The following is a 144,179-nucleotide window of genomic DNA, read 5'->3' as shown; positions in this document are numbered from 1 at the left end:
CCAGATGACATCTCTGCCTCCGATGCTCTGGGCACTCCAAGCTACGTCAAGCGAAATATAGCGAGGTATATATATGCAGTTCTAAGTCTTTTCGAAGACGTGGTAGGCGTCATGAACCATAGGTCAGCCTATGTGAACTTTGTTCGGAATTTATCAGCCTCCAGCTGCCTGGAAATTAAGGTAAATCTATGGAAGGCTGCCTCGGCAAATATTTCTATACAACGGAGAGGCTGAGCGGCATCTCTTCTTGTGGCAACGCATACACTTCGTAAATGTTCGCTGACTCAAATCTCACACTTGTGCTGTGATTGCAACAAACGCAGGAGAGAAAGAAAGACCACGGGACATTTACTTGCATGGAACGGAGCTCGCCTCAAGAGCGGTTTTGGGGAATGCAGAAAAGAAAAGGTTGCCCGAGAGATTTGTCCTTCTCAAATCACGATATCCGTAAGCATTGAGAAAGAACTTTAACAAATATTCGCTGAGCTCAGTAATTCCAGCGCCTGTGACGCCTGTCTTTCTGTGTATTAGCATGCCGTGGGCGGGAATAGCAATCTCGCAATTAATGATGATATATGCCAGCGCACAGAATCCCAAAAGGACACATAGTGTAAGAGGAGAATTGCTGTACGACGAATTATCACCGCAATGAGACTTCCGTTGGTTGTCATCACCCTTTTTCTGACCGAATCCCATGCAGGCAAGGTTTATGATATTTTTCTGCGAAATCAAAGCATTACGTGTTTCCGCGAATAAATGTGCAAACTGAGGAATGCAGACCTAATTGGAAGCGCTAAGACATGCGACATATGCGACTAGAATTTAGCTATCTCTTAATCTTCAATATGCACCAACTAGCTAAGATTTCTACCCTAATTCTATCAACTCGTTCGTGATTAGAGAAAATTCCAACAGAATTTAAGCTTAATGGTCGCATAACAACGTTACGGCGCCCTGATTCTTGTCTTTCGAGTATTTAGACCATTGCACTGAAGACTTCTATTATAATGTATCTATTGGATTCGTGACTTGGAAGGACAGTCTTTCAGGACGAGGGCATAAGAAGTGCTAAGATCATGTATGCGTGTCTTGGACACACCGAAGCTTTCAAGTCATCAGTCCTTGCCAGCCTGCTCAGCTTCCTCATTTTATGCAACCGAACTGCAGTTCCTTTATGCGTCCTGTTATATGCCATAAGCTTTGTTTTGTCAATTATGCTGCCTTATTCTTTAAACTTGAGGGATGTAATACCCGACATAGGGTTGTGATCATCTGAAGTGATTGTTTAAGTTTGCATTGTGAGAGAAATTGCCGATTACGTAGTTTTTTTATCTAACCTGCGGCTAAGTACGGCTCCTGTTTGAACGTCAAGCTTTTACTCCAAGAGGCCGTTCGCATCGTGCTTCCCCGAGGAAAAGCTTCGGACCAGCGCTTCTGCGATAAGGCCAATTTTAAAGCGAGCGCCTTTCTTTGCCGCTTTCGACCGTTTTTGTGGTTGGCGGCAGTCGGTGGTGGTCGGTGGTCGGATTGGCGTGAAAAGGTACCCAGAAACGGCCTGTATTCTCGCACACGAAATTTGCGGAGAGGGGGAGGGGAAGGAGGGATTATCGCTTACTGGCCCCTTGGTTTGTCTGTTTCTTTCTGGCTGTTCCCTTGCCTTTACAGTCATGGTCGACGGTTTCTACAGTTTCTTTTCATTGCCTACGAATGTAAGTCTAAAGTTTGGACTGCAGTCCGAATTTAGAAATTAACACGAAGTCACAGTACCCTCGCCGATTTTAGTTTGTGTGTCTGAATTAAGAAGAAACTCAGACACTAGTTTACCGTTTCGGCGAGCATTTTGGTTCGTATACTTTTTTTAACGGGTTTACACTAAGAAAAAAAGAGAGTCTCCTTAGGATACTCCAAACCGGGTCAAGACGAAGGCCTGGGCGTTCAAGCTACATTCGTTAAATTACTGACATTCTCATTCGAATGCGTTATTACGTCTTATTACTTGTTTTCTCCCACCAAAAGTCGTTAGTTCGAGTACCTTACTTGTGCACTACCTTAATTACCGGCGTCTGAGAGCCATGACCGAGCCGACGACCATAGTATGTAGAAGCTATAGGAAAAGCCCGAGCTTTCGGAAATGGAGCATTCAGAAACCTTTACCCCTGGGTAGACAATCGACAGCAAAAATAAGAATTTTTTAGTAAATTCAAGTTCTGGTTGGTAAGGTGATGTAAGGGGCACAATGTCACTCCAGAAGCACGGAATTAACGTTGTATCTACAAGACGCGGCGTTGGCGACCTCACAAGCATATAACCGTGCTGCGGTTTCGGGAAGTTGGGGATGCGGGAAGTCAGATGATGATGACACAGCTTGTTTGGTACAGTTGTACAGTCGTTAGTATGTGTTCTCGGTCTAGCTGTAAAACTATAGAGCCAAATGGACGGAATGGAAACCTCACAACCGTTAAAAGACGCTGAGATCGATAGAATTGGTCATCTGTTTTACATAAATTCCGCCGACATAGCAGCCAAAATTGCCGACCTCATCGCAATTTGCAACGGGGTTCTACATCTTCACAGGATGATCAAATTAAGGACCTTGTAAATGGTGCATGCGTTGGCGAAAAAACGCGTTGAAGCAACGGCTCCCGAGGCAGTCAGTGAAACAACGCATAGTGCTAAAGTTTCCACTTATCCAGTCCTTCACTACCACGAAAAATCATACCAAATTTTTAGTAACTTCAACAGGCTTTAAATAGAGGCCTGAAACAATCTCTTCAAACGAAAATCTGCGCAGTTTCTTCTTGCGTTGACTTGCGCGTGTGTGTCCGGTGAGTGGCTTGAACTGTTGTTGTTTTTTTACGTCAGGTGGCGTAGCGCTCGGTCACTAACAGCCAATCGCCGCAAGAATGGCGGCGGGTTGCTAATACAACGACGGATCTAACGGTATACTCGTTTCGTCTTCTGCTTTTTAAGAACCCTGGCAACCCTTCATATGAAATATTTAGCTTCTTCACGCTGCACGTATAGCGCTTACGAAATTTCTATATGTGATCCCGATGCAGAAAGCTTCTGGCCTAGGAACGTCATACTTCCATGGAACTGGTAATAGTAGGTCATAGTTTGTGTGTGGGGCAAGAGGTTTCATTAGATTCGATGTACTTGTTAGAATCACGTGTGTGATTGCCTCATCTATGTGCGTATATCGTTTTGTTGAATTTATTTTTTATTTGATGGTATTAAATTGGCAACTTTCGTGGCTGGCTTTACACGACATCACGTGATTGCTCTCCATGCTCTACTGAACAAAAAAAAAACCTTTCATTCTTGAGAACAGAGCTTCAACTACAGAGTCGGTAGATCGTTGGTTCGACACTCGATTTGAGAAATCAGGTCGATTTTCTTTTTATTTCCAGTCAACTGCGTGATCATTAGTGGCGATTGGTTGATGCCGAAATTGAATGAGGACAGTAACGCTGAGTTTGATTTCCCTCACCTTATTTCTGACTTCATGATATGTGAGTTCTAATGAAAGTGGGTGAACGAAGCCGATCGGCTGGTCGTCTGGGGTGGGGCAACGCAGTTCTTGAGTGACGGCTCGCCGAAGTGCTCGGATTTTGCAATTTCAAGTTTGTGAGAGGAGTATACGTGACGAGCCGTCACCGACAATTTGAAGAAGATGAAGTTATGACCTCCGCGTACTCCGCACACTCAAAACAGAGCGCCACGCGGGAGAAGTGCCGGACATCTCGATGGCAGTGCAATGGCTCGTGGTGGCCGCCGTGCGTTCGAGCAATGATCTTCACAAGCATGTGGAACTCAGTGAGCCTCACTCCTCACAAGTAAAATATACTGTGCACGCCGGATCACAAAGCAAATGACGCCGCGTCGCCCGCGTCTAAGGAGATTTAGTTCACGCGTTGTAAAAATTCCGTTTGAGTCCACGACTCATTGCCGAAACAAGAGACAGTGGCGAACCAGGGAAGGAAGTAAACCAAAATGACCAGTGGGAGACGACAAACCGCTCCGAGTAAACCGGAGGCGTTTTTTGCATAATACCAACAACCATCTGCGACATTTGTCTTCAGCCACCATCGTGACGGACTATCATGGGAGCGAGTCCAGGACACCCGTGGAAAGTTCTGTGGGTTGTGCACGCTCTCTGTTACAGGTCTCATTTAGTTTGCTGCAGTGTTCTAGCTTACACATAGCGTGTTGACCGCTTAATATGGCTGTGTGATTACGAGCGCGGTTCCCCGCAACGATAAGCATGGAACGCCTTTGAATGTTCCCGCGCTTGCACCACAAAGGCATGGTTGCCTACTACAAAGCAAATGCGGAGATGGGGACATGCCTTGGCTGCCGAAGCTATCACGTTTGTCGAGTCCTGGATAATTTCAGATCCCATCAGAGCAGACTATACACTAAAAAGAGGCAAGCAAATGGTGGGGCAGGCGATGGGCTACTAAACCCGCCCGAGTGCGTCTATTCCTCACGACGGCGGCCGAGAACCAGCGTTGGCTGACGGCAGCACAGGGTTGTCGATTTTGTGCATTGGAAGTCTCCTATCGGAAAAGAATTCCTGCGCTGTGGCTCCTTCCTAATAAGACGGCACAAATATTGTATGCGTATTGTACACTGCATTCGCACATGCGACTGCACCAAGTAAATGAAAAAATTGGTTTTTCATTATAGGAGTTTCTTGATAACTTATGTAAATTATGTAAAGTCCATCGGCACTCAATAGATCTCTTGGCGAACCAATAGCATCGACATTCCATTGCACTGTCTTCGAACATTTGTTTATGGCTTCGCTGAAGGAACCGATTCTGTAGATGGCGTCATCTTCGTATTGGTCACGCTCCGAGTCTAATGTCGATGTAGAAATGCAGAAATTTTCTTTTGATCACTCGAGTAGCTGACATAGCAGGTAGTTTAGTCTATGTTTTTGCCCTTTGAGCCATTCCAGACACTAATGCTGAACACTTTAACAGCAGTCATAATGAATGTCATTGTCATTTTTCTCATTGTGCTTTCAGATATCCTCGTGTATCCAAGACTACTCGAAAGCAGGGCTGCAAATGACGATTTACTGCTACACGTTCGCGCTGGCCTGACGCTGAATCTTCGTAAAAGTTCAATACTCGCAAAAGACTTCACCATTGCATCAGCCAGTGCCCCGGTTTCAGAAAAAATGGTCGTAAGTTTCTTTGCTCTGAATGGATCGGACATTTCACCATCATTACTTATGCAGTGTTGTTATGGTCTCCGCAACCTGAGCAAAGGTTGAAACAACTTTCGCGCTGATCCGTAGTGTGAATCAACTCTTATGAAAGGAAAAGCTGTAGTACACCCGAAAGTAGCTCGAATCTCCAGAGGAAATTCGTAAGAGTTCTTTTTCTGAAAGAAAGCTGCGTCCCTTTAGGAAAATCTATCCACGAGAGCGAGTACCACCTTGAAACTACTAATGTCTGGGGCCATAGCGTCGGTTCTGCTGTCGTGGGAATGTTTTATTCCGATGAGAAGATTTCCCTCGTAAAAGCCAGAATGCGAGAGATAGATAAAAGGCAGCGGAGCTACCCAGAAAAGTCTCTGGTTGCCTATTACACTTTAGAAGAGGAAAACAAGCACGCTAATACAACACAATTTAGTAATCTAAATGAGACGAAGCTTGTTTGAATTCACGAGGTAGGAGCAGTAGCTATTGACAGGAACGCAGCCTCGTTGTCTGCACCCGTTAGCTGTCTGCGTCACGGGGACGAATATGTGTGATACTTGTCGAGGGAGGAACGTCGATGAGAGGTATATGGCGCAGGAAAGAACAGCGTATATTTAAAAGAAAAATCGGCCGAAACCATCTCACGATAACTGTAGACGGTAACCCGTTTGGCACTGTATCAATATGGCGACAAAACGGGATACCGGCGCCGAAACGAGTTATGTATGAGGCGTGTACTACAGCGGCACTCTTCTTTCGGGCATCCCTAAGGACACTAGGCGCCACCTACCGTGGCCGCCGCGAAGCCTGCATGGCCTCCGAAATGCATGGCGTGCCGGTGCGTGCGAACGCTTAGAAACGCGTCATGCGGTAAACGGGTTCCTCTATGGCACTTCTTTTTGCTCGCGTTGCACCACATAGTGGTATTGCCGTGAAGTCCGCACGTGGCCTCCGACACTAGAAGCGCGGCGCGCCAGTGCATGCGAACGCTCAGAATTGTTCGCTCGCTTGCCACACACACAGCGCACACGGGAGCCAAGTTGGCGAGAAGTTCTTTGAAAAGCTGCCATTACCCAGAGCGTTTGTGCTGAATAGTGGGGTTTGTCTTTGAGGAAACCTTGTGACGGGGATTCGATTCCGCTCAGCATCGAAGAACATTCAGGGAGCCTTTTCGAGATTGCAGAATGGAACATTACCATTCGTACGTACCAATTTCCTCAAGCTGGCGTCAAAGACGTTTAGTGAAGAGCACCACCCACCTGATAACACATGCCCAGTAACCCAAGTTGGCATCAAAGAGGTTCATTGAAGACTAGCACAGGCCGAGAGGCACATACAGAATGCTCCCATTCGACATCAAAATGTTTCATTGAACAGCGGTACCTACCCAGTCCTGCATTTGCGTGACCCTTGTCGGTCCGAAACAGGTTGGTTGAAAACGGATCAAATGTACACGAGGTTACATATTCAGCGACACAAGTTGGTCCGACGGTGGGTTTCGAAACCTATTCCCTCGGCACAGCAGCCCGATGGACTACTCATTCGATAATGGACAACCTAGTGATCCAGGTATAGGCGGGAAAACGGTTAGATACAGAGACACGTACATATAAACATGCATGACCCTTGGAAAGTCCATGAAGTACCCTAAGAACGATAATGCCTTGAAACTCCTCGCAAAGTATGAAGGACCTTTCGTCATAACCGATCACATCGGCGACTACACTTGGCTTGTAGGCTACCCTGACGATGAAGAGGACCACGAGAGACCGCAAAATAGCGATTTCGAAGTTGACGCTTAGTGACTTAAGAAGGGAGTTTGTCCCGCGCCAGAACGAGAGCACAGTGATCTGAGCATTCGAAAAAATACGAGAGGGAAGTCAAGCGAGATACACGCCTCCTACATTACGGGTTTTGGAGGAGACACCACGGTGCGTCAGTCTCGCTGCGCCAATCAGACGACCATCGAGAGTGGGCAGTAGCCGTCTCGAGAGCCTCCTGTTTTGCACTTCTGGACATGAGTGCTACCCTTACTACCAAGCAGACGACCATTGAGAGAGGGCAGTAGGCGTCTCGAGAGCCTCCTGTTTTGCACTTCTGGACATGAGTGCTACCTTTACTACCAAGCAGACGACCACCGAGAAAGGGCAGTAGGCGTCTCGAGAGCCTCCTGTTTTGCACTTCTAGACATGAGTGCTACCCTTACTACCAAGCATACGACCACCGAGAGAGGGCAGTAGGCGTCTCGAGAGCCTCCTGTTTTGCACTTCTGGACATGAGTGCTACGCTTACTACCAAGCAGATGACCACCAAGAGAGGGCAGTAGGCGTCTCGAGAGCCTCCTGTTTTGCACTTCTGGACATGAGTGCTACCCTTACTACCAAGCAGACGACCACCGAGAGAGGGCAGTAGGCGTCTCGAGAGCCTCCTGTTTTGCACTTCTGGACATGAGTGCTACGCTTACTACCAAGCAGACGACCACCAAGAGAGGGCAGTAGGCGTCTCGAGAGCCTCCTGTTTTGCACTTCTGGACATGAGTGCTACGCTTACTACCAAGCAGATGATCACCAAGAGAGGGCAGTAGGCGTCTCGAGAGCCTCCTGTTTTGCACTTCTGGACATGAGTGCTACCCTTACTACCAAGCATACGACCACCGAGAGAGGGCAGTAGGCGTCTCGAGAGTCTCCTGTTTTGCACTTCTGGACATGAGCGCTACCTTTGCTGGCGGACGAGCAACTATCATTTCGTGGTGCTTTATGCAGCCTCGTTAAGTGTACGCCCAAAGTGAACTTTTCTATTTTGCCTTCCCGAAAACCGATTTTGTTAGCAGTGTAGCTAATTCCGTACTTATTCCTTGGCCCTACATCTCTACCGCATCATGTTACATCTAGAACCACGCAGGAAAAAAATTACGCAGATGGAACGCGCATCTTGGCGTATATATGAAGCGAAGCTTTCCTCAGTTAGGTTATCAGCTGCTGTAAACTTGTCAATTTTATGCCTGCGTCTTTGGCGCGAAAGAAACTAACCCCTGCGCACGTTCCCTCGCAGACTCGTGATACGCAATGTTAAACATGTGGCGATCGTCTCAAAAACCTGGTGGCCGTTGGCACAACACAAGTAGACATGTGATTGTGGCGAAATGGTTACAGCGTCGGGCCCCTGTGCTGGGCGGCCAAGGTTCAGATCCAGTCATCGCGCGCGTAATTTAGTTTTTGTTCATCCGCCGACTATTTGACAAGGCCGCATCACCAGGCCACGGTCACGGAAATCCGCGAGGATTTCCCAAAGAAAGCGCGTGGCACTGATAACGTGGTGTTCGCAGTGCAGAGGTGACCATGAAGTACTCGTGCACTGGAGAACGACGTGGGGGCAAAGGTGTCTGTCGTTCCCTGGACCCGAGGTCAAGCGAGAACAGGCTGGCGTTGAACACCGAGCAGAACACATTGCCTGCACGTTCCACGAGTGTTTCAATACTTCGGCACGGTGCCCGGACGGCGAACACCGCGTTGTTTGCACGCCGTGCTTCTAGATATATTGGGACAAGCTTATATTTTTAATCTCGTTTCGAATTGCTCTTCAGCTCAACGGATCCGAACTCGAGGAGCACTTGTACTACGACAGCGAGCACCGTTCTTCCCTTCTAGTCATGCCACGCAAAAGCGGTGTAGAGGTGGTGAGTGATGATTTGTCTTAATAGGTGTTAAATATTGCTATCTTACTCAAAAAAAGAACTTTCTGGAACGTGGTCAATTGACCTTTTCTGTTCTGTAAACGACGACACTAATCAGGTGTTTTTAACGGCGAATACCTTCAGGCGACCCTACCCACTCATCAAGAACGAGTTCATTGCAGTTGAAGGTCAGCTACGGTATGATTGTTGTATGGGCTCAACTTAATTTTCACCATCGAAATATCCTGGACACTTCACCCATTCGCTTTGTATGGCACTGCAGACAATGGGATTGTTCTTTCACAAATTCGTTATCGAGACTCGAGTGCACAGTGGCGATCCCAGCGCTCGCATGGATACTTTCTGTTGGTCACACTGTGCGGGGATACGGCTCGAGGCGTCACCAGAAAATAAGCTGCACTACTGCAAATTACCTGCAAAGCTGTTCTAGATTATATTCGAGTGATTCACTGGCGCAAATTGTCGGTGGCGTCGTTCATTTTATTATAGGCGATCGTTCTGTTCACGGTGAAGAGGAAGGTAAGGGCAGGGGCTCCTATCTAAATATGCGACATGCGAAGCGAGCAATCGTTGTCGTGGCATCCACTGCACCAAATTTGATGAGGCTTATCCCATTTAAAAGGGAAAGCTTAAGTCTAGTGACTGTAGGTAGCGAATTTCCGCTTTAGGCCGTCAATGTTCAATGAAAATTGTTGACAATCGCAAATTTCCCGTAGACGAGACTATCACGTTTCAGTCACTCTAACTCAGCGATGAAAAACGATATAAGAAATCTGTGAATTGCATCTAATAGTACATCTAAAGTGGTCAAAATTGCAATATTACACATGATTCTCAAATTTCCCACTAAAATGTGTGTCAAGCTTTTGAAAACCCTTGTAAACAATGTAAATATTCACGTAAGATATAAAGTGATATATCTAATGTGTCAGCTTTCGGTGCTATAATGGATGCAGTTTACAAAACTGCGATACCTGTTCTTGGTGTAGAGCTACAAATTTGCAAAATTCATGCATGTAATTTTTAGACTGGCCAACTTTGAAAATCCTTTTAAAAAGTCAAATTTTATATAATCTGCATATAGAATTCTCTATTATAAAATATAAATTATCTCTCTCTCTCTAATATATATATATATATATATATATATATATATATATATATATATATATATATATATATATATATATATATATATATATATATATATATATATATATGTGTGTGGTTAGTGAATCTCCATTTTTCTGCGAAGTAAACTCTTTTTCTCTTGGAAGGTGGCTACGGCGAAATTTAAAACTGCTTTTCTTGTGTGTTGGAAACATGCCCGAACTTGCGCTCAAATTATTCGTAACAGCAACCAGTGAAAGCGGTTATTAGATAGACTTGGAATTTTGCTTTTGCCAATCGGTCTTTGTTCTCTGCTTCAAGATTATTAAATTCGTCTAACCATAGAGGCTATGAATCCTATTGCGATATTTAAGATTTATTAGTGCGCGGCCATTTGCACGCCTAAAGAAAATGAACAGTGAGTGACTTGTAAAGGCCTGATCTGTCCTGATCTATCTGCTTGTGTTTGTAACGGAGCTGTAGTTAAAATTATTCCTTGTACTTCAGCGAGGAATCTTGAACGGTCAACTAAGGATTCGCCCAGCTGTCTTTGCCCAACGTTCGGATGAAGGTCTCATTCCGCACGAAGTATTTATGATCGAAGAAAGACCACAGATGCCCTCGGAAACAGGTAAGCGCGAAATATCACTGACAGCTATTTGATATTTTTTTTCACACAAGAAAGCGCACACTGTAGACTGTACCGAAGGCCTTTACAATTTTTCAGCGCTTCCACGAAAGCAGGCGAATTCGAGGCTAGACTACATTTTCCTACAAGCTTCAAGTAAAAAAGAAGCAGAAAACAAGGTTAGCGCGAAATTACAATACGAGTGCTCTCTTCAATTCCTAACCGGCTGTTCGGCTCCTTTTGTAGATAGCTCTGTTGTTTCATATTACCATTCGATTTTTAAGTAATCCTGCAGAGGGTCATGTGCAGCGCCTAAGTACTAATCGACTGAGATCCATTTCACTGACTTCAATCAAGGGGCGACTCACTTAAAGACAATTTTAAAAGGGTGTTGCACCCTCGTAGAACTTACAGTTCTATTATAGCGAATAGCATTCTTTCCCTACTATCTATCTATCTATCTATCTATCTATCTATCTATCTATCTATCTATCTATCTATCTATCTATCTATCTATCTATCTATCTATCTATCTATCTATCTATCTATCTATCTATCTATCTATCTATCTATCTATCTATCTATCTATCTATCTATCTATCTATCTATCTATCTATCTATCTATCTATCTATCTATCTATCTATCTATCTATCTATCTATCTATCTATCTATCTATCTATCTATCTATCTATCTATCTATCTATCTATCTATCTATCTATCTATCTATCTTGTTCGCCACTATATCGTAATTATATTGCGCCCCATTCGGGATTATGCCACCGTTGTCATTCCATCATCATCATTACGCCGTCTTCACACGGCGTCCGTTGTCATACCAGTGTCATGCATCCGTTGTTAAACCATCGTCATGCCGTCTTGGTCGTGCCATTTACGTGAGGTGCGCTTCTTCATTTCGTTGAATTCATACTAATAACACGAATACTTCTTTATCCTTCTCGGGTGACCGCTTTTCACCGGCTCACAAATGTTCAACGTTATCGTTCAGTGCAGGACGCATCTTCATGTGTCGGAAGTTTCTCGAATGTTATCCATGGTTCTAGCCGTTGCCTGCTGTCACCGAACCTTGCGTAATCTGATTCTGAAAGGTTCTAGTGAGTACGCTAGAACCTTCGACGACTCCTGTAGAAAAGCCGACGCGCTTGACCCGTTGATATGATTTTGGACGGTCGCCGACTATGGTGGTCGCTATGGTTGCGCTTGAGTGTCACTAATTTTGAAAGGCACAAGTTAATCCAATAAGGCTCTGCATTTGTAACTGACAGTTATGACAATGTGTCGCTCTTCACTGTCACTACCACGTGACATCATCGTCATCGTGCCATCATCGTCATTCAGTCGTCGTCATCTCATCGCCCTGATATCGGCGTCCCCACGCCGTCGTCGTTATACCACAACTATATTTTACGAATCGACATCGCATGTAGTCATGCCGTCATCGTTATGCGCCTTTTGTCGTTCTATCGATATTATTCCTTCTTGGACATTTTATCATCATTGCGTAAGCCTCACACACTCGATCTCATGCCTCCATGCTTATGGGCGACCTTGGTAAGTGAGTGCTGTGGCAAAGTGGGACATATCGAAGCAAGTGGCACATATTTGAAGCTACGAAAGTCTCAGAATTGTCAGTACGAGTGTCAAATAAACATGGCTGCAGGAATATGGTCTGTCGCTACATCTCTCGGCTGCTTTTCGCATTATCATCGACAGTCATCGTGAGACGAATTTGCTGTAATTGTTTATTTCACGCAACACTTGCAAATTTTTACATAATTGTGATGGATTTATGAAGACGCTTCACAGTGACACCTATAGTTATTGGCCTCGCCGACTGTAACCAGCCGATTATCAAATAGGCGTAGGCTCTGTTCAAAGCCGGTTTGATACCTTCAGTTCCATCTAGCACTGAGGCTACAGGCTGGCCAGCAAGCTAATCAATTGGTGTGCCGATGACAGTTCTTGGCGGAGTTTCTGATATGAGCTTCAATGAAAGACGGTCGCGCCTGGCATGGCATGGCAAGAACTTTATTTTAGCCCAGAGAAACTAGGGTCCGAAGGGACAAGCCCCCAGGCTAAGTCGGTGGCTCCGCCCACGTAGGCACCGGTAGACCAAAGGCCTTCCCGATGTCGTGAGCTCTCCGAACGGCCAGGAGTTGATCTTGGAGGACGTCGCTGGATATGCGCCGACTCCAGTTCTCCTCACTGTTGAGATCCGAAGCCCTTTGGTTGGGGCACAGCCAGAACTTTTACATTCCGCGGGAAAATCCTGGTCAATTTTGTTAATCACAAAAGCACAAACAGCGTTAACGCTGTTTCAAGCACATAATTCGAGCCTCAACGCTATTTGGTTATTGGTGTTAACCTTTTGCCGAAGCGCGGTAGCTGAAGCCATCAGCAGTAACGTCTGTATAACGACAACTTATGAACGAACATTTTGCTGGAACCGGTCTGGAACAATATTATGAGGCCGATTTTCCAAAGTCTTTCGTTCGTTAGGGTTTTTTGCCCTTATCTGACCGCCTTCGCTAATATGTCCAGCGTCAGGATTGGCTTTAATTTTCTCTTAAAGACAGTTCTAGTGCAAGGAAATTTTTTTAATACGGCTTCTGTTTCACGGCATGTATTTCTGAGGGAAAATTGCAGCTATAGGAAGAATGCTACACTAGGGAGTGATCCCTGCCCCCTCCCCCCCAAAAAAGAAAAAGTAACGAACTTTGGTTTTCATGCCTCCCATAGGCATATTTCCATGTTCGGCCACTAGGTGTACATAGCTAAGCCACCGCAGAAGCAAGTGATTCTGTGCGTCACTTCTGTTTTGAATAGGATAAGTACCCCACGCCTGCGAAACCATCGTGTGCTATCGTAAGGAGCAGTGTGACTGCACCAATTATTTTCTTTTTAAAGAACCTTCACGGAACCTCAAGGAATGCTTCAAGAAGCCTTCCAGAAAGACCCACTGAACCGTACACAAGTCGACGACTGGTATTGTAAAATTGATGGTGGCAGAATGAGCGTTGGAGATGAACCTCTTTCGGGTCACCCTGCAACCAGTGGGACAGACGGAGATTACGGTTTGATTCATGAAACAGTCAACCAAGATCACCTAATCATAACCAAGAAGTTATAAGAGAACACATTCGTTAGAGTGCACGTCAAGGGATCTTTACTGAGGATTTGCAAATGAGGAGAGAAAATATTTTGAAGGAGCCGCGCTTCATTAATGCATCGGCTGTAAAAGCAGCTTAGCAGGTGGCCATCGAATGCGTCACTAATGAAAAATTTCCTACGATGCATCACACTGTGCAAAAAACGATCATTTGACAAGTGAATTGAAGCTCAAGGAGACTACTTTGACGGCGTCTAAATTGTTTTTCCCTTGAAAGTGAATAAAATTGTTTATTTCAAAGAGGCTTGGTTATTTTGGGTCCCCCCCCCCCTTATACGCCTCGTTTGCATCACGCACCTTAAAATATTTGACACAGTAACACCCTTACACCAAAACGGGTGAGAGTTGCAGATTGCTTTATGCGTTAATTCACTTTTAAGTATGTAAATTACTTAACAACGGAGCCACATTACGTGACCAGCAGTGAGCACGTTTCTATCGAACATCTAGTCCCACAACCGTGACTTTGAAGAGCTGAACACTGTCAAAACGGCGAGTTAGGAATCTAGGCCCGTATTCACAAAACATGTTACACTACAATTTCTCGTAAAAGAATGTTCCAGCCGATATTGATGCAAGGTATATATATTGGGAAGTCGGGTGCCAATTGCAAATAGCACTTACGCACAAAAACATTCTCCAGTTCGGCCTCTAGCTGGGGGTGAATTCAGAAAACTCGTTCCCAGAGAGCCAAGCAACACTAAAATCGCAATGATTGCACCGATCGCAGTCGTCGGTCGTCGAATCTAATCTCTCAGTTGGAGTTCGTCCACTATTTGCACTTGTATCACAGTGTATTATGGACATACACTTTACGGACACATTACGGACATCTGTTCACGATGTACACGCAATCCATGAATGAACGAGCGACTTGTTCGTCCCAGTCAATTATATCGAATCTGTTTGGTCAATTAGGTGAACTACGTAAATTAGTCAAACCTGTTTCCACACGCCTCTGTGCAGACGTAACGCTCAACGTAAATTTGAAGCCCATGGCATGTAAATTTTAAACACAGCTTGCGTTCTCGTCAAACACGAGGACTTGCTGTTATTGATGACATCATTTGGAAAAGAAAAAAAAGCGATATGCGACATACTAGAAGCAGGCTTTTTTTTGCTACATTCAGTTTGCCCTACACATGGTGCTTGACCTCCAGTTTGCAGAACTATTGAACCGAGTTAGGCTTGGAAGCAGCGAGGGTGTAGGCAGGAAGAGATTCACAAAAAGCTCAAACTATGGGGTGTTACGGGCAAAACCACGATCTCATTATCAGGAATGCCGTAGTGGAAAACTCTGGATTAATCTTGAGCACGTGAGATTCTGTAACGTATACCTGAATCTAAGTACACGAACGTTCTTGCATTTCGGCTCCGTCGAAATGCCACCGCAACCTTACGAATCGAACTGGCGACCTCGTGCTCAGCACAGTAATGACAGTGCCACCGGGTCACCCTGGCAAGTCCAGGAAAATAATGCGGCTACGAAATCCGAGACCAAATCGCAGGCTCCTGCTTTCTGCCTATTGTTAGGGCGACCTCTGCCCTCTCCTGTGGGTCAAGCGACGTTTGTGGTAAAACGCACTCGCAATATTTTGCAGATTGCCTGTTGCGTCTTCCAAACTCTGATGGCTGAAGTCAAGACTTGGCAGTGGTATAGAAATCGAAATATTATGCAGCAAGAAATGACCAGCAAAAGAGGAAAAATTGCGCTGCGACGTTCAAATGGCTGAGCAGATTCGGCATGAGGAAAAAACTTCAATAACGAACTGGTCTAAACACGAAAGGAAAAACAAAACCCAACAACTGAGTGGGAAGTGGGCTTCTGAGAGTCGTCTTTGTTTGCGATAATTTTTTTTTTATTTTCACCATGAAGCTTTACAAGAGATAAGCTCATTTAACGCATTTTCCCCAGAATTCGGGACTGCGTCTAAACTTCTCTAATACCCCAGTACTGTTTGAGGCAACAATCCAGTTACATTTATTTTCTCATAAAGCTCACTAAAGCAAGGCCGTATTACTTTTTTACTTCCGATGCCTGCGTGCACTTCCCTACTGTGAGTTCATTATGTCGTGTGCTGCGAGTGTCGGCACCCTGAAAGAACTTGCCAGCTATTTTAATTCATCAGCCACGCGTTACATATTTCTAGATTATTGCACAGTGACAAGGCACATAAAACGGTTTCTGATGTTTTGCTTCGTCTTTTTTTTTCTTATGCAGCCCTCAACACCGAGAAGCAAAACTGCTTAGTGAATAACGCAACTGTCGGCAAGTATATTATCGTTGTCGGTTCCATATGTCACTTAGAATGTGTTGAGCAGCCAGTTGCTTCTCAATGCTCTTCCTGGTGCGAACTACTTGCAGCTGCCTCGCTTCACTTTCACGTATCGTACGAATGCGCGCGTTTTTCGCTGCAGATATTTAAAAATGCATTTAGAACTTATCACTGCTTCTTCATGCAAAGATTTCACAGACAGTTTGCAATTTATGTTCGGGATCACTCACTCTCAAAAAACATGTAAGCGCACTCAACCTGTGTTGACATCTACGTAATGCGAAACATTCATGGTTTTGTATGAAATGACTTTTGTGAATTGTATAGGTGTTCGCCAGCCGTATGGTCACCACTCTTGCGACGTGTTGCGCACTGATTAAACCAAGAGAGCGTAGACCAAGACAAATTCATATTACTTATGTGTTACGTTACCTTAGATATTGTCTTACCATGAATTTTACACATCGTATTAAATTTACGTCTTCACAGGCAAGCAACGCCGCCCCATTAATAGCGGAACTCGCCCTATACCTATTACTTTCAAATGTTTATCTACATGAAATATGAACGCAAAGGAGGCACCATAATTGAAGCAGTAAGAAATTGGTGGTTCGATGAATCACCTAGGTGACATCTGTATCTGGAGTGCCAGCAAGTGCCGGTTTTAGAAAATGCTGTCTCTCTACTGCGACAGCAGCTGAGAACTCGTAAAAGGGTTGCTGTGTCCGTCAGTACGGTCGTTTCTTTTCTTTGAGCAATGAACATAAGCGCCCCGTGAAATACGAAACGCTTATAAATCGAGATCACGACGGAATCGCTAGTGATAATAATCACCAAGTGTGTACTGGAACAAGAACACCATGCCGCCGGCATATTTTTCTCTGAACGAAGTTAGGCATTTCTCGCGATCGTTTCAATTTACAGGATGTCAACCGCATTTGGTTCTTTTTCCCCGATTTCCTTCATTTTTTATTTCTGAAAGCCACTTTTACTCTTGCAAGCTTCCTCGGGACATTTATTTATTCTTTTCTTTTTCGGGTCACTCCGAGACTAGGAGGACATTCTTGTGTCTTAAACAACAACTCTGCCTGACAATCCACGATGCACTAGCTTCACTGCTTCAGTCCGGCAGCGGATGTCTCAAAAGCCTTCAAGAAATACTTTCGCGGAGTACTCGATCAGAAAGCGATGTTCTATCTGCGCACAGTTGAAGAATTTAATGCCTCCTAGTTAATGCGCACATGCAGTGACGTATGAAAACGAGGACAGAGCCCGCTTAGTCATCCTATTGTTTGTTGAAACTCACATTATGAATGTGAATTCCGCGAGTACATGGAAATGTCGCCAGTACTTATACGTGTGACCTTACTCCGCTATATGTGTCCGATTATATGTGCGACTTGCTTGCTTCGTAATTTTTCGTCTTTCTTGGAAGTTCCGCAACGTCACTCACTTCTGCCTGACACGACGCATTCTCGCACACGTGTCCAAAATTGAGCCTTACTTTCTCTGTGCTTCTCTGCTTGCTAACGTGCACAGATTCCGGCAACATGTATACACAGATGGTTCAGTAAAACTCAACAGCTCTGCTGCTGCAGTCATCATCCCGGCAAAATCAGAGGAAATCAAATTAAGAACTTCATGTGTGACCACATCGACGGGTGCAGAACACGCGGCACTCCGTGCTGCACTTGATTTCATTAAGCAGAAGTCACCGCAACATTGGACAGTCTTTAGTGACTAAGGCTGCCCTTCAGTGCGTACGAAGCCCAATGCGCCACGGACAGAATGAACAACTGCCCTGAGGAATTCGGCACATATATCATCAAAGCCATGAGAAGGCACACAACATAATCTTTCAGTGGCTTCCAGGACATTGTAACATCAGCGGGAATGACCACGGAGATGAAGCCGCCCGATCTGCACATGAAAGTGGTCACCGAGTCTTCATTCCGCTTTCGCGAACAGACATTGCGGCTGGCCTGCGATTGATGTCCCGTGATTGTACTTTGCCCTTGTGGGATTCAAATGTCTTCACCAAGTGTCGGTTGCGTTCGCTGTCTTCGGAAATACGGATGCACCTCCCGCCTGGGTTACCACGACGTGAACAGACCATGCTCTACCGTCTATGGCTAGGCGTTGCCTTTACGAACTCATATGCTTTCCTCATTGGAATGGCCAACAGCCCCACGTGCGACACATGCAACATCGACGAGACGCTCGCACACATTATCTGTGCCTGCCCGCGATATAGTGCTCAGAGACAGGTGATGTGCAGAGTACTGAACCAGTTGGACAATCGTCCACTATCAGAACTAAAAGCTTCAGGCCAATGCTCCGAAAGAACATCCGCGTGGAAGGCCTTACTGGCGTTATTAATGTTCCTGCGGTCCACGGGGCTTCACGACAGACTAAGAATGCCGCCCCCTACCGCTCTGTAGTGTACGCGCTTTGTTCGTGCTTGTCTCTCTTTCTATCCCCCCTTCCACTCTGTTTCTCTTTTTATCCCCCTTAACCCTTCCCCCTGTGCAGGGTAGCCAACCGGAACTACCTCTGGTTAACGTCTCTGCCTTTCTCTCCATTATCTTACCTCTCTCTCTCTCTCTACTTGCTATACTTTGCCGCACTCTGATGAGTGAAAGTGACCAGAAAATGTGCCGCGTAAGGAAAGAGGAATGAGCGCGCAACAAAGATTAAAAAAAAAGTTTTACCTACTTCTTAAGCCGTGCATTGACAACATGTCGCTGTGGCTTGGTTCTACTGGAGAATGCAGCTGTTTGGTCTGATCGTGAAATAGGAAATCCACGATACAGGCTGGTTTCGGTCGCTGCAAATAGGTGAGTACGTGGCTTGCATGTTTGACGTGCGCGGGAGATAGTTCAGCCCAGAAAATAGTTGAGCTGCGCTTGCGCACTGCAGCTAGAAATACCGCGAGCTGTACTCACTCTTGTAGCGTAGAAAATAGTTTTTTTTTTACCATGTGCGCTGGAAAGCTCGAGAACTCGGCTATAACATTGCACGTGTGTACATTTCCTCAAGGTGGTGCACGCTACCATTGGAATAACTGTGCATCGTGTCATATTGTGGTATAGACCACTGCGAGATCGTCTCGTTTCAGTAGATACTTACGCCTTATGTGTACCAGCTGATACGTTTCTTATGTCGTGACATTTCTGCGCTGCATAAATGCGGCGCTTATTCAAATTTTCTGTGCACTGTATTCAACATATTGCGGCCCTAACGCTTTCAAAATAAACCATACGCAGAGCGGGCAGTTTTGAACTTTACGCAGGCTTGTTTTCTTTCTTTTTTTTCTTGTTGCACGAACTTTTGCAGAAGCGCCACAGAAGTGCAATGTTACTGGTAGATTCGTCGTCGAAGTCTGCTTTGTAGTAGGCGCCGAATATGAAAAGGCATTCGATGAAACTCGGGATCTCGTGACCTACCTAGGCACGTTGATAAATGCGGTAAGTTGTGAACAGTGCATTCCGTAGTTTTTTTATCATTTCGCGGCTGAGAGATTACTGTTTCTGCTTCCCTTGATCATAGTTCCAGTGCTGCTGCAGCCACACAATTGCTTAATATCGCTCAGCCCATTACAAACACTCTCTGTATAAGTACAGGTATTGTTGTTGGACGAGCATTTGCACGCTCAGAGGCACGCATTGGAACACTCAGCTGGCTCAGCTCTACAATGAAACCTGTTTACAAAAGTTCACACAGTTGTATTATCATGGAGTGCGTTGCAGTCAGCCAAGGAAATAAGAGATAAAGGTATAGCAACGGTTTCCTGCCTCGTGTCCCATGTTGCTCCAAAGTTGGGTTTCGGAGGGTTGGAGTCGTGGGATATGATGACAATGCCTCAGTAGGGGTACGGTTATGTTCTCCGGGGATGTTTGTGCTTAGATGGCGGAGAATACGAGCACCTCCAGTTTAGCGGGCAAATGCGATATTACCCAAAGCTGGCTCCTTCGCATCCTCGAAATAGGCAGCGCAAAGCCTATCATTTCACGTACCATTTTAGTAAGTGGCCTCCTATGCCGGACGACAAGATTCTTGACCTAAAAAAAAAAGAAAGATGGAACGCACTCGTAACCCCATTAACGTTTGTTCGTACGCATTTTCCGCTTTAAAACCGCATCTGGTATTCTGCTACAGCACGAGGCAGCATACCACAAAGTCATGTATGTCCAGCTTAAAGACCGGCTCAGTACGAAACCAAGTTTCAAAGCAAACAAATGAATGGTTCGATTACAAAATGCAACTCCCCTATGTGAATCCACGGAAAGTGTTTATAATTAACCTTACTAAAACCTTACTCCACCTAGCTATATATTTATCTCTGTGAGGCACATCTTGCATTATGCATAATTTCATTATATGCGTAGTAGTATTGATGTGTGGGATGAATGCATTGGTACAAAATAACCGCAGCCAGTTGGGCTAGTCGGTAAGATTGCAACTTTGCACACAGCGGGGCGGAAAAAAAACTGAACGCGGAGGCAGCACGACAGGGTATGAGCGCTGGTGTCGAGTTCTCCGTCCCTTTTATTCGCACGTTAAGTGAAGCTGCAATTGTTACCCTGTGCCTCGCATATGTTAATTGATTATTTTTGCAGTTGAATTCGCGAGTATCGAAAACATTTTTTTTTACTCTAGAAAATAACTAACGCTATTGCCCAGCTCTGTTATCCGGTTTTTATGAATCCAAAATTGTTCGCCATTTGAAATGAAGTCAGCGCATAACGTTAGTTTTTTTTTATTGTATGGACATAGCAATTTTAACTTCCAAAGATGTCCAGAGAATCGCAAGAATCGCAAACTTAAGTTGTTTGCACTGTGAAATTCTTGAATCTTTAAAGTATGTCCCGCAAATTTGTGTCTTATGCACAAGCCGAGACGAATTTGCCCATAGCGTAGTGTTGTTGCACGTTACTAACAATGCGTGGCAAGGCTCTACGACTGGCTGACGATACTGGGCGACCAGCTATCTATAGCTGTGGTTCAAAATTTTGAAGGATGGTATATTCCAAAAGCTTGGGCAAGCGTTTCATAGCAAGAATGATAAAATATACGTTAATTACGCACCACATTTTTTTTTGCGTGAGCATGTAAAACTCTTTATCTCTTTCACCTCTGCGAACGCTTTCGCGTTCACAGCAGCACTTGTAGCAGCACTACAACAGCAACACGATCTGAAATTTGCCCTTTTAGACGCTGCGATAGAGCGGCAGGAATTACTGACGTCAGGTTCACACGTTTTGCGAATGCGCGCTACTGACGATGTTTTGTTTCCTTCCTGTCTTTTTTCTTGCGCGAAGGTTGCCCTTTGGTTCGCTGGAATGACTGATCCAGTTATACGATTCCAGCTTAACGCAGTTATCAAAACTGAGGTGAGCTTTTTTCAAGCAGAAACCAGAATTTTGTTTAAAAATGCCGTACGACACTAAACCTCCAACGGTTTGTGATGCTCTACCGCTACTTTTGCATACGTAGCATCTATTTTCTTCCTCTTGGCACCAGCCTGCGTTTTACTGGAATGTGCGGCTTCTGTCGACCCTAAAACGGGCTGACACGAGCCATACACTTCGAGCTCAGGAAACTGCGAAGGCCTTTAACTTTGCGCGGCGATACTTCTTCCACTATACTTTTATGCAACCGCCGTATCACATTAGTTAGGAGCCTGCAACGGACGAGCTCTTGCTAAACTTTCTTCTGTCGGTCCTCATTTGAATGTCGGTTGACACCATCCGTTGCTCTTACGCAGGTCAATAGGCGCTACGCTTATTGACCTACGCTAAGCTACGCTACGCGGGTCAACAGGTGATAAAACACTCTGTCAGTTGTAAGCATTTCTAAACCTTTAAAGGTCATTTGCAACTGTCGTGCGTCATTAGATGAATAATTTATGAAGTAACGCAGATGAAAAGATAGCCGATTCGGAACCATAACATCTGCAACATACTATATCTACAGCTGAGCACGTCATTCTGAACGTGTACATTCCTCAGAAGCACGCATGCAACACGATAGGTGAAGCTAGGTCGATAGCATTCAAAAGCGGTTGCTATAGGTACCTTTAAGAGGCTGTATAAGGCAACGGTTCCTTGCTATAACTCATCACTGAGGTTTGTTTTTCTTTTTTTAAAGGTGGTATTGACGCCTGGGCGCGACGCCGGTTACTCATTTTTACAGATATCTTAAAATGTGGACAAAATGATGCAAACTCCCTAAGTAATTTTTAACAAGACATCATTTCTAACACTTAACCATATTACAACTGTTTTCAATGATACTAACATCAGTTCTTTTTTTATCGACCATACTCCATGTCGCAAGCCTTTTTCATTTCGCGATGGACGATGGAACAAGCCTAATTTTAATTCCGAACCCCCAAGTGACACACAAACGAGGTCCTATCGTTAAACATAAGCCCTGTTTCTTGTCCTCGATTCAAACTGGTACAGTTGGTAGAACGCGATTTGAGAACGGTCATTGCAATTAGCTCACAATGTTGACAACGGCGGCTTAGATAGCGTAATCCATTATAAGAAGGCCAACCATTATAAGTCATTATAAGAAGGCCTGACGACGACGGGGTGACGAGATTCATATGGCAGAGCTGCAATGACGACGAATTAACGATCACGACGGCATCATGCCCATGAGCGCATACCTAGTGGCCCAGGCTGCTAGACAACTTGGTCCATTGGGTAGGCGTAAGAGGTTAGGTAGAGATAGAAGTGGTTCTTGTGGGGAAGGAGGAAAGGCTAGCACTATTTTCTGCAACCCATGCGGGAGCACGGCTCAGCGCCAGCAGGATGGGGGAGGTGGGATTAAACAAGAGAGATGGTAGGAAGGAGAAATGTAGAGGGTCGTCCTAGCAGCATCAGAGCAGCCCCGCAGGGAGGGCCCAGTGGGTTCGACCGGAGGAATAGGCTGGAGGTAGACCGTATAGGAGGTGGCCCAGTAGAAGCGAAGTAGTGGCGGATCAGGAAGCCCGAGGTGGTGAGATGGCCGTTAGGTCATCCATCTTTGTTGAAATTTCCTATAGTCTCGCCGAGAGACCCGACGAGTCGAGGTACTCAACGACACTTAGGAAGGCTAGTAGCTGATTACGACAGGGAACAGGATATCTTCCTGTCGTGAACATGGGAGCCCCAGGCGGTGAATCTCTTGCAGAAGTCGGCAGCGGTGCTGCAGATGAGCAGGGCACGCCAGCAGCAGGTGCTCCAAAGTCTGTGGTTCACCACAGGAGGCACAAGCTGGCGAGGTGGCTTTCCCAAGGCGGTGCCGGTGGGCTGCCGTCCCGTAGCAGCCAACTCGCAGTCGGAGCAGCAACGAGGCATCCCTTCGTAGGAGGCTGTGCCGTGGAAGAGGCCGTGGAGGCCGGCCCAGGGATACCCGTTTGTCCAAGTGCCAGGCGATGATGTGCCGGCGCAACCTGTATCTCGAGAAGTCTGCGGCCGTTACAGCAGGGCTGAGGGGGACGTTCGAGTGGTGGGCACTTTTTGCAAGAGTGTCCGCCTCTTCATTGCCCGGGATCCCAACGTGCGCCGGTAGCCAATGCAGAGATAGTGAGCATCCTGCGCCCTGAAGGGCCGTCAGTCTTGAAGAGAGCAGCGCTACCCCAAGGCTAGCCCTGTCAGGGTTCTACAGGCAGAGCATCGCCGCCTTGGAGTCGCAGAAGATGGCTGCCGGGGTCGCTGCTAGCTCCTCTGCAAGTAGGTCCACAGCAAGGTGGAGTCCTGCTAACTCTGCTGCACTAGAACTTGCGTGCCCCGGGAGACGACACAGCTTGCTCTTTCGTAGGGCCGGTGCACCGCAGGCTGCTGCGGATGAGCCCGTCTCCGGTTTGACGGATCCAACGACGAAGATGTGAAGGTGCTCCCCAAGTCTCCCTTGGAGGAGAGAGGCTGCCGTCTGCTGTAGGGCGCATGTTTGGGAACGGTTCTTCGAGGCACGTAGCAGCTCCGTCGAGATAGGGATTGGTGGTCGATGTGGTGGGCGAGGCTGTACAGCGTTTGCAGGCGTGTCCCCTATGACTTTCTTATAGAGGCCACACAGCCACAGAGGTAGCTAGATAGGCTGTGAACGCCAGTAGTAGGGAAAGAGTGCTAATCGCATTGAAACTGTCTCTGGGGCTTCGACTTTTAAAGCGCTGTGAATCACATCTAAAGCCCTACAAAATGTTCCTAGATGAGCATAATTAAAAAAGTGAATAATATCCCCGCTAGATAAGCCACACTAAAGCTATAGCGATGACACACGTCTCCCCTACCGATATCAGGATAGGCGCACCAAGACAACCTTCAATTGCACGGCATGGCTCCGTTGTTGGTCGTGTTAACCTGGCGAGGCACCGACGCCCAACTCGAATAAACACGCATATGAAACTTCGCTTGAAAGTGTAATATAGACACGACGCCGCGCAAGGCACGGCATCGTGTGGAACCACAATCGTAAGACTGTCCACGAAGCGTTCTAAACTGCTTTTACATTTCTGCGCATGATTCTTCATGTTTGTAATCTGGCGTACGTTGTTCCTATAGGACGAAGCCAGCGCTGGAAGAAATATTTGCGGGAAGGCACTCTATGAGCTTGGAGAACCGAACGTTTGTGCTGTGGACATACGCGAGATAAGGAATAAGACGGCAGAGTTGATAAAGTCATGCCAGTTCACGCAGTGTGACCTTGCGGTGCGCCTTACAAGGTATGTAAATTCTATTGAAAACAGTTGCGAGAGTTCACTGCACATTGTTTCCGGGAAGCACACATAAGTGATCGTGTTTCCGGCTCAAGCCTGTCACCATCTTCTTTTTTCTTTCTTTCTAGCTGTTGGTTTGTACTCCTTCATCAGTAATCTGAATGGACAGGCTTTAATGGAGAATTTCTCAATTTTAGGAGCTCGCAGAGGAGCGTGCCGGCTGTAGAAGGCGATGTCGTGTTTTGTCACTGTGCACAAGTTTTCCTGTTTCTTTCTTCCTTTAACGCGAACGGCCTGCCCTGTGTCTGGAAAAAAACAGTTCTCTTAGGGGTTTGCAGTTCCTGAATAAGTTATACGTGTCTGTATGAAATAATTTTGCTTAATTTTAATCACAAATCGTAAGAAATTTCAGAAAAACAACTTCTGATTATCAATTCAAATAAACTAAATCTTTATCACAACTAAATAATACAGGAGAAAAGTGATCGTGTGAATGCTTTGCGTCCGGAAAACACATGTTCAGATCATTCAAAACATCGCGTGCCATTAACAAGCAGAAGTAAATGAGCGTGTCGCAACTAGCTAGCACCCGCGTAGTTACGTAATGAAAGCGTGAACAAAAAAAGATCAGCGCCCTTCAAATCTGTGAAGAAGGATGACCAGTCAAGCTGTGTGTGTGGACCCCTTACTGGCAAACTGCACCACCGCCCCGGGTCGGCCGGGCATGTTCGGGATCGGCCCACGTATGGGTAGTTTTTTGCTTACTACAACTATATAAAAATTGCCTTGGACGCTAAAGGTATAATACAGCTTCACTGTTAAACCCCGCCTAGATGGCGGCCAGAAGCCCCTGGGATCTGGCGGCATTCACGGCCTGCTGGACGGCCAAAAGTTGGTCTTCGGTGGCCGAGCTGAGAAACACGGTCTGCCATTGCTTCCCATCCTTACTTTTTGGCCCTGTCGGGCCACCCGAGGGCAGGCCCAGATAATGTGATCCAGGTCCGCCGTTTCTTGACAAAATTCGCATTTGGCCGAGTATTGTATCATCCAATTCCGCCGGAGAAAAAATGAAAATCTCCTAACGTGGCGCTCCTGTAGAGGTTAAAAGAAAGTTTTTTTGCGTCATTGTGGGAGAACTCCATAAAACTTTTTCCCTGAATGTACAGACGCCTTCAAAGCGGCAACCGGTGACATAATATGTTTAATCTTTCTAGCGAAGACCTGGCGGTAAAATTGAATGACACGTTCATCAACAGGAATATTCATGGTAGGTGGTGCTGTTTCTATGATGTCCGACTAACAATAGCTGCTACACCAGTCCTGTAACTCTGCGCTTATATAGTGTTCTGGTTGTAAGCTCGAGGTCTCGAGTTAGATTCAAAGAAGGGGTGACCACATATCGACGAGACTAAAGAAAATTAGAAAATACCGCTTGCTGCGATTTGAGTGCACAGCGAGAGGTACTGTCAGCGTCAAATGAAAGTTGAACAGCTGAGCGCGTGGCCCAAGCATAAGTGAAGATATAGTGCGCGCCATCCAGTCATCACCATTGACAGGCGCGCACATCCGGTTTGGCCGCACTGCGCAATGCCCCTCTAGTGAGATAATTTCTCTTCATCGCGAGGTAGATTCGCGCCGCGTGGCGCGGGCGATGACGGTGCAAACTGCACCACGCGCACCGCTGTTCGCGCCGACAGCACTTGTGGTGTCGGCGATCTGCCCGACAAGGCTCGCGGTAATCGCCCATTAAACCGAAGTCCGTGCCTGAAATCACGTGAAATCACTGAAATCCAGCTTTTCTCGACACGAGAGTTTAGTTCGTGTGAGCGCCACAACGTGGCGTACCGACCTTAAGCTTTTCAAACTTCCCGCGGTGACACCTGATAATGTCAACAAAACAAAAATAAAATAAGAAGCTCTCCCTGCGCATTCAACTTCGCCACAATGCCTGTCCCGCCGCAGTTATCAGTGTTCTTGGTAAAGCATAGCCGCTCGTCGCCTGGAAATAGAGAGTTTTAGAATTGGGGGCCCAAGCGGCTTGGGGACCCAAGAAAATTGCGCGCCACAAGTGCGCATGCGCAGAACCCAAGCCAGTCTTGGGTTCTTGCGTTCGCGTTAACCCAAGACCCAAGAATCGAAAACTAGCGTGGGCCCCCAAGCCGTCTTGGGCCGCCCTCGCGGGTGACAGTGATGACGTACAGCAGATGGTCGCAGAGCAAACTTTATTTACTTCAACTGATTTTCGCCATTTCACGCGAGTGAACTCAGTTTTTTCGCAGCGCGACACAAGAAAACACCAACTAAGAGCACTTCGCTTCGATTGGCTTTGCTTGGCTTAGAATCGCACACTTAATTTGTAATACTAACCGGTATTAACACAGTGATTACGTTTCTTACATTGTTCGCTCTTTTTGCTCAAAAATGCATTCTGTTCGTTTTCACTTGTAAGAAAAAAGGTTCCTTTTTTTTTTTTGCTTTCAAGCACCTGTCTATTTTCCACACTGCGGCGCCCCGAGCGCTCAACCCAACGCTGTCTGCGTTCGACCCAATCCTCAAACTCTGCTGCTCATCTAAACCCAAGAGCAACCGACGCAACGCGGCTTGGGGGCCCAGTGCCTTGCGCCCCCAATTCTAAAACTCTCTAATGACTTATCATCCTAAGAGCGTTTAGTCGCATCGAGCGACGATTGATTCGGGGCTTTTGACACGGTTTTCTTTTTCTTTTCCTTTTTTGATACTAAGGAGCGAACAAGCTAGGGCAATCGTCGGAAGCACCCCGCAGCAGCCTTTCTTCAGTCAGCACACATTCTTAACGTCCGAACATAGAGAAAGGATTATAACAAGAGCGGACACTCGGCGAAAATGGGAAACAAGAATCACGTCACGCTATAGTATTAACGCCGACCACTTGGGGCCGCGAGCGTCGAAAAAAAAGTATGTGAAATGAAATTAACAGAAATTGTTTTATTTTTTATTCTTTCCCGGCAAAAGTAAAAATATCTGCGTATAAATTAAACTTTACGGCTTACTTCCGTTGTCTAGCAACAGGCGAACCGGCGAATGACGAGCCAGATGCTTGCGTCATTCGTCAGCCACCGCCGAAGCGAGGGAGACCGGCCGTGCGTCTGAGCGATGGTCTGTTCGGGCACCCGTCTGCCTGTTTTTCTATTTTGGGATTTAGACTGGTTTGAGGGCCTCCCGGCCAATTCTTGCGTTCCTTCGGAACTTCGACATGGCACCACTGCACTATTGGACTACGGCAAGGTGAGAAACTTTGTTCGACAGTCTGCGACGCACTTCAAGCAATTACGCTTACTGCCCGGCACCTAGGCTAGACTTGTGACGCAGTTAACGAAAAACAGCGTGGCCGTCGTAGAGCAGTTAATTTGAATTAATGAAGACGTACTGGGAGATGTTTACGACGCTTTCTATGAGCCCCAATATTTTAACTAATTTCGGCAGTTTTTGGGCACGCTAGTCGCACAGGGTGCTGTGACGCAGTTTCGCGTGTACTGACATTTACTGCGACAAGTTTTGGCGGTTTGAACAACTGCCAACATTACTGAAACTAATTTCATTACTTTTTGGGGTACCTTTCGAGCGCAGTGGGCGCGCCTGGACTGTGACGCGGTTAGCGAAAAGCAGCTCGGCCGTGGTGCGCGGTTTCGCGCTTTCATGCACCGACAAGTTCTTGGCGCTTTCTCTGACGCCCAACATTGTTGAAAATTATTTTCGGCCCTTTTATGTTACTTCTGAGGCCCGCTCGCCGTGCCTGTCGTGACGCAGCGAAAAGCAGCTCGGCCGTGGTGACAAAGTTATAGTTTGGCGCGTACTGACTCTTACTGCGACAAGACTATGACAATTTTTATGTCCCCGCAACAATTTAAGCCTTCTTTCGGTACCCACGCTTGTCGAAAACGCGACGAGCAATCGTCAAGAGTGATAACACGGGAGTGCGTTGCTTGCGCCGGCGGAACGCGCGAGAGAGAAGCCAAGGAGCTCAAACGCCAGGAACTAGTAACTCGAAAATTCTGAACGGCACCCACGCATTTGTCTTGAGTGCGAGTAGAAGGAATTCGGCGAGCGTCCAGCATGGTCTGGTTGAGAATCTGTGTTGTGGCCACCTCTGTGTATTCGTAGCGTACTATCGCGTCCGTTGTAGCCAAGTTCGCGAAACGCGCCGTAGCCCGCGCATTCGTGCTATTAAAGTGCTGCAAGCAAGTCCCGGGAAGAGGGGAATGCTTGGAATTGGAATCTTTTTATGGTATGCACGGTATTGGTTCGGATGAGTCGGCTATTTTCTACGCTGTGTGTGTAAATACTAACTGCTTTTGTTTGTAATGGCCACCGATTCACCACTTTCGCACGCGTCGCATCTATACGCATTATTCTTACATGTTAATACAAAAAATGACGCTTAACGGTTGTAATTTTTTCAGCTCACGTCGTCTGGTGGAGCTTCCTGCGGAAACTACTGCTGCTTACCTTGCCACAACGTTGGATGAATGCACAAAAAAGCCCGCAACGAGCATTTATGAAGAATAAAATAAACATTTCCTCATTTCACAAGGTGTCTTGCGTCTTTATGAAATTGCACGTGGCACATATTCCATGGAGGCTTGTGAAGATCGCCCGCAATCAATTTTACTTATTTATAAAATGGTTTCGCGCTAGGACCGCGTGCGATTGATCTGTAAAAGCAAAAAAAAAAATTGGAGGACGCTTAAGCTTCGCCTTCAAGAGTGGAACGCGACAGCGTTCCCGTCGACCCGCCAAGGGGTATTGGGCTACGGCGCAGCGACTACGCGCCCCGCATCGGACGCGGTGAGCGTCGAGAAACGCAGCGTTCGGCGCGACAACGAAATGTGCGCCTGAGCAAGCGACGCACGCCTGAGCCTTAGAAACAGCTCGTTTCTAAGGCAACACCGCGTTCACTAGAGGCGCTTTTGTACCGCTTTGAAGCATCGAACTCGTGGCTCAGTGCAATAAAAAAAAAAAACTCGTGGCTCAGTGGTAACGCCTCCGTCTCACACTCCGGAGACCCTGGTTCGATTCCCACCCAGCCCATCTTGGAAGTTGCTTTTTATTTATGAAGTGCCTGCCGTGATTTATCGCTCACGGCCAACGCCGCGGACGCCGACGCCGACGACACCGGCTTTTCTGCGACACGAGCTCCTTAACGCTATCGCGTTAATAAGGAAGAAAGCCGGCGGGACGGGTACCAGCTAGTATTCGAAGCGCGCGCGCACAAAACCGAAACCGGAAGTGTGCTTCGGGTATTAACGCCGACGGCTTGGAGCGCTTTCATTCTGAGCAAGCCCAGTCCGCGCCACAGTTGGGCGGCCGGCCTCCTTATTCCTGGTAGGCACGTGACATGGTCATCTACCTCGCCCGTTTGATCGGGCTGCGCTGTCTCTTCGGATCCGGGTCTGACCGTCGGTGAGTGTTTGGGTATCTACGGTGTCGTGTTTTTACGCCACATCCCCATATCATATAAACACGTGTACTTGTTTATCTTTATCGGGTGACTACGTTTCACCGCCTACGAAATGTGATCGCTCTGCGCAGCACGCGCCTACATGTATCGGAAGTGTTTAGAATGCTATCGATGCTTCTATCTGCTGTCTGTTGCCGAACCTTGTGTAATGTAATTACATTTATGCGCGACGCAAATGGTGTAGAACTTTGTGGAAGGCACGCGGGTCCCAGCGATTGGTCTGGAACATTCGACGACTGATGTGTAAAATCCGGCGCGCTTGACCCACTGACCAGGTTTTGACGATCGCCGACTGTGTTCGCCGTTGTCGCAGTTCTTTATGTATAGCCTGCTTTTGTGGGCACAGGTTCGCCCAATTATAGTTCCGCCGTTCACTTTTGTTGCTGTGTCCTAAGCTGTCGCGCGAATTCGACAAACTACACCGGAGTTCAGTCACTGCCACCTGCGACCTGCGCGAGACTATCTCAGGGGTCGTACGGGAGGAGCTACAGAAGCTGTTCCCATCACCACAGCCTCAAGTGACTTCCATTGCCGACGTCGTGCGTGAGGTGCACCAACAACAACTTGGAGTAGCCCCTGAAGCGCCGGAGCCTCGGCCGCAAGCGATGACATAACATACGCCGCTGTATCCCGCCGTCACGAGACCCCTCCGCTCCCACGGGAGGGCCCAGTGACGACACAGTTCCATCGCCCACCAACCCCGCCACCAGCACGTCCACCCGTTGCCCCACGCAGCATTACAAGGAAGACTGACGTTTGGCGCGCCCCCGACCAACGTCCGCTTTGCTATCACTGCGGAGAAGCCGGGCACATCCCCCGCCGATGGCTTTACCGCGAGATGGGACTGCGAGGGTTCGCGATCAACGCACAACGCCCACAGCAAGGCGAACGCCCACGTGACATCGCCGTTTATCTCGCTGCCACCCAGTGGAGCCCTCGACGACCGTCCCATTCGCCGTCACCAGGCCGCTACCTGTCGCCGCAGCGGCGTCCATACATTGGCCCTGCCCAAGGCCGGTCCGTCAGCCCATATCCGGAAAACTAAAGGCAGCAACCGATGAAGGTGCGGTTGCTGTTCGTCGAACTGACGAAGATCCTCTGCCGCCGACGAAGACGCCGAAAAGACCAACTCGTTGATATATCGGCGAGACGCCGCCATCCCGACGAAGCCATGAAGTCAAGACTACACCGACAAAAGACGACTTGACGACGCGACGTTCCAGCTTCAGTTCAATACGACACAGTCGTGATCCGACGCGAAGACCTAACGGCAATGCCAGACAAAGCGCCACCGACCTCAACGTGCTTCTCGACGGCCACACAGTAGTAGATACTTTAGTAGATACACCTTAGTAGATACAGGAGCCGACAACTCCGTCTTAAGTGGGCCCATCTCCGCCCACTTGAGGAAGGGTAAGCATGGGAAGGCCCTCAAGTTCGCACCGCTGGAGGACACCTAATAACGCCGGTTGTAATCTGCACCACAAGGATTACAGTTCAAGACCGGACCTACCCTGCCACCTTCGCTATCCTCCAACAGCGTTCACGGGACGTCATTCTCGCCATGGATTTTCTGAACCAACACGGCGCAATCATCAACCTGAAGTCGAAGTCGAGAACGGTGTCGGAAGATCACGCGATAGCGCCAGCGACCTGTCGTAGTCCCCACGCCTTGAGCGTGCTCGAAGATCAAGTCAGCATCCCGCCCCGCTCCAGCATTGTCGTTTCCGTCGGAACGAAAACACCTGCAGACGTAGAAGGCGTCATCGAGGGGGACCAACGTCTACTGCTCGACGTGAAATTTGTGTCGCAAGATGGATCGCTCGACTGCACGGAGAAAAAACAAGAGTTGCAGACAAACAGCAGTCAGGAGTTCAATCACGTCAACAACGGCACGACGATCGCATACATCGAGCAAATTTTGGAAACCAGCAATGCATTTGTCCTCTCGGATTCTGCCACATCTACCCCGACGACCATCGTTCCCGAACCAGACTTCGACATAAATCCAAGTCTCCCCATGATTAAGCAGCAAAAGTTCAGAAGTCCGCTTCAACGATACAAAGACAGCTTTTCTACGTCATCGAGGATTTGACAAACAATGATAGAACAGTGCACTAGACCACTCCGCCAGAGCCCTTACCGAGTTTTGATGCGAGAACGTGACGCTATTAGGCAACAAGTCAACGAAATGCTGCGCGACGTCATCCAGCCGTTGAAAAGCCCGTGGGCATCTCCTGTAGTCTTGGCGAAGGAAAAGGACGGAACCCTACGTTTCTGCGTCGATTACCGCCGACTTAATGTTGTCACAGAAGGACGTATACGCCCTCCCACGGGTAGACGACGTATCGGATCGGCTCTGCAATTGATAGATGTCAAGTCTGGTTATTGGAAAATAGAAGTCGACGAGAGAGATCGCGAAAATACCGTCTTCATCGCCTCATACGGCATCTATGATTACAAGGCCATGCCATTCGGACTATGCCTAGTGCCTGCAAAATTCCAGCGCGTCATAGACATGGTGTTAACAGGGTTGAAGTGGCAGACCTGTCTTGTTTATTTGGATGACGTCGTTGTTTTGCCGAAAATTTCGACGATCACCTTAGGCGGCTTGCGACAGTACTAGGGGTCATCAAGTCATCAGGGCTCACTTTTAAGCCGGAAAAGTGCCGCTTCGACTACGATGAGCTTCTATTCCCCGGCCACGCCATCAGCAAATTTGGAGTTCACGCCAACACACAGAAGACAGCTGCCATCGCAAAGTTTCCGCAGCCCACCAGCAAGAAGGCAGTGCGTAGATTCCTTGGCATGTGAGCCTACTACAGGCGCTTTGTCAAGGACTTTTCACGCATGGCTGAGCCGCTTACACATATAGCAAAATGTGTCGTCGAGTTTAAATGGGAAACAGCGCAGGCCGACACATTTCAAGAACTCAAAAGACGCATGCAGTCACCGCCGGTACTTGCGCACTTCGACGAGGATGCTGGTACCGAAATTCACACTGACACCAGTAGCCTAGGCCTCGGTGCCATCCTAGTGCAGAAGAAAGACGGCCTTGAACGAGGGATATCTTATGCTAGCCGGTCGATGTCAAAAGCGGAAGGCAATTATTCCACGACTGAAAAGGAATGGCTCGCCATCATTTGGGCTATAGCAAAATTCCGCCCTTATCTATATGGGAGGCCATTCAAAGCTGTCAGCGACCATCACGCATTGTATTGGCTAGCTAACTTAAAGGACTCTTCAGGACGGCTAGCGCGGTAGAGCCTCAGACTGCAAGAATATGACGTCACGGTAATCTACAAGTCCGGTCGAAAACACTCTGACTGCCTATCAGGCGCCCCCATCGATCCCCCGCCGCGAGACGACGAGGACGACGACGCCTTCCTCGGAATAATAAGCGCGGAAGATTTCACTAAAAAGCAACGAGCCGATCCGGAGCTAAAAGGCCTCGTCAAGAATTTGGAAGGGAAAACCGACGTTGTCCCTAGGGCATTTAAGCGCGGGTTGTCTTCGTTCATGCTGCAAAACAACCTGCTCGTTAAGAACTTCTCTCCAGTGCTCGCCGACTACCTTCTTGCTGTTCCGTCAGTGCTGCGTCCAGAAGTACTGCACGCTCTGCATAACAATCCAACCTCTGAGCACCTCGGATTCTCCTGGACGCTGTCGATGATACAGGAAAGGTATTACTGGCCACGTCTGACCGCCGACGTCGCCCGTTACGTCAAAACATGCCGAGACTGTCAGCGACGCAAAACACCACCGACAAAGCCAGCAGGATTACTACAGCCAATCGATCCTCCTTGCCGACCATTTCTGCAGATCGGGATGGATCTGTTGGGACCGTTTTCGACGTCAACCTCCGGAAATAAGTGGATCGTCGTGGCGACGGACTGTCTCAGCCGCTTCGCTGAAACTAAAGCTCTACCGAAAGGCAGCGCAGCCGAAGTGGCGAATTTTTTTGTCGAGAACATCCTGCTGCGGCATGTTGCCTCAGAAGTCCTTATCACCAACAGAGGAACGGTTTTTGCAGCAGAGCTCACCCAAGCCATCCTGATATACAGTCAGACAAGGCACAGGAGGATAGCTACCTACCACCCACAGACGAATGGTCTTACGGAGCGCCTGAATAAAACCTCGCAAACATGCTAGCAATGTACGTCGACGTCGAGCACAAGACATGGGGCGCGGTCCGGCCATACGTAACCTTTGCTTACAACACTGCGGTGCAAGAAACAACAGATCACGCCGTTCGAGCTGGTTTACGGCAGGAACCGGACGATGACTCTCGACGACATGATGGCGCACGTCACCGACAAAGGGAATCTTGACATCGTCACCTATCTCCAGCGCTCCGAAGAATCCCGACAGCTCGCCCGCCTACCGATCAAGAACCAGCAGCATACCGACAGCCGACACTACAATCTCCGACGATGCTACGTCCAGTACCAGCCAGGCGACCGTGTTTGGGTTTGGACCCGAATACGTCGACGAGGACTCAGTGAGAAACTATTGCGACGCTATTTCGGCCACTACAAAGTCATCCGACGTATTAACGCACTGGAATATGAGGTCGTGCCGAGTGGCATTTCGCATTCAGAACGCCGCCGCGCACAATCTGAAGTGGTCCACGTGGTGCGTCTTATGCCTGTTAAAGCGAAAGCTTTACCTGCCGCGAACTTGCGATTTCACCGTGGCCGTGCTCCAAGAAGGCACATGACATCACATCGCGTTCCTCGTCGTTGCGCTCGCCTCTGCTCGCTTCGCCAGCTGCCTCGCATGCCTGATAACATGTCGGAGGATTGAAAAGGAGAGCTCGCGTGCGCCGCAACCACAGTTGAGGCCGCAGCATAGAGTAACATAGTATACGACAAGAGCGGACACTCCCAATAGGCGCCTGCTCCCGCCTTTGGCTCTCGGTGCACCAAGCGGAATCGGCGAAATGCACCAGCCTCCAAGATAGTCGCGCACGCTGCCGAATCTCGGAGGCTCCAATTTCAGTTTCGCTTCTTGTTTCTTTTTTTGGAGGGGGGGAACCATATCTTTGCTTAAATCGCGTGATTTCATGCAGGCGCTTGTGCCGCTGTTTATATGTTGTGACGACGAGCGCGGAAAGGCGTTTTACTCATGTTAGTTTCATTTAAATTCATATTTGCTGTTTCAAGCTGTAACTTAGCGCAACATTCATGCCAACTGTTGAGGAAGTAGAACTTTTTCGCTTATGATATTGTACGTCTAGTAACTCACGCCAAAAGGTGTATCCTAAATAAACGTGCCTTGTTCCTTAAATATAAATGAACTTGCTGCACAGTCAAGCACACGAAAATAGCAGACAACAATTTTTTGAAGCAAGATTGTAAGAGGCATATATATGAAAACGGGAAGAAACAGCGAAATGCAAGTAATACGGGTGTCACACGGCGCACATTTAAACGCGATCAAGCCCAATCCGATTTGACTTTGTCAGTCACGATTGGTTCTCTTGCGCAAGCTGCGCGATCGCCCCAATATCAGTCGCGAATTTCAATCCGGATCGGACTTGTTCACGATCGAAGTGGTCGTGTGACACCGGTAAATGGAGAATAGTCGGAAACGAATGGCGTGATGGCAATAACTTTGCACAAGCAAAACACACAGAAGACGTGTTGCAACTATCCAGATAAAAAAAAGGAAAACTGCAAATAGACGACACCCATTAATCTGCTTAAAATGCGATTGCTTTAGGAGGAAAAAAATATGACGTTTTTTCTTGTACTTCTGCGATGGAGTGTGAATTAGGACAGCAAAATTATGTAAATGGTAGCGTGCCGAAATAAAATGGCTGCAAAAATAATTGAGCACGCACCAACATCTTCATCTCGAATGTGTAAGCCAGTGTGCCATCATTAAAGAGCTGCAATTAAGCACTTTGTGTTGGGGGTCTTCACCTGCTGTCTTCGAAGCCTTGGAATCGTGTTCTGATACTTGGAATTTCGCCCTTGAGTATGCGTGATGTCCTTTGGCTGTGCAGTGTATTTTCAGCAAATGGAGGAGATTGCTGTAATACGCAGAATGACAGACAGAAGGTAAGCAATACTGGAGGCTTCAAAGCTATTGAATGTAGACGCTACGTTCCTTCGTATAAGCAATGTTGGAGCCTGCAAAGTTTTATAATGGAGATGCTGCGTTCGTTTATGCGATGCGTATCTTATTTTATTTTTTTGGGGGTTAAGGAGGCACTGGTTATAAAGGCTAGGAAACAAATAACTTTCTACGGTAACGACTCCATACACAATTAAAAAATGAAAAAACGTATTCTCAGCCCCCCAATGCAGAACAGCTAACAACTCTCGAGCACACATAGCCTTCTATTGAGGTTGGGAGAGAGCGCATTATTGCCATACTGCAAATATTGCACGTGTACCGCTTTAGAAATAACATTTCTTTTGCAGAAGGAGAGCATACTTTTTCAGCAGTCGCCGCGCGTATCATAAAGCTCTCTGCCCCGAACGGCATGTGCTCATAGGCCACATTTCTTAACGAACCATTTTATTTTATTTTCTAACTTCGTCATTGTATCGAACGTGCATCGCAGCTCCGACGCTGCCGCATCGTTGTTATCGCCAGCATCACCGCTCATTGCTGCGCATAAAAAAAAGAACACGAAATGAAAGTCAGCGTAGCAAATGGGTAGCAGCTGTTCATGGCTGCAAGGTCGCCGTCACTCGTTGATGCGGCTAACAGTGACATAACGAAATGCGAAGAGAACAAGTCGTTAACAACGCGCAAAAGAACTTGCTGTGGCCTTACCATGAAACGGCGACGAAGCAGACGCTGTCAGAAGAACCCAACAACGATGCTTAGGTGCATTTTACAGAAAGAGCCCGGCGGAGCGGTCTGACAAGGCTTCGCACATGTTGGGTCGTGCCCAGTGGTCGTGCCGCCTGTCAAGCTGCTAGCCGCAGCCGCAGCCACAGCCGCATTTTTCCTGATAGGCTCTGCCACCTAGCGGAATCGGCGAAGCTCCAGAGCTCGGCCGCGAAACGGCTCGAGTGTCCGCTCTTGTCGTATAGTAAGTTACTCTATGGCCGCAGCATGGACGGCGACAAATCTGATAAGCAGGAGGAGGCGTGGAATCGACATCGGAACGAGATGAAGAGGAAACGAATCGCCCAGGAAACAGACGAACAACACGTCGAAAGACTGGCTAAACGCCGTAACATAGTGAGACAACAAGACTAACCTGGGCTTTCAATCAAGATTAAGCAAGGCTAACCATGCTATGCCTTAGCTTTCGCTACGTATATCCTGGCATAGCCGAGCTAAGCCACTGCCAGTTTTTTTACGCACGCTGACAAATATCCTGATGTTGTTTTTCTGCTAGGGGCGTGTTTGCTTATTACTTTCGTTAGTTTGTAGCATCGGGTCGATGCTTTTTAAGAGTGGGCTATTGACACGTGTACTTGTTTATATTTATCGGGCGACCATGTTTCACCGCCTAACAAACGTTATCGCTTTGCGCAGGGCGCGCCTACATGTATCGGAAGTTTCTAGAATGCTATCGATGCTTCTATCCGCTGTCTGTTGTCGCCAAGCCTTGTGTGATCTCATCGCGAATGATGTAGAACTTTGTGGAAGGCACGCGGGTCCCAGCGATTACTCTGGAACATTCGACGACTGATGCACAAAAGCCGATGCACTTGACCCGCTGATCAGATTTTGACGATCGCCGATTGTGTTCGCCGTTGTCGCCGTTCTTTAAGTGTAGCCTGTTTTTGTGGGCACAAGTTCGCCCAATGAAAGTTACTTTCGACTTTAACAGTATTGGTACTGTGTTCTTTATACGTCACTATCACGTGACAGTATGGCATAGGGTGTCGGACATCTAAAATACTTGCAGAAGTATGAATATTGAGTGGGTGACATTTGGCCCAATGGTATGCCGTGAACGTAGATGTTGGCGTACAATTTCTTGATTGTTACTGTGTCTTCCTTAGTTAGGCTTGGGTGAGGTGGCGGGTAATTAGTGCCTTTCCTGTACTGTTGCAGAATATCGGTGTGCATTTCGGGTACTTCCTCCATTCTCTTTCGCGCGTCCTGTGAGAAAGCCCGAGGAGAACGTGAGCTCGGGCGGAGGCGTCGGCTGCCTCATTCCTCAGCAGGAACTCGTGCGCCAGAATCCAAACGATGTAGATATTTGGTGGGTGCTTCTTTGCCGTTTCTGTGAGGATTTGTAGGGCTTTCCTAAAGATTCTCTCTTTCTCATAAATCATTTTTGTTGGCAACCACTGCATCCGTATTGATGAAGCTTGTTGCATTTAAAGGAAGAAAATATCTAGCGAGTGTAGAAAATCGATTTTTTATTTCTTCTATCTACTTTTTATAAAAATTCATGAGTTTTTAAAAAAACCAAAAAGCTAACTCACCAAGTTTACGACTTTGTCTCTCTGCGATAAGAAACCACAGCACATTATTGTAAACTGCACTTATTAATACATTTACAACAGCGTGAAATTGATATATAATACATAGACCTAAATATATCTTTAATTTGTGCGCAGTACTATTTTTACGCCTTTGGACACATATTACCATTATCACGTAAGCTGAGAAGTCAGGTATCAAATATGTCCGCTTTAGATGCTCTTATGCAGTCTACAGAACGGCCATACCTGTTCTTGGCGAACAGTTCCACTTTGTCACTTTCATACTTCAATATTTCCTAATCTTACTGAATTTCGGCAATGTTTGCAAAACCTGTTGCTTGGTGAATTTTGTATAATGCTACTTTAGTCGACTACCACACTATATCGTAATTTTACCAGATGTCCCTCTGGTTGGTCCAGAAGTTTCCTAATAAAAAATATTTCCTTCTCTTACGTGCATGTGAAAATGAAAATTGAAGTTTTCCCTTAGCTAGAGCCTTCCATCCAATTTCTATTTTTAATTTCTGGTCACTTGCCAAGTCAAAAGTTTCTTGAAGTTTCGGTATGCATACGGGGGGGGGGGGTTGAAATGTCAATGAACTTTGGACTATGAACAGGAATAACCAGAAAGCTTCATGTTTTCTTTTAATCGCAAGCATGTTTGGCGACTATGATTGTGCGCTCTGATAAACTGTGTCTCCTCCGCAAAGCTGTCACTCCCATTGATTTTTCAGGTGTCACTTCCCTTGCTGGCGTTTGCACGGACAATAATGTTGTAGTGGCAGAAGATGATCCACACAAGTTCAACGGAGTATCTGCGGTGGCTCATGAGATCGCACATGCGTATGTTGGTTCCCAATACAAATATAAATGCATGGGTCATCATCGTCCCCAATTAGATAAGCGGGATTAACGCAGCACAGAAGAAATAATTTCTGCGCTACAGTGGACACTGTGAAGCACTATCACATTGTCGATTTCCGCCATATTTATGCTGCGAGCCAATCAGAAAGGGCATAGCCAGTTACTGAGCCTATGAAAGTTGACACTGTGGCAGGATTTGCCGGTGTCCACAAGAGCACGCTTGCTCTAGTGCAATGCGAAGTTTTATTATTATTATTATTATTATTATTATTATTATTATCCGTGTCAGCCTTCGTGTAAACATAAGGATTGCTCAAGCTCTGTACCTATAGGCGGAGGGAAGGGGGCGCGCTGCCCAGGCTAAAGCCCGCCGAGATGCGCTAGCAATGCGCGGAACGTTTGGAAGCGGTGACGGCGGCAGGGGGCAGAGAGAATGCTGCATATGGCGAGGGTGCCTCGGCTTCGGTGTCGAGAGGAAGATGCTAATGATGCGTTCGGCTGGCCGGTTCCGAGAGCTCTGTGAGCGCGTTTCACATTGGGCTGGTCTAAACTGAGCACTCCGAACACGTTCACATTCTCGTTCTTTTAGAGCTACATAGGCCCTTCTTACCGTTGATTGAGAGCTCTCGGGGGCACCCTCACGTTCGACCTGAGAAGGCGACCGAAACCTGGCGAAGTTGCAGTCGCATAGGTGCGGCAAGTTCTGTTGCTGGAGCGGCGTCTGCAACTGTGGTAAAGCAGGTGTTGTGGCGGTTGGATGGCCCTGATTGTCCGCCGTCTTTATTTTCAAGGAGAACGGCTTACGTGTTCCTGTTTCCGGCCAGCGATTACTCCGACGAGTCAATGTACTTTCGCCTCGGGCACGTTTCCTCTGCCTACGATCAAACTGGGCTCCCAATCATTGCAGTCCGAGTCCGATAGCACTGAGAATTAAATAACGGAATTTACCATAGCTGAGAGTGCCCGTAGCAAGAAGCACAGATGAATAGGAGCATGAACATAAAGAACGCGCAGAACCTGCCAAAACCGCCACATATATTTCACAGAAATGTAACTTGAGCAACCTCCCCAGCCCTTTCTTTTAGGTAGCAGTGTTGTGCAATGCTTAAATTTGCATATGCATTCGCGGTGTTCTAGGCTGAGCACACAAATGTTTTGACCTTTTCTTTTCAGGCTTGGGGCAAGTCACGATGGCGTGCGAGCCTCGTCCCAGATGGAAACGGACGGTTATCCCCAAGGGCTTAACTGTTCGTGGCAAGATGGATATTTAATGAGCTTTTCGGGCACAGGCAAGAACATGTATTCGCTTTCAAACTGCACTCAGGCCCAAATCCGTTTCGTTGTGAGGTATATACAACCTTCTTCTCTCAATTGTTGCCCAGTGCAAACCGCTACAATCTAGTGCCCCTGTATTAAGGCTTGTTCTTGAAATCGGTTTTTTGTGTTGTGGCATGGCGTGTTTCTCGTCGGGTTATTCCATGTGTGCAGGTGCGTGTGTGTGTGCAAGACAGAGGGAGAGTATTGTGCTGGGGAAAGCTGTTTTGTTTACTTCTTACACGTCGCTATTATTAGCCTGTTCACTTATGGTCACGACAGAATTGATAGACAACTCACATAAAGGTTACAAGACAACTCTACGTTGTGATCAATGTGGTGTGATGTAGTTGCGTTCTTCCGCAGGTCTCTGCCACAGTCTTGCTTGGAAGTTCGTACGGAAGCAAACTACTCGAACCGCCTTTACCCCGGGCAAAACATGACGTTCGAACGATTTTGCCAAACAATGCATCCAGAACATGCTGACGTGCAGGTCTCGGACGTGAGTAGTCATTCTAGTGCCTTATAGCACAAGTGTGGGATCATGTTGTCACGTGCTTGTAAGACCCGCAATGAAAACCGCCAAACAGCTAATCGGAGCGAAGCTGTTCCAGTCCAGCTGAAATACGGTTTTCCTTCTTCATAAATTTCGCGTTTTGAACATAGTAGAATTCTAATGGCGCTGTGGACGAGGTGGTCTTAAATTATGACGTGACTTCAGCGAGAAGCATTGAAGTGCCCAAAAACAAACGTTAGTTTAACGGAAAGAACAGTGTGTCCGTTCTTCTTTTCGCCAACCTCATGTTTACCTTTTCGCACTTAGGTGCTTTCTGCTGCAGCCATGCTGTGAATACAGCGAAAGGTCACCGTCTTTATTAAAAGCTAATTAAAGAAAGCTAGCTTGTAAATTACCAGCAGAAATGAATACTCAGGCTACGAAAGACGCGGTATAGGCGAGGGCTCCGGATTTGATTCCGCAAGTTATTATTGTTAACGTGCGCCCAAAGCTTGGCGAACGAGTGCTTTTATTTTATTTTTTTCCTGTGGGTATGACTCCTTTCAAAATCATTCTGCCACGGCTAGGAATAAAAGCCACCGCACGAATTCATTTAACTCCTTTCACTGCATAATGACAAAGCAATCTCGGTAGCATTGTCCCATTGCTGTAGGTGTAGCCTCGTAGCTGTAGTGGCAGTATCAATTAAAGGAAATGCGAGTTAAGTAAAAACGAGGTGCTCTTCTACAGATCCTCTGTTTGAATCGTTCCATCGCACAGTTAAGTTTGTATTTGCTATATAAGGCCAACGTCTGTCTTGGCGAATTTGACCTCTTTTCCGTGCTGGGTATGTTTCAAACCTCGTTCCCGGGCCGATCCCGCAGACAGTGCACAGCCGCGCCAATGATATTACATGATTTCCAACTTTGAGATGTGTTATCGTATCTCCCTTGTAGTATGTAAGTCTGAGAAGGGCATGCGCTACCGGGTGTTTTGTTTCGTGACATTTGTTTGTGGGCTGTTATTTTGAAAATTTTAAGGAATGATTTTGTCATGAATATGAGACCTGGTGTGAGCAACTGTAGGGATAGAATAGTGTGGCAATGCAGCAACCCGCATATACCGCATGTCATATACCATGGTATGGCATGTATAGCCTGCATATACCTAAATATATACGGAATCTTGCGGTGACAATGGCGCCGACGGCAAAACTTCGCTTCGGGTGTGCATATAATCGCTATCGCAATCAAAGCGATAGCGTCCCATCCACAATAGACACCTCCACGTCGGCGACGGCGGCTGCTGGCACTGATAGATGCAGCCACGACACTAGGGATACTAGGGACTTTCAACTGGGGTACAGTGATTACAACTAGATATACTATAACGTGCTATAATTTGACACTGTGGTTGGCAGGGCGATTGCGACTTGCTACGTCTGCGATGGCAACACAGTGTGTCGTTGCATTGCCTTAATGCTGAGCCCATTGTTGTTGACATTCATTGTGAGATGGGTTCTGCGAGAAGTTGTTTAAAGCCTCGCGGAATTTTTTCGGCAACCACATACCTAGTGATACGCATGAGGCAAAATAGACATAGGCAGTGGGTTGCCGAATAAGATTTGCTGACACACTTCTACGTTGAGGCCAATGCTCCATCAGTATTGCATCGCAATGAAATATTAAGTGCGAGGTTGAACAACTGGATGAAGTAGCAAAACTGCAGAATAACGGGAGAAACACCTACGCAGCAGTATATGTATTAAAATTATTATTATTATTATTATTAGTAGTAGTACTACTAGTAGTAGTAGTACTAGTAGAAGTAGTAGTAAGAAAGCATAGGTTTACAAGATGTCAAGCACGGGGCTAAGGGTGAGATGTACGTCGCTAGAGCTGGTGCTCATGACTCGCGGATCTGACGGGCCGGAGAACATCGGAATGCTCCATGCCACCGACAGCCTGAACCGCCACTTGGCAGAATTTGTCCACTTGCGAAGGCACACAAGGGACATTTACTAAGTAGTGCCAAGTGGTGCTCCAATGTCCACACGCGCATGCTGAGCAACGCTTCCGCAAACATCACGGTCGGTCATACAACTAGGATTGGTAGGGTTTGCGAAAGGGTGCATGGTATCGGGTTGGAGCTGCTTAGTGAAGTCATTGGCTGTGAAGTCTGTGGGACATAGTGCTCGTTTTTGTTAACTTTACCACCCACCGTGTTTCAGCCCCCCCACCCCCCACAACCCCATTTCACTTCCCCACAACCATGTAAGGTTGCCTTGAGCAACACACATTACGTCTATTGCATACTGTTTGATCCTTCCACTATTTACTTTTCTCTTCAAATAGCACCACGGCCATACCTATCAAGATTGCAAGATACGCTGTTGCTGGAAGTTATACCTCGGAAGTATCAAAAAACGAAGTGACATTATTATTGATTTTGATGCCTATGACGGTTACGATTACGAAGATCTCAAGGAGTGTCAGGACCACAGCATGTTGGAAGCAATGCCATGTGGAAGTGGTAACAAGGTGGGCATCGTTTAATTTTCACCGCGTGAGTTTATTTAGAGGCTTTCTTTTGTTGTTTGGCCTTAAGTTATTGAAAGTCAGCATAGGAATGTAGCTCCCAGAATTTCTCAAGAAACTAAAGGGACCATTCCTTTCCTTCAGCACCACTATAGATTCTGCGGCGACCCCCTTTGTGCAACACTACTGTCCGGGACATTAAACGAATCGCCGTTCGCGAAACTGGGAGAGCATTTTCAAGGTTCATGTGCGGAAGTTTCTGGAATGAGTCTACCCTAAGGGAGAAGTCCGAGATTCAAAAACCCAATTCAGAAATGTATCTTAATTGTTACGTCATCTGTAACAAGCAGAAACCTCGAGCGGCTCGGCTGTCGCGATGTTTGGTGGCTCGTATCATTTTATCCCGTGCCTCGATCCGCTTGAGCAAACGATCTCTCTCTCTCTCTCTCTTTGAGGCGAGATATTACTTGTACGAACAAATGGCGGCAATCCAAAAATGAAAGGATCCGCAGACGCACCATTTTTTTTTTCATTGACACAACTACTCGGGACAGCAACAATGAGTCAAGCCCTACTAAGGGAGTTTAAAAAATTCCATCCCACTTCACCATCAAGTGGGACTACCATTGTCCCGGACCCGAACATTCGCGAAAAATGTTGAAAGAGCAATCGTGGTCGTAAAACGCAGGGTGTGAGGCTTATAATTTGTTAAAAAAACAGCAAGCATGTTGGCGTGGAAGATATTTTTGCAGTTTGATGTGTGGCAGCTTACAAAAGTGTCTTGGTTTGCCGGTGCATGCCCGATGATACTTTTCATTCACATACAACTATCTGCTGGCAACAGTTCTCCACACTAACGCTTATAGATGGGTTAGTGGGGTGTTAGATTCTTTATAGCTGTCGAGTAAGAAGATACACAAATGGAAGTCATAAACAGCCTAAACCTATAGGTGAAATGAGTAGGCTCAAGCAAAAGTCTTTAGTCCGGAATTTCTGGCGTCCTTGTATTATAGCACTTGTATACACTTCTTTTGCGCACTTTTTCATATAATGAGTACATTTGGTTCACAGCAATCACATATATTTTATTGCAAACTTGACTATAGCGCCTATATTGTCTATGTACGAGCTATAGTCAAATGCCCAAAGCCTTTAGAGCAATTCAAAAAGACATGGACTTGAAAGAGACAAAGGACGCCACTGTCCTGTTCTCTGTCACGTCCCTGTCTTCTTGAATTGCACTAATGACTTTGCCATTACGAGTAAACCGCACGAACTAACTCAAGAATCAGGCTTGCTGTGGTCAAGTTTGCAATTGAATACGTACCAGCCCGTTCCCAAACGCTGCTTCAACATATATTTTAATCAGAACAAGCACGTTCTAGCTGTAAATTATAAGCCGTGTCCCTCAGAACAACGAAACCACGCTGAACAGACTAGTTTTACCGCCTAAGCTCTTACCAGCTCAACTTTATAGCGATTTCGGTGGGCGATGTTGTTTGCCACCGCCACCGCCGGTGTCCGTCGCAGTTATTGCAAGGAATGAGAGAAAACATGCCCAGTTCCCGCTGCGATCGCACACGGGTCATCTGCGCGGGATAAGCTACTCCACCACAGCGCCAAGCCAGCGCTTGCTAGTTGCTCCAGAAACATGCTCTATAATGGCGTCCTAGCGTGGGAGGAGTCACGCAATGTGAGATGCACGTCGCGTAGCGTCGAAGCGTGCAAACTTTGCATTGTAGTTGCGTTGTATGCCACCGTCTGTCACGACATGTAGCAGTTTCGTCGTATCGTGCCAGGTGTCAAGGGATGTGACATGTGCGCCGCGTAGTCTCGATAGCTGTGTTTACTCTTCGGTACACGTTACGACACCTCCTCTCAAAATACGAACCGCTGCTGAAAAAGCGAATCGTAGAGCTGTGTGCGCGGCTGCAGCCAGGCAACGTCGGGCTCAGTAGGCCGCTGCGCAGGGAGCAGCACGAGCCGCAGCTAGCCGTCGACGCAGTGCTGACAGTTCATTTCGTTCTCGGGAAAACGATGCAAAAGAACTGTCTCGTATGGAATTGCCTGTCCAGCTTACGCTCGGACTGTGCTGCATTTGGCGCGTAGGCAATTCACTTTTTTTACTGCCTCTTGTGGAGAGGCCATATAGTCTAGCTGCGGCCAATCGGTGAACCTCGGTAGTTCCTTCGCAGGCCACCGAGAGGCACGCGGCCGTTCACTATGCTAAATGTATTGAGTTACGTGCGCACGTATTTAAAGGTTAACGTACCGAAGAAAGGCATAAAGAAGGAGCTGGGTAGCATCGCCACTTCAACGTTTCGGAAAGGATGTTCATACTGTCATAGTCGTCGTACACATGACCTTTTTTTCTCTCTTACAGACGTGCTGGCGAGGTGTTTGTGGAGAACACAACTGGACAGAGATATACAACAGTTCGCATACTTCCCGCACATTCCAGACTCTTTAATTTCGGTGACGTTAGGGATAGGGCGAGTTGATGTACACATGGACGACGTAAGACTGGGTAACTAACTCTGCTTTTGCGAATAGAAGGCGCAAAGAATCAAGTGCCTCAGGATGTTGAGTGCCGTACAAGAAAAATGCCAGAAATCTTCAGAGGAATATTATAAATAAAATCCCCTATTTATTGAGTTACCTCGATAAATTATTTTGGTTGTGTCCTTGTCGACAACATCACCACTACGGTACCACTCCAAGAAAATGTTACATACGGGAAAGCGACGCACTACCGTACATTAAGCCACTACTAATGCGCCACTTTTCATTAATTGTATGGACACTCCAGGCGCATTTTTGCCGTCGCCGTCGCCGCGATGTTTCGTGCGAAGTCAAAAGGGCGATGACACCATCGCCGCTCGCCGTAAGCTGTATGTGCTAGCAAAAGCATGCGAGGGTGAGCCGACGATTGCGGCTCAATCTCGCGCGCTCAAGGGAGGAAAGCGGGGAGGAAGCGCACCGTCTTCCGTCGCGAGCACAGAACGAGTGTAGGGGAGAGAGGGGCACGTTGTACTGGCAGCGCACGGTGGCGCGGACTTTATTTTGACAGCGATCTGCTTCGGGGCGGTGTCTAGGTGGGCTGACGGGTCGTAGCTTTGCCTGTGCTGTGTTCTCGCGGCTCAGTTTGCGTTAAAGCGAAATACTACACGAAGGTCAATTCGCTCGCTGCTGCTGCCGCGCTTTCTCACGCCAGCGTTCTGACAGCTAGTGTCGGCAGTCATCGAATATGAGGTGTGCATGCTCGCCTGTGCGCGCTCACGTCATGCTCGTTAATTTAGTTAGTAAGCGAGTCGTCACAAGTTTATACGGTCGATAAAACTACTACCTTTACTTTGCATAGCTGTATGGTATCGCAAGCGATGCTTCGCTTTTCGGGCGACTCTGCGACTTTCTTTTTATATTAAACGAAGCCATTTTGATTGTGAGCTTTGTGAACGCATCGTTTCACGGCAGCGCCCCCAATGGTGCCAGCAAGTTAAATAATGTGTGGACGTGCAAAAGCAGGCCGTCTGAACGCCCAGAAGTCAGTTGATGTTTATTGCCAATGCGTAAGCCTTGTGGAAATATCAAATTCATAACGTTCGACGGCCGTTTCGAAGGCTGGACAGAAGTGTAGCGAAAAACGCTGTATATGATTTAATCTTTGCTTGGGGCAAGAAAGAACTTGGTTGGAGCTATATATATATATATATATATATATATATATATATATATATATATATACAAAGTTGCATAATCCCCATTGGCTGTGACGCCACGTCGCCTGCGTGCCTTGAAGGAGTTCTCATTGGCTGCGACTCCAACGCACGACCGCGCCTCGACGGAGCAGAGTGGGCTAAAAGGAACACCTGCTGCCGTGGTAGCGTGCCAGGTGTTGCGTAAGAGGAGAGGGCGTCGCCGCGTCGCTAAATCTCCTCGCTCTCACTCTCAGAAGCCTGCGTTATCAGCGCACTCCTTTTCCACGCAAGCTCTCTCCTGCGTTGTAATTGGGCCTCGGTAAGGACAAATCGAAACACGCCAAGTTTCCCAACGCGGTCGCTTGCCCGCGAGGAGTTCATGACAGGAAGGACCCCTCAGCGACGTTCAATTGTACATAAATGCTTTCGCATTCACAATTCATGAAACAGCTTAGGCGTCCTCGGACTGTGTTAATCTTTAATTATATCCTGGTGCTTCCGCAGAGACACGCCGTAGTTGGGCACTCCGGATTATTTTGACCTTCTGGGGTCACTTTATTCGGCACCCAATGCACGGTATGCGGGCACTTTGGCACCCATTAAGTGCGGCCGCCTCGGCCGGGATTTGGTCCCAAGACTTCCTGTTTAACAGCGCAACGCCATAGCCATTAAGCCGCCATCGTTGCTGCTCGTTTTTGCCGCCGACGCAAGTTCAGTAATAAATGCTTTATTTCTTTAAGTACCGCTTTTGGCAGTCCTATTCTTTATTGTCACTACAGCGTAGCCATATGACGAGTAAAGGCATTTCCAATACGTCCTACACTGAATCCCAAACCGCTGTAGAGGCATATGACGTTGCAGGGCAGTCCGAGGTATACAGGAGCGTTGATGAGAACGATACACACATAAGAGATAGCACTGACCGTCTTATGCAGACGGCAACAGCGAGCTACACTGTATAGAAAGCTCGCACTAATGAGCATGACAGACACGGAAGGTAATACGTGCATATAGCCCTACACTGTTAAGCACAGCGGTGTTCCATAGGGAATCAACGCGGGCTGCTTATTGGACAACATTTTCTCAGCCAGAATGCGGAAAACGCGCCGCTTCGACAATTTCTGTTATTGCGCTGGCTTTGCACAAAGCAATAAAACAGACTCGAACGGTAATTGCAAGGAACACGTTTCCAAGCTGACCCGATAGACCGTGCGCACCACTTCTAAAGAATCACCGCATTCAGCTTCATTCGTTTCATGAAGTTGACCCTGGTGCCTTAAATCACAATCTTGCGTTAAGCGTACATGGTTTACTCACTCCGTTCTTTGTATATCTTTTGACTCGTTTCGTCCCCTCTGTATTTTCATCGATCACCATACGAAAATACAACACCCCCTCTGTCTTTTCTTCGTTTTTTTCTACGCTTTGAAGACAGGTGTTAGTAATTTCACCGATGTGAAGGCCGGACGTAATGGGCACCTGGTGCGTGTATCACTCCTCGAAAAACACGTCTGATCCTCTCCATATTACTCATTCATCTTCAGCTGTGGCATGATCCGGTGTAATGGCGAGTTATTCTCTTTCTCCTCATGGAATTACATCTTGGCACGTTGCATCGGTGGTTCTACTTCTTTAAACACCTCCGCAAACATAGTGCCGAAACTGCCTACTCCTGAGCAAAATTTTCGACGAAAAGGATGTTGCATTGATCGGAACGCTTCAAATGTCTAGGATAAATTCATGCAGAAGGCCGTCAGCGGTGGCGGAACCTACATTTGCGAATACGCCGTCGAGCTGAAGTCGCACCGCAAGGAATGGGGAATAAAGATAAGCCTGAGGAAAATATATCCGGTGGCCATTAAATACTTCTTATGACTTGTGAATGGGAGAGCATTAATGCCTAATCGGACGTCGCTGAGCGGCCCTTGGAGTTATAAATGCGTGAGCAAGCGAGAGCCTTGAGACAATTGGCACGTTTTGATTTGGCCTTACCGAGGCGTGGTTAGAAAGCAGGCGGGAGCTTGCGGGTACAACGAACGCGTGGACAGCCAGGATAACACAGGCTTCAGAGGGCGATAGCGAAGGTGACGCGGGTATTTAGGCACTATAGGAATACGGCGTGTAGAGGCGAAACGTGGGAAAAGGGTGAATTTGCGGCGTTAGAACCAAAATAAGTTCGCTTTTGCATACGTGGCGTAAGAAATGCCCGACGCATTTCATACAGTACTATAAAATAGGAAGAAACCATCTGATTTCAAAGTATTCCCCCACTTCCGTGGGGAAACGCGTCGCATGCTTGTCCCTGTAAGATTTAGTACACGCGAAACTAACTGCGTCCCCATGACCGATCTGCTTTGCCGCCAACTGCGTCCCAACGCGAGGCGCAGAAATCATGCCTCAAGAGTGGACCATAAACCAACGAAAATATTTACAGTTATGTTGGGGTTGAGAGAAAGTGTGACGAACTTGTCTGAGCAAGATACAGAACAAGCGAAACTAAACGCATTACCATGGCCGAGCTGCTTTTTCGCTGCGTGACAGCCACCAAGCGCGGCGAGCGTGCCAGAAAAAGTACTGAAATAGGAGACAGAAATAAGTGACGATTACATTGGAAGCCATAGAAAGCGTCGCGAACTTGTCCCACTACGTTTCAGTATACGCCAAACTAACTCGCCACAACAGCTAAGCTTTTTTTTTCTAATGGCGTCTCAGTGAAACGTGCCGTGCCGTAAGTCTAAATTGCTTGAAATGCAGCACAGAGTACCAAACAATATCTCCCACCTTGCCGTATCCCAATTGTGCAGTGGTGCCGTGTCGAAGTGCAGAAGTAACGCAAGAATTGGCCGGGACCTCACGAAACCAGGATACATCCAAAAAGAACACACGGGTCTTCGAACAGGCGAACGCTCATATGCGCAGTCGCCCTCACTTGCTTCGCTGGCATGCCTGACGCATGACACATGCATCTGGTGCGTCTGGCTTGTCATTGGCCTGTCACTAGGTAACGCAAGAAAAAAAAGTTGATAGCCACTTTTGCCTGCGCTAAGGAGCGCAGGAGGCGAGTAGGAGCCTGCGAGGATGCGCCCGCTAGGAGGCGCCCGCTCCTAGGAGGCACCCGCTAAGGAGGCGCCTAGACATTGCCAATAGTTCTGCACTTTAACGAAGTGCATGTCGTGTAGATATCATGTTTCATCGTCAGATGGATGCAAATATTCTGAACACACTCCATCACTTGGTCTCCACATTGGTAATTATGGGTCCAGGGACATTTCACTGGCCTTGTGATCAATCAAGTAGCATCCCACAAACTTTATATCTTTTACGGAATTTTCATTGCGGAATGCCAAGTCGATGCACTTTCCTCGAATCGACGACGCGACGTCTTTTCGGCGTGGCAAGGCGCCTACAACGGTTTCCACGCGCTTACGAAATGCTGCATTTGTTTGAACGTTTTGGTTGAAATCACAGACCGTAATCATTAGGTGGCGGAGCACGTACAGGGTAATATTCTGAAGATAAAGTTTCTTGCTGCTGCTTCTGAGAAATTCGGTGGCAAGTAAGCACGGACGATAATCAAACCCGTCGACAATCGCACTGCCCACGTTGCGCTGAGTTCGAATGGGCCGTTCAGAAATACGAGTGTTGCTTTCACCAAAGTTGTTTGAACACTTCATCGCCAGAGTGCAAATGCCATCGTCGTTTTCAGATTGACCACATGGCAGAGACATACGTACGACGACGGTTGTGCCCACTGTCGCTGATCGCGCCACAATTGCGCGTTCCTCTAATTAACGTCCCTTCAGCAACCATGTAGAACCAAACAATCAGGTCGCACGGCCGCAGTAGAAAACGATCGTTTTCAGCGTGGCCTTCATCGCGCTGTTTGGGCTCGAAAATGAGTCGCACACACAAGTCGACCACCACAAACGCGTTTTTCCACCTTGTATCGCTTTGTTTAACTCCAAACAATGCTAGGCGCGAAAAAATACATCAAACATACAAGTCGATTTACAGAAACACCTTGTTCCACCTAAACACCTTGTTCCACCTTCTATCGCTTCGTTCGTTGTGCTGTTTGCGCTCGCAAACGCGTCCCACACACAACTCTATTTAAAGAAACAAGCTCTTCCAACGCGCTTCGCTTCGTTTGATTCAGAAACACTGCCAGGCGTTGCCTGGGCATTGGGGACTGCGTCTGCAATGTTTTTCTGGGGATGGGAACTAGGAGGCTCAACGCAGCTAGGTACGCTTCGCACGACCTAGACACCAGTGGCGTAGCCAGAAATGTCGTTCGGGGGAAGGGGGGGGGGCTCAGGTTGCAGCACGGCCTCCTCCTTAGAGGAAGCTTTAGCTCGGGTGCTCTTATCTAAATACATGTGGAAGCGGAATTCGCTTTTTTTCGGCAACCACTGCACAAACGTCTATCATATGTCCACAACAGACGATACGGAAATTGCACAGGCATAGCACCACACACAAGAAAGACTACACTTGAAAGAGCGTAGGTTAGGGCGTGTTGGTATTCCATAACTGAGGTTTTTAACGCACGAAAAGGGACGAAAGACAGTGGCTAAACGAGGACACAGCGCAAAGACTACACGTTTTCAGCGGCAACAACGAGCCGTAACAGCTAAGCGGAGCGACCGCGTTGAAAGCAAGCATAGTGATGTCGCTGGCGCTGAAGCTGCGATGTAGGCCAACGGTTGTGACGTCAAAATTTTGGGCAAAAGCCTTGTGAAGTACAGAGTCTTAGCATCCGCCATGTGGTATCAGTGCGCTCTAGACCCCAGAAAAATTTCGGTCAGCCATTTTTCATAATCCACTATGCCAACTAAAGAGAAGTATTTTGTCGCATAGTGTCCTGTAGGCATATATTCTTGATGCTTTCAGATATAAATAACGTGCGCCATGCATAGAGCTCATGTACGACTTCTTTTTTTGTTGCACTTGAAATACAATTGACTTGTCAACAACTCCAACTGTGCAGCAAAACTGGTGCCATATGGAGGGCCCTATTAATTTATAGGCTATCCTAACTTTGGTCCCAGAGGGCTTAACCGGTCTTCTCCTGGAAAGTTTGTAAGCATGAATAGGGTCTATATATGACGTTTAAGCTGCATTCTCGACGCTAAGGTTGTGCTGAAGCGAGAAGCAGCACGAAGGTCAATTCGTTCCCTGCTGCTGCCGCTCTTCCTCACGCAAGCGTTTGGAAAGCGAGTGTCACCATGGAAAGCGCGTGACACCATGCTTGTTAATTTAGTTGGTAAGCTACTGTTATGAGTTTAAATGGCCGACAAAGCTACCATCTTTACTTCTTATAGCTGTCAGCTAATTTTCCTTCGCAATCGATGCCTTGCCTTTCGGGCGAAACTGCGACTTCTTGTTCTTTTTGCCTTCTTTTATTCGTTCTGAGATGGAAAGGCAATATGCTGGCTGCATTTTTTTTCTTGGTGTTAGGAGTTGTAATTTTGAGTTGAACTAATAATAAATTTTGTTGATATTTGGTTCGTTAGAATGTACGTATATATGAGATAAAGTTTTTATGCACGTCAAAATTAGCTTTATGTAAGTGTGTAATACGCGCTGACGTGTGATGCGCTTTTTCACGTGTCTTTTCATTTTGCGCGGCAAGTGTTGGGTCATGCGTTCGTTGGCGTTTTTCTCCACCTTTGTATTGTGTAAGCTTCCCGATTTCGCTGCACTGGTATCTCCAACCTCTGTGGAACAGAGATATTTGTCCTACCCTGCAGGAGGTAAATAAGCTTGAGAAGGCGTACAAAAGAAATAGGGGTGACTGTCCCACCCCAAATCTCCGATTATATCATCTCAACGACTTCGTCCATGTTGAAACTAGTGCGTTTGTCGCCATTTCATGTGCATCAGATGCAAAGTGCGTCAAGTGTTTGAGTGGGGAGCATTTTTTGCGCTTCTGTTGTGCACCTCCAAGCTGATTTAAACCTAGGCCACAAATTCGCATCACTAAATCGCTAAGACACTTATATTTTGATGATTGCGACGTCTTGACTTGTGAGTCCGTGACGGTCGCGGACAAAGCTGGCAAGCCTAGGAAGATTTCTCATAGATTTAGAGATTTGAGCCCTTGTTTAGGGAAAATGTAAATTTGTCCAAATCTAGGCAAAATTCGTGCTTATGCAACACATGAGCGAAAGGAAAACCCAGAGACTTGAGAAACCACGGCTGCAACACCATGACCACCGCAACGCAGAGAGTGCTGATTCGATGACGTGGCCCGATTTGCGTTACCGCAAATTACCTTCGAAATAACATACAAACTATGACTTATGACCGCGCTGGAGCTCAATGAACGCATGTCGCCAAGAAAACGACAAGGTGTGGGTGCCCTGGGTCGGTAACGGAACGCAGCTGCTGCGCTATTACCATTTGTACCTCTTGCGGTGCTGTTGGTTCGCGTGTCCTTTCCATGAAATATCTATCTGTAACTAGTGAAACAAATGTGTGCTGTTATAGCGAACAAAGCAGCTCATGCAAAAAGACGTAAGTGGACAGATATACGTAGCATCTCAGCTCGACAAGGCGTTTGACGAGTCTGCGCAGCCGGGTATTCAGGCAAACTCAACCGGTACAGCCCATATATGCAGACAAATCTTCGACCCACAGTCCCTCTGGTCACGTGTTTAAGGAAGTTTTGACATGGAGGAAACAATAAAAACAAGCGGCCGCGTATGTGCGCGCTTCACTGCAGATTGCGTTAGGAGCTTAAGTGAGGCGATGCTACGTCCGTACGACAGGATGTTCAAGAACAACTTATTGAACATAGCTTGTAATGGTGTCGCGAAGTGGAAAACTATTTCGTTACCGCTATTGTTCTTCACGGGTAGTGCTAGCACCCATCTTTCCTACAACTGTGGTAACGTTCCCTGTAAACCCGTGCACTTCGTTGTTGTGCAAACTAACTCTGCCTGTCGAGCGAGGTACAAGCGTGTTGACTTCTCCATCTGTGAGCATAGGTGGCTTGAAGCAGTAAACCACGTTAGCACAACTTCCTCTGCGCGATCTGTTCAACATATATATTCAATTTTTTAGGACAAGCTTAGAATTAGGGTGAGAGAAATTTATTTACAAAAAGGCAGAGTGACCGGCCTGAGCTAGAACTTGCTCTGGCCTGCTACTGGGAATGATGGCATAAGAAACAGATGCGTGTACACAAATTCACAGAGTTGTAGCATCTCTAAAACTGTGCGTCCAGTTAGTGGCTTGGAGAAAAGCTATAACGGCACTTGTTATCAGGGCTTCGCTGTTTGCATTAGGCCAACGACCTAAATGAAACTCATCTGATAGCGGACTCTTATGGATCTTTGCAACGGAAGAGACCATTTGCTGTCGTTCTTGCGCGTACGCGGGACGAACGCAAAATATATGATCAAGTGTTTATGGCACCTCACAGTATTCACAGTTTGGGCTAGTGTCACTGCTACCTATCATATGTCTATAACGGTTGGTGAATGCGACACCAAGGCGAATCCGGTGCACCATACTCGTTTGGCTTCTTTTGAGCTTGTGAACCATACAAAATTTCATGTCTTGGTCCCATTTGTGTACTCGCTGGTGTCGTGGATCAGGTTGGGTCCAGTGTTCCAACGTACGGTTGAGTGTTACGCGACGAAGTAGGGCGTTTATGTCTATTTGTGAGAACGCACAAAAAATTGTCGAGCGTTATTGCTGTAATATTAAGGCGGTTAAGAAAGTAATGCCTCCAATCCCACTACTTTACCAGTAGTACTACAAACATTTTGAGCTCTTTATCATTAATGCACTGATGTTTAAGCTATAGAATGTCACTTGCCCCACCTTCCTATCTCTTCGCGTTCCAAGGTAATCGAACAATTCATGGCATGCAGTGAGGATGTCCGGTTGAAACAGCGGGCTGTAATTGAATTTCTCACTGCGGAAGGTTCTGCGCCCATGAACATTCATTGCCGTATGAAAGCAGTTTACAGGGATTCCTGTGTTGAAGTCAGCCTTGTGCTGAGGTGGGCAAGGACTGTGAAAGATCAAAATCCAGCCGCATCAAATGTCCAGGATCAGCACAAAACTGGACGGCCCACAACGGCTTCTCATGAGAATCATCAACATCAGGTGGACGAGTTGACTCGGATCAATCGCAGGATCAAACAACAATCGACATTTACATTGGTTCAGCGAAGCATATCATTAAGAACCTCCTTGGTTACAAAAAGATGTGAACGTGTTGGCTATGCTTCGACTTTTCATGTCAGTCGTCAGTTGCCGTGGCACCCAACGAGCGCAAGTCTTCTTGTAGCGCGGGTCTTTAATGATGTGTTTCACTGAGCCAATGAAAATGGCGATTGTTGTTGCAATCTGGTGTTGCTTGATCCTGCGATTGCCCAGAGTCAACACATCTGCCTGATGTTCACGACCCTCATCAGAAGCCATTGTGGGCCGTCCACTTCGGTGCTGATCCTGTAGATATTATGCGGCAGGATTTTGGTCTTTCACAGTCTTTGCCCACCTCTGCACAGTGCTGACGTCCACACAGGCATCTCCGTAAATCGCAGTAAGATGGCGATCAATATTGATGTGCGCACAACCTTCCGCAGTCAGAAATTCAATGACAGTCTGCTGTTTCAATTGTACGTCACCACTAGATGCCATGAATTGCCCGATTACTCTGGAACGAGAAGAGATAGGAAGGTGAGGCAAGTGACATTCGATAGCTTAAACATCAGTCCATCAATAATAAAGAGTTTAAAATGTTTGCAGTACTATTGGCTTGGAGCTAAGAATTTCTGAATTGCCCTCATATAATTGTGTAGCCTGTCTCTCCTACATTCATGATGTGGCAGACAAAATGTCTTATTCTTTCCAAATAACGATTTCTTGGAACTAAGCACTATCTGTGCTTATGTTTTCTTTATTCTGGTCTTCATGTGGTCTTGAAATATTGAAGTGAATGATGCAGGAAAGCGCTGCTTGTCATGTTTCGTGTACTTTTCCTGACATTAAACTGCAACAAATCATTTTGCAGGTAGAAATGAAGCAGATAACTACAGTGATAAATGAATAAATGGCTTCATTCATGATGGCTCGCCTTAGGACATTGTAATGGAGCTACACATAAGCATCACCAGCCTCGCCTGTGCCCTGGAACATTGTTTCGAACGAGACTGTTCTTCAATGTAGAACGGCCACAAGACTTGTCACCACATACAAGGCGTAGTGCAAGCTCTAAATATTGTACAGAAGGCTAGAATAAATCACCCTCCATGTAGTCACTCTCTATATCCGCAGTAAATAGGACCATTTCATGCAGAACACTCACATATGATTGTGTTTTCTCTGAAAGTTGCTATGCCGTGCGTTTGGAAACACATTACCTATTGTACGCACACCAAGCATAACATTTCTGTGTGCTAGCCTGACTGTAGACTTAGGAAACGTACAATAAAGTGCATATGTACCCGCTTCAAGATACCATACTTCAACACCCTTATAGCAAGGGCTATATTACTCATCACACCCGATAGGTGAGTGGGTAATATATTCCTGATCACACCCTTACACCCCATGAGTCAAAGGGTAATGTGTTGTTCAAAACACCCTCAACGGATAGGGTGTTATTGGAAAATAGAACAACCATCATAAGGGTGTAATTCCCTATAAAACCCAGCTTTTTCAAGGGTGCTAGGGGTTTAGTTATAGACACTCAAAAAACCCTCAGGGGTGTAAATCATTTTACAGTGTAGCGATGTATTACTTTGCAGACACGAGCGTTATCGAGCAATGCTCTGCACTTGTCAGCTCAAAATGGACAGACCTGGTGAGGGTCCTTTAACCACGCAAGATCTCACTTGGTTTCTAACCGCGCTTCGGTAGGGCCAAATAAAAGCGTGCCAAGCGCCTCAGCGCGCTCGCTTGCTCGCGAATTTGTAACTTCAAGCCCGTAGCCGCGTCCTATTAGGCATTAATGCTTTCGCGTTCAGAAATCATAAAGAATACTTCATTGCCAGCAGATATATTTTCCTTTGGCTCATCTTTATTTTCCACTGCTTGCTGTGCGACTTCAGTTCGATGTCGTATTCGTAAATTTAGGTTCCGCCACCGGTAACGGCCTTCAGCAAGAACTTTTCCCAGACGTCTCAAGGTTTCTAATCAATGCAGCATTTCTTTCATCGAAACGGTTGCTCAGGAGTACGCACTTTCGACACTATGTTGGCGAAAACCTTCATTCATTTCGAAAATTTCAGTCAAAGTCGGGTGAACATGGACATTTTGCAACATTTGACAGATTTCTCAACCATTCTCGCCCACTTTCACAAGAAATTTGGCATCGATATTTTGTTCTGTCTCTTCGTCGATATATATTTCGGCAAAGACAAAGTGGGTTTGACAAAAGTGTGCGCGTAAAGTTATGCATCGTCACACACCACTCTGGCGTGAACCCGGTTCTTTCGAAAGGGCAGAGCGGCGCCGCTGCGCACTCTCCCGGTTGTTTGCCGATACACTGCAAGGACTGTTCCAAACTGTCCTTTTTCATCTGCTCAAACACTTCAAAGGAGTGCGACAGTTCGGAACAGACAGCAGAAATGCTCTCTCACAAAAATGTTCCTGGAATGTCCCTACGGTTAATTAAAAGCGGCACATTCGCAGCGGCTCTATGTACGGTAGCGCGTCTCTTTCCAATATGCAACGTTTTGTTGGAGTGGTATCGTCGTGGTCAAGTTGTCGGCAAGGGCATAAGCAAATAAAGAAATTTATTTATCGAGGCAACTCAATGAATACGTTACTTTATTTATATTGTTCCGCTGAAGATTTCTGGCATTTTTATTGTCTGGCACTCGACATACTGCGGCACTTGATTCTTTGCGGCTTCTATTCACAAAAGCAGAGTTAGTTACTCAATCTTACGTCATCTATGTGTACACCAACTCGTCCTTTTCCTAACGTCACCGAAATTAAAGAGTCTGGAATGTGCGGGAAGTATGCGAACTGTTGTATATCTCTGTCCAGTTGTGTTCTCCACAAACACCTCGCCAGCATGTCTGTAAGAGAGAGGAAAAAAAGGCCATGGTGTACGACGACTATGACAACATCAGCATCCTTTCCGAAACATTGCACTGGCGATGCTACCCAGCTCCTTCTTTACGCCTTTCTTCGGTACATTAACCTTTAAATACGTGCGCACGTAACTCAGTACCCTTACCGTATTGTATGGCAGGGTGCCTCTCGGTGGCCTGCGACGGACTACCGAGCTTTACGGATTCACCATAGCTAGACTATATAGCCTCTCCACAAGAGGTAGCAAAAAAAGTGACATGCCTGCGAGGCACATGCAGCACAGTCACAGCGTATACGCTGGACGAGCGGCTCCACAGGAGACAGTCGTTTTGCATCGTTTTCCCGAAAAGGAAATGAACTCGCTGCACGGCGTCGACGGCTAGCTGCGGCTCGTACTGATCTCTGTATAGGCCGACGTTTCCTGGATGCAGCCGCGCACATAGCTCTACGATTCGCTTTTTCAGCAGCGGTTCGCATTTTGAGAGGAGTCGTCGTAACGTGTACCGAGGTCTAAACACAGGTGTCGAGACTACTCGGCGCACATGTAACATCCCTTGACACCTGGCACAATACGATGCAACTGCTACATGTCGTGACAGACGGCGGTATAGAACGAAGTTGCAATTCAAAGTTTGCGCGCATCGATGCTACGCGGCGCACATGTCACATCGCGTGACTCCTCCCACGCTAGGACGCCTTTATAGGGCATGTTTCCGGAACAGCGAGCAAGCGCTGGCATGGCGCGGTGGTAGAGCAGCTTCTCCGGCGCAGCGGGAACTGGGCATGTTTTCTCTCATTCAATGCAATAAGTACGACCGAGACCGGCGGCGGGGGTGGCGGACAACATAACCAACCAAAATGGCTAATATGCTTAAGAGCTTACTTTGTAAAACTAGGCTGTTCAGCATGGTTTCGTTGTTCTGAGGGACACGGCTTATAATTTACCCCTAGAACGTGCTTGTTGTGATTAAAATATATGTTGAAGCAGGGTTTGGGAACGTACTAGCAGGTATTCCATTGCAATCTTGACTACAGCAAGGCTGATTCTTGGGCTAGTTCGTAAGGTTTACTCATAATGGCGAAGCTGTTAGCACAACTCAAAAAGACAGGGACGTGACACAGACACAGAACAGCGCTGTCCTTTGTCTCTTTCACGCCCATGTCTTATTGAATTGCTCTAAAGGCGTTGTAAATTTGACTACAGTGCGTGCACAGACAATGTAGGCGCTGTAGTCAAGTTTGCAATAACATATATGTACTAGCTGTGAACCTAGTGTACTCATTACATGAAAAAGTGGCGCAAAGAGAAGTGGATACAGTGCTATTAATCAAGGGCGCTAGAAATGCCGGACTAAAGATGTTTGCTTGACCCTACTCATTTCACCTATTTGTTTAGGTTGTTTGACTTTTTGTGTATCTTCTTACTTGACTGCTATAACGAATCGCACAACCGACGAAACCGTCTATAAGCGCTATTGTGGAGAACTATGGTCAGCAGATAGCTGTGTGTGAATGGAAAGTATCATCGAGTGAGCGCCGGCACACCAAGACGGTTTTGTATGCCGCACGTTGAACTGCAAAAATATGTTCCACACCTACATGCTAGCAGTTTTTTACACAAATTAGAAATCTCACACGCTGCGTTTTACGACCACGATTGTTCTTTCAACATTTTTCGCAAGTGTCCGGGGCCGGAGGAATGATTATCCTGGAGGTAAAGTGGGGTGTTATTTTCTAAACTCGCTGAGTAGTGGTTGACACATTGTTGCTGTCCCGAGTAATTGTGTGAACGAAAAAAGAATTGCCTGTGTCTGCGGGTCCTTTTATTTTCGGATTTGCGCCACTTGTTCGTACTATCTCGCCTCAAAGAGAGAGAGAGAGATCATTTTCTCAAGCGGATCGAAGCGTGGGAGAAAAGGAAACGAGCCAAAAAAGCATCGCGAGAGGCGAGCCGCTCGAAGTTTGTGCTTGTTACAGATGGCGTAACAATTCAGATACATTTCCGAATTGGGTATTTAAATCTCGGGCTTCTCCCTTAAGATAGACTAATTCCAGGAACTGCCACACATGGTTCTTGAAAATGCTCTGGCAGATTCGCGAACGCCGATTAGTTTAACGTGTCGGTCAGTATTGTCACACAAAGTGGGTCGTCGCACAATGTATGGTGGCGCTGAAGGCATACAAATGACAACTGGGAAAGGAATGGTCCTTTTAGTTTCTAGAGAAATTCTGGGAGCTACATTCCTATGCTGACTTTCAATAACTTAAGGCAAAACAACAAAAGAAAGCCTCTAAGTAAACTCGTGCGGTGAAAATTAAACAATGCCCACCTTGCCACCACTTCCACATGCCATTGCTTCCGGCATGCTGTGCTCCTGAAACTCCTCGAGATCTTCGTAATCGTAACCGTCGTAGGCATCAAGATCAATATCAATGTCACTTCGTATTTCGATACTTAGGTCTAACTTCCAGCAACAACGTATCTTGCACTCTTCATAGTTATGACCGTGGCTCTGTTTCAAGAGAAAAGTAAATAGTGAAAGAATGAAACAGCTTGCAATAGACGTAAAAAATACTGATCAAGCCAACCTTACATTGCTGTGGGGAAGTGAAATGGTGTTTGGGGGGGGGGGTCAAATATGGGTGGTGGTACCGTTAAAAAAACGAGCACTATGTCCCACAGACTTCGCAGCCAATGGCTTCGCTAAGCAGCTCCAACATGACACCATGCGCCTTTTCGCAAACCCTACCAATCCTACTCGTATGACCGAGCGTGATGTTTGCGGAAGCGTTGCTCATCATGCGTGCGTCGTCGTTGGAACGACAATTGCCACTGCTTAGCAAATGTCGCTTTTGTGCCTTCAAAAGTGTACAAATGCTACCAAGTGGCAGTTCAGGCTGTTGGTGCCATGGGGAATTTCAATGTTCTCCGGCACGTCAGATCCGTGAGTCATGAACATCGGCTCTAGCGACCTGTACGTCGATGACGCCCACGTTTAGCTCCATGCTTGATATTTCGTAAACCTATATCTTCTTAATAATAGCTTTACCTAGCTATACTTCTGCGTGAGTGTTTCCCCTGTCATTTTGCAGCTTTGCTACATCATTCAGTTTTTCGACCTCGCACTTGGTATTTCATTGCGTACCTGCTCCTGCGATGTCTTGAAATAAAGACGTCAGTATCTGTACACGAGATGAACAAACATACAGCAGATAGTGCACACGGCACCACTCCTTCCGGGAACTTCGGCTTGAAGGAATGAGCACTGTGGGTTGATCAGTTGATCGGTTAAGATGCTCGCTACTGGCGGGACTAGCCTGGCACTCTTGACAGGCAGTTGCTCCGCTTTCTCCCAAAGAGCAAGGATAATGCGTAAGGAGGTGTCATGCCTTCTACTGGCATATATTTGAGACACTGAAGTTATGGACACGTGGTGACGCGTTTCTAAGCTCAGCATATGCTGCGGGTGCCGCTTCCGATACGCAGGAGGCCGGAGTAAAGAGAATCGAGGTGTCTGCGAATCTTCAAGGCCACAGAATTCGCTAACTGTGTTCGGAAGTGGCTACTTGCTGGCGTTCGTAAACTTTGGTCGCCAATCGCGGAGCGCGTGGAATGGGCGAGTTCCGTTCTGCGCACTGCGCATGATGGTCCTCGTAAACTGCAACCGTAGCACATTTGGTTCATTTAGCAGTACTCCCCAGCTTTAACTAAATTGGGAAAGATCATAATTTCTTATCTTTCGATGCAAACCTCTAATACGGCTTCATAATGCTATTCCATGAACTGGAGGAGTTATGTTGTAACGCAACCCTCTTTTTTTGTAAGAAATGCAGTATACGGTTATGAGAAGTTAGGGAGTATCCCAAACTTCGAGACCCTTGCTCCAACCCGTAAAATGACGAGAATTTGGAGCTCAGAACTGGTTCGCGTTGTGTTATTTTTGTGATCAAGAGATTGATACCAGTGTTCGAAGCAGATATGCTCTCTGCGGTAGAAGAAAACCAACGCCAGATCGTGCGAGAAATGTCGCAGGAGGCACGTAAGAAGCCGAATAATAGCGTCATGTTTGCTGTGCTATAGAAACAAACACAATAAAATGCAACATTAAATAATGTCTGCCATTTCGGGAGCACACTATAGGGCGCAATGGTGAACCACGTTTCATTGTGCTACCATGGCTTCTTTCCCCTCCACCCCTCCAGACGCTATTGCCATACTAGATTGAATCGTACGCCCGTTTCTCGAAGTTCATGGCATAGTGTTTCAAAGCGAAGCAGACAGATATGAACATTAGCTTTACCGCAATGCAGGCTTCCCGCGTAGTAGACAACAACGCGAGACACATGTTTGCGCTGGATAAAGAACATACAATGCAACATTAACCTCGACGCGGAAGCGTGTCGGCAAATCTTGTTCGGAAACCCACTTCCTATGATTCTAATGCCGAATCCGTGTAGCATTTCGTATTCTGTTGCCCGGAAAATTCGGCGAGGCTATAAACAACTTCCCGCCAAACCGATTTCACAATGAATGACGAAAATAATGCGATTGGCATTAAAGCAGTGCAACGGCGCACCATTTTGCTACTGCAGTCATGTGAAGTCGCAATCTCCCTGCGAACTACACCGTTACATGATAGCACGATACAGTATATCTTGTTGTAATCAGCCCTGTTGAAGCTTCCTAGTATCCACAATATCCTGGGTGCAGCTATCGTTGCCAGCCGCGGCCGTTCTCTACGCGGACGTGTTGGTTGTGGATGGGACGCTATCGATTTTATTGCGATAGTGATTATATGGACACCCAAAGGAATTTTGGGCGTCGTCGTCGGTGTCACCGTGAGGATTCGTATATATTTGTGTATATGTAAGCTAAATGCCATGCCATGGCATATGACATGCGGTGTGTGCGGGTTATATTGCCACACTATTCTATCACTAATGTTGCTGACACCAGGTCTTACATTCTAGACAAAATCATGCCTCAGAATTTTAAGAATGGCAACCCGCAACCGAATGTCATGAAACAAAACACCGAGGGCGCATGCCTTTTTACATTAAATCTTCTCAGACTTAAATATTAAAGGTGCGATCCAATAACAGATCTCGAACCTGAAAATGATGTAATTTTACTTGCGCCGCTATGCATTGTCTCCGGGATCGGTCGAGAAAAGAAATTTGAAACATACCCGGAGCGGCAAAGTGGTAGCAAAGTCGCCGACAAAGACGTTCGCATTGATTAATAAGCAATAATGAAATTGTCCGATAGCAAGATTCAAACAGAAGACCCCTAGCGTAAAAGCTTGTTATTACTTAGCTCACGTTTACTTCAATTCACACTCCCACGTATACAGCTACGAGGCTTATACTTCGTGTACTATTCTAACATGTTGTTGCTATCGAATTCATTGCTTCCTCATTATGGCGAAACTGTGAATATCCTTAAGCTGCATGCAAATTTTAAGTTGGATACCTCTCGTGCCTCTTGGTATAATCATTTCGGAGGATTGGTCAAGGATGCGCACGTACCAATGTCGCATATGCAGTGCCGGAGTTGTATGTTCGGACACATACCCCCAGTGGGTACGCACAAGGTGACCCAACGGGTCTACTGCGCCATACAGTAGCTACCACAAGGTTGTATATTCCGAGGCATACCCCTTGGCCCATCTCTGCTTGGCAAGAGAGCAGCCAGCACATATCTAGTGGTGCAGGCTAGTGGACAACTTGAGCCACTGGGTATGTGAAAGCGGTTAGATACACACAGTCATATCGCAGAGTGGATAAAGCTCCCAGCTAATCTCATTACTATGAATAAAATGAAATTTATGACCCACAACCGTTACTGTCTCCGAACTCGTTCCTTTCCTTGTGTGGTAGACCCTCTCTTTTTGCCATCTTATCAAGGAAGTTTGCGTAATCGAGAGCCTGCCGTCAAACATCGGAATTGTGTTTCACAATAACAATGCGCATAGCACATGTGTAATTCTGCATAGCAATAGAGCTGAAACTGCTCGTAATGAGGTGGGCATAACATTTGCATCGAAATCAATAAGCACGGGCGATCGCCACGTCAGGACATGCGTCAATCATTACTTTTGATTGCATTATTGCTTTCACAATGTTGTTAAATGGCTTCGCATACTACAGCAACGGGACAATGCTTCCGAGATTGCTTTGTCATTACGCAGTGAAAGGAGTTAAATGGATTCGTGCGGTGGCTTTTATTCCCAGCCGCGGCAGACACATTTCGGAAGGAGTGATACCCTAAGGAAGAAAAAAATAAAAGCACTCGTGCGCCAAGTTTTCGGCGCATGTTAACAATACTAGCTGGCAGAAACAAATCCGGAGCCCTCGCCTATCCCGTGTCTCTCGTAGCCTGAGTATTATTTTCTGCTGTTAGTTTAAAAAGCTAGATTCTTTATTTACTTTTAATAAGGACGGTGACCTTTCGCTGTATTCACAGCATGGCTGCAGCAGAAAGCACCTAAGTGCGAAACGGCAAACATGGGGTTGGCGAAAAGACGAACGGACACACTCTTCTTTCCGTTAAACTCAGGTTTGTCTTTTGCGCACTTCAGTGCTTCTCACTGAAGTCACGTCATATCTTAAGACCACCTCGCCCAAAGCGCCATCCTAATTCTACCATATTCGCAGCGTTAAATTTATGGAAATGGAAACCTATATTTCAGCTGGACTAAAACAACTTCGCTCCGATTAGCTATTTGCAGTTTTCATTGCGGTTCTTACAAGCGCGTGACAAAATAATCCCACACTTGTGTTATAAGGCACTGGAATGACTACTTACGTCCGAGACCTGCACGTCAGCATGTTCTGGATGCATTACTTCACAAAATTGTTCGAACGTCATGTTCTGCCCGGGGTAAAAGTGGTTCGAGTAGTTTGCTTCCGTACGAACTTCGACGCAAGACTGTGGCAGGGACCTGTGGAAAAACGAAACGACGTCTTTCCACATTCCTCACGAAAACAAAATTATCTTGTAACCTTTACGTGAGTTATCTGTCAATACTGTCGGGGCCGTCAGTGAGCAGATTTATGGTGTGACGTGTAAGAAGTAAACAAAAGAGCTTTCGCCAGGCACACTATTCATCTGTCCTGCACACACACACGCACCTACACTACGAAATAACCCGACGAGAAACACGGCATGCCACAACACACAATACCGATTTATTTATGTCAAGAAGAAGCCTAAACACATGGTCACTAGAATGTAGCGATTTGAACTGGGCAACCATTGAGAGAAGAAGGTTTTATATACCTCACAACGAAACGGATTTGGTTCTCAGTGCAGTTTGAAAGCGAATACATGTTCTTGCCTGTTGCCGAAAAGCTCATTAAATATCCATCTTGCCACGAACAGTTAAGCCCTTGGGGATAACCTTCAGTGTGGGACGGTTCCAGCACGCCATCGTGACTCGCCCCAAGCCTGAAAAGAAAAGGTCAAAACATTTACACGTTCAAAGCCTAGAGCACCACGAATGCATATGCAAATACAAGCACTGCACAGCACTACTACTTAAAAGAAACGGTTGGTAGGCTGCTCTAGCTGTATTTCTGTGAAATATATGTGGTGGTTTTGGCAGGTTCGGCCTGTTCTTTATGTTCATGCAGCTATTCATCTGCGCTTCTTGCTACGGCCGTTCTCAGGTATGGTAAATTCGGCTAGCTAATTCTCAGTGCTGTCGGACTCGGAGTGCAATGATTCGGAGCCCAGTTTGATCGTAGGCAGAGGAAACGTGCCCGAGGCGAAAGTACATTGACTCGTCGGAGTAATAGCTGGCCGGAAACAGAAACACGTCAGCCGTTCTTATTGAAAACAAAGATGGCGGACAATTAAGGCCATGCAACCGCCACTGCACCTGCTTCACTGCAGTTGCAGACGCCACTCCAACAGAACTTGCAGCACCTATGCGACTTCAAATCCACCAGGTCTCGGTCGGTTTCTCAGGTCGAACGTGAGGCTGCCTCCGAGAGCTCTCAAATAACGGTAAGAAGGGTTTCTATAAAACTTGGTGCTGGACTAGTTGGTTAGCTAGTTGGCTGTCGGCTAGTTGGCTACTTGGCTGGCTAGTTGGCTAGCTCTAAAAGGACAAGGAGGTGAATGTGTTAGGTGCGCGCATTGCTAGGGCATCCCGGCGGGTTGTAGTCTGGGGAACGGGTCACCTTCCCTCCGCCTATGGGTAGAGAGCGTGAGGAATGTTTAAGTTTGCTGAGGCTGACACGGAAATAATAATAATAATAATAATAATAATAATAATAATAATAATAATAATAATAATAATAATAATAATAATAATAATAATAATAATAATAATAATAAAACTTCGCATTGCACTAGAACAAGACTGCTCTTTGGACACCGGCAAATTCCGTCACCCTGTGAATTTTTATAGGCTGAGAAGCTGGCTATGCCCTTTTTGGTTGGCTCGGAGCATAAATATGGCCGACATCGACAATGGGATAGTGTTTCGCAGTGTCCACTGTAGCAGGGGAAAAGAATTCTTCTGTGCTACGTTAATCCCGCTTATGTAATTGAGGACGATGATGACCCATGCATTTTATATTCGTATTGGGAACCAACATACGTATGTGCGATCTCATGAGCCACCGTAAATACTCCGTTGAACTTGTGTGGATCGTCTTCTGCCACTGCAACATTATAGTCCGTGCAAACGCCAGCAATGAAAGCCAGACCTGTAAAACCACTGTGAATGTCAGCTTTTCGGAGGAGACGTAGTTTATCAGAGCGCACAATCATAGTCGCCAAACATGCTTGCGATTAGAAGAAAACAAAAAGCTTCCTCGTCATTCCCCTTCGTAGTACAAAGTTCACTGACATTTCGATACTCCGCGTATGCATTCCGAAACTTCAATAAACTTCTGACTTCGCAAGTGACCAGAAATTAGAAATTGAAAGGAAGCTCAAGGTCAGTGAAAACTTCAATTTTCCTTTTCACATGCACGTAAGACAAGGAAATATTTTTATTAAGGAACTTCTAGACCAGCTAGAGGGACATTTGTTAAAATTAGCAGATAGTGTGGTTGTCAACTAATGTGGCATTCTACAAAATGTAGCAAGCAACAGGTTTTGCAAAGATTGCTGAAATTCAGTAACATTAGGATGTATGGAAGCATGAAATTGACAAAGTCGAACTCTATGGCGAAAACAGGTATCGCCTTTCTGTAAACGGCGTCTGTAAAAACTAAAGCGGGCATATTTGATACCTGACCTGTCAGTTTACGTGATAACGTTAGTATGTGTTCGAAGGCGCACAAAAAGCACTATACACAAATTAAACATGTATTTTAGGCGTATGTAATATACACCAATTTCCGAGCGCTGTGTATGTATTAATAAATGCAGTTTACAATAATTTGCTGTTGTTTCTCAATGCAGAGAGACAAAGTTGTCAACTTGATGCGTGAGCTTTCTGAAATATGGCGAAATTTAAAATTTTTTATAGAAAGCAGGTATGAAAAGTAGGGAATGAGGGAGCCGACGCCTCCACGTGAGATCACGTTCACCTCGGGCTTTCTCACAGGAGGCACCAAACAGAACGGAGGAAGTACTCCAAAAGTACACCGATATTCTGCAACACTACAGGCTACACCGAAATTACCCGCCGCCTCACCCAAGCCTAACTAAGGAAGAGGCAGTAACCCTCAAGAAATTCTAGGCCAACAGCTATGTTCACTGCATCCCATTGGACCGAATTTCACCCACTCAATATACATAATTCTGCACGTATTTTGATGCCATGTGATGGGGGGATGTGGCGGAAAACGCCACACCATAGACACCGAAACACTCACCGAGGGGCAGTGGGAGGCCAAGAGAGAGAGAGAGAGAGAGAGAGAAATATAGGAAGGCAGGCATGTTAACCAGTCAAGGGTCTGGTTGGCTACCCTACGCTAGGGGAAGGGAGAAGGCGAAGCGAGAGAAGGGAGAGAGAAGGTGTAGATACGTGTACGGACAGTACTTGAGTTAAAGACGCTCTCGCAAACCATACGTTCTGAAAAAGCACAAAAGTGCCTTCACTGCCTTCTGAGTCGATGATGAATGGGAACGGTGCTCTAGTTATCAGACGAGAATCCGAAGAGATAGCACAGCCCGATCGAACAGGCACGGTAGATGACCATGGCTTGCGCCTACTAGGAATAAGGAGGCCGCCCAACTGTGGCGGAGACTGCTCTTGCCAAGAATGAAAGTTTATTCTCACTATGGCCACTTCGGAGGTCTTTCGACGACGTTTTTTTCCCTTGGTCGTTTGCCTCAACTTCGTCAAGTACGCACATGAATATTTTGGAGATAGTCCACCAGCAGAACGCGTTTGTTACCTTAAAGAAACTGTTGCCATTGGCTTCTGCTCTGAAGTTTATACACGGAACTTCTGTTGCCTGGCGGAATTTGAGGGCGTTTATTTCTTGGGCTGTTTTTTAGTGTCGGGATCATAACAGTAAATTCATGTCTCATCGCCAGTTACCAGTTTGCCCACGAAATATCACTAATTTTTTTTTTCATAAACTTGCAGAACGGTCACGATACGTTTCCTATTTTGCTTAGCTGTCAAAAGTATTGCGATCAATTTTGTTAACACGTTTCTCATCTGCAAGTTGTCGAGGATAATGCTAGCAACTCTCTCCCGCGATATTCCCACATATGTACCGATACTTCTGGCTGATATTCGGCACCCTTCGTTATCACGTGGAGGATGGCTTTTACATTTGCAGGCACAGGGGCTGAAACACGTCTTTCTCTGGTGCTTCTCACTTCAAATGGCATGTCTGAAAATTGTCAATCCAACATTTACCCGCAGCATATGAATGGCCACTGTTGCCTAATGTTTGTGATTTATCATCATCCATCTGCTTCGGACCTTTTCTTGGGTAAACAAGAACGTGATTATGGTCCTAATCCTCTTTCGTAGTGAACTTTTGTGAAAGTGCTGCCATGTTCACTTTGGACCTGAGAAAAAAGAACGGACTAAAAATTTACGTGGCTAATATTTCCGCCATTGAATGCGCGGAACTTGTCCATTATACACGCCATTTTTCCGCTGGAGTTTTCTTTTTGCAAAGAATAAAACCTCGTATGAGTATTCCACAGTAATATGAAAAGACGCGAGAGCATGCTGCCAATAAATCAACTGTCGCAAATATGCGTGGACCGGTAATTGCGTAGGCAGTAATAGCGGCAACGAAGTGACTCGTTCTGCAGTATCCGCGATTCACACAGGTAAATGTCTGATTGAATAAAGTACTTATTCGACAGGATGGCTCAAAAGTCTAAATGGGACAAGGGGTATCAGGAGTATGAAAATAAATTCGATTTGGCCATAGCGCAAAACAACGATGCGAAAGTCGGCGCAGGTGTAGGTCTATTAAGCGTTGCACAATTTCGAGCTGCATGGAACAGCGTGAGCATTTGCAGAAGCGCGCGGGCGCATTCTTTGCATGAAAAAAGAAAAATATTTTATTCAGTGATGCGTCCAGTTCAATTCGTCTTCGTTTGTGTAGGTTGCGCTCCTCCTGGCGGGAAGAACCAAAATGAAGCGACTATCTTCCTCCTTTATGTTATCCAGCCTTTCTCTTCTTGTTACCGGCTTCGTTTGTATCACTACCTAGTTCGTTTATGGACAAGCTCGACAAAGTGGTGCCTACCGATCGTTTTAACCCATGCTGGAGAGGCCAGGTGCACTATTCTCGAGGCCCAGTTTTCTTTGTCGCAGCATTGATGAAGTGGCTGAGAAGTAGCGTCTTCGATTGTCAATCGTGAGTCAAGGGTTTGAATATTGGCGGCGCACTGCTACATTTTTCTGCATAAAATTCTGGAGAAAAACAAAGTGTGCGGACTACATGCGCTGTGGGAATCGGTTTAAGCAAAACCTTCATTGGTGTTTGTGAAGAACGTTGTTGGTGCTGTAGAGACTAGACAACCCAGACGGACATTTCCATTGGGGACTTCCTCACTCAGCAAAAACTCATTGCGCTCGATGTTGCACCCGACGTGTACGACGAAAAAGTAATGGCGATAATCGAACGACCGTGACGACATGAAGATGACAGTAGATGACGATGCAACATTGGGATAAAATGACGGCGACGACGACCACGCTGGAATCACTACAACGAGAGGACCACAATAGAACTACCACCACAGCATGATGAAGAAATGCATGAGGACCATGAGATGACGAGGCGCGAGAGGCGATGATGGTATGACGATGATGGCGGGATTACGGCACTGGAGCAACAACTGTGGTATGAAGACGATGGTATGATGGCGATGGTATGATAGGCACTGCTTTCTGACCATGGTATCACGATAATATAACGATGACGGCGTGAAGACACCTTGATCTCGGTGCTGAAGTGATGCCTAGGATCTGACGACGACGTTATGACGATGCCGGTGTGACGAAGAGAATGAGGGAGCTTGAATGACGATGACAACGTGATAATAGAAAATGGTATGATGACGACTGTAAGACGATGCCGGCGCGACGACGACGTGTTGACGACAGGGGAATCACTGCGACAAAATGACGGCGACGGCATAACGGCATGACGGCGATGACGGCAAAGAAATGATGGCGATAGCATAATCGCGATGAACTGATTAGGACGCAGATTACGACGACTCGAAGATGACGGCGTGACAACGACTAAATGGCAGCGTAGTGAGAGCGACAGAGCGAAAACAATGTAAGAATGCCGATGACACGAGAACGAATAAAATGATCACTCTGACATGAAGCCGATGAAATAACCACGACGAAATGACGACGATGACAGCACAACGATGACGTGTCGTTCTTAGAGCTCATATGCGCGCTCGCATGCATCACTTGCCGTCACGGGCCAGCTTTATTCACACTGTACCCGCTGTTTGTTTCCATTAAGTCCCGTAGCGTGGGCGGCGTTAATTTGCACTTATACGGTGTCTGTTTGTACGGTGTCCTGTGTCCGTCAGTCTTGTCTATTTAGGGCTCATTATAACCTATGTTCGTTTGCACTGCGTCCAGCACCGGCCAAATGTGCAACACCGTAGCGAGCAGCCAGCATGGATGGCGACTGTAGGATGACCAGTGTGTCACGACAACATTACTTTCAGAATAATCCACCTACATGGCAAGAGCTTCAGGGCTAGACGGCAGCCATCAGCAGCGTGGAAGTCGTGGAAGACGCAAAAAAAGCTTTGCTTTAGCATAGGTTGCACATTTCAGGGACGTAAATCGGATTAATTGGTGGACATCAAAACGACTATGGAAAGTGAGCCGAAAGCAACTATCACTTTAAAACATCGAAAGGGCGGTCACTGAGAAAGGTATGGGAGGCGTACATTTACAAAAAAGTTGCAAAGGGAACCCCAGAAGTCAGCAAGATTAAAGAAGAAAGTGCAAGTTTAAGGAAATTATTAATATTATTATTATTATTTGTTGTGAATACATATACGCAATTAACAGGAAAGGGAAAGCGAGGAGCAGGCTGGCAACTGCCACCGGAAGGGGCACAACGCCTGCCTACTCTTCAGAAGGGAGGTGACAGCAACGCAGAAATGGAAGATGGGAAGGCGGGGAGGAAAGAGAAGAAAGAGCAACAGGACAAATCAAAAGACTAAAGTAGAAGACAGTACAGAGCACACACAGTAGGGGATGGTCACTGAAGCTCACGATACTACAGAATGTTGAATAGAATAATTTCGACCCTATAAACATGAACCTAAGTTAGTTAACTCTAGAAAAATAAGTAGAGCGCAATGAGCCTGATCACGTTTAGACACACAGCCACTGGGGCACAAGCATTCGTCGAGTGGCGTACACCGCAGGCCAAGGAGATGACAGTTTATCACTAGCGACTTGCGCTGTGCACTGAAAGCGAGACACTCAAATATAAGGTGCTGAAGTGTCTCGCAGCAGCCACGAGACGTACACAATGGACTTGACTTGCCACACGTCCTTGGCTGTATATACGTTCGTGCGCGTTCACGCAGCCAACCCTCAGCTCAACGCGGGGCGGGAATGTTCTATTTGTGACGCACTGGTCTGGATGCTGCTTGAGTAGGCGGTGACGAATCAGCAGACGAGCGTCATCAAGCTTGCACAAAATTTCTGGGCACTCACAGTTGTTGCGAAAGTTGAAGCGAGCCGATCAGCCTCTGCATTTCCGGCGATTCCTACGTGGGAAGGTATCCTTTGAGCAACGAGAGATACCCCACGTGATGAACTTTTGCTCGCAGTGTCAGTATTGCTGCGCACAAAAGGACAATCAGTCTGAATGCGTTGTAACATACTGAGGGCAGTAGAGGAGTCCGTACAGATGGCAACCTTCGATGTAGTTAACTCCTCTTGCACGTATTTCATCATCATCATCATCATCATCAGCCTGGGTACGCCCACTGCACGGCAAAGGCCTCTCCCATACTACTCCAACTACGCCGGTCATCTACTAATTGTGGCCATGTTGTCCCTGCAAACTTCTTAATCTCATCCACCCACCTAACTTTCTGCCACCCCCTGCTACGCTTCCCTTCCCTTGGAATCCAGTCCATAACCCTTAATGACCATCAGTTATCTTCCCTCCTCATTACATGTCCTACCCATGCCCCATTTCTATTTCTTGTTTTCAACTAAGATGTCAACAACTGGAGTTTGTTCCCTCACCCAATCTGCTCTTTTCTTATGCCTTAACGTTACACCTATCATTCTTCTTTACATAGCTCGTTGCGTCGTCCTCAATTTAAGTAGAACGCTTTTCGTTAGCCTCCAGCTTTCTCCCCGTACGTGAGTTCTGGTAAGACGCAGCTGTTATACCCTTTTCTCTTGAGAGATAATGGCAACTTGCTGTTCATTATCTGAGAATGCCTGCCAAACGCCCCCCAGCCCATTGTTATTCTTCTGATTATTTCAGTCTCATGATCCGGATCCGCGGTCACTACCTGTCCTAAGTAGATGTATTCCCTTACCACTTCCAGTGCCTCGCTACCTATCGTAAACTACTGTTCTCTTCCGAGACTGTCAAACATTACTTTAGTTTTCTGAAGATTAATTTTTAGACCCACCCTTCTGCTCTGCCTCTCCAGGTCAGTGAGCATGCATTGCAGTTGGTCTCTTGAGTTACTAAGCAAGGCAATATCATCAGCGAATGGCAAGTTACTAAGGTATTCTCCATTAACTCTTATCCCCAATTCTTCCCAATCCAGGTCTCTGAATATCTCCTGTAAACGCGCTGTGAATAGCATTGGAGAGATCGTATCTCCATGCCTGACGCCTTTCTTTATTGGTGTTTGGTTGCTTTCTTTATGGAAGACTACGGTGGCTGTGGAGCCGCTATAGATATCGTTCAGTATTTTTACATACGGTTCGTCTGCACCCTGATTCCGTATTGCTTTCATGACTGCTGAGGTTTCGACTGAATCAAACGCTTTCCCGTAATCAATGAAAGCTATATATAAGGGTTGGTTATATTCCGAAGGTTTCTCTATCACCTGATTGATAGCGTGAATATGGTCCATTATTGAGTAGCCTTTACGGAATCCTGCCTGGTCCCTTGGTTGACAGAAGTCTAAGGTGTTCCTGATTCTATATGCGATTACTTTAGTAAATACTTTGTAGGTAACGGACAGTAAGCTGATCTGTCTATAATTTTTCAAGTCTTTGGCGTCCACTTTCTTATGGATTAGAATTATGTTAGCGTTCTTCCAAGATTACGGTACGCTCGAAGTCATGAGGCATTGCGTATACAGGGTGGCACGTATTTCAGTGCAAAATTAATGGCTGCTAGCTCGCAGTTGTTGATAAAGTTGGATGAGGTATTTGAAAGATACGCCGTACTTGAGTTGAAGGGCAGAAAAAAGCTGCAGAGGCGCCTTGACGGTCGCTGTGTACAGATGCATCTGTGCATACCCGAAGATAATCTGGTAACTTTTCGAACATGTGAGACTGAGCCAATTGGGATATTGCCGAAACAAGCGTATCATACTTCTTGTGCATATCAGGGATTGTGATCTAAACGGAGAATACTTTTTTCGTGATATCGTTTGGAGGCGGAGGCGTAACTGAAGCAGCATGTTCAGAAATGTCCGTTATACTCATAAATAATGCCGCCATTTTTCCCATGCGAGCTAACGGGCTGTGAATGAGACGATCAAGGAGCGATTGACCATTCGATGCGCGGTGCAGACACTCAGTATGATATAGAGCTCTCTGGTCTGCTTGCAGCCTCAGGGGTAACTGATCCGCTTCAGTTGGCAATGCAAGAAATTGCGCCTCACGAGGTAATCCAAGCATTAGGCGACGGGCAACGCGAAGATCTCGCTCCAGTTGGGCCATCAAACTAGGTGGTATGTTCAGGTCTGGTAATGCGTACATCATGCCTGAGAGTACGGATGACTGGTACACCTGAAGAGCCGTTGCCGTTGTTTGGTCGCCGTCAGCACCTCTAGCAGTCAAGGCGGCCACGTAGATAAGGAGGGAGTGCGATTTGCGTCGTACAGATTTAACGGCAGCACGCCAAGAGATGCGATCATCCACAATTAACCCCAAATAACGGGGTTGCTGCACTCAGATAATTTTTAATCTTTTATTTTATTTACAAATACTGCTATCCCATGAATTGGGACATTGGAGGAGTGGTACAGAAGATTATACATAAACCATATTAGGAAAGTGCATGATTACAAATGTGAGTGTAATGATTTACAGAGAAAACAGTACAGTGTCATGAAAAAAATACATGATTTGGCAATTCTCGCACAAAATTATCAACAGACATTTCACGTAAAGTGCCATCTAAATCGTTCCACAATTCAACTGTGAAAGGAAAAAATGAAAATTTTATAAAAAGTTTATAGGCGTTTCGTCCAGGTACAGTCGGCTCATTGCTGGACGAGCGCGTTTTTTAGGGTGATATGCTATTGCAGCCGACTTAGCAGGTGATATGAGCAGGCCAACTTCACCCAAGTACTCCGAAGTAGCGTTTAGAGCTCTTTGCAGACTTGCACGAAGCCGCGGACCAAGGTGCGAACGGCACTTATCCACAGAGCAATGTCATCTGCGTAGACAGCTATGCTCACAGGCAAATCACTGTCCCGAGGCAAACGACATGGAAGCGCGGCGAGTACGGTGTTAAACAAAAACGACGATAACACGCTGCCCTGTGGGACACCGCACTTCACATTTCGGTATTCACTAGTTACTCCCCCGACACGCACTTTCATCCGGCGCTCCGGTAGAAAGTTATACGCAAAGTGGTGCATACGACCCGAAATTCCCGCGGTTGCAAGAGGGAAAATATTTGGCTTATGTGGAACTGAATCGAAAGCTTGTTGTATGTCTAGGAAGAGCATGCAGGCGGAATGCTTGTTTCAATTAGCAAATTCGAGCGCTGAGACAAGGTCTGATATGCTGTCCAGAGCTGAACGGCGGCGACGAAAGCCACTAATGACATGAAGGAAAAAAATCAGGTCCTATAGCTTGACATCTAAGCGAAGCAAGATCACTCGCTCCATTAACTTGATGACATTTGAAGTTAGGGATATTGGCCGCTAGGACTTGAGGTGCCTTGCAGGACGCCCGGGCTTTAAAATTAGTATCACGGTGGACGATTTCCATTCAGCAGGAATTACACCGGTTCTCCATACTTCCTTATACTCGTCCAACATACGGTCATGAAAACTCTTACCAACGTTCTTAAATGCTTGATACGTCACACCATCTTCGCCTGGAGAAGTGCGGCGTTTGGAGAGGCTCAGCGCGTGTCGCAGCTTCTCAAGAGTGAAATCTGCCTCGTCCATCTGGCAGGCTGGACTATAGGAAGCGTTTATGGTGCTGTGACTTGTCAAAGAAGGAAGGTCGCCATTTGTGGTGTCACTGGATGCAGGAGAGACGAAAATGTCTGTAAATGCCTCCGCTATTACTTTTCGTGACTCACCAGTCGCTATGCTCAATGCAGCCGTAGGATTCTTGCAGACTTCAGGAGTGTGGAGGGCCTTCAATACGCGCCATATACATCAAAAACCACTTCCAGTATGCAACAAACTACACAAAGCTTCCCAGCTCTTGCGACGAAGCTGTTTTGTATGCCGCCGTATGGCTGCATCAATGCGATTATACATAGTGTAGTCGGTGCGTCGTTTAGAGCGCTGTGCCCGTCTGTAAGCGCGCGGTCGACATGCGCGGAGCCGCAAGAGCTTTAGATCATAGTTTGGTTTGCCGATACTCCGTCGTCGTTGCACTTTAGCTTCTCGTAAGCACTCACTCGTAAGTTCAGTCGTAAGATCAGCTGATGGAACTTGTCCCAGTTAGTCACTGTATAAACGATATCCCGGTGATCCGCGGTATGTGTTGGTGTTAACCAAATGGGTAGGTGATCTGAGCCCCACGGGTCAGGTTCACATCACGAGGCTATGCATACATCTCTCGTTGAGATCGCAAGGTCTGTAGTGGAGTGCTCTTTTCCTCTAGCTATAAATGTAGGTGAACCATCATTCAGTATTCGCAGATCATTCTTGATAATGATCTCGTTAATCTCTGCCCCACGATTACCTTGGCGACGGCTACACCATCGTGGATGGTGGGCATTAAAATCCCCGCACAATACAAACGATGCACCACACCGAGACACTAAGCACTCAAGTAGTGAAGTATCGGAAGAATGTGTAGGCCTGTTGTACATGCTTGCCACAATCGTAGATACACCTCTGAGGCTCATAGTAACAGCTGCACACTGAAACTCATCGTCACAGATGCCGTCTGTGTCAAGAACCGCGAAGTCCAAGTCAGCACTCACGTACACTGATGCTTTAGAAGCATCATATTGTGGACACCCATGAAGCCAGGCAATCGAAATAGATATTTCCTTACGTGAGTTTCCTGAAGGGATATAACGTCTGGTCGAGTCTTCATAGCGATGAGTCGACGAACTAGGTCAGCGTGCCGCGGTCGCATCGATCTGACATTCCGTTGCAGCACAAAGGGGCGAGGTTGCTGAAAACTTACAATTGTTTGCGGTAAAACGTCTAGTGAAGGCCGTCGAGGACTGGAACGAGGGCCTCCAAAAGTTGCTCTGCTGCTGACGCTGTTGGTGTCTGGCGACCGGCGATTAGAGATCTGATGACGTTGAGAAGCATCTTCAGAACATTGACAAGTTACGCATCGTCGTTGGCTGATACCGCTTTAAGTACTGTGTTTACAGTGCTTTTACTGTGGTTGAAGTCTTCATAGATACTTTTTCTGACAATTTCGATGGCGGTGCTGGCCACAATGTGTCTGAGAGGTAGAAGGTCCGCCTCCCTACTTTCCGATGCGCTGTGTCTTATTCTTTGAACGCTCTGCTTTTGCAGTCGCTGTGGCAGCACTACAGCGACGGGAGCTTTCATCTCCTGCTGCCTTCTTTTTAGCTTTCTCTTTTGGTGCCTTTACTTTATTCTTCAATGAGGGACATCCTTTATCCGTTGCCAAATGTTCACCATTACAGTTCGGGCACCGATATGCCTGACTTTCACAGGAACCTACATGGTGATTCCCACCGCATTTGGCACAGACCAAACGTCTGGTGCAAAAGCCCTGAATATGGCCAATCTTAAAATAATTGTGACATTGCAAAGGCCGTGGTACGAAAGGTCGAACAGGATAGCGCACAAGTCCAGCCTTTATATGACTACGCAGCTCTCCAGAGGCAAAAGTACCTTCATACATTTTGACGAGCCCAGCCTTCGAACGCTAATTATTTTGCATGGTGGCGTGCAAACGATCATGTTCTTAAAAACGTCGTCTTTGTGATCCACGTCCACACCAGATACAACACCAGCTGCTATATTTGTACCCTGTGGTATGTAGGGATGAGTGTGGACCCAACACAGTTCAGACAAACCAAGTAGAGTTTCCACCATCTTATCATCAGTTGTGTCAACTGCAATGACATCTTTGCAGTGGTTCACGCGAACCTCTTGGATTAGTCCAGGGGCAAGTTTGTAGAAGAAATCATTAAGTTTTGCTCGAGAGATAGCATTTAGGCATACCATCGCGTCAACGGGTATGAAAGCTACTGTCGTAGACTTGATCATACTGTATATATATGATAGTCGCTTCACTTGAGGATGATGCCGGAGACGTCAGTCTTGGACGGTGGTGCTTGACAGGTATAAAAGCATCTGAATCTCCCGATCTTGAGTCTGAAAGCTCGGAAACAGCAGCGTCGGATCCTACTGCCAAACTGAGCCGCTTCCGAGCCACGGGCGGTCTATGCTGACCGCCAGATAAGTCCAAGACCATATCTTCCATGGCAAGCTCCGCGGGGAGGATCTCCCAGCAGAGTAGGTGTCTTCAGGGTTCAGCATAAACGTCATTGCCTGTTACTGATGCATGACAATAATATAGAGAAAAACTGCAGCCCTAGAAGAAAACCAGCAACTGAGCAGAATAACTTCGTCATCGCCATGAACAGCACGACACAAGCATGGCCCCACGCACACAGACAAAGCCGCCATTTTCTCAGCTGAAATGGTTTAAACTTCAAGTAGTTACTCAAAGTCGCGCAAGAATGGAAGCACGCTAATTGCAAGCAAAAAAGCGCGATATTTTAACGTAGATTGAAGAGAGAGCCTTGCAAAATAGAGGCTTCTCTTTGATGGCGGGCCAGAAGAAGAACATGCACCTTGCGCGCTTCATCGTCTTTCATGGCGCCGACCTTTGCGTGCGCCGTCCTGCGGTGCGCGAGCTCCACATCATCGTGTCAATTGCCCCCCCCCCCCCCATGCAGAAAGCGACCGTCTCGGTCGCGTCAAAAAGTTTTTTCAGCGACATAAGAAATGGAGCTCCTGAGGTGCATATTGGCGTTCACGTACGCCCATAGTATGGTTTCATGCGCACTACATTAAAAACTTCAGTGCGAGGACGACGACGAAGCGAACCGGGCTCAGAACTGTAGGGGACGACTTCGTAGGTCGCATCACTGAGGTGGCGTGTACCTTTGTAGGGACCAAAATACCGGCGGATCAACTTTTCTGAGAGTTCACGGTGACTGATGGGCGTCCAGACCCACACGCAAGCGCCGGCATTGTAATGAACGTCGCGTCGACCCTGGTTGTATCGAAGGGTGTCGGTATGCTGTTGCCTCCGGATACGATGTCGAGCAAGCTGGCGTGCCTCTTCGGCTCTTTGTACGAACTCTTCCACGTGTTCGCTAGTAGGGCAATTATCAGCGAGAGGTAGCATGGCGTCAAGTGTTGACGTGATGTGGCGCCCGTATACAAGTTCTAATGGCGTAAACTGTGTAGTGTCCTGTACAGCAGTGTTATCGCGAAGGTCACATTGGGTAAAGTCTCGTCCCACGTCTTCAGCTCTACGTCGGCATACATGGAAGAGCATCTCAGCCAGCGTTCTGTTCAGACGTTCCGTTAATCCGTTGGTTTGAGGGTGATGTGCAGTGCTCTTGCGGCGAGAACTATGCGTCAGCTGGAGAACGCCCTACATATGTTCCGCTGTAAATGCTGCAGCACAGTCGGTTATGAGAACAGACGGTGCACCATGTCGTAGGACGATGTGGCGTACATAGAACTGGGCCACGTTCTAAGAATTTGCTTGCGGAATAGCTTCGGTTTCGGCATACCGGTTTAAGTAGCCGGTAGCGACGACTATCCATCTGTTGCCCGAAGAGGTCACTGGGAATGACCCAAGTAGATCGATTCCTATTTGTTGGAACGGTGCTTGAGGAGAGTCCACAGGGTGGGGAAAGCCAAATGGTTTAACTGGTGGTTTCTTGCGGCGCTGATAATCGGGGCAGGTCTTTGCGTACCGTCTCACAGAAGAATAACGTCGGGGCCAGTAATACTTCTGCCGTATTCTTGCTAATGTCCTAGCGAATCCCAGGTGTCCCGTGCATGGCTCATCACGGCATGCTTGCAAATTGTCTTGTCTTGGCGCAGCGCCGACGGCACGTCAAGGAGGTACGTACTGGGACTGCTTCCGCAGTTTTTCCTGTAAATGACGTTGTTGTGCAAGTAGTACGATAATAAGCCACACGCGAGCGAGCGGGGTAAAACACTTTCAAGTCATTGAAGGTGCTCGATCAGCGGTAGCAGCTCAGGGGCAGCGCGCTAGTGCTCAGCCATCTTCATGGCGTTGATAACGCCGACAAATGGCAAGTCATGGTCAGGTTTCGATGACCTCGTAGAGAGCGGTGAGCATGACAAACAGTCAGCGTCACTGTGCTTCCTTCCAGATCAGAAGACAACTGTAATGTCGTACTCTTGTAAGCGCAAGCTCCAACGGGTTAGTCTGCCTGAAGGATCCTTGAGGTTGGCAAGCCAGCACAGGGCGTGGTGATCACTGACAGCCTTAAAGGGTCTACCGTAAAAGTAGGGTCGGAATTTACTAATTTCCCACACAACCGCTAAGCATTCTTTTTCAGGAGTTGAGTAGTTTTTCTCAGCCTTGGTGAGACTGAGGCTTGACTCAGCAATGGTGCGTTCCGCACCAGCTTGCCCACTGCGCAAGAACTGCGCCGAGACCCGCATTGCTGGCGTCAGTAGGAATTTCAGTGTCAGCGTCTTCGTCGAAATTAGCAAGTATTGGGGCCTCTTGCAAGCGCTTGCGCAATTCATTGAACGACTGCTGCTGCTCGTCCGACTAAATGAAAGGCACATCGTCGCGTGTAAGCCGTGTCAGAAGCTCAGCAATATACGAGAATCCCTCGACGAAGCGCCTGTGATACGCGCACAAACCAAGGAAGCGTTGTACAGCGTTCTTAGCTGCCGTGGCCGAGTTTTCTACACCCACAGACAACTTGTCGGGATCTGGTCGCACGCCTTGAGGACCAACGACATGGTCAATAAATTTGAGCTCTTGGAACCCGAAGTAGCATTTTTCAGGCTTGGTGGTGAGGCCGGCAGTACGAATCGCAGCGAGGACACTCTCGAGTCGTGCGAGATGTTCGTCAAACGTGCTCGAGAACACGACGACGTCGTCCAAGTATACGAGGTAGGTTTGCCATTTGAGTTCAGCGGGCACGGTATCCATCATCCGCTGAAAGGTGGCAGACGCGGAACAGAGACCGAAGGGGAGAACTCTGAACTCGTAAAGTCCGTCAGGTGTTACAAAGGCTGTATTTTTATGATCCTCTTCATCAACTTCGATTTAACAATAGCCTGATTTAAGATTCAACGGAGGAGAAAAGTTTGCATGTTGTAGACGATACACTGCATCGTCGATGCGTGGCAATGGATAAACATCGCCCTTGGTGACACGATTCAACTTTCTGTAATCTACACAGAAGTGTTGTGTGTTGTCTTTTTTTTACTAACACTACAGAGGAGGCCCACGGGCTTGTGGACGGCTGGATCACGTCGTCTAGGAGCATCTCTTTCACCTGATGCTTGATCGCTTCCCTGTCCACTGGAGACACTCTGTAAGGATGCTGACGAACAGCACGTGCGGGCACGTCCGTAATAATGCGGTGCTTTGTGATGGACGTGCGCCGCACTTTGGATGACGTTGAAAAACAGTCCGAAAATTCATTCACGAGACTCAGTAGACGGTCTTTCTGATGGCCTGGCATAGCGGCGTGAACGTGAATCCGTTCTTTTCGGCTGGTTAACCGAGATCGCTGAGGTGATGCGGCTTCCAATGTGGCAATGTCAGTAATATTAATAATTACGCGAAAAAATGCGATTGTCCTTCCTCGCCGTACATGCCGATATTCTTTACTAAATATTGTTAACAAAACAACTGAACATTTGTTTCGTACCTGAAGAAGCCCTCTAGCTGTGCAAATGTTGCGCTCAAGAAGCAGGGGCATGTTTGCCTAAGCAATTCCTTCGGCGTCGTCCTCCATCTCGCATCGGGCAAGAGTAAGCACGCTGCTCTTGGCTGGCAACGTGACGTGATCGTCAGCTACGCGAAGCGCGATGTCGCGGTCGTTGTCATTACTGTTCGCTATGGCTTACGTAGTAGCGAAGCTGACTCTAGACTCTTGCAGGTCGATGATGGCACCGTTCGCCTGAAGGAAATCCATGCCGAGCATAAGGTCGTTTGAACATTCAGGAAGAATGACGAAGTCGCCGATGTACGTGGAGCACCGAATGTTGACTCGTGCCATGCACCGGCCCATTGAAATTTTGAGGTGCCCTCTTGCAGTACGAATCTGAGTTCCGGTCCATTGCGTCGAAACTTTCTTCAGGATACGAGCGAGATTCTGGTCATAACAGACGTGTTATGACCAGAATCGGACCTGTGTGGATTACCACCATGACTTAGTGGTCATATATGGTAACTGGTATGTCGCAGGATACTGACACTGAACTACACTGCTTTCTCTCCGTCTCAATTACGCCATATCGCGGTCGTCGTAGTGGATGACCTTCAGCGTTCGCAACGTCAGCGACCTCACTTCTGCAGTGGCTGGACTCGGTTTTCCCGGGAGGCAGGGCTGGGTGAGCGGCGCCTTGTTGCTCTCGGCGTGAAGAGGAGGCTGGAAGACCTGCTTCAGGCGGGTGACGGTGACCTGGGTTCACAGAATCGTGTGGAAAAGGAGGTCCTGGCCTCCACGAGGTATGCTTCAATCTCCAGGAGGCGTTCACCATTGCGCGGGAACATCGCTCACATCGCAAAAAATTGGGGTCAACGACTTTCGCGCAGCTTCTGCATACGACATGCGAAGTCGTGGCTGCCGTACCTCATGCAGTGGTGTCTCGCTTCGCTCTGGGACTTGGACTGCCTGCCTGATTTCCTCCCGGACGATCACAGCCAGAGCGAGTCACTCTACCGATGCCGGAGCCACCTGAAGCTTTTGGAGCTCTTCTCGAACAACAACCCTAATGAGCTCCCGCAAGGCGTCGGTATTGCCCAAGGGTATAGCGAGAGGGTCACGCGATAGGATCGACACGTTGCGGTTGTACTGCCTTGTTCGCTGGTGCAGTGGGTTTCCCGTGATATGACTTCCGCGAGAAACTCTGCAACGGTCTTTGATGAGTTGCGTATTAAGCCACCGAAAAACTCTTGCTTGACACCGACCGCTTATCAAGTTCCTGAGCTTCTTTTCTTCCAGAATGGACGGATCCGCGCATCGGAAAAGTCGGCACATATCTTCGAAGAACATTGCGACGCTTTCGTTCGGCCTCTGTACTCTCGCCTGAATTGCAGGTTCAGCTCGCTCACTGCGATCGAGGCTGGCGTATGTGCTGATTAGCAGCCGTCGGAATTCGTCCCATGTCGATAGGGCCACCTAACAGTTCTCAAACCATGTCCACGCATAGTCCTCCAGGGCAATGTAGGCTTTGCGTAGCTTGCGCTCTGGAATCCAGCCATTCAATTCTGCGACACGCTGAAAGTCATTGAGCCAGTCCTCTACATCCTCGAAGGTGTCCCATTGGAAGGACGTGGGGATTCGCGGCTGGTTGAGGACGCCGTCGGTCGGTGCGGTTGAGGAAGAAGGTGGAACCGATGTACTCATTCATCTGACTCGATTGGGTAGAGGCTCGTGCTCAGGTGGCTGTCCTTGAAGCTGGGGGCTTGTTCGTACGTGAACACCGGGCTTCGTGCTGGGCTTGTAGAGAGTGTTCGGTCTGGGAGCGGTAGCGTGTACCCCGCACCTCCACCAGAAAAATGTAACGTGGATTGAAGACAGAGTCTTGCAGAATAGACGCTTCTCTTTAATGGCGGGCCAGAAGAAGAACGTGCTGCTTACGCGCTTCGTCGTCTTTCATGGCGCCGACCGTTGCGCGCGTCATCCTGCGGTGCGGGAGCCCGACATCATTGTGTCAATATTACTTTAATTAAAAAAGGTTTATGTATTTATTTTGGAGCAAACATATGTCACGACACCTTCCTCCATAGAATGAGGAACTTTTAGAGCACAGCTCTTTGGCGTCCGTTCCTGGGTTTCGCGTCGTCGTCGTCGTCGGCCTCGTAACCAGCTCCGCCCCGCTTTCATCCCCCCAGCGCTAGCAGCGACCGACTGATACCGCTGGATGCCGCTGACGCCGCTAGAGAGTCAAGATAACGTGACTGCATAGAACACCGTCGGCGCCATGCAGAAAGAGGAGGAAAGGGTCCCCCCCCCCCTGTTCTTGTGTGGCGGATAGGGTGCTCTTCAGTTGCCGACGCGCCGGTTATTCGTTGTCCCTGAAACCAACTCCGCAGCTGGGGTTGACTCACTATCGGCGTCAGCGGCATCAGTCAGTCGCTGCTATCTCTTCCCTCCTCCCTTTATCGTGTTGTCCGCTTGCTGCGCGCGCTTCTGCCCCCATCGTTTGCCGCTGGGTGTACACGCCGCCCCCCTCCCCCCTCTTCCTGCGAGTCTCCGGTTGTCAAAGCGCCGGCTCGAACTTAATTCCTTTCTTCGCTCCTCCTCCAATGCAACCCCTGTGCGGTGGCAATCAGAGAGCCAGATCGGTGGCGGCGGATCTGTATATGTGCACCGCCCGAGCCGAAATTGCCGCTGCCGTTCGCCCTGTGCGGTGGCAATCAGAGAGCCAGATCGGTGGCGGCTTGACATAAAGACAAACAGCAATTTCCTAACACTTATGCGGGAGAACATCCCGTTCCTCTCGCTCGTAACGCGTCCCACGGCTGTGACAACCTCGCGAGGCACTTGTATAGATCTCGTCTTTGAGAATCAAGCATTGGTGTACCAAGTCGAACATATATCAGTCTATTTCTCCGACCACAAAGCTTCCTTCATGACTGTCAAGAACTGTTAGTGGAGTCTTTGTTAAAGGAATACGTGTGAAAAATAAAAAAAAATTCTGTGATAGCGCATACATGTGTTGCTCGATTTCTTTGCCTCAATCTATCGAAAAGGTGAAACAGCTTTTTGCTGCGCTCAAATTTCGCATTAGTAAGTAACGTAATCGTCGGTAATTTTTTTATAGTAAGACCATGCTGGACGCTTATATCAACCCAGCTACTCCCATATCGATCCACCCGACTCTATGGAAATACGGAACTTCGCATGTGGGTCATTTTCAATGCAGATAATTTTTGCGGTTTCTGCATTTATTGCACACCTGCATAGGATGCGTTCTATTCATACATACATCTCACTGTGCAATTAAATCGCAGTTAGCGGTATTTTCTAGATGTTTTTTCTCTCGTCGATATGTCGTCACCGCTCCTTTGAGTCTAACCCGAGAACTCATGCTTACAACCAGGACACTATAAGCGCAGAGCTAGAGGAGCGGTGTAGCAGCTATTGTTAGTCTGGCATCATAGAAACAACATCACCTACCATGAACTTTCCTGTTGATGAACGTGTCATTCAATTTCTCCGCCAGGTCTTCGCTAGAAAGAGTGAACATTTTATGTCACAGGTTGCGGTTTTAAAGGTGTCTGCACATTCAGGAAAAATATTTTACGGAGTTCTCCCACAATGATGCAAAAGACTTTCTTTTAACTTCTACTGGCGCTCGATGTTAGCAGATATTTAATTTTTTCTCCGGCAGTATTGGATAATACAATACTCGGCCAAATGCAAATTTTGTCAAGAAAGTGCGGACCTGCTTCACATTATCTGGGCCTGCCCTCGCGTACCCTGGCAGGGCCAAAAAATGAGGATGGGAAGCAATGGGAGGCCGTGCTGCTCAGCTCGGCCCCCCGAAGACCAACTTTTGACCATCCAGTAGGCCGTGGATGCCGCCAGAGACCAAGGGCTCCTGGCCGGCCTCTAGGCGGGGTTTAACAGCGAAGCTGTATACATTTACCATCCATGGCAATTTTTGTGTCCTTGTCGTAAGCAAAAAAAACTCCGCATACGAGGGCTAACCCCAGAGATAGTGCAATGTCGGGCCGACCAGTGGCGGAGGTGCAGTTCGCCATTAAGGGGTCCACATAGACAGCTTCGCTGGCCATCGTTCACAGATTTGAAGGGCACTCAGTTTTTTTTGTTGACGTTTTCATTACGCAACTACGTAGGTAATAGCTAGTTGCGACATGCTTATTTACTTCTGCTTGTTAATGGCACGCGATGTTTCGAATGATCTAAACATGCTTTTCATCTGAACACACGATAACTTTTCTCCTGTATATTTTTAGTCGTCATAAATATTTTGTTTAATTGAATTGATATTCAGACGTTGTGTTTCTTAAATTTCTTACGATTTGTGATTAAAATTAAGTGAAACTATTTCATTACAGACACGGATAACATATTCAGGCATTGCAAACCCGTAGCAGAACGATGTTATTGCCAGCCAATGGGCAGGCCGTTGGCGTTAAAGGAAGGAAGAAACAGGAAAACTAAACATGACATCGCCTTCTACAGCCGGCACGCTGCTCTGCCGGCTCCTAAATGTGAAAAATTTTACATTAAAGCCTGTTCGTTCAGATTACTGACGAAGGAGTACAAACCAACAGCTAGAAAGAAACGCTAAAGAAGATGGTAACAGGCTTGAACAGGGAACACGATCATTTAAGTGTGCTTTTCCAAAACAACAAGCACAGGACCCTCGCAAATATTTTAAATGGAATTTACATACCTGGTAAGGCGCACCGCAAGGTCACAATGTGTGAACTGGCATGACTTTATCAACTCTGCCGTCTTATTCAGCATCTCGCGCGTATCCACAGCACAGACGTGCGGTTCTCGAAGCTCATAGAGGGCCTTCCCGCAAATGTTTCTTCCAGCGCTGGTTTCGCCCTATATGAACGACGTATACCAGGTTGCAAACATGAAGAATCATGCGCAGAAATGTAAAAGCAGTTTAGAACGCTTCGCGGACAGTCTTACGATTGTGGTTCCACACGATGCCGTGCCTTGCGCGGCGTCATGCCTATATTACACTTTCAAGCGAAGTTTCATATGCGTCTTTATTCGAGTTTGGTGTCGGTGCCTCGCCAGGTTAACAGGACCAACAACGGAGCCATGCCGTGCAATTGAAGGTTGTCATGGTGCGCCTATCTTGATATCGGTAGGCGATACGTGTGTCATCGCTATAGCTTAAGTCTTGGTTATCCAGCGGCGCTAGTATTCCTGTTTTAATTATGACCATCTAGGAACATTTCGTAGGGCTTTAGATATGAGTGACAGCGCTTTAAAAGTCGAAGCCCCAGAGACAGTTTTAATGCGATTAGCACTCTTTCCTTACTACTGTGTTTACAGTCTGTCTGGCTACCTAACCTCTTACGCCTACCCCGTGGACCGAGTTGTCTAGCAGCTTGGGCCACTAGGTGTGTGCTCGTGGACATGATGCCGTCGTGGTCGTTATTTCGTCGTCATTCCAGCTCTGTCACCTGAATCTCGTCACCCTGCCGTCATCAGTCCTTCTTATAATGACTTAAATTGGTTGGCCTTCTCATAATGGATTACGCCTATCTAAGTCGCCAGTGCGAACATTGTGAGCTAATTGCGATGAGCGTTCTCAAATCGCGTTCTACCAACTGTAACAGTTTGAATCGAGGGCAAGAAACGGGGCTTATGTTTAAGATAGGACCTTGTTTTGGTTGTCACTTGGGGGTTCGGAATCAAAAGGAGGCTTGATCCGATCGCCCATCGCGAAATGAAAACGGCTTGCGACAACGAGTATTGTTAATAACAAAACTTAGGTTAGTATTTTTGAAAACAGTTATATTGTGGTTAAATGTTAGAAATAGTGTCTTCTTAAACTTTATGGGGGGCGTCTGAATCATTTTGTCCACATTTTAAGATATCTGAAAAGATGAGTAACCAGCGTCGAGCCCAGGTGTCAATTACAGCTTAAACAGAGAAGAAAAAAAGAAATTCAGTGATGAGTTATAGCTAGCAACCGTTGCCTTATACAGCGTCTTAAAAGTGCATATAACAACCGGTTTTGAATGTTATCGATCTAGCTACACCTGTCCTTTTACATGGGTGCGGCTGAGTAATGTACACGTTCAGCATGACGTGTTCGGCTGTGGAGATAGTATGTTCCAGATGTTATGGCTCCAAACCGGCTATCGTTTTTCCGTGCGTAAATTCGTAAATTATTCAATGAATGACGCACGAGCATTACAAATGACTTGAGAAAGGTTAAGAAACACTTACAACTGACCGAGAGTTTTATCCTCCATTGTTCCGTGCAGTGTAGTCAGAGCAACAGGTGGTGTCAAACGACCATAAAACGTGGACCGACAGAAGAAAATTGAGCAACAGCTCGTCCGCTGTAGACTCCTAAGTCGTGTGAGACGGCGGGTGCAAAAAAGTATACTGGAAGAAGTGTCGCCGCGCAAAGTTAAAGGCCTTCGCAGTTTCCTGAGCTCGAAGTGCACGGCTCGTGTCAGCCAATTTTAGGGTCGACAGAAGCCGTACATTCCAGTAAAACGCAGGCTGGTGCCGAGAGGAAGAAAATAGATGCTACGCATGCAAAAGTAGCGGTAAAGCATCACAAACCGTGGGAGGTTTAGTGTCGTACGGCACTTTTAAACAAAACTCCTGGTTTCTGCTTGGAAATGGCTCACCTCTGTTCGGATAACTCCATTAAGCTGGAATCGTATACGTGGATCAGTCATTCCAGTGAAATAAAGGGCAACCTTCGCGCCAGAAAAGAGATAGGAAGAAGAAAAGGACATTGTCAGTAGCGCGCATTCGTAAAACGTGTGAACCTGACGTCAGTAATTCCCGCCGCTCTATCGCCGCGTCTAAAAGGGCAAATTTGAGATCCCGTTGTCGTTACCGTGCTGCTACGCGTGCTGCTGTGAACGCTTTCGCGTTCACAGCCGCGCGTTATAATTTTATATAGGAGGTCTTGGGTGTTACTGGATATGACTTTTTGGTGAAATAGAGAAAGAGTTTTACATGCCAACGCAAAAAGAGATGAGTTGCGTAAATAATGTATATTCCTACATTTTTCGCTATCAAACGCTTGCAAAGCTTTTGAAGATACCATCCTTTGAAATTTCGAAACGAAGCTACAGACAGATGGTCGCCCAGTGACGTCAGCCTGTCGTACAGCTTTGCCGCGCATTGTTAGTAACGAGCAGCAACACTACGCTATGGGCAAATTTAGCTAGGCTTATGCACAATACATAATATTTATGGGACATACATTAAACATACAAGAATTTCATAGAGCAAACGACTTACGCTTGTTATTCACGCGATTCTCTGGACACCTTTGTAAATTACAACTTGCTATGCACAGAGAATTAAAAAAAATAACGTTATGTGCATACTTCATTTCAATGGTGAATAACTTTACATTCATATATGCCAGAGGACAGAGCGGGGAAAAGGTGGTAGTTAGTTCCTAGAGTCAAACAAGAAGGTTTCTGACGCTGGAAAATTCAGCTACAAAAATATAATCAATTAACATATGTGAGGCATTCGGTATCAATTGCAGCTTCACTTAACGCGCGAATAAAAGAGCCGGAGAACACGACACCAGTGCTCATACCCTGTCGTGCTGCCTTTGCGTTCAGTTTTTTTCCGTCCCGCTGTGTGCAAAGTTGCAATCTTAGTGACTCCCCCAACCGGCTGCGGTTATTCAGTACCAATGCATTCATCGTATCAATCAATAAAAATAAGCATATAATCAAATTATGCGTAATGCACGATGTGCCTCACTGTGATAAATATATGACTAGGTGGAGCAAGGTTTTAGTAGGACTAAATATAAAGCTTTTCTGTAGATTCACATAGGAAAGTTATGTTTTGTTATCGAACCTCTCATTTGCTTGCTTTGAAACTTGGTGTCGCACTGAGCAGGTCTTTAGCCTGAACATGCATGACTTTGTGTTGTGCTGCCTCGTGCTGTAGCCGAAGACGGGATGCGGTTTTCAAGCCGAAAAAGCCGTACGAACAAACGTAAACAGGACAGCGAGTGTGTTTCTTCTTATTATTCTTAATTTGAAAATGATAGTGCAATAATTAACTTTGCGCTAAGAATTTTGAGGGTGCGAAGGAGCCAGCTCTGGGTAATCTCGCATTTGCCCGCTAAACTTGAGGTGCTCGTATTCTCCGCCGTCTAAGCACAAACATCCTCGAAGAATACAACGGAACCCTCACCGCGGAATTGCTATCACATCCCACCACTCCTGCTCTCAGAAAACCAACTCTGGAGCAATATGGCACGGGATGCAGGAAACCGTTGCTATACTTTTATCTCTTATTTATTTGGCTAACTACAACGCGCTCCATCATAATACAACTGTATGTACTTTTGTAAACAGGTTTCATTGTACAGATGAGTCAGCTGAGCGTTGCAATGCGTGCCTCTGAGCGTGAAAAAGGTTGTCTAGGATAATACCTGCACCGACACAGAGACTGCCAGTAATGGGCTGAGCGATATTAAGCAATTGTATGGCTTCGGCGGCACTAGGACTATGGTCAAGGGAAGCAGAAACAGTAATCTCTCAGCCGTGAAATGATAAAAAAATTACGGAATGCGTTGTTCACCACTTACCGCATTTAGCAACGTGCCTAGGTAGATCAGGAGATCCCTAGTTTCATTGAATGCCTTTTCATATTCGGCGCCTACTACAAAGCAGACTTCGACGACGAATCTATCAGTAACAGCCCCCTTCTGTGGTGCTTCTGCAAGAGATTGTGCAACAAGAAAAAAAATCAGAAAAAAACAAGCCTGAGCACTGTTCAACACTGCCCGCTCTGCACGTGGTTTATTATTAAAGCATTAGGGTCGCAATGTGTTGAATACAGAGCACACGAAATTTGAATAAGCGCCGAATTTATGCTGCATAAGAATCTCACCACATAGGAAGCGTATCAGCTGGTACACATAAGGCGTAAGTATCGACTGAAACGAGATGATCTCACAGTGCTCTTTACCACACGGTGTATCACACGGTGTTCAGTTATCCGGATGGTAGTGTGAAGCACCCCGAGGAAATGCACACACATGCAATGCTATAGCCGAGTGCTCAAGTTTTCGAGTGCGGGTGATAAAAAAACTTTCTTTCCTATAAGGGTCAGTACAACTTGCGGTATTTCTAGCTGCAGTGCGCAGGCGCAGCTCAACTCTTTTCGGGACTGATTATCTGCTGCGCACGGCAAACATACAAGCCACCTACTCAACTATTTGCAGCTTCCGGAACCAGCCCATATCGTGGATTTGCTATTTCACGATCAGACCAACAGATGCATTCTCCAGTAGAACTAAGCCACAGCGATGTGTTGTCAATGCAGGGCTTATGAAACAGGTAAAAGTTTTTTTTGAAATCGCAGTTGCGCGCTCCAACCTCTTTCCTTACGCGGCAGAGTTTATGGTCACTTTCTCTCATCAGAGTGCGGCAAAGTATAGCAAGTAGAGAAGCACAGAGAAAGTAAGGTTCACTTTTGGACACGTGTGCGAGAATGCGTCGTGTCAGGCAGAAGTGAGTGACGTTGCTGAACTTCCAAGAAAGACGAAAAAATACGAAGCAAGCAAGTCGCACATATAATCGGACACATATAGCGGAGTAAGGTCACACGTACAAGTACTGGTGACATTTCCATGTACTCGCGCAATTCACATTCATAATGTGAGTTTCAACAAACATGAGGATGACTAAGCGGGCTCTGTCCTCGTTTTCATACGTCACTGCATGTGCGCATTAACTAAGAGACATTAAACTCTTCAGCAACTGTTCGGAGATAGCACATCGCTTTCTGACCGAGAATTCCGTGAAAGTATTTCCTGAAGGCTTTTGAGACATCAGCTGCCAGATTGAAGCGGTGAAGCTAGTGCATCATGGATTGTCAGGCAGAGTTGTTGTTTAAGACACAAGAATGTCCTCCTAGTCTCGGAGTGACCCGAAAAAGAAAAGAATAAATAAATGTCCCGTGGAAGCTTGCGAAAGTAAAAGTGGCTTTCAGAAATAAAAAAAAATGAAGGAAATCGGGAAGAAAGAAGCAAATGCTGTTGATATCCTGTAAATTGAAACGACCGCGAGAAATGCATAGCTGCGTTTAAAGAAAATATGCCGGCGTCATGGTGTTCTTGTTCCAGTACACACTTGGTGATTATTATCACTAGTGATTGCGTCGTGATCTCGATTTATATACGTTTCTTATTTCACGGGGCGCGTACGTTCATTGCTCAAAGAAAAGAAACGACCGTACTGACGGACAAGCAGCCCTTTTACGAGCTCTCAGCTGCTGTCGCAGTGGAGAGACAGTATGTTCTAAAACCGGCACTTGCTGGCACTCCAGATACAGATGTCACCTAGGTGATTCATCGAACCACCAATTTCTTACTGCTTCAATTATGGTGCCTCCTTTACGTTGATATTTCATGTAGATAAACATTTGAAAGTAACAGGTATAGGGCGAATTCCGCTATTAATGGGGCGGCGGCGCTTGCCTGTGAAGACGTAAATTTAATACAATATGTAGAATTCATGGTAAGACAATATGTAAGGTAACGTAACACATAAGTAATATGAATTTGTCTTGATCTACGCTCTCTTGGTTTAATCAGTGCGCAACACGTCTCAAGAGTGGTGACCATACGGCTGCCGAACACCTATACAATTCACAAAAGCCATTTCATACAAAACCATGAATGTTTCGCATTACGTAGATGTCAATATGGGTTGAGTGCGCTTACATGTTTTTTTGAGAGTGAGTGATCCCGAACGTAAATTGCAAACTGTCTGTGAAATCTTTGCATAAAGAAGCAGGGATAAGTTCTGAACGCACTTTTAAATACGTGCAGCGAAGAACACGCGCATTCGTAGGATACGTGAAAGTGAAGCGAGGCAGCTGCAAGCAGTTCGCACCAGGAAGAGCATTGAGAAGCATCTGGCTGCTCAACACATTCTAAGTGATATTTGGAAACGACAGCGATAATATACTTGCCGACAGTTGTTGCGTTATTCACTAAGTAGTTTTGCTTTTCGGTGTTGTTGGCTGCATAAGAAAAAAAAAGACGAAGCAAAACATCAGAAACCGTTATATGTGCCTTGTCACTGTGCAATAATATAGAAATATGTAACTCGTGGCTGATGAATTAAAATACCTGGCAAGTTCTTTCAGGGTGCCGACACTCGCAGCACACGACATAATGAACTCACAGTAGGAAAGTGCATGCAGCCATCTCAAAGAAAAACGTAATGCAACCTTACTTTAGTGAGCTTTATGCGAAAGTAAATGTAACCGGGTTGTTACCTCAAACAGTAATGGGGTATTAAAGAAGTTTAGACGCTGTCCCGAATTCTGGGGAAAATGCGTTAAATGAGCTTATCTCTTGTAAAGCTTCATCGTGGAAATAAGAAAAAATTATCGCAAACAAAGACGACTATCAGAAGCGCACTTCCCACTCAGTTGTTGGGTTTTTGTTTTTCCTCTCGTGTTTAGACGAGTTCGTTATTGAAGTTTTTTCCTCATGCGGAATCAGCTCAGCCATTTGAACGTCGCAGCGCAATTTTTCCTCTTTTGCTGGTCATTTCTTGCTGCATAATATTTCGATGTCTATACCACTGCCAAGCCTGGGGGCTTGTGCCCTCGGACCCTAGTTTCTCTGGATTAAAATAAAGTTCTTGCCATGCCATGGCAGGCGCGACCGTCTTTCATTGAGGCTCATATCAGAAACTTCGCCAAGGACTGTCATCGGCACAACAATTGATTAGCTTGCTGGACAGCCTGTAGCCTCAGTGCTAGATGGAATTGTAGGTATGAAACCGGCTTTGAACAGAGCGTACGCCTATTTGAGAATCGGCTGGTTACAGTCGGCGAGGCCAATAACTATAGGTGTCACTGTGAATTGTCTTCATAACTCCATCACAATGATGTAAAAATTTGCAGGTATTGCGTGAAATAAACAATTACAGCAAATTCGTCTAACAATGACTGTCGATGGTAATGCGAAAAGCAGCCCAGAGATGTAGCGACAGACCATATTCCTGCAGCCACCTTTAGTTGACACTCGTACTGACGATTCTGACACTTTCGTAGCTTCGGATATGTGCCACATGCTTCGGTATGTCCCACTTTGCCACAGCACTCACTTACCAAGGTCGCCCATAAGCATGGAGACATGAGATGGATTGTGTGAGGCTTACGCAATGTTGATAAAATGTCCAAGAAGGAATAATATTGATAGAACGACAAAAGGCGCATAACGATGACGGCATGACGACATGCGACGTCGATTCATAAAATATAGTTGTGGTATAACGACGACGGCGTGGCGATGACGACATCAGGGCGATGAGATGACGACGACTGAATGACGATGATGGCACGACGACGATGATGTCACGTGGTAGTGACAGTGAAGAGCGACACATTGTCAAAACTGTCAGTTACAAATGCAGAGCCTTATTGGATTAATTTGTGCCTTTCAAAACTAGTGACACTCAAGCACAACCATAGCGACCACCATAGTCGGCGACCGTCGAAAATCATATCAACGGGTCAAGCGCGTCGGCTTTTCTACAGGAGTCGTCGAAGGTTCTAGCGTACTCGCTAGAAACTTTCGGAATCAGATTACGCAAGGTTCGGTGACAGCAGGCAACGGCTAGAACCAGGGATAACATTCGAGAAACTTCCGACACATGAAGATGCGTCCTGCGCTAAACGAGCTGGGGAAAAGCGGTCACCCAAGAAGGATAAACAAGTACACGTGTTAATAGTATGAATTCAACAAAATGAAGAAGCGCAACTCACGTAAATGGCATGACCAAGACGGCATGACGATGGTTTAACAACGGATGCATGATACGTATGATGCACGATACAGGTATGACAACAGACACCGTGTGAAGACGGCGCAATGATGATGATGGAATGACAACGGTGGCATAATCACGAATGGGGGGCAATATAATTACCATATAGTGGCGAACAAGATAGATAGATAGATAGATAGATAGATAGATAGATAGATAGATAGATAGATAGATAGATAGATAGATAGATAGATAATAGGGAAAGAATGCTATTGGCAATAATAGAACTGTAAGTTCTGCGAGGGTGCAACACCCTTTCAAAGTTGTCTTTAAGTGAGTCGCCCCTTGACTGAAGTAAGTCAAATGGATCTCAGTCGATTAGTACTTAGGCGCTGCACATGACCCTCTGCAGGATTACTTAAAAATCGAATGGTAATATGAAACAAGAGAGCTATCTACAAAGGGAGCCGAACAGCCGGTTAGGAATTGAAGTGAGCACTCGTATTGTAATTTCGCGCTAACCTTGTTTTCTGCTACTTTTTTACTTGAAGCTTGTAGGAAAATGTACTCTAGCCTCGAATTTGCCTGCTTTCGTGGAAGCGCTGAAAAATTGTAAAGGCCTCCGGTACAGTCTCCAGTCTGCGCTCTTTTGTGTGAACAATTATTGAATAGCTGTCAGTGATATTTCGCGCTTACCTGTTTCCGAGGGCATCTGTGGACTTTCTTCGATCATAACTACTTCGTGCGGAATGAGACCTTCATCCGAACGTTGGGCAAAGACAGCTGGGCGAATCCTTAGTTGAGCGTTCAAGATTCCTCGCTGAAATACAAGGAATAATTGTAACCACAGTTCCGTTACAAACACAAGCAGATAGTTCAGGACAGATCAGGCCTTTACAAGTCACTCACTTTTCATTTTCTTCAGGTGTGCAAACGGCCGCCGCACTAATAAACCTTAAATATCGCAATAGGGTTCAGAGCCGCTGTGATTAGACAAAGTTAATAATCGTGAAGCAGAGAACAAAGACCGATTGGCAAAAGCGAAATTCAAAGTCTATCTAATAACCGCTTTTACTGGATGCTGTTTCGAATAATTTGAGCGCGAGTTCGGGCATGTTTTCAACACACAAGAAAAGCTGTTTTAGATTTCGCCCTATACCTTCCAAGAGAAAAATAGTTTACTTCGCAGAAAAATGCTGATGCACTAACCAAATATATATATATATATATATATATATGCTATAATAGAGAATTCTATATACAGAACATATAAAATTTGACATTTTTAAAAGGATTTTCAGAAGTTGGCAAGTCTAAAAATAGATGCAGGAGTTTTGCAAATTTGTAGCTCTACACCAAGAACAGGTATCGCAGCTTTGTAAACTGCATTCATTACAGCACTCAAAGCCGACACATTAGATATATCACTTTATATTTTACGTGAATATTTCCATTGTTTACAAGGGTTTTGCAAAAGCATGACACACATTTCAGTGGTAAATTTGAGAATCATGTGTAATATTGCAATTTTGACCGCTTTAGATGTACTATTAGATGCACTTCCCAGATTTCTTATATCGTTTTTCATCGCTGAGTTACAGAGATTTAAACGTGATAGTCTCGTCTATGGAAAATTTGCGATTGTCAACAATTTTCATTGAACATTGACGGCCTAAAGCGGAAATTCGCTACCGACAGTCAGTAGACTTAAGCTTTCCCTTTTAAATGGGATAAACCTCATCAAATTTGGTGCAGTGGATGCCAAGACAACGATTGCTCGCTTCGCATGTATTTATATAGGAGCCCCTGCCCTAAACCTTCCTCTTCACCGTGAACAAAACGATCGCCTTTAATAAAATGAACGACGCCACCGATAATTTGCGCGAGTAAAGCACTCGAATATTGATCGAGAACAGCTTTGCAGGTAGTTCGCAGCACTGCAGCTTATTTTCTGGTGACGCCTCGAGCAGTAACCACGCACAGTGTGACCAGCAGAAACTATCCACGCGAGCGCTGGGATCGCCACTGTGCACTCCAGTCTTGATAACGAATTTGTGAAAGAACAATCCAATTGTCTGCAGTGCCATATAAAGCGAATGGGAGAAGTGCCCATGATGTTTCGATGGCGAAAATTAAGTTGAGCCCATACAACAGTCATACCGTAGCTGACCTTCAACTCTAATGAACTCGTTCTTGATGAGTGGCTAGGGTCGCCTGAAGGTATTCGCCGTTTAAAATGCCTGATTAGTGTCATCGTTTGCAGAACAGAAAAGGTCAATTGACCACGTTCCACAAAGTTTTTTATGAGTAAGATAGCAATATTTAACACCTATTACGACAAGTCATCACTCACCACCTCTACCCCGTTTTTGCGTGGCATGACTAGAAGAGAAGAACGGTGCTCGCTGTCGTGGTACAAGTGCTCCTCGAGTTCGGATCCGTTGAGCTGAAAGAGCAATTCGAAACGAGATTAAAACTATAGCCTTGTCCCAATATATCTAGAAGCACGCCGTGCAAACAACGCGGTGTTCGCCGTCCGGGCACCGTGCCGAAGTATTGAAACACTCGTGGAACGTGCAGGCAATCTGTGCTGGTCGGTGTTGAAGGCCAGTCTGCTCTGGCTTGACGTCGGGTCCAGGGAATGACAGACACGTTTGCCCCCACGTCGTTCTCCAGTGCGCGAGTACTTCGTGGTCATCTCTGCACTGCGAACTCCACGTTGTTAATGTCCCGTGCTTACTTTGGGAAATCCTCCCGGATTTTCATGACCGGGCCCTGCTGTTGCTGCCTTTTCAAATAGTCGGCAGATGAACAAAAACTAAATTACGTGCGCGATGACTGGATCTGAACCTCGACCACCCAGCACAGGGGCCCGACGCTGTAACCATTTCGCCACAATCACACGCATACTTGTGTTGTGCCAACGGCCACCAGGTCTTTGAGACGATCGCCGCATGTTTCACATTGCGTATCACGAGTCTGCGAAGGAACGTGTGCACGGGCTAGTTTCTTTCGCGCCAAAGACGCAGGCATAAAATTGACAAGTTTACAGCAGCTGATTGACTAATTGAGGAAAGCTTCACTTCATATATACCCCAAGGTGCGCGTTCAATCTGCGTAATTTTTTTCTGCGTGGTTCTAGATGTAACATGATACGGTAGAGATGTAGATCCAAGGGATAAGTATGGAATTAGCTACACTGCTAACAAAATTGGTTTTTGGGAAGGGAAAATTGAGAAGTTCACTTTGGGCGTACACTTAACGAGGCTACATAAAGCACCACGAAATGATAGTTGCTCGTCCGCCAGCAAAGGTAGCGCTCATGTCCAGAAGTGATAAAGAGGAGGCTCTTTGCCCTCTCTCGGTGGGCCTCTGCCTATTCTGGCACGCGACTAATTCCTTTCTTAAGTCACGATGCGCTCACTCAGAATTCGCTATTTTGCGGTCACTCGTGGTCCCCTTCGACGTCCCTGCAGGGGCGTCTGCGTCAGCAGGCGTTTGGTGTGTTGCGACACCACCTACCCGAGCAAATGAGGGTTGGACCCTCCTGCGTGTCCGTGCGCGGCTTAGCCATGTCCGGGGAAAGGGGGATCCTGGGGGTGGAGCCGATGCCGGGTGTTCGGACCTTTAAGGCCCCTCGGCGGAGGCAACACACCTCTTTGGCCTCTGCTTCACGTAGATGGCACCCCCGGGCTGACTCACCCGGGGGAAATGGGCACTGGCCTCTTCCTGTCTCTCTCTCTCGCCTCAAACCTTCGTCTTTATCTCTCACTTTTTGATCTTTCCTGTCTTTTTCTCTCTTCGAGTTACTTCCTTTCTCCACGGCGGCAAGGGTTAACCTTGTGTGGCTATACTACCTTGGGTACACCGTATTTGGTTATAGTGACGGCGTACGACTGGCGTCGTGCAGACTTGTACACAAGCTCTGCGGCTTCCCCACGTTGGGCTCCGTGGTGGGCGGTCCGCGCTGTTGCCGAACATATACATTTTTCCCATTGCAGCGCAAGCCTCATTCTCTATGATCGGCGTGTGAAAAGATGCCGCACCGAAGCAACGTTCCAGTTCTCTTCTCGGAGCAACGCTCCATGATTTCCCAAGTTCTATGTACTGCGCAGCAAAAACAACGTGCCAGTGAGAATGCTCTCTCCATACCTTGTGGACAAAGGAAAAAATTGGACCTTCATATAAAGCCTCAAAAATGTCTAGCGGGGACCTCCTCCTAGAACTAAATGACAAAGAACAAGCGCAAAAGCTCACAGAACTTACCAGTATTGGTAACGCAACAGTGGCACTTTCACCACACAGAACACTTAATACAAGCAGGGGAGTGATGTCAGAGGAATACTTTATTGGCTTGAGCGACGAAGAACTACTGGAATGTTTCCAGGAACAAAATGTTACTAAAGTCCAAAGAATTGTCATCCGTAGGAACAACCAAGAAATCCCCACAAAACATGTTATACTCACCTTCGGAGCAAGCGTAGTGCCTACCTCGCTAAATGCAGGTTATGTAAAGGTAAATGTTATACCATATATCCCGAACCCCAGACGATGTTTCAAATGCCAAAGGTTCGGAGATGCTTCGGATGCATGTCGTGGTCGAACAACTTGTGCTAAATGCAGTTCGAACGATCACCAAACTGACAATTGCACCTCTGCGCCACTTTGTGTCAACTGCAAGGGAGATCATCCCGCTTATTCGCGGTCCTGCCCTTGCTGGAAAAAAGAAGAAGTAATTGCTCTAACAGTCACAGAAAAAATCTCGTTCTATGAAGCCAGAAAGCGGCTATCGTACCTTTCGCGAAGAAGTGACGCCGATGTGACGCAGATGGGGGCAGCGTCACAGAGGCTTCAGGAGTCCTCCGAGCCCACGCGCAGGTGTCCCGCAGTGACCCCTCCCGCCCCCATGATGGAAGCAGCCGACGCTGCTCCATACTTTTCAAACGCCCTGCAGACACCAGTCCCGCAGGGCCCTAAGTTCAAGCGAACACCAAGGGCCGAGACACGTGTCTCGGCGCCTAACTGTCGAACCTCCAGCGACTCAGAGAGAGCGATAAAGGTCGACGCAAAAACCCCGGTGTCATTGACACGAAAGGACAAGCGCTCTCTCGAGCGCGGTAAGAGGGACAAAATCCCAATAACCACTCAGAATAAGAAAGCGATAACCTAAAGGTTATCGCTCATTTGTATGGGCCTTTTAAAATCCGTGTCACCTAACAGCTCACCTCTTATTCTTTCCGTAGTGCCATTCTTACCTTTCAATTTCAAAATTGCTTTTATTATCCATTGCAACTGTAGAGGTCTCATACACAATGTAGGTGACATCAAAGACATCATCAACATCTTTTCACCAGTTGCTGTATGTCTTCAGGAAACAAATCTCGGTCCAAAAAATTGTCAAATTCTCAAAGGTTTCACCGTTGTCCGAAGGCACCGCGAATGTTCCACCCGTTTGTCAGGCGGAGTGGCTATACTCGTGCAGTGTGGCACTCCTACCCGAAATGTTCAATTGAATACATCTTTAAAAGCCGTAGCTGTCACCATTCTATCTTACAAAACCATCACCATTTGCTCACTGTATATTCCACCCCACACCCACTTTACTACTAAACAATTAGAAAATTTAACAAATCAATTACTGGAAACATTTGTTTTAGTAGGGGATTTTAATGCTCATTGTACTCTTTGGGGCAGCGTCAAAACTGACCAAAGAGAACAGCTGGTTGAAGATTTTATCTTATCCAATGATATCTGCCTTTTAAATTCAGATGCCCCGACGTACTTTTCACCAACTGCCCGCAGTTTTAGCTGTTTAGATTTAGCTGTTTGCTCACCATCACTTTTTAATGATATTAAGTAGGAGGCCCTCGACACGTCATATGGTAGTGATCACTTTCCAGCCGTCATTAAACTCCTATCATCACCACCAACCTTAACCACTAGGCCACGCCGATGGAAACTAAAGCTCGCTAACTGGCCGTTCTTTACGGAAAATTCGACACTGGAAGATGTCTTTTCGCCAGACCTAAGCGTTCATGAACCTAACAAAAAAATCACTGAGGTAATAATCTCAGCGGCAGAAAAGGCGATTCCCCAGTCATCGGGTATTGTGAGCAAAAAGCTAAACCCCTGGTGGAGGAAGGAGTGTACCAAGGCTAAAAAAGACCAAAATAAGGCCTGGGGAACCCTACGGAGGTACCCCACCTATTGCAACCTCTTAAACTTCAAACAAGCCAAAACCAAAGCACGATTCATTATAAGACAGGCTCAAAAATGATCATGGCACAAATACATATCTTCAATCAACAGTACAGTAACATCACAACGAATGTGGGACCAGGTCAGAAAATTTAGAGGAGAGTACTCATCGTACACAATTCCACTACTTACATGTCCAGGCACACAAACAACAATACAAGAACAGGCAGATATACTTGGCGAACATTTCCGTGATGTATCCAGTTCAGGGAATTATAGAAACGAATTTTTACAATACAACAGTCTGCTGAAAAACAGAAGCTGCCCACTACTGGTGCGTCAAATGCACCGTACAATTCCCCCCTGACACAACAAGAAATAAACAGAGTCCTTTCTGCAGGGAAAACAACAGCGCCAGGTAACGACCGTATTCACTACGCCATGCTGGCTCATCTATCTCAGGCATCTGTAGACGCTCTCCTTAAATTTTTCAACAGAATCTGGGAATCTGGTATAATGCCGAAGAGTGAAGAAAAAATAGTAGTTCCATTTCTAAAAGCCGGTAAATCCCCAACATCCGCAATCAGCTACAGACCTATTGCTCTCAGAAGCTGTTTGGCAAAATCATATGAAAGCATTATCAATATAAGACCTTCATTTATTTTAGAATCAAGAAACCTCATAGACACCCACCAGCGTGGATATTAAAAGGGTTGTTCAACCACTGACCATCTTGTCTGTCTTGAACATGAAATTCGACATGTATTTTTACACAAACAACACTGTCTTGCAGTTTTCTTCGATTTAGAAAAAGCCTATGATACCACATGGAGATATGGAATTTTAAGAGACCTGGCTGACCTCGGCATCCGTGGTAAAATGCTGAAGTGCCTAGCTGATTTTATGTCTAATAGAACGTTTCAGGTACGTCTGGGTTCAGTATATTCTCATACATTTACGCAGGAAAATGGCGTTCCACAAGGCTGTGTTCTCAGCACGACACTCTTTATAGTAAAAATGAACTCAGTTAATAAAATTATACCGTCGTCTCTTATGCATTCTGTTTACGTAGACGATCTCCAAGTAGCTTGCCGCGCCTCAAATTTGCCACCCTGTGAAAGGCAGCTTGTAATGACAATAAATAAACTTACACAATGGGCTAACAAAAATGGTTTCCGTTTCTTCACACAGAAAACAGTTACTGTTTTGCTCTCACAGAAACGAGGGCTACACAGCAATCCAGTCCTAAAATTGAACACCATATTGCCGGTGAAACAAGACCATAAGTTTTTAGGAGTTACCTTTGACACCAAACTTAACTTCCTAACTCACATTAAAACACTAAAGACAAAAGCAAATAAAGCTCTAAATATCCTTAAAATTTTGTAACACAAGCACTGGGGTTCCGGCCGAACGTGCCTCTTACGTGTTTACCGGTCTCTTGTGCGTAGCCTTTTAGACTGCGGCTCCGTGGTTTACGGCTCACCCAGACAGTCCTACATCCAACGACTTGATCCAGTACATAACCTTGGACTGCGACTGGCAAGTGGTTCCTACAGAACGTCACCTATTCAAAGTTTATATGTTGAGTGTAATGAACCCTCATTACGTCAGCGCAGAGCATTGCTCACTTTTTCCTACGTACTAAGGATTAAGTCATCACCACAACACATATGCTACAATATCCTCACAGAATGCAACTCACGCCTACACTATACAAATAAACCAAACATGATTAAACCGCTTGTCCTGCGATATGAGAAATATGTTCGGGATTATGACATTCCTTGCGAAGTCCTCCAGGTTGCCAGAAAGCCACAGCGTTTGCCCCCGTGGTATGATTTTGAACCGCTATGTGACTGGACATTGACATATTTAAAGAAGAAAGACACCCCATGCGAACACATCACACAAGAATTCCGTACACTTCAGGACAAATATCAAAATAACATGCAATATTACACTGATGGCTCTAAAACGAAAGAGCACGTGGGTGTGGGGGTCGTAGTGGAAAATTGGGATAAAAGTATTCGATTGCCAAAACACGCCTCTGTTTTCAAGGCCGAAGTTTTCGCTATATGGGTTGTTGCAAAAAAGATTATCGCTGATAAACACAAAAATGCAGTCATATACACAGATTCTTTAAGCACACTAAAGGCTCTACATCTTAAATCTGAGTGTGAACCCCTGATTGGAGACATAATAAACATGGTGGCTTTTAACAAATACGGAAGGTCAATTCGTTTCTGCTGGGTCCCAAGCCATGTTGGGATACCGGGTAACGAAGCAGCTGATAGATATCCATTGATGGCAGCGCACAAGAAAATTACAAACACAACACTCCCATATAATGATAGCATCCGTGCAATTAGAAAAGCCTTAACGGTAAAATGGCAGCGTGAATGGGACCGTTGTGCCGACAACAAGCTACATCTCACGAAACCCATAGTTGGCGAGTGGAAGTCATGCTATCACCAGGAGCGGTTCATGGAAGTAGTTTTATGCCGACTACGCATTGGGCACACACACCTCACGCACAATTACCTACGAAAGAAGACACACCAACACTCGAGAAATGTCAACAGCCACTAACAGTTATGCACACATTACTCACATGCATGGAGACTGTAACACACAGACGAACACTTTTGCAGAAATTATATCAACTACACATACCTTTACACCCTGCTCTAATTTTAGGTGATGATCCACTAGTACCATTATGTGAAGTCCGTAAGTTTCTAGATGACACTGGCTTTTTACATAAAATATAGACTAACAAAGCCTTTTCCTTCATAAACTGGATTTTAAAACACCGTGTTTGGCGCAGCATAGCCTCAGCCGCTTTTGCGCCATTGAACCCCATTTGACTAACTAACTAACTAACTAACTAACTAACTAACTAACTAACTAACTAACTAACTAACTAACTAACTAACTAACTAACTAACTAACTAACTAACTAACTAACTAACTAACTAACTAACTAACTAACCTCTTCAACGTCAGGGTGGCCTACACGTGAAGTGTTGCCACCAATGGAATCGGTTATGATGAAGGGCCCTTAAACTTTGCGAGGAGTTTCCAGGCATTAGCGTTTTTAGGGTACTTTATACACTTTCCGAGGGTTATGTGTGTTTGTATGTATGTATTTATGTATGTAACCGTTTTCCGCCTATACCTGGGTCACTGGGTAGTCTATTATCGAATAGGTAGTGCGTCGGACTGCTGTGCGGCGGGAAAAAGGTTCTAAACCAACCGTCGGACCAACGTGGGTCACTGAGTATGTAACCTCGTGTGCATTTGCTCCGCTTTTCAACCAACCTCTTTCGCACCGACAAGGGTCACTGCAAATGCAGGACTGGGTAGGTACCGCTGTTCAATGAAGCATTTTGACGTCGAATAGGAGCATTGTGTATATGCTGTATATATGTGTATATATGCCTGTGTATATGCCTGTGCTAGTCTTCAATGAACCTCTCTGATGCCAACTTGGGTTACTGGGCATGTGTTATTAGGTGTGTGGCGCTCTTCACTGAACGTCTTTGACGCCAGCTTGAGGAAATTGGTACGTACGAATGGGAATGTTCCATTCTGCAATATCGAAAAGGCTCAGTAAATTTTCTTCGATGCTGAGCGGAGTGGAATCTCCGTCACAAGGTTTCCTCAAGGACAGAAACCTCACTATTCAGCACAAACGCTCTGGGTAAGTGCAGCTTTTCAAAGAACCTCTCGCCAACTTGGCTCCCTAAGCGTTTGCGCTGTGTGTGTGGCAAGCGAGAGAACAATTCTGAGCGTTCGCATGCACTGGCGCACCACGCTTCTCGTGTCGGAGGCCACGTGCGGACTTCACGGCAATACTACTATGTTGTGCAACGCGTGCAAAAAGAAGTGCCATAGAGGAACCCGGTTGCCGCATGACGCGTTTCTAAGTCTTCGCACGCATCGGCGCGCCTTGCATTTCGGAAGCCATGCAGGCTTCGCGGCGGCCACGGTAGATGGCGCCGAGTGTCCTTAGGGATGTCCGAAAAAGGAATCCCGCTGTACTACACGCATAACATAATTTGTTTCGGCGCCGGTATCCCGTTTTGTCGCCATATTGATACAGTGCCAAACGGGTTACCGTCGACAGTTATCGTGAGATGGTTTCTGCCGAATTTTTTTATATACGTTGTTCTTTCCTGCGCCATGTACCTCTCATCCACCTTCCTCCCTCGACAAGTATCATACACATATCCCCGTGACGCAGACAGCTAACGGGCACAGACAATGAGGCTGCACTCCTGTCAATAGCTACTGCTGCTACCTCGTGAATTCAAACAAGCTTCGTGTCATTTAGATTATTAAATTGTGTTGTATTAGCGTGTTTGTTTTCCTCTTCTAAAGTGTAATAGGCAACCAGGGACTTTTCTGGGTAGCACCACTGCCTTCTATCTATCTCTCGCATTCTGGCTTTTACGAGGGAAATCTTCTCATCGGAATAAAACATTCCCACGACAGCAGAACCGAAGCTACGGCCCCAAACATTAGTAGTTTCAAGGTGGTACTCGCTGTCGTGGATAGATTTTCCTAAAGGGACGCAGCTTTCTTTCAGAAAAGAACTCTTACGAATTTCCTCTGGAGATTAGAGCTACTTTCGGGTGTATTACAGCTTTTCCTTTCATAAGAGTTGACTCAGACTACGGATTAGCGCGAAAATTGTTTCAACATTTGCTCAGGTTGGGGAGACCATAACAGCGCTGCATAAGTAATGATCGTGGAATATCCGATCCATTCAGAGCAGCGAAACTTACGACAATTTTTTCTGAAACCGGGGCACTGGCTGATGCAATGGTGAAGTCTTTTGCAAGTATTGAACTTTTACGAAGATTGAGCGTCAGGCCAGCGCGAACGTGCAGCAGTAAATCGGCATTTGCAGCCCGGCTTTCGAGTAGTCTTGGATACACGAGGATATCTGAAAGCACAATGAGAAAAATGACAATGGCATTCACTATGACTGCTGTTAAAGTGTTCAGCATTAGTGTCTGGAATGGCTCAAAGGGCAAATACACAGATTAAACCACCTGCTATGTCAGCTACTCGAGTGATCAAAAGAAAATTTCTGTATTTCTACATCGACATTAGACTCGGAGCGTGACCAATACGAAGATGACGGCACCTACAGAATAGGTTCCTTCAGCGAAGCCATAAAGAAATGTTCGAAGACAGTGCAATAGAATGTAGATGCTATTGTTTCATCAATACATCTTTTGAGCACCGATGGAATTCACATAATTTACATAAGTGATCAAGAAACTCCTATAATGAAAAACCTATTTTTTCATTTACTTGGTGCAGTCGCATGTTGCGATTGCAGAGTACAAGACGCATATAATATTTGTGCCGTCTTATTAGGAAGGAGCCACAGCGGAGGAATTCTTTTCTAATAGGAGACTTGCAAAGCACAAAATCGACAACCCTGTGCCGCCGTCAGCCAACGCTGGTTCTCGGCCGCCGTAGTGAGGAATAGACGTACTCGGGCGCGTTTAGTAGCCCATCGCCTGCCCCACCATTTGCTTGCCTCTTTTTAGTGTATAGTCTGCTCTGATGGGATCTGAAATTATCCAGGACTCGACAAACGTCATAGCTTCGGCAGCCAAGGCATGTCCCCATCTCCGCATTTGCTTTGTAGTAGGCAACCACGCCTTTGTGGTGCAAGCGCGGGAGCATTCAAAGGCGTTCCATGCTTATCGTTGCGGGGAACCGCGCTCGTAATCACACAGCCATATTAAGCGGTCGACACGCTATGTGTAAGCTAGAACACTGCAGCAAACTAAATGAGACCTGTAACAGAGAGCGTGTACAACCCACAGAACTTTCCACGGGTGTCCTGCCCTCGCTCCCATGCTAGTCCGTCACGATGGTGGCTGAAGCCAAATGTCGTAGATGGTTGTTGGCATTATGCAAAAAACGCCTCCGGTTTACTCGGAGCGGTTTGTCGTCTCCCACTGGTCATATTGGTTTACTTCCATCCCTGGTTCCCCACTGTCGCTTGTTTCGGCAATGAGTCGTGGACTCAAACGGAAGTTTTGCAATGCGTGAACTAAATCTCTTTAGACGCGGGCGACGCGGGGTCATTTCCTTTGTGATCCGGCGTGCACAGTATATTTTACTTGTGAGGATTGAGGCTCACTGAGTTCCACATGATTGTTAAGATCATTGCTCGAACGCACGGCGGCCACCACGAGCCATTACTCTGCCCCCAAGATGTCCGGCACTTCTGCCGCGTGGCGCTCTGTTTTGAGTGTGCGGAGCGCGCGGAGGACATAACTTCATCTTCGTCAAATTTTCGGTGACGGCTCGTCACATATACTCCTCTCACAAACTTGAAATTGCAAAATTCGAGCACTTCGGCGAGCCGTCACTCAAGAACTGCGTTGTCCGACCTCAGACGACCAGCCGATCGGCTTCGTTCGACGACTTTCATTAGAACTCACATATTATGAAGTCAGAAATAAGGTGAGGGAAATCAAACTCAGCGTTACTGTCCTCATTCAATTCGGCATCAAGCAATTGCCGCTAATGATCACGCAGTTGACTGGAAATAAAAAGAAAATCGACCTGATTTGTTGAAGCCTGTTGAAGTTACTGAAAATTTCGTATGAGTTTTTGTGGTAGAGAGGGACTGGATAAGTGGAAACTTTAGCACTATGCGTTGTTTTACTGACTGCCTCGGGAGCCGTTGCTTGAACGCGTTTTTTCGCTAGCGCATGTGCCATTTACAAGGTCCTTAATTGATCATCCTGCGAAGATGTAGAACCTTGTTGCAAATTGCGATGAGGTCGCTAATTTTGGCTGCTGTGTCGGCGGAATTTATGTAAAACAGATGACCAGTTTTCTCGATATCAGCGTCTTTTAACGGTTGTGAGGTTTCCATTCCGTCGATTTGGCCCTATAGTTTTGGAGCTAGGCCGGGAACACATACTAACAACTGTGCCAAACAAGCTGCGTCATCATCATCTGACTTCCAGCATCCCCAACTTCCGGAAACCGCAGCACGGTTATAAGCTTGTAAGGTCGCCAACGCCACGCCTTGTCGATACAACGTTACTTCCGTGCTTCTGGAGTGACATTGTGCCCCTTACATCACCTTACCAACAAAAACTTGAATTTACTAAAAAATTTCTTATTTTTGCTGTCGATTGTCTATCCAGGGGTAAAGGTTTCTGAATGCTCCATTTCTGACAGCTCTGGCTTTTCCTATAGCTTCTACATACGATGGTCGTCGGCTCGGTCATGGTTTTCAGACGCAGGTAATTAAGGTAGTGCACAAGTAAGGTACTCGAACTAACGACTTTTGGTGGGAGAAAACAAGTAAAAAGACGTAATAGTGCATTCGAATGAGAATGTCAGTAATTTAACGAATGTAGCTTGAACGCCCAGGCCTTCGCCTTGACCCGCTTTGGGGTATCCTAAGGAGACTCTTTTTTTCTTAGTGCATACCCGTTAAAGAAAGTATACGAACCAAAATGCTCGCCGAAACGGTAAAATAGTCTCGGAGTTCCTTTTTAATTCAGACGCACAAACTAAAATCGGCGAGGGTACTGAAACTTCGTGTTAATTTCTAAATTCTGACTGCAGTCCAAACTTTAGACTTACATTCGTAGGCAATGAAAAGAAACTGTAGAAACCGTCGACGATGGCTGTAAAGGCAAGCGAACAGCCAGAAAGAAACAAACAAACCAAGGAGCCAGTGAGCGATAATCCCGCCTTCCCCTCCGTCCCCTCCCCCTCTCCGCAAATTGCGTGTGCGAGAATACGGGCCGTTTCTGTGTACCTTTGCACGCCAATCCGACCACCGACCACCACCGATTGCCGCCAACCACAAAAAAGGTCGAAAGCGGCAAAGAAAGGCGCTCGCTTTAAAATTGGCCTTATCGCAGAAGCCCTGGTCCGAAGCTTTTCCTCGGGGAAGCACGATGCGAACGGCCTCTTGGAGTAAAAGCTTGACGTTCAAACAGGTGCCGTACTTAGCCGCAGGTGAGAAAAAAAAACTACGTGATCGGTAATTTCTCTCACAATGCAAACCTAAACAATCACTTCAGACGATCGCAACCCTATGTCAGGTATTACATCCCTCAAGTTTAAAGAATAGGGCAGCATAATTGACAAAAGAAAACTTATGGCATATAACAGGACGCATATTGTAAGTGCAGATCGGTTGCTTAAAATGAGGAAGCTGAGCAGGCTGGCAAGGACTAATAACTTGAAAGCTTCGGCGTGTCCAAGACACGCATACATGATGTTAGCCCTTCTTATACCCTCGTCCTGAAAAACTGTCCTTCCAAGTCACGAATCCAATAGATACATTATAATAGATGTCTTCAATGCAATGGTCTAAATGCTGGAAAGACAAGAATCAGGGCGCCGTAACGTTGTTGTGCGACCAATAAGCTTAAATTCTGTGGGAATTTTGTCTAATCACGAACGAGTTAATAGAATTAGGGTAGAAATCTCAGCTAGTTGGTGCGTATTCAAGATTAAGAGATAGCTAAAGTCTAGTCGCATGTCTTCTTAGCGCTTGCAATTATGTCTGAATTCCTCAGTTTGCACATTTCTTCGCGGAAACACGTAATGCTTTGATTTCGCAGAAAAATATCATAAACCTTGCCTGCATGGGATTCGGTCAGAAAAAGGGCGATGACAACCAACGGAAGTCTCATTGCGGTGATAATTCGTCGTACAGCAATTATGCTCTTACACTATGTGTCCTTTTGGGATTCTGTGCGCTGACATATATCGTCATTAATTGCGAGATTGCTATTCCCGCCCACGGCATGCTAATACACAGAAAGAAAGGCGTCACAGGCGCTGGAATTACTGAGCTCAGCGAGTGTTTGTTAAAGTTCTTTCTCAATGCTTACGGATATCGTGATTTGAGAAGGAAAAATCTCTCGGGCAACCTTTTCTTTTCTGCATTCCCCAGAACCGCTCTTGAGGCGAGCTCCGTTCTATACAAGTAAATGTCCAGTGGTCTTTCTTTCTCTCCTGCGTTTCTTTCAATCACAGCACAAATGTGAGATTTGAGTCAGCGAACATTTACAAATGGCGTGCGTTGCCACAAGAAGAGATGCCACTCAGGCACTCCATTGTAAAGAAATATCTGCCGAGGCAGCCTTCCATAGGTTTAGCTTAATTTCCTGGCAGCTGTAGGATGATAAATTCAAAACAAAGTTCACATAGGCTGACGTATGGTTCATGACGCCTACTACGTCTTCGAAAAGACTAAGGTGTGCATACCTATTTTACATACATACATACACGCGTATATTTTGCTTGACGTAGCTTGGAGTGCACAGTACATCAGACGCAAAGATGTCATCTGGAAAACGAGAACAACCATGATCAGTCCCCTCGAACGGTACATCGCTCACTGTCCTGAATCCTTGTCAAAGTTACTCGGGAAAAAATTGAGCAACATATTAATGCGGGATGTCAAGTCAGATGCCGGCGAAAATGCATGAAGGTGGTTCAGTTATGTTCTGGCCGTCAGCTTTCGAGAATGTCCAGATTGCTTTGACACAGGTCGTTTTGTCGTCTCGGGCATCGAAAAGCAGCCCATAAAGTGTGTTCTCAATACTGCGGAACCACGCGACGATTCGACATGCAGCGCGAGCTTGACAACCCTCCCACACAACGTTGCATGTCGATCTCTTTGCACATATGCAAAGAAAAGCAGATTTTACCAAACTCTACATTGAGTTAAGTGGTAACATTGCCCACGTATGCGGAGGTCCTGCTTCTCACATATAACCGGGATGTTTAACAAAAGAATAATCTTTTCATGTTAGAAACCAACCAGGGCGTATTAATAGCTGGCTTGTCAAGCGTTTCTGCCCTTGAGCTGCCTTCAGGTTTCAGTAGGAAGTGTCAGTTATGGTCTGCAGTGACGCGATACAGACGCACTATTTATCAGAGCCTTATAGCTATGAGTAATGTTTTTTTTGGCGTCAACCGAAGATGGGGGGGGGGGAACCGCGAAAGCAGGTTCAACTATTTTCTCGGAATTCGGTTTTAACTAAAAAAGAAAGCTGGTTGAAAGCCACTTCATGAAAGTGTTAAGGCGGTGACCAGAGCGTAGCAGGGAGCAGCGGGCGCCAAGGTCAACGTCATGTTCGAGCCTGAGCTTTTCTGGTTTGCGTCCGTTTTGTTTGTCACTGGGGCAAAAAAAAGTGAAAAAGGTAAAGATTGAATTCTTGCAAGCATACCATGGAATTCTTCGGTGTGACCACAGTGGAGGGTGAAGTTCACTAAGGCTGTTTATGTAAGGCATCTTTATTGTCAACATTCGACAGAGCTTTGTACCCGCATACTCTTGCAGACACAGTCGCATTCTAACGACAATAAAATAAAAAATACACACGCTGCTAGTCCCTGCATCGTTACCTCTTGCTATGGCTTTGTGACCTTGCCAAAATCTTTCTCATTTCCTGTTATTCTCGGTATTGGTTAAATCTACAGTGATGAAGCGCAGAATCTTGAAACAGCACTTTACGTCGTCTACGGAGTTAGCCAATCGGACATTCGACGAGTAAGAAAGGTTAACATTATGCAAAAAATCATCCACCGAAAATATCAGGTAAAAGATCTTCTGAAAAAAATATATTCTATAAAATACGAAGATAATTATTGGAACACGATAGATGTAGTCCGAATTTCTGCATAATGAAGACTGCGGTTGCTGAGCCCTGCTTGTAGTTGTGTGGCGCCGCGGCACTGCAGCGATTCTCTTACAATTACTTTCCTTGTCTCGCCTGTGGTCTCAGCGGTGGTCTACCCACGTGATCGACGGGATTGTCCGACCGTGAACGGTGGATGACAGGAAAGAAATAAGACGGCTAGATGCACTTTCTTATATTGTGCCTGTGTAGAAATATGACCGTGTCAATATATTTATTTCATATACCTCACAGGCTCCAGAAGGAGTATTGCGTGAGGGGGGCGGTACAGATAACAAAATAACAAATGCAGAGCAAAAACATAGTTTTTTTTACATAAATATGAACAAAACGAGAATCAAATAATAAACAAAGAACGCGAAGTAAACAATGATAAAAAGCAAGAAAGGTAAACGCAGCTTTCAGTATACAGTAAAGCAAACAACCTTAGAGCAAATGCTTACATAAATAAATAACAATGAAGTTAAAAGTAACAAAACTGAACAGATACTTGTTTTTAGCTAAGTACTAGCCAAATATGCAGTGATTTTTTGTCTGAAGGTTAATGGGTCATTAATGTCAGCGAGGTTATCAGGAAGACCATTCCACAGTGCAATCGCACGTGGCAAAGCTGAGCAGTTAAATGCATTGGTGTGACCGAAGATGCGTTGGAAACTGAGATGATTATGCAGGCGTCTAGATGTGCGGGAGGGACGAACGAGTGGTAAAGTAGATGGGCGTACATTATGCATGATTTTGTGCAGAAGACAAAGTAATGCTATATTCCTGCGAGATTCCAAAGATGAAAGCGACAACGACAGCTTGATGTTAGTTACGCTCGAAAATGGGCTATAATCTCTGGCAATGAAACGTGCAGCACGGTTTTGGATCGACTCGAGAAGATGGATTAGATATGCCTGATGAGGTGACCATATAGAAGCTGCGAATTCAAGCTGCGGTTGCACTAATGTTTGGTAGGCTATCTTTCTTGTGAGGGAAGGAGCGCTGCGAAGGTTACGTTTTAAATATCCGAGAGTGCGCGATGCTTTAGCCGTTATTTTCTCAATGTGGGATGACCATGAAAGGCTAGGTGTTAGAATAATTCCAAGGTACTTGTATGAAGATGTGCGATCGACGATACTATTGTCAAGTGAGTAACTGAAAATGAGTAAATGTCATCAGTTTGCATTTGTTAGTGTTTAGGGTCATTTGCCAATCCAAACACCAGTTAGTGACACATTGAAGGTCACGTTGAAGAGCAATATGATCAGCGGGGGAGCGGATTTGACGGTAGATAACGCAGTCATCTGCGAATAGTCGAACACTGGATGTAATGTTTAATGGCAAGTCATTGATGAAAATTAGAAAGAGTAAGGGTCCAAGGACACTTCCCTGAGGTACGCCTGATGTTACGTTACTGAAAGGGGAAGAGTACTGGTCAATGACAGTGGACTGCTTTCGAAAAGACAAAAAGTTTCTTATCCAAGAAATTGTTAGTTCGTCAAGGTTTAAGCATGAGAGTTTGGAAATGAGGCGACAGTGAGCCACGCGATCAAATGCTTTAGAGAAGTCGATGAATATTGAGTCAGTCTGAGCATTGTCGTCCATATTTTGAAAAAGATCCGTAGTGAATTCAATTAGTTGTGTCTCACATGAAAGGCCTTTTCTGAATCCAGGCTGATGTTTAAAAAAGAAGTTATTATATTCTAAGTGATGAACGACATTACTAAAAATGATGTGTTCGAGTAACTTGCAGGGAACGCTGGTTAGTGATATAGGACGGTAATTACTCACATCGCTCTTGTCACCTGACTTGAAGATGGGTATGATTTTGCCAACTTTCCAATCATTCGGCAGCTCCCCTGTTGACAGCGACTGCTAAAATATATGACTAAGGATTGTACTGGAAGGGACTACTGTATTCTTTAGGATTTTCGTGTTGATGCCATCAAATCCGGAACTACTCGATAATTTGAGATTGTTAATCAAAGTAGCGATTCCAGCGGCTGTTACGGTAATAGGAGTCATATATTGGTAATCAGAGTCTGCCATCTTTGGCATATTGGAATGGTCTTCCTTTGTCAACGTGGAAAGAAAGTAGTTGTTTAATACAGATGCGCAGTGCTCTCGCGGTATGGGAAGACCAGTGTTATCCACGAGTGTGGGAGTGTCAGTGCTGTTTGAAGGAGATAGTTTTCCAGAATTTCTTAGGATTACTTTTTATCAGTGACTGAAGGTCATCGGAAAAGAATTTATGCTTTGCACGACGAAGGGAACTGCAGTAGGCTTTTTCGCAGGCTTTATGTTTATTCCATGAACCTAACGTGTTGACACTTTTGGCTGCCCTGTATAAACGTTTCTTTTTGTTTTTTAACGCATTCAAAGTTTTATTAAACCATGGTTTGGAACAGTTGGTGCGAAATGAGATCTGAGGTATGTATTCATTTGCTAAACCTAGTAGTTGTTCTTTAAACAGGCACCAATTTTTGTTGACTGATCGTTGAGAAAATGTTGCGATAAATCTAGATGAAAAGCTTTGTAAATCTCGGTTAATGGCATTATAGTCTGCTCTTTTGTAGTCAAATATTCGTTTTGTTGTTAGATTACGTGTACATGAAGGTGTGCGAACTGTAAATTCTAATAACGAGTGGTCACTGAACCCATCAGTGATTGAAATGGTGCTAACTCTATTAGGTGCTGTTGTTAGAACAAGGTCTTAGACGTTAGTAATGCGCGTTGGTTGGAAGACTAGTTGCTCAAAAGAAAAATCAAGGATGAGCTGGACAAAGTCATTAGATGCACGCGAATTGCCTCTTAAGTTAGGCCAATCTATGTCCGGGAAATTAAAATCGCCAAGAATGAATATATCAGCTTTAGGGAATTTAGAACGAACAGCAGTAAGGTTCTCACGCAAGTTAGAAACGAAGTTATCAGTGCTGTCAGGAGGCCTGTAACACACTCCGTAAAGTGACTTTGACAGTGTCGATGTTATACAAACCCACACTATCTCAATAGCGGAGGGTATCGGTACTATAAACGAAGTGATGTGCTTCTTTGTTGCCAGCAAGACACCACCTCCCCTTCGATTATGTCTGTCTCGGCGATAAATGACATAGTCCTCCGTATCAGGAAAAACTTCGCTGTCATTCACGCCGTCACAGAGCCAAGTTTCCGTTAGTGCCATAATATCACAGTTACTATTTTCCAAGTACGATACGATTTCGGTGCGTTTAGAAATTATACTACGAATGTTAGTAAATGATAAAGCTAGGTACGAAGGCTCGATGTGTGTATGTTGAGCAGCAGAGGGGTTGTCAGACGCGCATGTTATCGGGTTAACTTCTAGCTATCGCGAAATTGGTACCACAGTATCGGACAGCGAGTCATACCTGTAAGTAGTGTTATCTACTCGCAGTTTGTCGAGGGTTAACTTCAACGGTACGCCCTTGGTTTTCGCGAAGGCAATGAGCTTGCGTCGAGCGATGCGTGTTTGAAGGGAAAAATCTTCGCGAACAGCGAATTCCGTGCCTTTGAATTTATAGCCATTTTCTATTATGTTTTGTTTATCTTTAAAAAAGGTAAATTTAGCAATTATTGGCCTGTTCTTCTCTCTGTTGAACTGGCCAAGGCGGTGTGCGCGTTCTATTTTGGTGGGTTCGATGGTGATGCCAAGGTGTTCACTGCACAAGTTGATAACTTTAGATTCAGATGATGGCCATGATTCGTTTCGATCATCAGAGATGCCAAAGAAGAGTAAATTACACCGCCGAAGTCTGTTTTCGGCATCCTCGCAACGCATCTCTATTGTTTTAAGCTGCCTCGAGATAGCATGGCATTCTTCAGGAGACTCGGGTAACGACCTATTGCCAAAACTTTTAATCGATTCGAGATCACCCTCAACAGTCTGAAGCCTAACGGATATCTGTTTCAGTTGGCCGTCGACAGATGCCTGCCAACTTTTAAGGGCTCGCAGGTCATTTCGATTTCATCTTGACCGGTTTCGATACGTCGCAACGATTCCAAAATGGTAGCTAGGTCAACGGGACCAGGATTTGATTCGACGTCTCCAGAAAGAAGTAAGCGAACCCGACATATGAACAAGCACAACAAGTTCTTACAGCGTTTGATAGCAAGTGGCAGCTCGCTGGGGCACGACACCACAAAAAGACAGCGATTGCTGCTCTTCAGGCAAGAACAACCATTCAGGTAACTAACCTGGAACAGAAGCATCGGTGAATGCTCCATGTCTAAAACGATGTCGTGCCCCAGCCGGGCGGCGCCGAATGATTGCTCATAAGCTGCGTATCCCGTGCTGATAGTGCCGGCATGTCGTCTTGATATTCCTGGTTGCCAGCAGCAGGCCGGAATGAATCCCAACTTTGGCGATGGCGGGCATTCCACGGAGCGGTTAGTTGCTGGCGTGCTGACTGCTTCCTGAGTAGTACATGATGCGGTAGACGACGGCAGGGCCAGCAGAAGTAGGTGCACCTGGAACAGAAGCATCGGTGAATGCTCCATGTCTAAAACGATGTCGTGCCCCCATATTTTTCTTCGGTGAATGTTGCCGATGAAACGCCGTAGTTGCCTACAATTTGCTTGCTCGAACGCGTGCGCGTGTGCTGCCCTTTTGATTTCCTCGCCTAAAAGTTCCCCAGCCGTTGACGGGAGGCGAGAAATGAAGCCTGGACACCGACATTGTTGTCTGGTTTCTTGAAGCATTGCGAAATGTAGGCAGGATACGTCAGTACTGACGCGTTTGCTCATCCAGAATGTTCTTTTTCAAGATATTCTTCCGTAAATCTTTACAATTCCCTTAAGATCTAGAGCTTTCTTGGGCCTTTTCGTACTGAAGTTTGTGCATCTGTGGTCGTTTGTGGGGTGAAACGCAACTGAGGCCACTTCTGGCTCATTAGCGCAAGCTGTTGGGCCAGTTGGTGCATGATGACCTTGAAAAAAGAGGGTATCAGCGAAACACAAAGGACGTGTACACAAGGAAAAGGCGTTAGACACGGACGGACGCTAGACTTTCAACTGTACTTTATTGAACTTTACATTGCCGCACATAACCTCCGACGCATGCGCAACTTCAACTCCTCCCAAGATATGTGCATAGATAACACCTCTAAAATACATTACCGTGCGAAAACAGTTCACGCATGCGCAACTTCTCCTCCTACCAAGACCCGTGCATCAATGTCAGTTTTTTTATCAATCATCTTTACCCCATTTGACCCTGGTACATACTTATTTCAAGTTCACTTCTGGTAGTTGTCCTGCAGAGCAGAAACATGGGCCATTCGGTATGTGCCACAATATCAATCATGTTGCTGACCCCTGTGTGGCCTTGCAGACAACTTGGGTCATTAAGCATGTGCTGCTGGATATGCTCCCTTACTTCGAAAGTGCGTATGCGAAATTGGCATGGGTCCCTTTTAATTACCAGTAACGCATGTTCGAATGTGACCCAACGGGGATGCAGACGCAATTGTGGTAAACAGATAGCGCCGAACCTCAACAGATACCAGCGCATGAAGTGCGGCTGCTTGATAAATGGCCATTCCAACAATGTGCCTACCAGGATTGATTGATCGATTTGTAGTGTTTATTGGCGCAAGGGCCAGATGTGGCCAAAGAGCACCAAGTCGATGATGAGTGCTTCTCAATGGTATGTGAGTGTTATTTGCGAGGAGTAATAAAACACGGCTGTATAGTGGCCTAAAATATTCAATAAAAAGTGCAAAATAAGCATTTGGTGCAATGAAGATGTAAAAGGACCTAAAATTTATTCGCTCTAAAGTGCGTAAAATAAGAATACCTATATGTTAAAAATGACAGTGATTGATCGTTTCTCCGATGACAATAGATGTTTCACGAGATAGGGATGATCAGTAAAATATGTAGAATCTGTAGCACTAGTGCCTCAGCAAGGCCTTGAAAGCAAGGGCTGGGAGACACGTGCTCTAGAAAATGGTTTCGTTGCAGCTACGACTTCCAGGTGGAGGCCGTGCTACAAGTAGCCTGGCCAAATCACTTGTAAGGTGTCCGTTTCAGTTAGAAAGTCTAATACTGATTGAAAAGTAAAAAGGGGTTCATTGCTGAGAAAGAATGCTGGGTGTAACGGTAGGTGTTGGAGATAAGCAGAGGGAAAGTACTTTTTTCTTTCTGCCTCTATTTCTGTGCATTGGATAAGAACATGGATAACTGTAAGCCTCTTGCCACATTTCGTACATGTCGGAGGTTCGCTTCCCGTCAAAAGGTAGGAGTGAGTGGCGTAAGTATGTCCTATTCTTAACCTACAAAGAAGCACTTGCTTATGTCTTGCTGTTCTTTCAGATATCCAGTTCCCTAATTTTGGTTTGATAACGTGTAGCTTATTCTCTATTGCATTATCCCATTGGTCCTGTCAGTGCTTCCTCAGTTTGTGGCGTAAGAATGGCTTAAGTTCTGTTGCTGCTATGGGTTTATTCGCATCCGTTTCATTAAACACGACTGACGTTGCGCTTTCGTCAGCAGCTACATTGCCTTTTATGCCCCTATGGCCAGGTACCCAACATAGGACGATGTTTTGGTTGTATATTAAAGCTAAGCATAGTTCTATGTATAGTTCATTAAAAACAGGATTCCTATGTTTTCGAAAACTCATTAAGGCCCTTATTACGCTTAATGAATCTGTGAAAATGATGGCCTTATTCAGATTTGTTTGTCTGATATGTTTTACAGCAGAGAGTATTGCGTACGCCTCAGCCGTGAAGATACTTGTGTTGGGATTTAGAGAATCCGGGATGGAAAAAAATGGCCCAAGAGCTGCATACGCGACACCAGCAGATGATCTGGAAGCATCTGTATAATATTCGGCACAGCAGTACTTCGCTTGGAGTTCGAGGAAGTGTGATTGTATGTGTGCCTCAGGTGCATGTTTTGTTATTTCGACAAACGAGGTATCGCACTCTATGGTCTGCCAATCCCAAGGCGGTGGAATGCGAGTGGGAGGCATTAGGGTATTTTCTGGGAGATGTATTTCTGTTTTTTCTGTCATTGCTTCCAAGCGTAGGCTCAAAGGAGTTGTAATACGTGGGCGGTTACTGTAAAGTCTGGCAGCACGCAGGTCGCTAATGATCGAATGGCATGGATGTTCGGTGTCTGATTTTACCCTAATATAGTATGATAAACTTAAGAATATTCTTCGTAGATGTAAGGACCATTCGTTGGACTCAACGTAGAGACTTTCAACAGGGCTCGTTCTAAAGGCGCCTGTTGCCAGTCGTATACCGAGGTTGTGGACTGGGTCGAGAATCTTTAGGGCACTCTCTGTTGCGGAGTGGTACACCACGGCTCCGTAGTTGAGGCGTTATTGTGCGAGACTCTTATACAGGCTGAGCAGACACTTCCTGTCACTGCCCCAGGTTGTTCGAGAGAGCAGCTTGAGGAGGTTCATGGTCTTCAGGCACTTTTCTTTAAGATATTTTAGGTGGGGAATGAAGTTAAGTTTTCTGTCCAGGATAACACCTAAGAATTTGTGTTCAGGGCTGAAAGTTAGTCTTTCTCCATTAAGGTTAATATCGGGTTGTGGTAGTACACTTCTCTTGTTAGAAAACAGGACACATGTGCTCTTTTGGGGGTTCAATTTGAAACCATTCTCGTCCGCCCACCTTGAGAATCTATTCAAGCCAAGTTGTAGCTGCCTCTCGCAAATGCTAAGATTGCATGACCTGAACCCTATCTGTACATCGTCCACATAGACGGAATAGAAGAGTGTGCGAGGTAATACGGTGTGGAGGGAATTGATTTTAACAATAAATAACGTACAGCTCAGTACTCCACCCTGCGGTACACCTGTCTCCTGTATGAATGGTCGAGATTGCACGTTGCCAACTCTAAAAGGAAATGTCCTGTCAGAGAGATAGCTTTCAATTATTCTCAGCAGGTTACCGCGAATGCCCAATGCAGAAAGATCCCGAAGAATCCCGAAGCGCCACGTAGTATCATACGCCTTCTCCATGTCAAGAAACACGGACAACACAAGCTGTTTGTGGACAAACGCTTCCCTGATATACATTTCCATGCGTACAAGCTGATCTGTCGTCGATCTGCCTTCTCTAAAGCCACATTGATATGGATCTAATTTCTTGTTAATTTCCAGATAATGTACCAGGCGACTGTTTACCATCTTTTCAAAAACTTTGCATAAGCAGCTCGTCAATGCTGTAGGCCTATAACTATTTGCCAAAGAAGTGTCCTTACCCTGTTTCAAAATAGGAATTATGATGGCCTCTTTCCAAGCAGAGGGAATGTGGCCGGACGACCATATAGAATTGTAGAGACAAAGAAGTGTTTTTTGTGTTTCAGGCGGCAGGTGCTTAAGCATTTCATATAGGATGCGGTCAGATCCGGGGGCAGATTGGTTGCAGCTGTTCAGGGCTGCCTGAAGCTCTGCCATGCAAAAGGGTCTATTGTATGTCTCGTATTTTGTGCTTTTCCGTTCTAATGGTTGTCCTTCTATTTGCCTTTTGTACGTTTGGAATGTTTCAGAGTAGTGCGACGAGCTGGATATCTGTTCGAAATGTGCGTCAAGATAGTTCGCCTGATCTTGCATGCTGTCGCCTTGAGTATTCACTAAAGGCAGAGAGTAAGACTGTCGACCCTTTATTCTATTAACTCTATTCCAAACCTTTGTTTCGTCAGTGTAAGAGTTAATGCATGATAGATACTTTCTCCAACTCTCTCTTCTAGCTTGTCGCCGCGTTCTTCGACTCTGGGATTTGACCTGCTTGAAATTGACTAGATTTTCTGCTGTCAGAGAATCCCGAAGTAAACCCCATGCCTTGTTTTGCTTCTTTCGCGCTTTTCGACACTCATCGTTCCACCACGGAAGACGGCGTTTTGTGGACAATCCGCTTGTTACAGGGATACATTTGGAGGAGGTGTCAAGGAGAAAAACCGTAAAATATTCAACCGCAGAGTCTATGCTTAAAGCACACATGTCGTCCCAGGATAAACAAGCAAGCTTTTTGAACGTTTCCCAGTCAGCCGAGTCAGTTCTCCAGCGAGGTAATTGTGGAAGGCATTCATTAGCCATTGGTGTGCTTAGAACTACAGGGAAATGATCACTCCCGTATGGGTTTTTAATAACTTTCCATTTAAAGTAAGGTAGAAGAGTAGGAGATGCTATGCTAAGATCTATTGAGGAGTATGTTTTGTTTGCCATGTTATAATACGTGGGCTCCTTCCCATTCAAAAGACATGCACCTGAAGAAAAAAGGAACTGTTCAATCAAGCGACCTCTCGCGTCGCAGCGCGAGTCGCCCCATAGGTTGCTGTGCGCATTTAAATCTCCAAGCACAAGATATGGTTCAGGCAATTGATCTATTAGTGTTTGGAATTCTTGTTTGTGGAGCTGAAAATGCGGCGGTATATATAGGGAGCAGATGGTTATCAGTTTATTTAACAGTACAGCTCGAATGGCCACTGCCTCAAGGGGTGTTTGTAGCTGTAAGTGTTGACAGGCTATAGATTTGTCAGCTATGATCGCTACGCCGCCGGATGATGCGAGGGCATCATCGCGATCCTTCCGAAAAATAACATACTGACGTAGGAAGTGTTTGTGTTTAGATTCCAAGTGAGTCTCTTGGACACACAGCACTTTAGGAGTTAGTTGATTAAGGAGTTCTTGGATATCATCGAGGTTGCAAAGCAGGCCTCTGATATTCCACTGAATAATCAGTGTATCCATATTGAAATAAATGTTGTGCTATGTGTCAAAGATAACGAACTTCGTTTAGCTTATGTTGCATTTTCGGGGCCCTGTAATTGGAGATTTGTCTTTTTTGGAGCGATCGGCAAATCGCGCCGCTCCTTAGGCGTCAACTGCGCCTTCTGACTCGGTGTTGTGTCCATGGCCTCTTGAGAGGCACTGGACAGCCGCTCTTGCGAGCGGTGTGTTTTCCGTGAAAGCCTTGTCTCGGAAGACAAGGCCTTGGAGCCCACCATCCTGGTGGTTGGTGGGTTTTTCTTGACCTCGGAGCTGGGCTGACTGGTGCCAGCACTAGCAGAGGCCTCCACTGTGGTCAAATTCGGGAGAGGTAGGGCAGCCTTCGATGCTCCCACCATGGGGGCGGGTGGCGTTGCCACACGCTCGCTATGCGCGGTGCTGGCGTCCGCCAAGTGCCGTTGTGGTGCTGCCCCCCGACGTACCACCTCGGCGAAAGATGCGGTCTGTGTAAATGTTGATGAGATGCGTTGTCTTGCTTCTCTGAAAGTTATGTTTTCTTTGACCTTTATCGCAATTATTTCTTTTTCTTTTTTCCAGACTTCGCATGATCGAGAGTATGCAGGGTGGCCACCATTACAATTGCTACAACGGGGCTCAACCTTACAGTCATCTGCAGAATGATCGTTGATGCCGCATTTCGCACATGTTAGCCGCCCTCGGCAGCTCTGGGAAGCGTGGCCAAACCTCTGGCATTTAAAACAACGTCGCGGGTTGGGGATGTACGGTCGTACTCTGATTTTGATATATCCAGTTTCTAATGTCTCTGGTAATGTGCTAGAGCCAAAGGTAACTATCAGGTGCTTAGTTGGCAGCTCCTTGTTGTCCCGTCTGATCTTTATTCTTTGTATGTTTATGACGTTTTCATCCTTCCATCCTTCCAGGAGTTCTTCTTCGGTCAAGTCCATTAAGTCAATGTCAGAAATTACGCCTTTGGACGAATTCATGGTTCGGAGTGCTGTTACACTGACGGGGATGTCTCCAAGTTCTACAAGGCTCGTTAGCTTGTCATGTTGTGTTTTGTCTTTCAATTCGAGTAATAAGTCGCCACTGGCCAGCTTGGTGATTTTATAGCCGCCTCCAATGGTCTCTGTGAGATACTTCGTCACAACGAATGGTGAAATCGTTCTTGCCTTCTTGTCAGCTTTTTCACTGTGAACAACGTGAAATTTCGGGAAAGTCTGAGTGGCTTTGAGAGAAAATTGAAATGTAGCATCGGTGCGCCCCCTTTTAGAGGGACGATCAGTTGAAAAGGGGTTGGAAGTTCCCATGAAATATATTGAGTATTCAGCGACGATGCCAGTCACCCACCACCGAGCCTAACAAGGGGACAAGGTAAGGTATGTGGTGAAACAAGCCCTACCATGCCAACTGTACGTCGTCGTTATAGCCACATATGTTATAACCAAGGTAGGTCATACCACACCAGGTTAACCCTCGCCGCCAGGAATGTTGGAAACTATCAGAAGAAAAAGAAGACAGGAAAGATTAAAAGTGAGAGGGAAAGACGAAGGTGTGCGAAGAGAGAGACAGGAAAAGGCGACTGCCGATTCCCCCCGGGTGGGTCAGTCCGGGGGTGCCGTCTACGTGAAGCAGAGGCCAAAGAGGTGTGTTGCCTCCGCCGGGGGGCCTTAAAGGTCCGAACACCCGGCATCGGCTCAACTCCCAGGATCCTCCTTTCCCCGGACACGGCTAAGCCGCGCACGGCTACACGCGGGAGGGTCCTACCCTCGTGTGCTCGGGTACGTGGTGTCGCAACACACCAAACGCCTGCTTGCGCAGACGTCCCTGCGGGGTGCCTAGCAGGATACGTGGGGCATTGGAAATAGCTAAGGGGTTCAACTGGGGCATTGCGATTACGAAATACACTACGTCGTGGTATTATTTGGCATCGCGTTTGAGAAGCGAGTTTGCCCCTTCGTGTGTCGACTGATGCGTCCGTAATGTTCCGTGATTCATTGATCGCATCAGAATATGCACCATGGGGAGTGATCGGGGATCGTCGTTAAGAGCGCGCGTTCGTTTGCGCCGCGCGCGATAGACATAGGCCTAGGCCGGCTATTATTTACATTGCCAAGCTAGTAGACAACTTGGGGCATTGGATATGTGCCTCTGTTTATTGTGAAAGATTGCCCAACTATTCAAAGCGACCGAAGTAGCTAAATAAAAGGGAAACTGCGATGTGAATCGAGGGAACGGTAACAAAAGCAACTCCCATTTCGGAAAGTGCGAAAGCATGTGAGAAGATTGGATCAATTAGCCGTCGGGAGGCATGCAGATACGGGTATTCACGTACACACATTAAGGCAGCTCATAGTTTTGTATTTTGTTGCCCACACGAACTTGGTACGCGTGTCCACGGAATCGAATGCCACTCAAACTGTCGTCAATCAGGCCAACTAAAAAAATTTGAGAAGGCATTGAAATTGCATTGGTCAATGTTGAGTTTCGTATTGTGAAGTCATGGAGAGGTTGTTGCAATAATATTGGGTTAAGTGTTAAGGGCCCTGGAATACTGACCACCGAAATTTTATTGAAACACCGTTAGGTGTCTCATTGTTGAATAATTATTAACTTAATATTGAAAGTGGATTGTGCTTAGACAGCTGGCTGTGTTCGTTTTGTTGAATTGTCATTGGGTTACCATGGATGCTCCATCGAAATGACGTGGCAGTCATTGAAAAGTATATTGTGGCCCAGTTGAGATGGCACTGAGATTTCAAAATTCACCACTGAAATATGATTGATATTTCGTTTGGCTAGTGAATTTTTATTCATATAACTTCGAAGTTGGTTTGCTATTCACACTTGCATGCCCCGTTCCTGCTCATAACTTCCTTAACACAAACGGAAACAAAGGAGAGACTGACATATTTGAATTACCTATATCTACACTAAACAAGCGGGCCCATTAAACATTAATACAGTGCATAGGGCACAAGTGCATGGAACCTGGAGACATATACTAGTATCTACAGCACTCTTAACCGTGTAAATACACTTTAAATATACTATACATTTGAATTTATTGAGAACAATTACTGTGGTCTTCTCTGGTGACTTAAGTTTATGACTACAAAGCAAAATGACTCAAAAGGCAAGGCTTAAGCATACCCTTGTAACAACTAACTTTGAACACATCAGCCCTTGAAGCTGGCTTGCATGTGTGAACACACAAAGGACATCTGAATACGTTACATTAAAATGTTTCGCACACGAACACATCACAGGAAGAGTCACGGCTGCCCGTGAGAAGGCAAAATAACAAATAGACTGCAAACAAATGACTTATGGCATATTGTTCTGATATTTTTCCATGCAATCGTTTCGTCGTTATTACCTCAACAATGTACAGCTGCGTTATTGGACCTCGGTTGTAGAAAGTTACGGGATCGCCGCACACTGTTCGCCAGATTTCATATGAGCACGCATTATTGGAACTTCACAAGCATGTCGACTTTATGCATGCAATTACAATACGCTGTTACCACATTATTAATACGCTTCCTACATGTATAGGAGACAACCTGCTACAGTTATTCGTGAAATATAGCATATATCTCGAACCATAATGTAGCGGTAATCTCGAATGTCGCGAGGCGTCTGCGATGATTATTTACCATACGTAAATATAATTTCCGTGAATACGCGGTCTCTTACCGACAGATGAATCACAAGCGATACGAAGGGCGCAGAGGATGTGTAACGCTGCGAAGAACAACTTCGTGCAGGAATGGGCTTGCCCTAATTTGCGACCAGCTATTGAGCGCACCTTCCCTTGAGGCGCCGCGTCTCCAAGAAGCGTGGCTTATCTCGTCTACAGATATCAATAGGAGCAAAATGAAATCGTGAGCCACGCCGGACACGCGCTTTTGATAAATGAAGGTTAACGACTCCCTTCCCCTTCTCGTTTCGTTCAAGAAAGCAGTAATAATCGCAGTCCTAACCCGCCGGGCTGCTCAGTGGCTATGGTGTTGGGCTGCTGAGCACGAGGTCGCGGGATCGAATCCCGGCCACGGCGGCCGCATTTCCATGGTGGCCAAATGCCAAAACACCCGTGTACTTAGATTTATGTGGACGTTAAAGAACCCCAGGTGGTCGAAATTTCCGGAGTTCCCCACTACGGCGTGCCCCATAATCAGAAAGTGGTTTTGGCACGTAAAACCCTATAATTTAATTTTTTAATCTCAGTCCTTTTTGCGTGGCGTCTGATAGTATCGATCGTGCATTTTGTGTTTTGCACTTTGCCTCCAGCCGCCAAACAGTGCTGAGAGCGCAGCCTGGCGAGTGATTGACAAGGCGATATGACACGTCGCGACAGAAAACACGGCAGTTACGATTCGCGTTATTTGTGAGAAACGCGTTTTTTTTTCATTTTAATGCGAAAGCTTCAAATGGCCCACTGAGCGTGAAAACCGGCATATGTAAGCTGTAGTAGCGAAACTTGAAGCAGCCGCGCGACCAGAGGAGGACGACGAAATAGGTAGGAACACGCACGAGCGCAGGCTCAATTAAAAGTTCATTCTTGAAGACAAAGGTATTAAACACACTGGTCAACTTGACAAAGATAAAAAGCCATTCATGCGTGGCAGAAACAGCCGCATGTGACAAGACAAAAATATGGAAAAGCAATGTCATGTAGAAAAAACGTGCGTCAGAAACGAAAACTTTCGGAGAAGTCCAGAAAAAAAAAACGAAAGATTTGTCCGATGAGTGGTACTACCGAAGGAAAAATACTTCTTTAAGAACTGCAACTCTTTCCCACTAAGGGCAATAGATAACTTTTTTGCGCATTTGTTTCCTTTGTGATCAATAAATATTGCTTCCGTAATTCCTCTGGCGCTGCGGTCTTCGTGATAAAACAAAGCAGTTTTTTTTCTGCTGCATAGGGAAGAAAGAACGATTGTTTCATCAGAAAGACCAGAACACAAGAGGAATTATGGAAGCATTATTTATTGGTCACAAGAAGGCAAACGCATAAGCAAGGTTTGTATGACCCTTAGTGGGAAAGATTTGCTGCAGCATTTCTCGTTAAGTATTATCGCTTACAGGACAAATCTTTCAGTTGTCATGTGTTTCCTTGTTTTTGACGCACATGTTTATTCTACAGAAGATATCTTTCGCTCCTTTATTCTTGTACCGGGCTGTTTCTGCTTCGCATGCATGACTTTTTCTTTGTGAAGTTGGCCAATGTGTTTAGGATCTTTCTCTTCACGAATAGACTTCCAGTTGAGTCAGCGTTCATGAGTGTTCCAAAGTTAACTCCTCCGTCTCGTCTCTTCTTGGTGGTTGGTCAAATATGTATGTACACCAAATTGCCGATCTGTACGTAGAATTGATACATGAAGATTGCATTGTTTTATTCTGGAAGAACGCTATAGGCTCTCATTTTCTCTTTGTTTTTGACAGTGATGCACATTTTTCTAGTTCAACTTCAAGGAGTCCCCTGAGGCAGCCAATAACAGTGATGGTAACTTTATTTGTGTGTAAGATTTATTAATTTCATTCGTTCAAGGCATGACATGTCATGTGCTTGTTTGTAGGTATGCAAGCATTCGCAGTTGTTAAACATACTAAGCTCTGGTTTTTGTTCTCATGGCGCTGCTTCGTACTGTGCTGCATTCTCCAGGTGCGGGAGCGTTTTTTAAGATGTAAGTGCACGTGTACTTTTTGTATATATTGGGGAAAAATTCTCGGGAGTTTAAATATGCATGTATATCACTTTCGTTCCAATTTTTTTCAACACGGATGCTGTCGCTTCCTTCGTCTTTCAGTTACTGCTTTGTCCCAAATTTTATGCAACATTCGTGTGTTTTATGCAGCGAAATTCTGGTGGCATTTCATTAAACTTTTGTCTATGCAATTGTGGTAATTGGTGTTTTGTATATTCATTTATTTGCGTTTTTCACTGCCTCACCCATCTGGCTGTCCAGTCAATTGAACCTTTTCTCATGCTTTATAATCACTATTCCTGGGCTAATTGATGCTGAAAGTGCAGGTCACCACTTATTTGGCTGTTAAAAATTCTGTCAGTTGTGTGTTACTACCAATTTTTCTGTGGTAAATAATTATTTTTTCTCTTGTGTTTCAAGGTATTAGTGTTGCCTTATCTCTTTATTGACAGAGGTACCAGTTAGCTGCTGGGTATAGTGAAAAAGGCCCCAAAAGTGCTTTCATTAGCTTAGAGCAAGTCAAGAAAAATTAACTGAAAATGAGCTCACTAAATTACGGAAACGCCACCAACAAACTCTTCTGTACCCCAAATTGACATTAGAAATGAAATGGTGTACAGATAGACCTTGACTTGTGCCAGGGCGATAAGATGCATTAGGTAAAGAACAGCGTTAGAACTTTATTTCTCAAGAAAGCAAACCATGCTCGTCAGAAACACATGATTCAGATGTTTCTCATCATGCCCGACAACTATCTAAATGATGTCTCGTCAATTATTAGCTATGTTGAATTATGCTATCTTAAAGAATAATTGAACATGAAAAGATATACATCTCGAGGACAAGAAGCTCAAACAAACAGACAAATCTTTTACGTCATCAGATTTTAACTGCGGTGAAAGACGTATGCTAAAGCTTGTATATATTTATGTAAAGTCATTTGTTTCGAGTATATTTGTTATTTTGCCTTGGCACAGGCAGCCGTAACTCTTCCTTTGATGTGTTGGTGTGCGAAAGATTTTATTGTAACGTATTCAGATGTTTTAGTGTGTTCCCACATGCAAGCCAGCTTCAACAGTTAATGTGTTCAAAGTTAGTTGTTACAAGGGTGTGCATAAGCCCTGTCTTTTGAGTCACTTTGCCTTCGAGTCATAAATTTATGTCACAAGTGAAGACCACAATGATTACCCTGATTAAACACAAATGTATAGTGTTTTTCAGAGAGTGCTGTAGGTACTAGCATATGTTTCCAGGTTCCATGCAGTTGTGCCTTATGTATGTTTCATGTTCCCGCATCTTTAGTGTAAATAAAGGTCATTCAAATATATCAATCTCTACTTTGCTTCTATTTGCGTTAGGGAAAGTTATGAGCAGGCACCGGGGCATGTATGTCTGAATAGCAAAGCGGTTTCACAACGATATGAATAAAAACCCAGAAGCCCAACGAAATATCAATCATATTTCAGTGGCGAATTTGAAAATATCAGTGCCATCTCAACTGGGCCGCAATATACTTTTCAGGCATCATCATGATCATCAGCCTATTTTATGTCCCCTGCAGGACGAAGGCCTCTCCCTGCGGTCTCCAATTACCCCTGTCCTGTGCCAACCGATTCAAACTAGCACCCGCAAATTTCCGAATTTCTTCGCACCACCTAGTCTTCTGTGGTCCTCTACTGCGCTTCCCTTATCAGGAGAGAGGGTATCAGTCGGCTGAAGTAAACGGACGTGTCGTCGGCGCGCTCCGTAACCACCGAGGCGACGCGACCTTCACCGACCGCCCTTGCCCGGGCCGCTTTCGCCGGGAGACATATCGGAAGCGGCGTTCTCACCGTTTCCCACCGACCGCCTTTTTCCCGGGACTGGCTGCTGGGTCCTCTTCGCTTTGGGGTGACGCTTCCCGGAACGGCTAGCGGCTCCGTAAAACCGATGCGTAGTAAATCATCACCTAGTTTCATCGATCTTGCTGTACAGCTACCGCAAGGTCCGTGGAGGCCGCTCTGCAGGTTGGGTGACCCTATCGCCGAATAAACCCGGATTATCAACCAGAGAAGACCGACACGCCGTAGAGGCCGCGCCAAGCGAGGCGCGAGACCTATGGCATGGCGAAACACCGAGAGCCCAGAATGATGGAAGTACAAGTCGAAGGAACTACCCTTCGGGAGAAGGACTCTAGCCTAGAAAACTGGATCATTATCATCGGAACCTATGAATGCAAGTCCCAATCAAAATCTCCAAGGGAGGATATGAACGGGGTATGCAGAAAACATAACGCATGGGAGGAACGCACCAAAACGCTCCCCGCGTCGATGTGGCGTCCGAGGTACTGCTCGCACCCGGCGCAGATGCGTGCAACGCAGCAAGTCAGGCGCAGAAGTCGCTGAATGGCTTCATTGCCACCGCATGCGATAAAGGTAGTTTTCCGCTCGCAGTGGGGCCTCTTCTTATCAAAGATGCAGCCGCCGCTGCTGCTCCACGGCCTCTGCGAAGCGGCGAAGATACCGATAGGAGCAGAAGTGCAACTACGCGTGCACGCAACGAACAACACGTGCACAGTGGCCACCACTAACCCGGAAATAGCCCTTAACCTGGTTGAAATCAGAAGCATTACCCTAAACGCCAAAGCGTATAGTCCCTGCGGCGGACACAGTACGAAGCGTGATTTCTAATGCTTTTGGGATGAAACGGAAGAAGAGCTTCTACAAGACCTACACGCGAGAAATCCAGAAGCAGGCACCCAACTAGCAAGACACATGCCCGCCCCCCCCCCTAGTCTAAATCCATCCCTATAACCTTTGCCCAGGGACCCATCGCCCGTAAAATTATTACTGTAGGGGAGTGCACCTGTGCACGCCATATAAGGCGCGACCACTGGCCTGCACGAACTGACGCGCCCCAGGACACAGACACAATGTGTGCCCACAACAGAAAATACCGAGATGTAGAAGATGCGGGGAAGATAGAAGACTTCAGTGCGTGCCCCGATAGACCTTGTGCGGCGGCGAGCACCTTACAGGAACAGGATGGTGCAAAGCAACAAAGCGACAATAAAGAACGAAGCCTTCAGTTAACAAGAGCACAACCGGAAGACGGCAGCTACATCCCGAAGATTTCCCAAAGTGGAATTCATTAGCCCCCACGAAGGCCCCCGAGGAGCTAACATGGGCAGAAGGAATCGCCACTACATCAGACCCGCGGGACGAGGAGTTGGCCCACCTTCAAGAAGAGGTAAGAAGCCTACGACAGGCCATCACCCCCCCATCCAACCCCTTACCCATTACCCAAACCATCACCTAGCCCTCGCACCCTTCGTGGTCACCCTTTATCCCTAGACACTCATAGTTCATATCCCGCAGAAACCTCAACCTCCCCACCACCTACAAAAAAGAAAAGAAAATAAGTTCTTCCGTTGTCAGACGAAACAGCTGAGATGGAGGCTCAGTTTGAAGCCAAACTTGAGGCAAAATTAACAGCGAAACTAGCAGACTTCCAACAGCAGATTCGCGATCAACGTCAGCAATTCCCAGAAAATCGCCTACAAACACTCGAAGCTCGATTTCCAACACTCGAAACTCGCATGGGCTGCCTCACTGACGAACGCTTCAAAATTTTAGAGAACAAACTAGATACCTTCTGTACCCAGCTCCGCACAAAAATGAGCCTAATGGTGGCGGAGGCAACCAACCAAATGCAGGCGGCGCCCCTACCCCAAATCACCCCCCCCCCCTTCTGGCCAGCAAAACGGCAGGTGATTCACCTAAATCGAAGACTACACCTCCCCTTTTAAAACACTGGCATTGGAACTGTCGCAGCCTATGTCGTAAACGAGAAGCGCTAATCCAACTCATGCTAAATGATGAACACCTACCAGGCCTAATTCTGCTACAGGACCCTAAAATTAGTGTTTCGCTCTCGGGAGATACTGGTTATCACGCACCAAATGATAGTGCTCCAGTTGTGTCCACCTTCATCAAGCTATTCGTAAGGCACACACAACTTACATTCCCAAACACAAGTCCAAAACGTAGTCCTTGAAGTAATCCCAGTCAAGATTCAACAGGATTCCTTGCTCATCGCCAATAGCTATATTCCATCGAGTATGCCAGCAATGCGCTCTGCTAACCTAATAGCGAAAATAACCACAGCGGCAAATACAAAACTAATCACAGTGGCCGGAGACTGTAACTGCGTACACATCGACTGGGAATACTAGAAAACTTCCGGCAGAGGGGAGGTTCTTATGACCCAAACTCAACAGACTCAGCTCACGGTGTACAATGATTTCGATTGCCCTGCCAGGCAAGGTACAACAGGAATGATGGACACAAGTCCGGACCTCACGATGGACGGACGCATCAACCATTTGGAATGGAGTAGAACAACACATACTTTAGGCAGTGACCACCAGATTATTGAAGTTCAAGCCTCAGGTCCCCAAGAGTCTCGTACGAGAACAAAACATAAGCTAATCAATTGTGATAAATTTAGAAAACAACGGCAAGCAAACGAAGAGACTGGACCGGTGGATGCGCGAACCTGGAAAGCACAGGTCCTCGAGGACCAAGCGGCGTGTACCAAGGAATATAGCCCAGATCAAGTCCCAGTTATGGACTCAGAATTGGCCCATATGATAGGAGCACATGAAAGTATCATGAAACGATACGTTCAGCAAAAATGCAATGAGAAGCTCGAAAACAAGATATCCGAGCTTGCAAAACAAATTCAGGATTATAGCCAACAACTTTGTAGGCAGAATTCGCAGCAGATATGCGAAGGTCTCAGAGGCAATCTAAGTACCATTCGAGAATGGCGTCCCTTAAAACATCTAATTGATCCCATGAAAAGTCAACAACATACTAGAAATATCATCGCTCGACTAACACACAGCCATAAATGCGACAAGCAGGCGCTACTAGAGACACTCAGGAGCTTACACACCTCGCCGGGCCCCTCGAATCCCTTAGCCGAGTTCCGCGGGCCACCAAATACTGAACTCGACAGGGACATAACTATACAAGAAGTCTGAGCAGCACTTCATAGACTCTGCAACACCACGCCAGGCGAAGATCGCATAACAAACGCCGCTCTTAGGAACCTCGATGACAACTCCCTGCGAGAACTTACCAGTATCTTCAACAAGCATTGACAAAGTGGCACATTGCCAGAGGAGTGGATGCATGGAAGGGTTATTCTAAGACCCAAAGCTTAGAAACCAGTTACACCAGAAAATAAGCGCCCCGCCCTTTAACTCTAGCTTAGGCATACTCTTAGACTGCACGGCCACATGGAAGACACCGGTCAATACCCACACTCAATGATTGGATTCCGATCTGGCGTATCCACACAAGATGCCATGCTTCAACTCACGACAGCTATACTGGACTCCCGCACACCAAAGCGGTACTGGCGATTGATCTCAAGGAGGCCTTCGACAACGTCACCCACGAGGCCATCCTAAAAGCTGTGTTATACCTAGGCGTTGGCCAACGAGCATACAACTACATAAGGGCTTTCCTGCAGAGCCGAACGGCCCGCATGTGCGTAGACAACCTTCGTATACGCCGCTACGCTCTAGCAAATGTGGGCACACTACAAGGCTCCGTGCTGTCGCCTTTCCTTTTCAATGCAGTACTTATTCCGCTCGCACAGAAGCTGCAGCAACTTCCCCATCTTAACCATACTCTGTACGCAGATGATGTCACCCTGTGGAGTACATATGGATCAGACGCCGAAATCGAAGAAACGCTGCAAACAACCACAATGGTAATACAGGATGAGGTCACCAAGGTAGGCCTCACCTGCTCACCGGAAAAATCTGAACTTTTCTTAATCCCGGCAAAGGGTAAAACATATACTCCTATCGGAATCATACGTGCACAATAAAGAGGTCCCGCAGGTGCACACCATTCGAGTCCTGGGCCTCTACCTGCAAAAAGGTGGGAGAAATACTGAAACAATCAAAGGTTTAAAGAGCACACTAGCAGCCACCACACCACTAATGTACAGAGTAACAAATAAAGCTTACGGCCTGCATGAATCAGATACTCTGCAAGTGGTACAAGCTTTTACCATGTGTAGAGTATTGTATTCTGCCCCCTATCTCAACCTCAATGCAACCGAAACCCAAACAATGAATTATATAATCAGGCAAGCTGCCAAGGCAGCGCTCCGCCTGCCCAAAAACACGAGTAATGAACGCCTGGCGGAGTTAGGTGTCCATAACACCATGCAAGAACTAACCGAAGCACACCTACAGGCACAACATCTCTGATTAGCCAGCACCCCTACCGGAAGACATATACTTTCTAAACTGGAAAATAACATTCCTGCTAATCATATTTCCCTAAAAGAATTCGTCAAACGCTACGCATTCGAGCGCTCTCCCGCAACATGCAGCCCGACAAAAACCGGGAGCGAGGAAAAGCCAGAATAGCAGCCCTTCAGAAACGGTATGGCGATGAACAGAATGCAATATGGGTAGATGCTGCATGTGATCAGCACGGAGCGTCAGCGGTTGCTTACACACCGAACACCCTTCTCTTAATACAAGAGCTACCCCCGGGAACAGACCCAGAGGAAGCGGAAAAGATCGCTATAGCGCTAGCACTCGGCAGCTCCAGTGCTACCCACATCCTGAGTGATTCTAAAGCTACTCTGCTAAATTATGCTAGATGAAGAGTTCACCCTGCCACCTTCCACATACTGACCCGGAACCCTTCCTTCTCTCGCAGCGCTGAGCTCATCTGAGTGTCCGCGCTCTCGGGAAACCCCGGCACTGAGGCCGCCGATACCTTAGCCCGAGGGTCAAGGAACCGGGCACAGGCGGCCTCATGGGGGGTTTCTCGAGGGAGCCTGCGTGTACCTTCGCTGAGCTCATCGCGAATGCTCGTGCCCAGAGGCAAATATACCCACCCCCCACTCTTCCCTCACTACCAGGGGGCAACACCTATGGTGCCGCCTGCAAACGTTCCTACTCCGTCCCTCCTATCCAACTACCAAACCATCCCACCTTCTTGCCCTTTGTGCATTGCACCGAAAGCAAACCTCGCCCATATACTCCTGGCCTGCCCGGCTTCTCCTCCCCCCGGCAGGCCGGTACCACTCCAAACCTGGGAGGACTGGGAAATCTCACTATGCTTCACGGACGCGGCAAGGCAGAAGATCGCCGCCAGCCGGGCTGCCAGCGTCATGGATATGTTAAACATGATCGTTTGAGTGCAGTGCGGTCATACGGGGACCCAGGGGGCCTAGGAGGTTCCAAATACCTTTTCAAAGTAAAGTTTTTTCCTCCTCCTTCCTTTTAAGTGCTATGGCAACAATAACTCAACAACAAGTCAACAGAACAACCACGTCATTTCAATGCTGCATCAATGGTAACCCAACAAAAATTTTACAAACCGAACACAACGCGCTGTGTTAGCACAATGGTCTTTTTATGGTAACTTAACAATTATTCAACATTGAAACACCCAATTGTGTTTCAATAAAATTTCAGTGGTTAACCAAGAGCCCTCAACACTGAACTCAATCATATTACAACAAACTCTCCATGACTTCTCAAAACAAAACTGAACATTGACCAATGGTATTCAATGCCTTCTCAATAATTTTTGTAAGGGTGGCCATATTGACGACTGTTGGAGTGGCGTTCGAATGCGTGGACATGCGTACCAAGTTCGTATGTGCACCTAAACACAAAGCTATGAGCTGCCTGAGTATGTGCACGTGAACACGCGTATTTGCATGCCTTCCGATGGCTAATCGATCCGATCTTCGTACATGCTTTCGCGCTTCCCGAAATCGGCGTTGCTTTTGTCAACGTTCGCTTGGTTCATATCGCTGTTTACCATTTATTTCGCTACTTCGGTCTCTTTGAATAGTTGGGCAATCTTTCCCAATAAACAGTGGCACATATCCAATGCCCCAACTTGTCTACTAGCTTGCCAATGTAAGTCATAGCAGGCCTAGGCCTAGGCCAATCGCGTGCTCCTAACAACGATCCCCGATCGCGATTCATGGTGCATATCCTCATGCGATCAGTGAATCACGGAACCTTACGGGCACATCAGTCGACAAACGAAGGGGCAAACTTGCTTCTCAACCGCGCTGCCAAATAAATACCACGATGTAGCGCATTTCCTAATCCCAGTACCCCAGTTGAACCCTTTAGCTACATCCCCTGCCCCACGTGTCCTGGTAGGCACTTTGTTGGAATGCCATCCATCAAGCGGCCGCACTTCATGCGGTGGTATCTGCTCCGGATGGGCGCTATCTGTTTGCCACATTTACGTCTGCATACCCGTTGGGTCACATTTGAACATGCGTTACCGGTAATTAAAAAGGGCCCATGCCAATATTGCATACGCACTTTCGAAGCAAGAGAGCATATCCAGCGGCACATGCTTAATGACCCAAGTTGTCTGCAAGGCCACAAAGAGGTCAGCAACATGATTGCTTTTGTGGCACGTACCAAATGGCCCATGTTTCTGCTCTGCAGGACAACTGCCATAAGTGAACTTGAAATAAGTATGTACCAGGGTAAAAGGGGGTAAAGATTATTAATAAAAAAACTGACATTGATGCACGGGTCTTGGTAGGAGGAGAAGTTGCGCATGCGTCAACTGTTTTCGCACGGTAATGTATTTTAGAGGTGTTATCAATGCACATGTCTTGAAAGGAGTTGAAGTTGCGCATGCGTCGGAGGTTATGTGCGGCAATGTGAAGTTCAATAAAGTACAGTTGAAAGTCCAGCGTCCGTCCGTGTCTAACGCCTTTTCCTTGTGTACACGTCCTTTGTGTTTCGCTGGTACCCCCTTTTTTCAAGTTCATCATGCACCAACTGTCCCAAGAGCTTGCGCTAATGAGCCAGAAGTGGCCTAAGTTGCGTCTCCTCCCACAAGCGACCACAAACGTACAAACTTCAGGGGGAAAAGGCCCAAGAAAGCTCTATTCTTTTAAACGAACTGTAAAGATTTAAGGCAGAATATCTTGAAGCATTCGAAAAAAATACATTCTTGATGAGCGAATGCGTCAGTGCTGACGTATCCTGCCTACATTTCGCAATGCTTCAAGAAACCAAACAATGTCGTTGTCCAGGCTTCGTTTCTCGCCTCCCGTCCACGGCTGGGGAACTTTTAGGCGAGGAAATCAAAAGGGCAGCACACGCGCACGCGTTCGAGCGAGCAAATTTTAGGCAACTACGGCGTTTCATCAGCAACATTCACCGAAAAAAATAAATTCACACTGCCATATTTCTACACAGGCAAAATATAAGGAATTGCATTGAGCCGTCTTATTTCTTTCCTGTCCTCCTCCGTTCACGGTCGGCCAATCTCGTTGATCACGTGGGAGGACCACCGCTGAGACCACAGGTGAGACACGGAAAGTAATTGTAAGAGAATCTCGGAAGTGCCGCGGCGCCACACAACTACAAACAGGGCTCAGCACCCGCAGTCTTCATTATGCAGAAATTCGGAGTACATCTATCGTGTTCTAATGATTATCTTCGTATTTTATAATGAATATATTTTTTCAGAAGACCTTTTACCTTATATTTTCGGTGGATGATTTTTCGCATAAAGCTAACCTTTCTTACTCGTCGAATGTCTGACTGTGTAGCTCTGTAGACGACGTAAAGGGCTATTTCAAGATTCTGCGCTTCATCACTAGATGTAACCAATACCGAGATTAACAGGAAATAATAAAGATTTTGGCAAGGTCACAAAGCCATAGCAAGAGGTAACGATTGTTGGACTAGGAGCGTGTGTATTTCTATGCGGGTACAAAGCTCTATCGAATTTTGACGATAACGTTGCCTTAGGTAAACAGCCTTAGTGAACTTCACCCTCCAGTGTGGTCGCGCCGAAGGAATTCCATGGTATCCTGGCAAGAATTCAATCTTTACCTTTTTCTCTTTTTTTGCCCCAGTGACAGACAGAACGGACGCAAACCAGAAAAGCTCAGGCTGGAACATCACGTTGACCTTGGCGCCCGCTGCTCGCTGCTATGCTCTGGTCACCGCCTTAACGCTTTCGTGAAGTGGCTTTCAACCACCTTTCTTTTTTAGTTAAAACCGAATTCCGAGAAAATAGTTCAACCTGTTTTCGCGTTCCCCCCCATCTTCGGTTGACGCAAAAAAAAAACATTACCCGTAGCTATAAGGCTCTGCTAAATAGTGCGTCTGTATGGCGTCACTGCAGACCATAACCGACACTTCCTACTTAAACCTGAAGGGAGCTCAAGGGCAGAAACGCTTGACAAGCCAGCATTAATACGCAATGGTTGGTTTCCAACATGAAAAGCTAATGTTTTTTGTTAGACATCCCGGTTATATGTCAGAAGCAGTACCTCCGCATACGTGGACAATGTGACCACTTTACTCAATGTCGAGTTCGGTAAAATCTGCTTTTCTTTGCATATGTGCAAAGAGATCGAGATGCAACGTTGTGCGGGAGGGTTGTCAAGTTTCCGCTCCATAACGATTCCTCGCGTGGTTTCGTAGTATTCAGAACCCACTTTATGGGTTGCTTTTCGACGCCCGAGACGACAAAACGGCCTCTGTCAAACCAGTTCGATCATTCTCGAAAGCTGACGGCCGGAACATAACTGAACCACCTTGATACATTTTCGCCGGCATCTGACTTGACATCCCGCATTAATATCTTGCTCAATTGCTTCCCGAGTAACTTTGACAAGGATTTAAGAGAATGTGCGATGCACCGTTCGAGGGGACCGAGCACGGTTGTCCTTTTCACAAGACAATTTCTCGTTTTCCAGATGACATCTCTGCCTCCGATGTTCTGGGCACTCCAAGCTACGTCAAGCGAAATATACGCGTGTATGTATGTATGTAAAATATGTATGCACTCCTTAGTCTTTTCGAAGACGAAGTAGGCGTCATGAACCATACGTCAGCCTATGTGAACTTTGTTTTGAATTTATCAGCCTACAGCTGCCTGGAAATTAAGCTAAATCTATGGAAGGCTGCCTCGGCAGATATTTCTTTACAATGGAGTGCCTGAGTCGCATCTCTTCTTGTGCAACGCACACCCTTCCTAAATGTTCGCTGACTCAAATCTCACACTTTTGCTGTGATCGGAAGGAGCGCAGTAGAGAAAGAAAGACCATGGGACATTTACTTGCATAGAGCGGAGCTCGCGTCAAGAGCGGTTCTGGGGAATGCAGAAAACAAAAGGTTGCCCGAGAGATTTGTCCCTCTCAAATCACGATATCCGTCAGCATTCGTATTTACATGCCGTGTGCGGGGATACCAATCTTGCACTTCATGTCGATATATGTCAGCGCGCAGAATCCCAAAAGGACACATAGTGTAAGAGCAGAATTGCTGTACGACGAATTATCACCGCAATGAGACTTCCGTTGGCTGTCATCGCCCTTTTTCTGACCGAATCCCACGCAGGCAAGTTTTAATATTTTCCTCCGAAATCGAAGCATTACGTGTTTCCGCGATGAATTGCGCAAACTACGGAATTCAGACGTAATTGCTAGCTCTAAGAAGACGTCCGACTACAACGTGCAGCTAGAACGAACGTCTTTTTAGCTATCTCTTAATTCTTGAATACGCACCAACTAGCCCAGATTTCTACACTAATTGTATTAACTCGTTCGTGATTAGAGAAAATTTCCACTAAATTTAACCATATTGGTCGCATAAAAAAGTTATGGCACCTTTATACTTGTCTTTCGAGCATTTAGACCATTGCACTGAAGACATCTATTATATTGTATCTATTGGATTCGTGACTTGGAAGGACAATCTTTCAGGACGCGGGCATAAGAAGTGCTAACATCTTGTATCCGTGTCTTTGACACGCCGAAGCTTTCAAGTCATCAGTCCTTGTCAGCCTGCTCAGCTTCCTCATTTTTAACCGAACTGCACTTCCGTTATGCGTGCTGTTATATGCCAGAAGCTATGGTTTGTCAATTATGCTGCCCTATTCTTTAGACTCGAGGGATGTAATACCTAGCATAGGGTTGTGATCACCTGAAGTGATGGTATCAATTTGCATTGTGAGAGAGATTGCTGTTTACGTAGTATTTTTCTCACCAGCGGCTAAGTACTGCACCTGTTTGAACGTCAAGCTTTTACTCCGAGAGGCCGTTGCATCGTGCTTCCCTGAGGAAAAGCTTCGGACCGGGGCTTCCGCGATCAAGCCGATTTTAAACGAACGCGTTTCGTTGCCGCTTTCGACCGTTTTTGTGGTTGGCGGTAGTCGGTGGTAGTCGATGGTAGGACATGGGTGCAATGGCACCGAGAAACAGCGCGTGCTCTCGCACACGCAATTCGCGGAGAGGGGGAGGGGGCGGAGGGGAAGGCAGGATTATCGATCACTGGCAACTTGGTTTGTTATTTCTGGGTATTCGCTTGCATTGACAGTCATCGTCGACGGGTTCTACAATTTCTTTTCTTTGCCTACGAATGTAAGTGTAAAGTTTGGACTGCAGTCCCCATTGAGAAATTAGGACGAACTTTGTATTACACTCGCCGATTTTAGTTTGTGTGCCTGAATTAGGAAGAACTGAGTCTATCTCTTTTTCTCTTTCGGCGAGCCTTTGGCTCGTATACTTTTGCTCACAGGTATAACTAAGAAAAAAAATTGACAGTCTCTTTAGGATACGACAAAGCGTGTGAAGGCGAAGGCTTGCGCGCTCAAAATTCATTCGTTAAATTACTGACATTCTCATTCGAATGCGTTATTAGTTCTTACTACTTGTTTTATCCCACCAAAAGTTGTTAGTTCGAGTACTTTGATTGACACTACCTTAATTACTGGCGTCTTAATTGACTTTGCGCTGATTAACAACAAAAATCTTGAGTTCGAGTGCCTTAATGAACTCTATATTATATGCATGTGCCCTAATTAACTTCACTTTAACGCCAAAACTCGCGGGTTCGACTTCCACATATGATTGAGCGTTGGACTCCCACCTGATGATGTATGGGGTTTTATGGCGCAAGGGCCAGATATGACCAAAGAGCGCCATACATATGGTGATCGGTTTTCAATGAATATTTCGTGAAGTGAAGAAATGTACTTCGAATGGTGGATGTGGCATGGCTGTAAATAGGCCTAAAATCAGTCCCTCTGAATTGCATAAAATAAATAAGTATTAAAACAATGACGATGACCAGAGGTATGAACTATGGAACTGTCATGTTACACGCGGACGATGAAACAAAACATGTAGTGAACGCAGCACTGATGTCTCACCAGGGCCCTTGAATGCAAGGGCCTGGAGACACGTGCTATGCTAGTGTAACAAACGCAGCAGCAGACTCTGCTAAGAAGCCGTACTACGTAACACTTGGTCGGATAACGTGCAATGTTTGAATGTCATTTAAATAATTTAAAACTGATGTGGTGTTGAATTGGGGGTTCGAGCTTAGAAATTGTGGTGGATTCAATGGGATATGGTGTTGATACGCCAAGGGAAAATACTTTTTCTCTCGCATTCTGTTTCCCTACATGCCACGAAGACGCGGATGATCGTCAGTCTTTCACCACATCTACCACATGTAAGAGGTTCCTCACCAGTCAGCAAGAAGTTGTGTGTACTGTATGTGTGCCCTATTCTTAGTCGACAGAATGCGACATCAGTCTCTCGTAATTTTGCTTTAGAGGGGGAGGTGCGTAAATGTGGCCTGATTAAGTGAAGTTTATTCGAGGTTTGCGAGTCCCACAAGTGTTGCCAATAATCTCTTAATCTTTTGCGAATAAAAGGTCTTAAATCTATGGCGGGGACACCTATGGAACAGTTCAAATCTTTTCTTGCTGTGGATGTGGCGATTTCGTCAGCGAGCACATTACCCTCAATACCTCTGTGCCCTGGCACCCAGCATATAATGGCACGTTGATTACATCCATAGACAGTGCACAAGAGCGTATAAAGATAATTAATTACAGGGTTTTGTGCTTTTTAAGCGATACTAACGCCTTAACAACGCTCAGAGAGTCGGTATATATAATTGACTTTCCTAGTTTTAATTGTTTTATGTGTTTCACAGCTGATAATAATGCATAGGCCTCAGCCGTAAAGATACTTGTCTGCGCATGCAAGATGCCAGAGTCGGAGAAAGACGGACCAACTGCTGCATAAGAGACGCCTGCTTGTGACTTAGATGCATCGCTGTAATACTCCGGGCAGCAATACTTCGACCGAAGTTCAAGGAAGTGCATTCGAATGTGCATCTCAGAAGCATGCCTACTGACTTCAATAAACGACATGTCACATGCCGGGAGCTGCCACTGTCACGGCGGTGACAGCTTCGCTGGAAGCATTAGATGGTGTTCTACAAGTGGGACAGACATTTCTTCACTAAGGTTCCTTATACGGAGCGAGAAGGGCTGCCTGACTGTAGGCCGATTATTAAAAAGTGTGGCACAAGAAACATCATTTACAATTGTCTAACAAGGGTGTTCAGGATGCGAGTTTACTTTCAGATGATACGTAAAGCTGGAATATGACCTCTGTAGACGGAGTGACAACTCGTTTCATTCTACATAGAGACTTTCTGCAGGGCTTGTCCTGAAAGCACCGGTCGCTAGGCGGATACCTAGGTGGTGCACAGGGTCTAGGATTTTTAGGGCGCTCGGTGTTGCAGAATGATAGATTATAGCACCATAGTCAAGACGAGAACGGACAAGGCTCCTGTACAAGTTTAGGAGACATTTTCGATCACTTCTCCAGGTTGTGCGAGATAGACTTTTTAAAATATTCATCGTTTTCAAACATTTTGCCTTCAAATATTTGAGATGGGGGATGAAAGTAAGCTTGGAATCTGGAATTATTCCCAGGAATTTGTGCTCACTGCTCACAGATAGTTGCTCTCGATTGATGGTGAGTTTCGGCAATAGTGTTATGCCCCTTCTGCTTGAAAAGAGTATACACGTACTTTTGCGGCAATTTATTTTAAAGCCATTTGCATCCGCCCATTTAGATCATTTGTTCAATGTGAGCTGTATCTGTCGCTCGCAGATTGCAATGTTACATGCTTAAAAACCTATCTATATGTCATCGACATATACAGAATAAAACATTGTGCGTGGTATGACTGTATACAGGGAGTTCATCTTTACAATAAACAGTGTGCAACTAAGCACACCCCCTTGCGGCCCCCCCGTCTCCTGAGTGAATGTTCTAGATAAAGCTTTGCCCACTCTCACACAAAACGTGCGGTTGGATAAGTAGCTTTTGACTGTGTTTAACATATTTCCTCGGACCCCCATCGCGGAAAGGTCTCGCAAAATCCCGAAGCGCCATGTCGTATCGTATGCTTTCTCTTAATCTAAGAATACCGAGAGTAAGAACTGCTTATGTATAAACGCATCTCTGATGTTCGCCTCGATGCGGACGAGGTGGTCTATTGTCGATCTACCTTCTCGGAACCCACATTGGAAGGGGTCTAGTGTTTTGCTATTTTCTAGGAAAGAGATTAAGCGCCGCTTAATAATTTTTTCATACAGCTTGCGCAGGCAGCTTGTTAGTGCTATTGGTCTGTAGCTGCTGGCTAGGGACGGGTCTTTGCCTTCTTAAGTATCGGGATGACTATGGCTTCTTTCCACGAGGACAGAATATGCCCAGCCACCCACATGGCATTGAAAACAGATAGGAGCGTTTTCAGTGCTTCAGGGTGTAGGTATCTAATCATTTCATACATAATGCGGTCGGCGCCTGGCGCCGAGTTTTTGCAACAAGCGAGAGACGCCTTTAGTTCAGCTAAGTTAAATGGATGATTGTAAGCTTCATTCGAGGAGTCTTTGTGATTAAGAGGCTGTCTCTCTGCACGTTCTTTTAACCCCAGGAAAGATTCTGTATAGTGCGATGCACTTGAAACATATTCAAAGTGCTCACCTAGACAATCCGCCTGAGCCTCTAGGCTATCACCGTGGGTGCTTACCAAGGGTAGAGGATGCGCCTGCCGGCCTATTAATTTATTCACTCTTGTCCAGACTTTCGTCTCGTCCGTGTAGAAATTTATCCCAAAGATGTATTTCTTCCAGCTCTCCCTTTTAGCACGTCGACGTGTTCTTCTACCCTGAGCCTTTATATGTTTAAAATTAATCAAGTTTTCGGTGGTTGGAAAGTCGCGAAGTCGTCCCCAAGCTTTGTTTTGGTTTCTCCGTGCTTTTTTTACACTCTTCGTTCTACCATGGGATACGGCGCTTATTCGACATTCCATTAGTTTCACGAATGCATTTTCTCGCAGCCTTAATTATAAGGCATGTAATATACGCCACAGCATCGTCTATACTGAAAGAATCGATTTCATCCCGGATTGTATATGTTAGTTCGCGGAAAAGCTCCCAGTTAGCCGACTCGATCTTCCACCGGGCAGCATGTGGCAAGGATTCATCTTGTTTGGTGAAGTTTAATATAACTGGGAAGTGGTCGCTTCCAAAGGGGTTCTTCAAAACGGACCACTCAAGGTACGGCATTAGTGTACTCGACACTATGCTTAAATCTGTCGAGAAGTATGTATTATGTGCCACGCTGTGGTACGTCGGCTCCTTTGTATTAATTATAAATGCTCCTGAGGAAAAACAAAGTTTTCAATTAGA

General features: G+C 46.2%; 1 protein-coding gene across 1 annotated transcript; it reads right to left on the bottom strand.

Moving 5' to 3' along the window:
- Window positions 1-61,546: 61,546 nt before the first annotated feature.
- Window positions 61,547-134,789, bottom strand: LOC142563259 (venom metalloproteinase antarease TserMP_A-like). Its single transcript, XM_075673812.1, has 11 exons — window positions 134,709-134,789; window positions 133,472-133,525; window positions 129,890-130,081; window positions 97,620-97,712; window positions 95,963-96,086; window positions 91,063-91,193; window positions 87,181-87,341; window positions 85,935-85,987; window positions 67,295-67,403; window positions 65,968-66,135; window positions 61,547-61,658 (listed from the first exon to the last, which is right to left on the bottom strand). The coding sequence occupies exons 1-11, from the start codon at window positions 134,787-134,789 to the stop codon at window positions 61,547-61,549; spliced, it is 1,278 nt and encodes a 425-aa protein (XP_075529927.1).
- Between the last annotated feature and the right edge of the window lie 9,390 nt (window positions 134,790-144,179).

Source organism: Dermacentor variabilis, chromosome 11, assembly GCF_050947875.1.
Source record: "Dermacentor variabilis isolate Ectoservices chromosome 11, ASM5094787v1, whole genome shotgun sequence".
NCBI classification, from domain to species: domain Eukaryota; kingdom Metazoa; phylum Arthropoda; class Arachnida; order Ixodida; family Ixodidae; genus Dermacentor; species Dermacentor variabilis.
The sequence above is the reverse complement of the archived record's forward strand: the minus strand, read 5'-3'. Positions and strand labels throughout refer to the sequence as shown.

Bases quoted from the DNA above. Each gene is read 5' to 3' on its own strand.
- LOC142563259 (XM_075673812.1), bottom strand. From the start codon at position 134,789: ATGACGCTGGCAGCCCGGCTGGCGGCGATCTTCTGCCTTGCCGCGTCC. The intron at 133,526-134,708 runs GTTTGGAGTGGT...ACCTTTTTGCAG, and splicing joins AGATTTCCCAGTCCTCCCAG to GTAGAGGCCCAGGACTCGAA. The intron at 96,087-97,619 runs GTGAGTGATGAC...CTTGTATTTCAG, and splicing joins GCAAAAACGGGGTAGAGGTG to CGAGGAATCTTGAACGCTCA.